The sequence below is a fragment of the Trematomus bernacchii genome, unplaced genomic scaffold (genome assembly GCF_902827165.1).
Source record: "Trematomus bernacchii unplaced genomic scaffold, fTreBer1.1, whole genome shotgun sequence".
Taxonomy (NCBI): domain Eukaryota; kingdom Metazoa; phylum Chordata; class Actinopteri; order Perciformes; family Nototheniidae; genus Trematomus; species Trematomus bernacchii.
This window is the reverse complement of record NW_022987720.1, coordinates 25,996,002-26,138,214: the sequence shown is the minus strand read 5'-3', so window position 1 is coordinate 26,138,214 and position 142,213 is coordinate 25,996,002. Positions and strand designations below refer to the sequence as shown.

The following is a 142,213-nucleotide window of genomic DNA, read 5'->3' as shown; positions in this document are numbered from 1 at the left end:
TAAGCATGGCCATATTGCCAAAGCATATTGTACAAGGTGGTACAACAGTAAAACATAAATAAAAACGATGTTAATAGTATAATGTAGCGTAAGATTAAAGGTAGGGTAGGTAAATTTGAGAAACCGGCTCGAGATCGCTAGAATTTGAAAATACACAACCGGAGAAAATCTGCCCCTCCTCCAACACACACGAACGCGCACATGACCAATGAGGGCACGAGATAAATTTGTGCACAGATGGAAGGCTGACAGGCAGGTAGGCCATCCAGTTATTTTAGCCGGGCCGGTTAAAATGATTGGTCGTACTTTTTACAGTATTACGGCTTCCACAGATGAACATTTTTTTATGGATTTTTTGTCAAAGCACTTAAGATATTAATTGCTATCGGGATGTTAAGAGCATTCCATGGAATATAACAAACAGTGTATCTCGAGCCGGTTTCTCAAACGTACCTACCCTACCTTTAAGGTAACAAAAAACGTAAACATAATTATTGATAATGGATATAATCAATAATATCTACATTCTATGAATTTACTAATTTCTCAAATTCTGTAACCTTTTGTACTTTTCGGGTACAACATGACTCCAACAATGTATGTTGTCAGAAAAATAGATAAAAAACAGTTTGATTCCTTCATGTTTAATTTGGTAACAGAATGTGCACATATTTCAGAAAAGCCACAGATACCAAGGTTTATTCATGTATTTATTTATATTCCATCATATTCTACTCACATAATAACTCATAATAACTCATAAAACACATGGAGTCCTGGTGCTCTTGGTTTTGGGACTCTCTCCTACCGATAGAGGGAGACAGAGCTATATCTTTGTTGCATTCATGATGCTGAACTATAAACTGACACTATATGTGACCTCACAATCAAACAATAGCATATAAGGTTGACATGTTCCTCATTGAAGCTACACGAGTAGACTTTTATCAGCTACCGAAAAGACAAATCCCTCTTTTTCATACATTTCAACCTGCAGGCTTTTTTCAAGATGATACTGACATACAGTACTATCAATGATATTAAATACTTAATCTTAGTGTTAAGTAGGGGATGTTAGGACTTCCAGAAGCCATTTATATTGGGCCTGTTTCTAATTGGACAAGCTTCTTTTTTTTTTTTAAAACACCAGCAAACACCAGTCTGATCCTGTCCACAGCAGCTCCACCCAAGCTAGTAATTCGGCACTTCAAATGCACACCCCCAGTAAATGCGGCAGTAATCAGTTGCAATCATTTATTTTTTTCGCCTAACCACTGACAAGGTTAGGCGCCAGTCCAACTGGACCAGAGTGCTTTCTGGCAACACCCTATAATCTAACACTCCAGAACTGGTTTGTACTGGGATTCACAATATTTCCCCTGAACCTGTTTCTCTGGGATTCTCATAAATCATTTTACTCAGTGTACATCCCCATCATTAAAAAAAGAACATCGTAATCCAATGTAATTTCAATGTCAAAAGCATAAAGTTACAGTAAGTTCTCTTTGTATTTCCTTAAAAGTGGAAGGAAAGAAGACAGACACACCAACAATTACTATATGACAACATAATGATGGCACACAATTACACAATTACATGTGTGACTCCACCAAAAGGTTGAGCTTTCGTAACTGAATACATTCCAATAAAAAATCAATAAATACACTAACTAATAAATAAAACCAATATTTACCCTCTTTTAGACAACATTTTCTAAGCATACTCCATACTTAGACATGTATTCTTAAAAGTAAAAAATGTAAGAATACACTAGCTTGTACATCATCCAATGACCTGCCCTTGTTTCCAAGACATCATATTTTAAAATCCCCCCCAAAATGCCCCTCTGTTCTCTGAAATATTTATTAATTGACACATCTTAAATGGCAATTCCAAAAATAGCTTGAGGTGGGTTTTCCTACCAGCAAAGGTTACCGTTATGATCAGTTTTATTGTAATCAGATATACGTCATAATATTTGTAGGAATGGTTTCACTTGGTTTCTTGTTATGAAAATATGAAAAATATGTAAAAAGGAAGTGTTGAAATGGTGTTGAGTGTTGAAATGGCATGTTGTGATTTTATAAGGGGTAATGAGCAGGACTATTTCTTGACCTTAACCAGTAACTTCTTGAAATCTCCTCTTGTTGCCTGGAAACAAGTAATGGAAATAAATAGTGTGGGAGAAATCCTTCCCGTTTGTACGCTTCAATTTGTGTACTGATTGAACAAACGAGATAAATCGTGTTAATAAGTGAAAATGAAATTAACTTCGGTAAGTGGATTTTATCTTCAGACAGAGCCAGGCTAACAAGTTCCCCCTGTTCCAGTCTTTGTGCTCTGCTTAGCTAACTGCCTGCTCGCTCCACCTTTACATACTACATACTGTGCACAGAAGAAGTGTGGATCCAAAAATGTTTAATTATTCGTTCAAATTAAAAGATATAGCACCAAAATAACAACTGTATGTTTAAAGGGGCCCTATCATGCTCATTTTCAGGTTCATATTTGTATTTTGTGTCTCTACTGTGACATGTCTCCATGCTTTAATGTTCAAAAAGGTCTTAATTTTTCTCATACTGCCTGTGCTGCAGCACCTCTTTTCACCCTCTGTCTGAAACCAGAGCCCAGTCTGCTCTGATTGGTTAGCTAGCCGGCTCTGTTGTGATTGGTCAACCGTTTATAGATGTCCCGCCACTTAGCCTATCACGTACAATGTGTTGGAGCACTTGCGGATAGGGGCGCAAGTGTTTCATATTGATGTCACTGTGTTACCGAAGTAAACACAAGAGTCCAATGGAGGCGATTCAGGCGGGGGGGGGAGTGAGGGAGATTAATTCCTGGAGGGAATTTTAGCCTTTTCAAACCATATACTGTACGTACACAAAAACCTACTGTATAGAACACTACAGGAAAGAAGAACCCCCAAAAAGCATTATAGGGCCCCTTTAAAAATTCAGGTCCTGTCCGAAACAAAGGGTTTTCTTGGAAGTTTTCCACCTTTGAAAAATAATTTAAGGACATTTCCACAGCAGACATGTTGAATGTATTAGGAAAGCGTAGGTGTAACTATTAATAACACGAATGTCTTTGTTCTGTAGAAGTGGAGCAGTAAAGTTGACACTGTGACAGTTAGCTGGAAACAGAACGTGAAGAGGCCTCAACTTCTGAAACATGTTTTGCATAAATGTTAAATAAATCAAGTTTAGCATTATTAGCATTTGTGTTATTGTATTCCATAATCATATTTGTGTGTTGATTAATAGACTACGCATTGTCAGCTCTTAACGATGCATGACTTTTCTGTCACCACAAGCTCTCTACTTGACAAGAACTGGTAGCATTTGATTATCTGGTTTATACCAAACTGCGACCGAAACTCCAAAAAATGGTCTTCTAGAAAGTTATAACCCTTTATTTTAAATCAAAGTTTCTGTAGGTATGTGCTTGTTTCTCTGCGTCTTATTTTACTGTAAATGGTTTACATAGATCCTCTTCTTCTGAAATGCTAAATTATCAAGGAGAAGTACCATTTCCTTTTTTTAATGCCGTCACTCACCCAAACAATCACACACTGTAGGTGTAGGCTATGCAGTCTTGGCAGCAAATATTTAGCACCATAAAGAGTCATTGTTATAGGAACAGTAACAGCCTATTCCCTTTTTTTGTTTGATAACCACAATGTGATGCTGACATCACTTCAGTTTCATTTCTTTGTAAGTGAGATAACCGGGATCCTTTAAAAAAAAGAAATGGCTGCACAATCCATTGTATATATATTCTTTTCTCTGTAGACTGTTTTTTTAGACATCAGGCATCAAAAGTGACATTGTTATTGAAATAGGACGAGATTTGCAGTATTGAAGTGTGTTTGTGCAGACATCTGTGTTTTTACTTTAATAGTTCAAGGTGCAGAATGCAGGCTTCAAGGTTCAGATGCACGAACACACACATGCTGACGTGCTCTTCGGATTTATTTGGGAACAAAGTGCCAGATACCACGTTCATAGAAGGTCACATGACAAAACGGTGTCAATGCCACCACAGGGATGTGGTGTGCCATGGGGGCGACTCTGTATGTGGGTTTTTATATCAAAGGGTAACTTATGACTGAAAGTCTTCTAGGTGGAAAGACTAGAATTAGAAATAGGACAATGTACGGTAAACCTGTACGAGTGTGAGTGTGAGTGTGTGTGTGTGTGTGTGTGTGTGTGTGTGTATGCGTGTACGTGTACGTGTACGTGTGAATGTGCACGTGTGTGTGTTCCTGTAAGTGATTCTTTTGGTGGTCTTTAGCGGAGGCAGAGCAAAGGTACTGATGCTGCAGCACACATCTGAGAGTTCAAATAAATGTCTGAGATAACTCATTATAGAGAAACAGCAATAAGAATAAGGAAATGTATTTATATAGCACCTTTCAAACAGAGGGACAAAGGGCTTTTACATAAAAACAGAACACAGAGAATGCAATTAACTAAAAACCAGCATCTAACACATTGTAAAATACAGAGGGTAAAGGAACATAGTCATAAAACATTATAATAAAATATACCACTGAATAACAAGAGAAAGTAAGATGCATCCAAGAGGATTATATTTGCCAATAAACGCATCATTTTAACATTGGTTTGGAACAAAAACTCCTTCACACAGGAGCAGCACTCACGTACTGTACATGCATGACCTTGAAACGTGATAGTCTGAGTGGTGAAATCCAGATCTTGGCATCAGTTTTAAATTAATAGGGCGTTATATTCATGAACAAAGGGCCAAAAGGGATGAACCATTGAGCCATGAATGTGAACTTTCATCACTTTTTATTAAAGAGCAAATGTCTTACATAGTGTGCAAAACCAGAGCAAGATAAAACAAACAGAATGATGGGAAAACCACCAAAAGTTGTCAATTGCAACAATATCTTGTACTATTTTATTTATTTTTGCATTTATTTTTATGTTTCCTTTTGCAGTATTTTTAATTGCTTTATGTCTGATATCTTTTTTTGATGTTTTGTAGGAGGAGCTTTGGACTTTACTTGTTCATTGCCAAAACTGAACTGTAGCTATTGTGCACATGGCGATAAAGCCCTGTGGCAATAAGAGCTGAGCGGATTATGAGGACATGCCACTTAAAAAAACTTCTTTTAAATAAATCTTTCACCACCCAGTTTGGAAACACAGTTGAGCTCAAGCGGACATGTGACACGCAAGCATTGTTTTCTCAGATATGCTCAGAACTTTTCCAAAGAACCTAAAATTCTTCTTTTTTTTTTTTTGCACGGATATGTTAAATCCCCCAAAACTACCTTGGTTTCAACTCACTGTTCCACGAAAGTCTTTTCAAAAGAAACCCCAAACTTCCCTTTAAAGCATGTCCTTAATTTTCAACGCCTAAATTACTCAGGTCTGCTTTGTAATTCCAGGAAGAAGACATTGATAGTAGATCAATGGCACTGGCATATATACCCCTTTTTGAGGGTATTTTATGCATGATTTAAAGAAATACAATATGTTTAGATTCCAACAGTGTCATAAAGTAACTAAGTATACTTATTTAAGTACTGTACTTTGGAACAATTTTGAGATACTTGTACTTCACTTAGTATTTCCCTTTTATGCTACTTCATACTTATGTATCGTGTACTTCTACTCAACTACAATTCTGAGGTAAATCGTGTACTTTTACTTCACTACATTAACTTAATACCTTTAGTTACTTTGCAGATTTGATTAATGATGTGCAATATAATCAACACTTAAATCAGACTTTAGTTGCTGCAGTATACAAAATCATTAAAATAAGCTGCACCTTTACCAGCTTTGATAACACTCACTGTAATGCATCAATAATTATAATCAAAACATATCATATATAGTATCCTGAAATGGACCAATCTGTATAATGAGTACTTTTACTTTTGGTATCGTTTGATGCCAATACTTTTCTACTCTTACTTGGGTACAATTTTGAATGCAGGACTTTTACTTGTAACAGAGTATTCCTACACTCTGGTACTTCTACTTTTATTAAAGTACAAGATCTGAGTACATCTCCCACCTCTGGTTTCAAACAGACTTTGAAAGCAGCATAGAGAAAAAAGAGCCAATCAGGATTGTTAAGGCTCTGTTGCGTCATCTGTTGCCATGTGGCTGCAGATAGGAGCCCTTCAGGAGAGATTACTTTCACTTTCGTCTTCCCAGAAGAGAAGCATTTCCCTTGCAGCCTGCATGCTAAATTGGATACAGACCACAAATGATATACAGACACGAACATGTATGCTGCTTAGCACGCACACACACTTTTTGGCATGCATGGGTATGTATATGCAGAATAACAACCGAGGGAAAAATTATATGTTTATTTGCCTATAATGATCTGCATATTTGTGGGACTGTTTTGTAGAAACATGTACGTTCCTGTTTGTGATTTGAATGAAAGTTTGCATGCAACTAATTAGGCATTGTGCTTTAAATGTTAAATTAGTATGTTTGCATGTAAACACTTGCAAGTCAGCTAGTTTTGCTTTTGTCAGCAAGATGTTCTGTGTCTCCTTCTACTAACAATACATCGTGTTCTACTTCTAAACGCGTAGCCTATTTCCCAGGAAAGAGGAGGAATAACAGGAAACTAAAACTCAACAGGATTGAAATCCCAAACAAGATCTTTGGTCTCTGAACCCTTCAAGGAGTTACATTTCAGTTTCATTCTGACGACTTGTTCTATTGTGGCTGGATGATCACATTTAGGCGTAGGCTCCACGAGGACGAAAACGGGTTGAATCCGCATATTTCTCATGCGTATAGCCCTTTAAGCTCGACGACGCCGTAAGGGAAACGTAGAAACATACCCCGCAAACGACAACGGGTCCAAAGGTGGATAGATCTGGGAACGGAGCGCTCTGGGGGGTCCAACGGGGCCGTGGGGTCGCCTATACGGTCATGCGTTTCATAGCCCCGCCTCTCCCCGCCTCTCCCCACCTCTGCTGCTCACCTCCGCAAAAGTACACTGCACACTGATTTCAGATTATTTATCTTTATCTCGATATGAACATAAACGCGAGTGAAGTCTAATCTGACAGGACGGAGACACGCAGCTCCTCCGGCTGTGATGCAGCGAGAGCAAAACACACACTTCAAGTCAGATCACCACCCTTAGCTATTTTAATTACCTCTCAAACTACCTAAACTAGTTATAAATATGTTTATTTTTGCTGTCGGGTTTACTTACTGGATCAGCTGCTGCATGAGGAAGCATGAAGATTTAAACTTTAACACACATTGACCGGCGAAAAACTCTGCGCGGTTCCCTCGGCCCCCCCCACCGCGGAGAATAAACAGAAGTGCAGCCATGACAACCATTCTTCTTCGCTGCTTTTGTGGAGGAAGTTGCTGCTTTTGTGGAGGAAGTTACAGCGCCACGTACAGGTTCGGCATATGTACTGCAGCTTTTCCAGCGGTTGGATGTAAACGGAGCCGTCTCGTGGAGCTTGACAGCTTGACACAATCCGGTGTATATTGCGTGTGGTCGGAAGGTTTTTTGCGGTTGCATTTGCGTTACTCCGATGCGTTTTGCCGTATTTGTTCTCGTGGAGCCGGGGCCTTACATTTGTATCTTCTGTATTTGAAGCAGCTGGCTATATTCCACGCTAATTATGTACCGAATGCCACTTACAAAACAAGCCACTTTGAAACGGTGACAAATTGTTGTTTTGCCCTGTTGCCCTGTAGCTGAATAGCTTTAGCTCAGCCTGTGCTTTTGTTAAAAATAAAGAGTATTGGGCACTAAAATCACGTGAATCCGAGCAGACTTAATCTCTGCAGACAGATTGACGTTGAGCAGATTAACATCTGTTTGCACAGCACATATCCACATGCAATAACTCGTCAAATATTCTCTATTGAGTTTTCAGCACTATCTATCTGCTAATCTTCTGCTGGGATTGTTGGAGGGGGCTTGTGTGTCTGGTTTATAGAAGCAGGGCAAGAGGCCAAAGTTTGACATAACAAAGCAGTGTTGCCACAAAACCAACGCTTGGTAGGAGCTGATGGCACAGATTTACGATATGACTCTGTTGGTTGACGTTATAGCTCAGGATCAGACAGATAAACCGGGATTAACCACAGCTTTTTGTAAACAGTGTGAAACCTACCTGAATTCATGCGTACAGAACCAAACAATGCTTCATCTTTCCTCACAAAGAGAAAATGTACAACATTTAGCAATATTCTGTTGTTGTGTAATGTCAGACATTTTTTTCCACATCCAGGACTCACCAGATCCACATTATACTTACTTTGCTAATAAAGCAGATCAGGGGATTAATTGCTAATTATTCATAGCAATACTTCAAAGACTACATGAATAGAAAAGCAGCAGAGAACAATGGAGTGAATTAGGGCTGTACATCGTAGGACATGCGATGTGAAATACAGCAAATTAATGTAAGCCCGTCATGCTATAACTTTTTTTAATGCTCGTCACAAAAAGGAAAAATTGCACGGTTGGGAGATGAGTAAAAAGACCTTTTTGAACATTAAAGCATGTAAACATGTCACAATAGAGGCACAACATGCAAATATAAACCTGAACATGAGCATAATGTATATATGTTATATATATTTACTCGCACTTGGATTATGACTACTGCTTATGTTTTTAGTTTTCTTTGTACTGTTTCTGTTCTGATTTTATGTAAAGCGTCTTTGAGCATTAGGAAAAGCGCTATAAAAATCCAATGTATTATTATTCTTATTATTTATAAGATGAAGCCCTATCCGGTTTGAGGCGGTGGTAAAGTGCAGCGTGGAGACAAATGATCCTCGGCTGGTTAATACTCTGCAGGAATAGTACAGTAGGAAACTTGACCAACTGAAGGAGTGCCCAGAGACTCGGCCCGAAATACTCTCCAGCTACTGAGAGCCAAATGGAACAATGTTCAAAGAGAGGATTAGAGGATAAAAGAGTTACTGCCATGATAACTTTCCAGAGTTGCGATTTTTTGAGTATAATATGATAAAGCCCTCTGGCATGTTCAGGCGACTGATTATCCAACTAATGGATCTACTGTATGACTCAAAGGTCTTCTTGAGAGGATGTAGACAGTGTGACTCCTCTGCCATACAATAACAAAAATGTGTTCAGTCATTGTCGGTCTGAAGTGTATGGAATGTTCAAATACAATCATGAACATCCGGTGTGCCGTCTTTTATTTTCACTTATAACATATTGTACTTTTCCACTACATCTATCTAAGACCCTTCTATTGGCTAGCGCTCCAACACGTTGTATGTGAGATGGTAAGGGGCGGGACATATCTACGCGTTAACCCAATCACAACAGAGCCAGCCGGCTAACCAATAAGAGTAGAGAGGGGAAAATATAGCACTTTTTGAACATTAAAGCATGTTCAAAATACAAATATCATCTGAAAATGAGCATAATAGGGCCCCTTTAAACCTCTGGTGCTAACCCTTTTTACCGTGTATAACATTATTTTGTTATAGTTCATAATAAAAATAACAATGTTTTCTTTTTTTAATTGAATAAAGAGTACTATAACAAAAATCAGTTTAGTAGTGCTTTTCCAGAGGTCATTTAGATTCAGATTAGATACATTTTGACTTTGTTGTCATTGCACATAGTCGACCAAAATGCTGTTAGCATCCAACCAGAAAGTGCTAAGAGTAAATACGAGCACGAGGTTGAAGCATATTTCACATATTGATCACAGTTGATTGCAAATGTGGGGCAAGGAACAGACATTTTTGTTTAAATGTGAAATAAAGGTTTAAAAAGAAATAAAGATGTACAGATAAGGTGCCGGGTTTAGGCATATATTAGTTTAAAACAGTTGTAATAAATATTGATTAGAGATAGTAAATACGTCACAATCATTTCACCCTTGTGTTCTGTTCGAAAGCTGTTACCGTTCATGGTGTTCGCGGGTCAATTTTGACCCATGATTTATCTCAGTCCAAAACACTCAAAAATAATGACTATCATCCAATATTGTTTTAAGTGCATCATAACTAACTTAACATTCATAACCGTACAATCCTGTTGTAATTGTATTTTATGGCCCCAAAAAACATTACACCACATATTTAAGTAAAACGTGTGATTCAATTCACTCATTATATTTCCTATAGTGAAGACAGTGGATCATTACGTTATCTGACTATAATAGACTAATATTAGAATACAATCTCCCCCCAAAAAGTTTAAAGTTATTGTTACAGTTGATGAAGGGGGTGGGGGTGGGGTGTCTAAAGTCAAAGGTGAATCTTGATTGGGCCAAATTTGACCCCGAGTCACCCACAACAATTCTGCTGGGTCTCCCCAGACCCGAACACCAAATGATACACTTTTCTTTTTGAGACCTTCAGACTTGGCTAAAATGGTCAAAATCAGTTTTTTAGTGTTTATAGCTATTGTGGAGGATATCATGAACCCTTGTTCCGATAAAAAAAAACTAGAGCGTAGTTATTATATGATTTTAACTTGAAACGGGTCACGGGAGACCCGAACACAACATAAGGGTTAACAACATCATACTTCTGCACCGCTGAATTTAAATTGTTTATTTTTTACCTTTATTGTCTTTTATAAATATCCTTTTCATTTGTTTTATTCTTATTGTTGTTGTGTTTACTTTGTGAATGCTTATGCTTATTGCCTTTTTGTACTGTATGTAATGTGCTTTATACATACTTTGGACTTAGTATTATCGTTTGGACTGTCTGTATCTGTGGATGAAATATGTGCAGCAACGCGTATCTCAGACCATTTACCGGTTCTGTTTACAACCACCATCCCTTCCGCAGGAGTCGAATCACGTGCCCCTGCGCATCGTCTGCGTTCGATAAACCCCTTGACTGCCTCACAGTTCTCTGATGCTTTTAATGCTTCTCCGATCTATAAATTAGATGTGAACTGTGCTTTTAATGCTGATGAGCTTATCTCCATGTTTGATTCGACATGTACACTAATACTGGATTCTGTTGCTCCTTTTACGCTTAGACGCACCAAAGTTCTATCAGAGCCGTGGCTCAATGACTGTACTCGTGATCTTAGACGCGCTTGCAGGCGTGCAGAGAGAAAATGGAAAAAGGATAAACTCCATGTCTCCCTAGAAATCCTTTGTGCTTGCCTTTCCGACTACCAGACGGCAGTCAAAGCAGCCAAAACAGAGCACATTTCTCTGTTCATCTCCAAAAACAGCCATAAACCTCAGGTTCTTTTTAATGTCCTCAACTCGATCATTAATCCCTGTGATGTTTCTTCTATTGTGCCATCGACTTCTCTCTGTGATAAGTTTCTTACATTTTTTATCGAAAAGGTATCTGCTCTTAGTCTAGCCCACACTAGTGCTACCCCAGATCCTGCTCCTTTTCTGTGCCCTGCTGTCCTCGACCACTTTGAGCCTGTATCCCTCTCTTCTCTCTCGGATGTAGTCAAGCACCTGCGGCCGACAAACTGCACCTCAGACAGCATTCCCTCTTGCCTTCTCAGAGATGTTTTAGAATCAGTTGGAGCAAGTATTTTATTACTTTTAAACACCTCTCTTACCTCAGGATGTGTCCCAGCTGCCTTCAAACACGCCGTGGTTAAGCCACTCCTTAAAAAGAAAAATCTCGACCCCTCCATTCTCGCAAATTTTAGGCCCATCTCCCAGCTACCTTTTTTATCTAAAGCCCTGGAGCGAGTAGTCTACGCCCAGCTGCAGTCTTTTTTAACCACGCATGGAATCCATGAAAAGTTCCAGTCTGGCTTCAAACCCATGCACAGCACTGAAACAGCCCTTTTAAGAGTTTTTAATGATCTGCTCCTAGCCGCCGACTCAGGCAGCCCAGCTGTCTTGGTGCTGTTAGACCTGACAGCTGCCTTTGACACTGTGGACCATAGCATCCTGCTGTCACGGCTTGAACAGTTCGCTGGCATCACAGGCTCTGCCCTTGCATGGTTCAGGTCCTACCTGACAGACCGTAGCTTCTCAGTGCAGCTAGGTGCCTTCTCCTCTGCCAAAGCCCCTCTTACCTGTGGGGTTCCCCAAGGCTCGATTCTGGGCCCCATCCTTTTCCTACTGTACATATTGCCCCTAGGTTCAATACTCACAAAACATAACATTCCCTTCCACTGCTACGCCGACGATGTACAGATCTATCTGCCTCTAAAAGCAAATGTCACACACTCACTACAGCAGTTGATGGACTGCTTAGCAGAGATAAAATCCTGGCTGAGCAATAACTTTCTCAACCTCAATGAGAGCAAGACCGAGGTCATCTTTTTTGGACCGCAACCTCCAGCCTCTCCGGTTGAAAACATCCTCCCCTCGGTCATGAACCTTGGAGTGACATTCACCAGCACTTTTAAATTTGACAAGCAGGTTAGCACCGTAGTAAAATCCTGCTTTTTTAAAATAAGACTATTGGCTAAAACCAAGTCGTATTTATCTTTTAAAGACTTGGAAAGGGTTATCAACGCCTTTGTAACCTCGAGACTGGACTATTGCAACGCTCTGTATGTGGGTATGGACCAGGCCTCAATCAAACGCTTACAGCTAGTCCAAAACGCGGCTGCACGTTTACTGACTGGTCACAAAAAGCGCGACCACATCACCCCTATTCTGGCCTCACTGCACTGGCTTCCAGTTCGGCTCAGAATTGATTTTAAAGTCCTTTTATTTGTTTTTAAAGCACTAAATGGGCTGGCTCCGGCCTATATAGCTGAACTGCTCCAGCGCTACACCCCAGCCAGAGCTTTAAGGTCTGCTGACCAGCTGCTGCTGGTAGTGCCCAAGACCAGGCTAAAAACCCGAGGGCACCGAGCCTTCGCAGCAGCTGGCCCTAGGCTCTGGAACACTCTGCCCCTCCATGTGAGGTCGGCCCAGACCCTAGGGGTTTTTAAATCCACATTAAAAACACATTTCTTCTCTCTGGCCTTCTAATTAGAGCGGAGCATGACTACTGACTTTTCCGTGTGTTTTATATCTGTTATAATTTATTGTCGTTTATTGTGTTTTGTAATAATGTGTTTTTTTTTATTACATGTACAGCACTTTGGCTCGACCAAAAATCGCTTTTAAATGTGCTTTATAAATAAAACCTGATTTGATTTGATTTGATACATACACTAACCTACATCTTTCTACTACTGTATGTATAATTCAGGTATATTTGCTGCTAACACTGCTGTACTTTTACTTAATCACGTAAGGGTTATATTTAGGAATTTTACTTAAAGTATTTGTTTGATGTGGCATGTGAAGTTTTACATAAGAAAATATCTGAATATTTATTCCACCACCACATAAGACAATAAAAAAATGACCTATAGCTTGGTGTTAAGGAAATTGGTCCTAAAGCTCACACATTTAATGTTGATCACTGACAATATTACACAAGTATTTCCTCTGAACGTATTCTATGTAATTACTCTGGTAATAATCCCACATCACCGAAGCATAAAACACACTCAGTTGTTCAATTAGTTTCACTCATAAATATGTACTTTTCTTTGCCAGTTGTAGGGGCTTTTCCAGTATTCAAAACACTTACAACGAGATTCTGATATCAACTAATCAATCAATTATAAATTGTGGACCTTGGCAGCGAACTGATTCCTTTTTTTTTTTTAAAGTGTAGGCAGTGCATTAGCAGGAAATTCCCCAGAAGACACTTAATGAGAAGCCCTGCGTCACGATGGGAAATCTCCGGTTTATCAGTGCAGCTGTCCTTTGGGTTTCTAAGAGCCACTATGGCTTTTCAAGATAACCTGTTGATTCACTGCCTATTACTGTAAGCTGTTAACTTGCTCCATGGACTTTGTGTTTCAACAGAATGGCCATGAATGATAACTCTTGTGTATTAAAGCTTGTGGGAGAGAATGGATGTCCTGACTTCACCCCGTGAAGATGTGTCCTCGCCAGTGAAATCGATTCCAGAGCACTGCCCACGTTTGGAAGTCATAACGTGGCATTGTTTTGTCAGAGTGCACAGGAACAAAAGGCTCTACAGTTACTGAAATGTGACTGAGGGACAAACAGCAGGATGCAGAAACAAGGGCACAATGATAACATTAATATATAACAATTTAAGGTCTTTCTGAGTGAGATTAAAACATATAATCACATTAATAATCTGGTATACATCATGGTTAATCACAAATTTAAAATACTGGTATTTAGTTTGTGTTAAAGAGGCCCTATTATGCTTTTGGACTTTTCTTTGTATGTAACTGGCTGCAAAGGCTATTTGTATATATGAACATTCACTAGATCATTGCTTAACTCCCGCCATTATATTAATACTGTTAAAACATGTTATTCTTATGCTATTTATTTTATTTTTTATTTTACTTTTATTATTTTTATTTCCCATGTATATTACATTTGTATTATCTGTGTTCCTTATTATTCTATTGTTGCCTTGACAAGAGAATTTCCCTACGGGGATAAATAAAAGTCAATTTTATCTTTTCTTAAATCCCACACACTCCCCCCTCAGCCAGAAACCCCTCCATTGGACTTCTTTGTTTACTTCCAGAACATAGTGACATCACTATGTAACGCTTGCACTTCTATTGGCTAGCGCTCCACCACACTGTACGTGATAGGCTAAAGGGTGGGACATCTGTAAGCGGTTGACCAATCACAACAGAGCCGGCCAGCTAACCAATCAGAGCAACCTGGGCTCTGGTTTCAGACAGAGGGTGAAAAGAGGTGCTGCAGCACAGACAGTATGAGAAAAATAAAGAGCTTTTTGAACATTAAAGCATGTAGACATGTCACAGTAAAGAGACAAAATACAAATATCAACCTGAAAATGTGCATAATATGTCTTCTCTAATCAATTTAATGTATCAGTTTCCAGATTATTTGCGAGCGTTAATGTTGACAGCCCTACTTTGAACACTACTTTAATGTGTACTCTGAAGGAACTTGTCATTTAACAGCTTTGACACTGAACAGAGTTTTTTTTTAATAATATTTAATCGTAAATGATTTCAGCAGAGGTTTTCATATTCAAATGTAAGAGCATTTCGAAGCCGGATGACCTTACTTAACATCAAGCTGCACTGGAAAATATTTGATTGAACCCTTAATGGATTTTATTGTCTAGCAGTAAAATATAAAAATGCTTTACTGCTTCCCATAAGCGTCAGGAATTCATGGAAGAGAAAGATTGTACTTTCACATTCAAAATGAGGTGCAACGCCTGATATGTCTTCATAATGTATCATGCAGTTGTCTTTGTTTACCATTTTATTTAAGAACGAAAGTAATAAATGCCTCAGTACAGTTCTACACCCTCCTTTCTATAGAGATTCATATAAATGATACTTCTCATTTCACCTTAACTGTATTTTCACTTTTGTTCCCAACTCAATTGTGTTTTGACAGATTGTTAATAATCGGTTCAAGTTAGCTGCACTGGAATTTGAGCTGCCGAGGCAAGCAGCGTCTTGTCTACGGCCTCTTTCATACAATCACATCGAGTAAGGAGATCAAATAAATCATTACAAAGTCCTCTGGCTGGGTTTGATATTAAGATGCTTTGGCTGCTGGTAAGAAATACGTTTTATTGTGCTGAGAAACCACAAAATGTATAAACATTAACTATTTTATGAGATTTCATGGTGGTTGGCAACAACCAAAGAAGGCTGGCTGCCAAGTTCACTTACAGGCAAAAGCGAAAGTAGCATTGCTTTTTCAAAGTATCCAATACATTTCCCAGAATGTACATCTCCAAATCAACCAACCTTCCCAGCCTTTTATTTAAAGGGGCCCTTTTATGCTCATTTTAGGTTTCACATTTGAATTTTGTGCTTCTACTGTGACATGTTTACAGTCTGTAATGTTCAAAAAGCTCTTTATTTTTCTCATACTGCCTGTGCTGCAGCACCTCTTTTCACCCTCTGTCTGAAACCAGAGACAAGTCTGCTTTGATGGTCATCAGGCCGGCTCTGTTGTGATAGAGACCGCCCCTTAGTCAATAGATTTGTGGCTCTATTTCCTTCTTTTGCCCGTTGGTCTTCTTGTAAAGCATAATAAAAATAATTACAGGTTTGAGATAGTAAACCACACAAAATGAAACTGACACACACACACTCACGCACGCACACACACACTTATGTGTTTATCACAGCAGTTATGTTTGCTCAGTCATACTGACTTGAAGATAAGCGTTGAATGTGAGCCTTATTGTCTGGGCCATTTAGTATTGATCAGAAATGCTTATCACTGAATAAATATATAAAAATGACAGTATAGAAAAGTGAAAGTGGAGCCTAGAAGACGATAACTTAACGTACATGTTTAATCTTTTCTGATTGTCCTTATATTGAAAGGTCATTCTGGTGTGGAGCAAGGCTGGATAACTGCATGTGGAGGGAGGGAGGATGTTGACTTAAGAACAGCAATAAGAAAGACAATGAAGTAAAATAATGACAATAGATGGAGGGAGACGGTGAGTAGCTTTCACCAGAACATGGGGTTCCTAAGGTTTCAATTTCCCTGAAAGAAAGCCACTGGTGAGGATACACCCATACAGACAACTGGGTCCTGTTCATCATTAAATATTTACCGTTCCCATGTGTGACAAAAGACTATCTGATGTTTTGCAAGCTGAAAATAGCAGATCTAATGAAGCATTTGAACTAAAATAGTTACAATATTCTATGCAGATCATAGAAATAAAAGTGCAAAGCATCAGATCACTCCAGAGTGCATGTATGATGATGAGTTTTATTTGCAAATATTCATAATATTATAACCTGTATGTGTTACGATATTTTCCGCATATTGCAACCTTTAAACATACATATAAACTCCAACAAAGATATAGTTTGATACAAAGTGCTCCTGCAGGACTGGAAGCTGCAGAAACGGATTTCCCCTATGCTGCATTTTTTATCCATCTGTCTTTCATCAAACCATCGAACCCTCTCACACTGCATGCAAAAGAATTACAAAACATAAAAAAAAAACATATTTAGTTATAAATAAGTTATAAAATGTTTATTTGGTTAGAGCATTAGATCCTTCCTTAAAATAAAACTGATTCCAGATCATTTAAACTGCAAAAACTCACAGCTATTGTTCTGTTTTAATCGTTTTAATGCATGCGTTCATGTATTTTCCATCGAATCGCTGCATTCATCCATGCACACAAACACAGATTGTCAACAGTCTGCAAGATCATAAATGAGATACAACATGCCCTCTGTGAAGCCGGCTACGTTTCAGTCTCTTGCTTCTCTCCCTGTTTCACAGAAATGAAACTCATGGAGCACGCACACATGCAACAAACAACGAGTACGTAATATTGTGCAGGTAAGACACACACACAAACAAACTGCCTTGTTCAAAGCAGATGATAGGGATTAACAATATGTCTGCAGTATACATACAATAATTGCAGACGCGGCAGAAATCCAGATTCCCAGTGTGGTTCTGATTAGAGAGAGAGAGGTTTACTCCGGCCTCTCTTTCTCTGCCTGTCTCACTCCTCACTTACTCACATCTTGCTGCAGATATAAACACTGATACAGTGTGTGAAGCATTGACTACAAAAGGTATAATAAAGTCTTCCACTTAGGATATATTATCATATTCCTGCAACCAAGGTGAAGAAACTTACAGCTAGAAAAATGAACACCTTTAAAGGAGAACTCCTCCAATTTAGCATTGCAATCCTGAAACACACAAAGAAAGCAAATCCAAAACATCCATCTGCCTTGTTTCCAACCTGGCTTTATTTAACCCACAATGCAATTCACAGTTTAGGAAATACTATACTATGTCTCCTGTAACGTGTTATGACATTTAAGGGCATAACATAATATGATTCTTGGTTACATACTTCATTATGGCATTTTGCGACATTCTACTATGTCTTTATTCTGGCGTGTTATGCTAGTAGCAGCTAATATAGCCTCGGCCCGCTAACCTCAGGCAGAGTTGGAAGCAGCTGCAAATGTCTGGTATGCTCTTTTCTTCCTAACTCCTCAACACCAGAATACTTTTCATGTTTAACACTTTGAGTCTTTGGAGCCCCAAAAGGCTTCATCAAACTGTGTTTAATAAGACCTGTAAACTGACTATAATGTGCCGAGTTCCCAATAAAATGTGGTTTTGGATTGTGTCTATTCAGTCCCTTAAAGAGACAGTGTGTAGGATTTGGGAGTGTTAAGCATTATGGTTGCAGATTCAACCAACAGAATAGCCCTCTGCTAGCTCCTAATTTCACAAAACTGGGGTAAAAAGCTGTGTTAACGCTGTTTTCTTTCTCAGGAACTTCACGTACCGTAAAAGCCTTCCTTACCATAACACAAGTTTAAAAGCAACACAATTTAGATAACATTAAAAAGTGAAAGGTCCTCTCTCAAGCCAAAGCTTGTTTGTCCCTTCAGAGCTACTGTAGAAATGTCATGGGAGTTGACCCATTTCCGATGTAGATATGAAGGCCTCATTCTAACAAAAATATATTTTAGATCATTATACACAAATGAAAACTCCGTAATGAATAATATTTTCCATATCAGCTTATAAATCCTTCTATATTTAACACACAGGCCCTTTAAAAATGTTTCAGTAGGAAGAGTTTTATCTCAACACTATGATTAACACATGATTAACACCTCCAGATGCACATAATAGAACCAGCTGGCTAATGTGAGAACTAGTTGAGTCAGACTAGTCCTGACAAAATGGAACTAAGCCTTACAAAGACATACACTATGACCTCACACCACATTTGGTTATAACATGCCTGCCTATCTGCCTGCCTCTTTAAGCTAAGCCATCTGACCGAAGCTTTCCTTAACTTTCAGTTCGTGTGCCTCACTCTGATGTAACCTGAACACCTGGGGCTTAGTTCGTCTGGCTCCCTCTCCACAAACATGTTTATATGTTCTTGAATGGTGATGCCAACTGTTGATAGTGTCTGACTAGGTATATTTAGCATGGGAGGTTTATGTGTAGGTATATTTAGAATTTACTTACAGAGTCACTCTACATTACACAGATATATGTCAAAATGCATGATCCATTTGGCATGGAACTCTATTAAGTAATGTCAAATCACAGAAGATAGACAGCAGGAGTTTATGACTGCGGTGTCATTTGACTTCATGTGAAACAGTTGGTGCTTACTTATAGACACCACACCTCCAAGTCTCACTGGTCATCTAATAACTGATATATGTGTCATCTGCATCCAATACTACACTATTATACAAATGGGATTGACAAAGGAAAGGGCCTTATATAGCTAGAAGTGAAAAGCTAAAATAATGAAAGGTCAGGATGTCACAATGCAATCATTTCTGAGATGAATCACCACATACTGTATATGACACATTTTTCTGCAGAAGAGCTTGCTATTATCAACAAATGAAGAAGTGCACCATTGGCTTGGTTTCCCTCTTGGCTCGAGTCAACTGATTTGGTCCCTGCTGTATTTAGAAACAACCTCATACTTTTCATGTGACTTGATGTTATACATGTCATGGCTGCAGCGATCATTATCACAATTCCTTGTTAGGTAAAGTAAAAAAAAAACAAACAGCTGAATTGCCCGATTCTTTTTTCTCAGGAACTTCTGCAAAATTTGAGACTAAATGCCAAATAAAACTTGGTCTGACATTTGATAATGAGTATTGCATCAAAGGCAGCGCTACGCAATGATTGATAAATGACTGCTGTTTTTGTAGCAGAACGGAAGCATTTGTAGTGAACGGACAAAAAACTGAGAGATAGATACAGATAAACGGTGTGTGTGTGAGAGAGATAGGACAGAAGAGACACAAAAATAACTGTAAAAATGAAACACTCAAACCGTGAGTGATAAAATGTGGTGTAATGTAACAAAGTACATTTACTCAAATACTGTACTTAAGTAAAACAACTTAGGTACTTGTACTTTAGTATTTTTACATTAAATGTTGGACTTTTTACTCAACTACATTTAGTTACTTTGCAGATTTAGGTTATTAATACAAAATATAAATTGGCACACATTATTATAGGTTAAGCTACCCAGCAATGTAATTCAAATAAACCCCAACTTTACCAAGTGCAACATTGAAATTATGACTACATTAATGCACCAATAATTTGTATTAAGTAATTACAAATATCATGGTACCATTTGCATAACGCATACTTTTGGTACTTAAAGTATATTTTTAATGCTAATACATTTCTATTTTTACTTAATTATGAATGCAGGACTGATACTTGTAAATTAGTATTTTTACTCTGCAGTATTGCTTCTTTTAATATAAACGCCGCCATTACTCGCATCTGTCCGTCTTTCTGTAAGCGTCCAGCTGTCATGTCATGTGGCTTTGCGGTTTTCACGAAATTCTCTTAATAATAAATGACTTGAAACGAAATTAAACATCACACGGCTCACACTTCATGGGTTTCACTTTCGTTGGCTGGCAGTTTCAAGGAAACGACCTGCCTCTGTGTGGCTGTTCAGGGAAACATAAGAGGCGGAGCTACGGCTTTATAAAATCAAGAACTGTTTATCACCGGCACACACACGAGAGTAGTTTGTCGAGTGGAGATCACAGACAGCAGATCCATAAAGTCAGAGCTGTCAAACTGTGTTTTACGCTCAACTCCACGCTACGCCACGGATTACCTGCAGGAGATACTGCAGGAGATAAACGGATTGCATCTCAGTGTTTTGCACTTTGGGATTACAGACACACACATACCGATCACTAAACAGCTGCTGTTGTTAACACAAAACGGTAAGTCTTTCAAACTTAAAATATATATTTAACTGTTGGGGGTTTCTGCATGATATAAATGGTGCTTTTCAACATTCATGGCTGCTTTTTTCCCTGGGCGGAGTGCAGTGGAAAAGTAGGGGATTGCACTTTTTTAACTGCATTGACTTTTTTGGCAAAAATACATGCTGGAGTTTTCATTTTGCAACACACTATCCAGATGTTAACAGCAGCTGTAAAACGTTGTGAGCTAATGCAGACATTACAAAAATAAACTCTTCCAAAGGGAAATATCATTTTCCCCCCCTGTATGGAAATATGAGTATCATTTAAATGTTATCCTTCTCCATGGTTCATTATTTGTTTTGGAAAAACACCTAATGTTAATCATTACCTTTTCCTGGAATCTAAAACAAATGTTTGTGAAGTTACCATTTATGTCCAGAAACACAACTACTTTCAATTAAAAAATGTAAAGGTTAAATAAATAATTAGTCATTGACTAAAACAAGCCTGCATTTAACCTGGAATTTCAGTCAGTAAGGCTTATGTGCTTCTGCTATAAACCCCACAAACTGTGTATGTGTGTGTGTGTCTTTGTGTCTGTGTAGTATATGTGTGTATACAGGCAGTGTACAGTAATCTGAGTGCGGCTGACATCAGTTTACTGTATTATGACCTAACCACATATTCCATTCATACAAAACACAGTACAGCTCCATGGAAACTTGAATGAGACATTCACACACACCACACCCCACATATAGAAATATTTCTCCTTTTAGAGCATCAGAGCCTTACATTATCATTGCCTAACATATTCATGTTGTTCACTGCCATCGTCTTTATATATTTGTCATGAAGATCTAACTCTTTCTTACTGACTTAAATGGGAAATAAATGGATTTTTAATAATAACTTTTCTTCTCTTCTCTCAGGATGTCAGTGTGGTGTTCAGAGATGGGAGAGGGTCTGGGGCCACTCTCCCCTGTAGGATGGTAGCCAACAGCACAGTGGAAGGCCTTGACAAGACCAGGTTGTCTAGCTCATCCTCATCGTCATCGTCAACCTCATCCTGTTCTTCATCATCGTCCCTGTCATTACCGCTGGCTAGGCACGAGCTCTCTCTCAGCCCTCAGCGAACAGAATCAGAACTTCAGCGTCGGGACGATCCCAGCCCAAGGTCGGTGTCGGTCCCCTCGGTGTACCGCACACACTTCCCCACATTCTCTTGTAAGGAAGACTGCAAGATCATTACGGACACAGCAGCCAAGCTCGAACACAGCGCCTTCTACTGGGGCCCTCTGGGAGTGGAGGACGCCCATCGCATGCTGAGGGACGCTCCTCTGGGAAGCTTCCTCATCCGTGACAGCCGGCAGAAAGACGTCTTCTTCACGCTGTCCTACCACGGCAGCAGCGGGCCGGTCAGCGTGCGCATCGACTACAAGCATCGGAAGTTCTCACTGGCGGGCAACGAGCGCTCCTTCCCGTCGCTCTTCGCCCTCTTGGAGCATTACATAAATTCCCCCAAGAAGAGCCTGAGCGTCCCGTACAGGAAATGGAAGCCGACGCTGCAGGAGCTGTGCAGGAAGCGCATCATGGAGCTGTGTGGGGTGGGCCAGGTGTCCGAGCTGCCACTCACACATGTTGTCCAAGGCTTCCTCATGGAATTCCCTTACAAACTGTGACCAGATTGCCTCTCAAAGTTTTGATAGTATTATTATTCATTTCAAGAAGGACCTTTTTACTGATGAACAGTAAACCGGAGGAGTGTTTGGTAAAGACTGCTCATAATGCGATGGACGTTAAGACTGCGTTGTCATGGTCACACATGAAAGTATGTCTATTACCTGAGCTTAAAAACTGCAAAATGGTTCACAAGAGACATCATGACCACAGTCAAGTAAAGGCTGTCTATAATAGGACAGAGCTTGGCATTTCAACACACATTACCTCCAGAGACTCTTATTGCACACGGAGAGATCGCATTCTGGTCTCAAAGAAGCATAACAAGTTGGGAAAAGCGGCATTAAGAGACAGACACAATAGAGCTATAAATGAAGAAGTGGGGTCAAATGTGAATGTTCTATTGCAAACTATAGGGTCTGTTGTCGCCTGTTTGTGGCAACCAGTCGCCCAAAAATATCTAAAAGTGGATTGTGGGTGGACATTGAGAGCATCAACACAAAATACTTTTTGGAGGGTACGGTTAAAAGATTCACAGGAAGAAGAATTGACTTCTGTAGCAGACTTTAATACTCTAATGTTGTTGAATGTTTACATCACACATGAATGTTTGCCAGCACTTAGGGCTTGAATACCATTTGATATCTGAAATATTATCGAGGATGTCAGATGGTATTGGTGTCACGAGTTCTGGTGTGAAGTTGTACTGTATGCAGACGCACATCACCTCTTATTCAAACGTATCTGCCAGGCAGATCATTTTTTAAATGTTTTTATTATATTTTGAATAAAACTTATTTAAATTTACCATGCTGGAGTTTTAGTTTTGATTGTGATGTTTCTTTCCCCCAAATCATGTCATGTGCAGGAGAGGTAGGAGTAAGAAGGGGCGGAGACACACACACCCTCACACTTTGTTTGCAGTGTTTTACAGACTATGGGATAGACAGGCAGACAGGAAGTGTGACGTGGGTGGTACTGTACAGTATCGTCACCACAGTGAGTCAACTGAGTAGGGTAAAGTGACAGGTGGGTTGGGTTACATTGGTAGTAAATGGAGTGTTACGCTTAGAAACACACACACACTTACCAGAAACAGGGGCAGGGGTGACACATAATGAAGAGTGTGATTGTGTGTGTGTGTGTGTGTGTGTGTGTGTGTGTGTGTGTGTGTGTGTGTGTGTGTGTGTGTGTGTGTGTGTGTGTGTGTGTGTGTGTGTGTGTGTGTGTGTGTGTGTGGACCAAGCTCAGATTGAAATTTCCTCAGGAGGAAGTGGGACATTTTTGGGGGTTAGTGGTTTGACAGAGAAATGTTATATCAAGGTCAGGGTTTTAGTAATAGTTTGCGTTTCATTTCAGAGATATGGCTAAAGTTGAATATGTAGAACATATTTAAAACAGCTGCAGTAAGCAGCACAGAAACAAAGTATTACAAGAAAGCAGGTGAAAGATGAAGAACTTGACAAGAAAACTATTACAAGATGTCAAATGACTCTAAACAACCTGTACTTGAAAGTATAGTAAGCAAAATAGATTTGAAAGATTACAGATTTTTAACAAAGGGACTGCCATTATTTACAAAACACTGCCTGAAATATCAAAATGTCCCAATGGATCACATTGGAACAAAGCCCAGGTGAATTATTTGCTGAAGACTTGTTTTTGGAGATTAGGCAATGCTTAAAAGGGGTGTGTATAAAACAATTAAGGCAGTGACTAAGAAGAAACCTTACACACCTTTTACACATTCTTACATAGAGCCATTGCATTAATGAACACGGTTGTAGAATTGCAGCAGAAATTCATGAAACTTCTTTTCCTGTCCTAACCACAAGTTGAAAAGTTCAACTGCTGTATAAATCAAGTTAACATTGTGTTGTGTTGAATGTAGGAATAGGCCTATCCTGCTTGTGAAATATAACATTACCAAACAGCACATGTAAGTACATTTCTTCATGGTACCCTGAGATGCTGAACATTCAGTGTGTTTTCTTTGTATGGTTGTGTAACCCTTTGTGGGAATTCCTGACACTTAAGGGAGAAAAATGTAGGTATTATCTGAAAAAATGACACTACTCTGTATCTTGCTGCGAGTTAGATGGGATCATGTTTGTAGAGAAGCCAGTTATCTTAGCTTAGCCTAGCATAAAGACTGGAGTGGAAAAGCAGCTAGTAGGCCTATCTCCAAAAGGTATCAACATCTGTCGACCACTACCACCTCAAACATCATTAATTAAACCACTATAGCTTGTTAAATCCTTAAAATAATAAGGTGTAAAGGCCAAACAAATCGGTTTTAGTTATTTCTTGACCGGGCGCAGTCACTTGGATTCTGCTAGTTTACACTTTTTATATATATATTGGACGGATTGAAAAAATGAGATATGTTTTGTTTTATGAATGTTAGAGGTGCTGTTTGGAGTATGTGCTGCAGACAGAGCAGTGTTGCCATTACCTCAATGTGCAGTCTTTGTTCAAAGCTAAGCTAACCAGCTGCTAGCTTGAGCTTATATTTGAAACATCTTGTCTAATTTAGCAAGAAAGCGACATTTATTTCACAAATTGTAACTTAAAACAGTTAATTAGTTAAATTAGCACTGAAGTACTGTATTTGTAAAAAAAAGACTTGTTTTTAAAGCATTGTATAACAGAATGTTTGTTAGCAGTAGGCTAAATGAGATTAGCTTTAGCTCGCACTGAAATTATCTTTAGGAAGCAGATTCATTATTCTAACATTTTCAGTTTCATGACATCTCTGAGAGCATGTGTATCTTTTTCAGACAGTGTAGTGTACTAGTCATTTCTAAATTTAGGTTATGGAATCATAACTTCAACAAACCTCCAACCTCTTCCTTGTAACAAGAACTCCAACGCTAAAACCAAACCTTATCTTATGGCTTTGTGATCTTTGGGGGGATTTTTTCAATTGGCTTTGGGTTTAAAATAATGTTGCCACGCACACAACCACATCATGCTGAGTAATAATGAAGATAACACTCACAGCTTGATTCAAGTAAAACCTGACTAGTTTGAGGATATCATTATCTCAGCTTGAGGAAGAGGCTGAGCAGAGGTGGAAAAAACTCACATTAAAGTAACATGAGTCAGTAATAAAAACAGTGGTATGTGTAATAACTGTTTATTATCTTGTCTTTTTATTCAAGCACAACGTGTGCTATTTATGTGTGTGTATGTGTGTGCGTGAGGTGTCGAGTGAATCATACGTGGCAGTTCCATTCATAGCTTCTCAGTTAGTAGAACTTAACCAACAATTTAGAGAAGTGAAACGTGAAGTGAGGTGTTCTGTGATTGCGTTCTTATCACCTGTTTTCTGAGGAATCCTGGGTTGGAGTTTTGTGTCCTATAAAGACAAACACACACACACACACACATCTACAGAAAACAATTGCAAACCGACACCTGAAGAGAAAGGTCTCTGCGAAAAGGCCTTGGACAAAGTGAGAAAGGGTGACTAGAGGAAGTTCTATTAGAAAAGAAGCTTCACGAAGTATTAAGGCCATTAGCTGCAACAGCTGTAGAGTTATTGGATCTGGCAGCCTCACTGGTCTTTGTTATCTTGAACAAGTATCATGACCAAACCATAATTCCTGAGCTCAACTATTACCTTAGGAATTTCCAAATCCACCAATTCTTGTTAGTTGGATGATTCAGAATATACAGTACGATGACGCACGTACAGGAAACTAAGTGGAAGTATTGGTCACTTACAACTAGATTAACAAAATACATAGAACAATCAAACAAAAAAACCAGGAAAAGTCTTTTTTTTTTTTTTTAAACACACAACATGGTGATGTGGGGGCTGCTTTAAGACAAGATTCCACTATATCCAGTGTGTATGTGTAATATTGTAGTTTTTCTAAAAAATAGCTAAATAAGAACATCTCACCTTATATTTAAAACTTTTCTCACTTTTCTCAATGTACTTCATGTTGGGTTGAGAAGACTGACACCGCTCTCATGTCTACTCATTAAATAAGTATAATGTCTATTCATTTGACAGGCAGTCACATGATAGCCTAGCTTAGCATAAAGACTGGAAACAAAGGGAAACTGCTAGCCTTGCTTTGTCGGTGGGAACACAATGTACCTACCAGTACCTTTATCTGTTTAAAGGGAACACATTGTGCAAAACAGTAATCTTAAAGCTCACCAGTGTGGTAGTAGGCCATGCCTCAGACAACAACAATTGTAATCTTTTGTCAAAAGCTAATACTCAGAAGTGCTAGCCACTGTTGTTTAAAACTCGGTGACATGCCGACATGAAGGGTAAACTCGACAAATCTTCAAATCTGTCAAAGATCAAAACATCAATTGAATGCTTTGACTGTGGTTTAGTACAGAGAAGAAAAAAAACATACACACTGTAGAGCATCTTAGTATCGTTGCAGTACCAGGAACCCGGTCACATGTTTACGCATATATAACCAGACTTCCCTGAAGAGAGGAACCGCGATAAAGCGACACGTACAGACCACAAGAGGACTGAGGGCGCCTGCTGCAGCCACAGCGACACGATGCAAAGGTAGAAAGTGTCACCCAACGTCATCACTGTCTCACAAACACGCACTCAGGTCACACCATTTTTAAACCTTTGCAAAGTATTATGAAAAGGTTAGATTTTGTATCTCTTCTTCAGTTTAATTCAGGTTTTAGAGCTTCTGAAAACATGAAACAATCAGTGGAGGCCTTCAAAAAGTCATTGTTATAGTGTGTGCGTGTGATTCTGTGAAGAAAGGTGAACAAATATAAAAACAAAGAGAGCAGTGGGAAAACAGCAGATCACTGTTAAGTAGAATAATTTATTGCAGTTCTTTATTTATTCCTCTGTTTCAGTTAATTAACAATAATTACAGGTTTTTTTAAAAGCAAAATGCATTTACAGAGCATATAAACATATTACATACACACACACTACAATCAGAGACTTAATAATGGAAGCTTGTCATGACGTGTGTGGATAGAGGTTGCCAATGGTTACAGGCGACATGCCGCCATGTTTTTTGAACCATCAGAAGCTGCTCTACAAATTGTGCCAAGCCTCTTCAGCACGCCAGTGATCATCACTATCATTCTTCTGCTATTTACAGTAGCAAGATGGAAATAGACGGACAAAAAAAAAATATATATATTGCTCTTAATTTCTCCTTTATAAACTTGTAGATGACTGTACAGAGTTAAAAAATAAGAAATGTCGAGCATTAAGACTTTAGATGCAAGATAACAGCAGAAAAAGAAGCGCAAAGGAGGAAGTAGAGAAAATGACATTAATAAAAAGGAATTAAAATGATATTAGAGAAGTTTTATGTTCTAGAGAATCTGTGACGCTGCTTGTTCCTAAGATGATTAAATCAAGTCATGACATAAGGATAAAATACACTGATGTCATTCAAAATGAAGTAATAACACAGCTGTTCGGAGAGATAAGTCATCTGTTACATTCATCTCGCCCCTCATTGGTTAGCTCTTTACATTATTGCTGTAGTAAAGCTTTGTTCAGCTGATTAAGGGAGGAGGTGGACACTGACCTCAGAGCAGCTTCTGAAGAAATTACTCATTTACCAGGAAAGCTTTTGTTTCTTGGGTGATTTTACCAGGTTTTAAACTAAAGCTGTGTGTCAACTTTGATGAGACAAAAACGTTACACTATGATTTCGTTTTTTGCGTGAAATTAAGCAAATTGTACTTGTTTTTCTCTGGAGGATGGGTATTTTAGAGTTAACCGGTAGTTGGATGGGGATTTTATTGTATTTTTCATTCTTTTTGTGGGATTTTCCTATGCAATTACAAACAGGTCTTTCCAACCAGAAAATGGCGTTTTGAGAGCGTTTATCCACTTAAACACAGTCATGGAGAGTACAACTGAACTCAGGTCAGTGTCTGAGGGGTCACCAGCAGATACATTCAACCCAGTGTTATAGGAGTGTGTAGAACTGAAGAAATGGATGTTATTTCAAATGGTGTCTCTTAAAGTCTAACATTCCTGATATATATTAAACTACATCCCTCTACGATACTGTCAGAATTTAATTAAGCACCTTTTTTTTTATCTATACTCCTAATTATATTAAAATTACTCATTATTTTAGATGGGTAAAACATCATTTCACCGGTGTTGCGACAGACGGAAACGCTCTATGTAGACATGAATGAACGCCTGACTCTGTGAATAATTGACTACTACTCAGTGAATGGCTATCCATATTTTATAACTGCTGTACCACTTATTCAGCTCCATTCAGATCCTTCAAATCAATGATTCTCTCAGTCAGGGTGCTGATTGGTGAAAACCACACCACAGGATATGACCTTTACAAGTTGGATACGGGAAGAGGGTTAGTGATGTATATATTGAAAAGAAAAGAAAATCCAATGAGGTTAAAGTTTGTTGATTACGGTTGCATATCGGAAAAACAAAAAAATAAGTTTTACACGGCACTCGAGCAAGCCGCGATAAACTGTCAGCCCAAGAGATGGACATTACGGACACAGAGTGTGTGCTGGCTGTGATGACATTCAAAAAGCTGCTTTCACACACATCCAGAGATGAATAAATCCACATTTACTAGAGGGGAGGGCACTTTAAATTTCAGGTTAACATCAAATGCTGCAGGACTTTACACCTAAACCAAAAAGTAAAAAACACACACACACTAGGTCGCTAAATCATCAGAGCCCATACACACACACCACCCAATGGCAGTTCTAGGTGGCAGTAACTGCTAACGGGTGTGACACACAGCAGTTTGAAGGCAAGTGCAGCTGACTTTGTCTGTATTGTGTGTACAGCATGTGTGTGTGTTAGCATCGAAGTGACTACCGCCACAAATCATTAGAGGTGAAAGAAAGAGACAAACCTAGAACAGGTCTGTAAAACCTCACAGCGCAGTGTGTGTGTGTCTCTGAGCTGACAAACAATCGTTATGAGTAAAAAACGTTGCTGGTTGCGCGCCTTTACACACGCTCGCTGAAAACACAACCGGACACACTCAAGTGCTCGGAAACCCAAATGTGCTTTAAGCCTTCCTGGAATAGTTCTCTCGGAGTAAAAAGAGTCTTCCTTCATGTGCAAATGCTGAAATGCTTCCAAATCCTCTGATGAATATCTACAGGTCGCAACGTGAAAATATACTGCAGCAGAGCTGGGTAGTTTAACTATCACACTTCACTGTCTTCTTAGTGTGTGAGAGATATGTTTAAGTGCATGAACATGGGTGTGTGTGTGTGTGTGTGTGTGTGTGTGTGTGTGTGTGTGTGTGTGTGTGTTTGTGGTTTAATCCAGTTCAGGTGAGTCTGGTGTGTCACTGTGTACGTCTGTGTCTTCTGTTACATACTCTGTGGCTTGTTGGTCTGAGTTCACCTCTACAAGAGCATCTTCATCTCCTTCCTCCACTTCTTTCGCAGCCTCGTCAGTGGTTTCCTCTCTTACCGTGTCCTCCTCAGGCGACCCCTCTTCTTCTTGCAGCTCCTCCTCTTTCCTGTCTCCCTCCCCCTCTTCATCATCCTCCTCCTCCTCCTCTGCGATGGCGGCGTCTGGTCTCTGGAGGGAGAGTGTGGCGGGGGTGTGGCTGGTGCAGGGGTGCAGGTGGGGTGAGTCTGAGGGGGGCAGCAGAGTGAGCGACTCCACGCTGAGGGTCTCTGCGCTGTTGTCGGTGAGGAGGGAGATGGTGGGCTGCGACGCCGGGGTGAGGCTGGGGGCCAGAGCCGCTACTGGAGCAGAGGAGACGAGCGTTACATCTCCACCTTCCCCGTCTCCAACCGAGGAGGAGGGGGGGGTGTGCTCCAGAAAAGCAGCATCATCTGAAAGGAATGCAGAGGGCAGAGTGAGGCGGGTAAACATGAGGGAGGAGAATCATTTTTACTGTGGGCTTGGCGTAAAATATTTTGCTTTTCTAAGCCCTTTTCTCTTTTATTTCATTCTAAAAAGGAGACTTTCCCCTGAACATCTAAATTACTCAGATCCTGATCCTGAGTACCGACTGCAAAATGATCTCCAAATTAAGTATCATATCATTTCAGGAAATCCTTTGCCTATAACATCACACTTATCACGATTAATTTGAGTGGGAAGCTTAGCACCTTTGGGGTTTGCACATGGACACACACAGGAAGCTTTATGTCGTTACTACAGGGGTCTACACATGCACTTGGACACACACAGACTGATGAGTGAAACCGCACAGCGTGTTCACCGAGTCCCTCCTTCTGTTTTCATATTTAAAGAGTTAGGATAAGCAGATCAATTCTAAGAAGCCTGACATGATTGACAAAGTTACTCATCAGTGCAGAATAAGGAGGGACAGGGTGGACACAGTGCACATTAATGTGATATTAGTAACAGCAGCAGCAGCAGCAGCATTAGTTACTATTGGTTGAACAGTGGGCAGAACTAAATAAGCTTCTACTGTCTAACTACTGTGTTAGTATACTTACTTTGTTAAAGTGTAAGGGTGCAGTATGAAAGATACAACAAAAAATAGTTTACAATAATCAAAGTCAGGTCTATATAATTTGAATAAATCACTCTACTACTAGTTACGGTTTACTTAGGGTCTGTAACTCTAGAGGTCAATTCATTTGTAGGTTTGAAAGATGTATTGAATTAGGGCTGCACGATATTGAAAAAAACTGACATTGCGATTTTCTTCCCCTACGATATATATTGCGATATGAAAAAATACAGGAATTGAAGAAAAGACAGTTTTTTTTGTTCGCAAACCATCCTTTCTTGAACTTTAATGCTATACAATTGGTATTTTTCTAACTATATTTAACCGGATGAAGGATTTTAGTCACGGACGTCTGGATCTTAAGTTATCAGAGCAACAAGCTGAGCTAGCTCGGTTAGCAGCACCGAACTGCCTTGGAGAAACACATGAAACTACTTTATTCAGTGTTTTTACCTTTGATCACCGGGTCTGCTTGCTTTGGAGATTTGATTGTGATTGGTGGTTTGCTGTGCATGCAGAGCCTGCATGTCACTCACTCAAGTACCCCTGACATGAGAGCCGCGCAAGTTTTCCTTTTGAAGCAAGCAGCAAAGGAATTGTATGTAACACGACGCGTTTGAGTAATTTGCCTACTCAATATCGCACGTCCTAAAATATATATATATATATTTTTTTTTAAATCGCACGTCCTGCGATGTGAATATCGCGCATGTGCATATCGCGATTATCGTCACGACATGATATATCGTGCAGCCCTATATTGAATGATATCATACACACTGATTTACTAAGAACACATTTGAAAACACAGGTCTTGTGGTTAAGATTCAGTTATTAAATAATGCGTTTTTGTGGCATTTTACAGTACAGCCTTTGAGTTATGAGTCAGTGTTTGAAACACTTACTTCTTACATACAATCTGTACCAAATTCCACAAAATCTCATGATGAGTGTCTGTTTTTTAACCAGCTCTTGGCAAAATGAAATCTTTTTTAATTGTATGATGTAAAAAGATGAACAAAAATGGTGGAAAAGTAAGGAACCCTTTTAATTGTATCAAGATAATCAGAGAGAGTATTACATCTCATTGCACCTGGTGTGCCTTTCACCTGCTCTGGGATCAGTTCACCTGAGCTGAGGGGTTAAGCAAGCTCCACACAGAGATTAGTGTACATACGCCCTGAGTTATGTATAGCTGCAATCTACAGCAGTACGGTACAAGTCAAACAGTTCCTCTGAATTGCAGATATGTGATGAATTACATTTACAAAGAAACGGGTAAACGCCTCCCATGTGACCCTGTGACATACACAGCACAGAGACCTACTGTGGTTTTCATGTTGGAGTGTATATGTTACTATACAGGATGCATCTGTGCGTGCTGTATAGTGCACATATACTGTGTTGACAACTCCTCAGCTCCATAAAGAGTGTATCAATACGTTGTTCATTTAGTCTCCTGTTGTCCGTAGGATTTTATTTTTCTAAAATGATTGATTTACATAATCTTACAGGATATTCTCCTGGTTAAAGATAGGAAAAGAAAGAAGTAAATACAATTGCCAAAATAAAAGGGTAACATTTGTCTCTATATCTTTGTGTGTTGATGTGTGTATGTGCGAGCTACCTGTGGGGCTCTGAGCCGATACAGTGCTCGCAGTAACAGAGTCACATCGTCCTGTGCTCCCACTCCCACTGGAGGGAGGAGAGGGGGAGGAGAGGGGCGAGGGACTGTGCGACACGCAGTGAGCCACTGCGAAACCTGAACATGGACACACACACAGTCATGAGTCACCATGGCTGGGAAATGATATCACCTGACAACTTAAAGACACAACTGGAGTCTGTCTGAATGAGAACACGAACACACACACACACACACACACACACACACACACACACACACACACACACACACACACACACACACACACACACACACACACACACACACACACACACACACACACACACACACACACACACACACACACACACACACACACACACACACACACACACACACACACACACACACACACACACACACACACACACACACACACACACACACACACACACACACACACACACACACACACACACACACACACACACACACACACACACACACACACACACACACACACACACACACACACACACACACACACACACACACACACACACACACACGAACACACATAAGGTGTGTGTGTTCCTAAGTGTATTTAATTCTGATAGGGATATAAACTTAAAGTATATAAACTTAGGTGTACAATTTGTATTGATCTCTAAAGGGGTGATAAACACAATTCTATACTCAAATATAAGCTATTGTTTTAATAGGGGTGTGGCCTAGCTTTAGCAGGTTCATGTTTTAGATAGACGAACAAAGACTATTTCTCATGATCTGCAGCAGGTGATATAAACCTGGGCGTTAGCAGGAACAGAAAAGGCAACAGAAGTGAACCTGAAATTCAACTATAGCAAATGGTATTTAACAAAAAATGAATTCCATGAACTTTATTAAAGCAAGCAGAGTTTTCAGCTGTTTTCTCAGGAGTTGTTATTCTTTGCAAAGCCTCGAACCCAACTCTCCGGATCGAAACAAGATCGACGTACTGTTACACTTCCACACTAAAGATCATATCTCTAACCCTTTGCCACATACGTTTCTATAACCATTTTGGTTAAAGGTTATGGCAACTTTCTGAGAAAGGTTACTCCAAGAAAAGAGATTATGTTATTGGTTATTTATATTTTTCATAAAGAATCCAGTGTGTGTCAACCAGGCGCCTGAGCTTACTGTCATTGTTTCATGATCAATCAGATGTAAATATTCTCCTCTAACTATCTTTTTCGGGTTTACTATGTCTAGATATAATCAGAGAGGGTTGCATGAAAGGATGAGTCTCTGATGCAGAAGGATAAGGCGGTGTGTGTAGGCAGTGGAATCTGTTGATCTGTAGGTCACCTGGTACTTTATCTACGGAGGCGAACACGGCTCTGTTCGCTGTCGGGTCATTGGGCGACCGTCTAGACTGCTCGTAGAATCTGAAAGGCAGCCCGCTGGGTGAAGCGTTGGAGGTCTGACCGAAACCCAACACCTCCGATGCACTGGGCTGCACCGGCAGGTCCAACAGAGCTGCAACATAGAGAGGCAGAGAGTGTAAGATGCCTACAAACACACCATGATTATAGGGTAAAGCTTCAGGATTTCACAAGGGGGGCTGACTAAACTCAAACTTTTGGGAAGCATGTCTACACGGAGAAAAAGTTGTTTATACTATGATTAGATTCCAATAAACTAAGCATTTTTTTTTGTATGTGTGATTGTTTAGTCAATGAGAGAATATGACTCCCATCCGGTGACTGCAACGGGTTTTTTTGGAAAGGTTTACATCCTTATTTACTTTGCAGCACCGGCGAGACGTAAGATATCTGTTATTAGTTTTGTGTGTAATTTAAAAGAACCAGACTATCAGGAGAGGAAGTACCAGTGACTGATGGGTAAATCCATCAGTATTTAGAGTACAAAGGAACTGGAGGTAGAGGAAGTCATTTGAGAAAACACAACAGTTATCAATGGATTAATAGGAATTGATATCCAAGAGAAGAAGGACATTGTCTAATTCAGGGAAACGACTGATGTTATGAAGCATTTTAGCTGTTGGAGTGTAGTTTCCCTTCTACCAAATGTAAGAAAGTGATAACAAATCATTCAACCTATTGATTTGGCTTAATCAGTTTGTGAAGGGAGTTTCAGTGCTTGTTAAACGAGAAGCTGATAAGCTGTGGTTGTACATTAATGACGTTTTATTTTCATTCATTGCTTTCTGTTTGAAATCTCCTGTGATTTCCACTGTACTGTTTAAAGAAGCCTCTCAAAAACAGCTGCCACTTTGCTGTTCTGTGGAAAAAGGAAAGAGACATTTGAACCAATAAGGCCAGAGGCTTCCTGTTGAATCACCTGCGATCCTCTGCATCTTCATGCGTCGGGCTTGGATGCGACCCTTGGCCAGCCGCTGCTTGGCGATGATGCAGCGGATGTGGTCGGCGAAGATGAAGTTGGCCTGCAGGAGGGGCAGGGGCTTGGCGTGGGGGTTGGCGCTGGGCTTATGGATGATGATGTTCAACGCTCTGCTGTCGTCCTCCACGCCAGACACCTGCATGTCCTGTTGAGAGAGAGGCAGAGGAAGAAGAAGAAGAGAGGGGGAACAAAGAGTTGGGGAGAGCGTTACAGAGATTTAAAAGCAAGAGAGGGAATTAGGCCAACAGAAATCTGAATAAAAAAGTGAATGCCAATAATGAGAAAACTGTGGGACAAAAACAAGAATTAGTAGTATATAAATAATAGATGTATAGTATATACATAATAGACGAGAGTCAAGTGGATGAAACGTAACTTACACTTTTGACCTCAGTGGCAGTTAAAAGTTCAAAACAATAGTTAACAAGATATTCATAAAGTAGAAAAAGGAACGTAAATTCAAAATACAGAGGAAAGACATTGTTGTAACATCACAATATCTGTTTCGCAACGTCAGTACACTGCATGTGTTCCCACGAGACAGAATTTCTTTAGAAGAATTATAAGCAATATCACTTCATCTTATCTGAGGCCATACTGACCAAGAATGACTAAATAGGCTCGCTTACGTAAGTAGTCTCTCCCATTACATATGCTTACTTTCTTTTAATCATCGTGTGAAAAAAATGAGATAAAGTGCTAAGGAAACTTAAACAGGAAATGTAACATCTGATGAATAACGGTATGCACAACATAGTGGCACGGACAGAAGAAAAAACAGGATGGGAAATAAAAAATGAAAGTATATGTTTAAGGTCGAAGGAATACATACAATTGAAACATGAAAATAATTGAAAAGAGGAGGAACAGACACAGATCAATGGTTTTAATAAAGACACATCCAAGCATACTTGCACACAGTGATTTTGTCTTACTTGCAGAAGGCCGGCGAACTTCACCACGCCCCATCCGAGGCGCTTGGTTTCTGGCTCCACCAGACTCATCTGGTACACATCGACAGCGAGGAACCTCTGCGCCTGGCCTCCATCTTTACTGACCACCATGCAGGCTATAAGGTCACTGTTATCTGGAAAAAGAAATGACAACATGAAGGTAAAAAACTGCAAGGTTACCCAAGTTAAGGTGTGGCTGAATACGTTCCAAACACCGGTTAGGATCAATGTTCTGCACTCAAAACTTAGCAGATTTGCTCTTTACAACCATGGCAGGAATATACATTTAAAGATCTAATAAGTAGGAAATTACAACAATTTTAATTTAATTGAACTAATGGGCAACAGAATAACACTGCCCATCTATCCTGAGCCAATCATTACGGTACATCTTCTGGGCACCATGAATGCATGTTTTATATTTTTCACATAGTTTCTTATTAGACTTAGATGCATTCAATACTGTGGACAATCCTCACAGGAGCAATTTGGGGTCAAGTGTCTTGCCCAAAGACACGGCGACCTACTGACTGCAGTGTGTGTCAGGGTAGGATAAAGATAATAATTAATCTGCTGGTGGACATGAATGTCTGTAAACAACGGTATGCTTATCCATCTAGAGTCGTTGAGCTGAACACTTCCCTTATAATGGCTGAAATAATAGAACACGGTAGTCACTTTTCTAAAGAGGCTAAAGTCTTGATTAGATCCACGGCAGACTGTCTTTGCTGTCAAATATAGAGTAATATTAAGAAAGGTCAAAGAGTAGATTGAAATGTAGACATGGAGAGACTTTCACTTGCTCATTGTAAAACTGCATTGAAAGAGTTTTTATGCAAAAACTTGCTGATTTAAACAATAAACTTCCGCCACAAACACAATTAACCATGGTGATTTCCCTGGAAGATACTGCCCCAAACCACACTCCACATAGAATGAGGAAACTATATTTTAAACAGCTCACTTGGTTTCAATGTTATACACGACATCCAGACAAAACAATGATTAACATTCTTTGGAAAGACCTTGTTGAAAAACAAAATACATGGCAACTTTGGAAACTAGAACTAAAGCCTTGTATTCAAGTTGACATATTTGGACATGTCCGTCCAACATGTCCTCAATTTGTCATAATCCTATTAGAGATGTTTTAAATGTCATAATTGGCATGTTGATTATTGGGAAGTCAGTGACATTTCAGTGACATTTCACACACACACACACACACACACACACACACACACACACACACACACACACACACACACACACACACACACACACACACACACACACACACACACACACACACACACACACACACACACACACACACACACACACACACACACACACACACACACACACACACACACACACACACACACACACACACACACACACACACACACACACACACACACACACACACACACACACACACACACACACACACACACACACACACACACACACACAACACACACACACACACACACACACACACACACACACACACACACACACACACACACACACACACACACACACACACACACACACACACACCTCTTAGACCTCTGGTTTTGGTCTTAATTTCGCCCCCTGTTGTCTCTGGCTCTAAATGCAAACTGGTAGCACCAGTGACGCACCGATCCCAATGAACTTCTCTTCCTTCTCAAGAGTTTGACTCATGTCTCTTCCTCTTTATAATGTTGATGATCTCTGATTCCCTTCTTAAGAATCCTGACCAATCCATCTTTAATAATTGGAAATTGGCTGGATAAATGTCCTTCAGTACACTTGGGATTCTTCTATGTATTTCACTAGCTGCTTACGTACAGCATTGTGTTTCCTCTGGAGGAACTATTCTATTATTTGCACAATTTTAACATCTGTTGATTGACCCAATTGTGGCTTGTTGTATAAATCATACATGTGGCCTTATGTTATGAACAACCTTCTGCCTAACCAATATTAAAATATCAGCGTGGTTTACCAGGAACTTGTTTTACCCACTGAAACAGAGAGCAGGGTAAAGTACCTGCAGCTGGAGAGGTAGTCCCCAATTTACTACGTCAGCAACACCATGCTGAAAACCAAAAAGGTGTAAGACTTTAGGGGAAGTTTGATAGCTTGAATCCCCTGACCAGCTGGGGAAAAAACCCTCCCACCACTCAACATTTACTTGACTTCTGACTTTATAAAAGGGCGGGGGCGGGTCATCTCTGTCCAAATAGCTCAATTATTTTAGACATTTAACAACTACAAATTGCATCTGTTCAGGGAATTTGTTTAGAAAGTACTTCCAACTCTTAATCAATTATTTTTCAAATGAATTCCTTACCTCTCACGAAGTTAACAGAAGTTAACGGCTACATGGCATGACACTACTAAACTAGGCTACCAGATTATATGACTTAATCTGAAGACAGCAGCTGCCAACTCCACCACTCCCTGTTTTCCCAGAGCGATCAACTTGGCCTAAATAACCTGCCAGCTTTCACAAACATTAGTGAAGGTAGACAATAGAGTGACTGCTGTTGACAAAACATGTGGTTGGTTTAGTTGCAAACTTCTCATCTCTTTCTTCTTCAAGAGATAAGGGAGGCATATTCTTTTGAAATACACAAGACATCCGATCCTCACTCATCACTGGAATTTAGTGTCTTTGTATGCACTTGGGTCTGATACATGTACGCAGCCAAGAGTTGGTACCAAGGCTGCAAGATTTATAGATGTATTTATAGAAGATGATATTGCATTTAAATATGGCTGGTGACATTAGATGGAATGATCCAGATACGTAAAACAAGGATTTATTAAATAATCAAATATTTAGCCTTTACTGTATTGCACTATTCAATATTGGGATTTGAAGAACATTTGTGGCTAATTCTGCAGCTGTAATTGGTACTTCCTGAAGCACATATTTGTTAAAGTTCCTGATGATGGTAGAAAACCAGAAGGCTTCTCTTCCACTGCCACAGCATACACGTAAGTTATTTGATTCAACGACTACCTAAGATGGTGTGAAGTGTAATGGTCAGAAAGAGGAGTGTGAGGGTGGAAGGTTACGTGTCTTAGTCCCCTAACTAACCCACGAGGAAAAACCCTTCCTCTCCTCACATTTACTCTGTAAGTGTTCTTAGTCAACCAACTTGCTTAAATGAAAGTGACAGTGACTTCGTAAACCAAGAAACAGTGGGTGGAGTTAAGCTTTCTGGTTATCTGGCTAGTGTTTAACAAAGACTATTGATCATTTTCTTTTCAAGAGACAGAAAATGACTGGAAGATATTTCACACCTGAAATGACAGCTCCTAAATCTTCTACGGACGCGTTCAAGAGGCATTTGGAATTATTAAAACATTCACAGTTTCAACCACGGAATAAGACTTGAAAGTAAAACTACAGGGAGACCTTCAGTTTCAAAAGATTTAGTTTTCATCTATAAGTCAAGAGATTTCTTTTGTATTCCCCTCCATAAAAAGGGAATTTAAGAAATAATAGATGATTCTACGTGATTAAAAGTATTTGTTAAAGTGGAGCTTTCACAACAAAAATATCAATCACATAAGTGGAAAGTCTTTCATGAATAAAAAGAGGTCAGTTATTGATACAAGCTTATAATGGAGCCTCTCTGTATCTTATCTGTGTCATTGATCGGATCCTTTCATCAGGCCACATCTGTCAGGTTTTAATCGTTAAACCAATGGCGTTTCCATATAGTACTGAAACTGCAGCTCAGTCATCACAGATGATGTGATAAGACCATGACTATCTAAATCTGCCACAGACGGCACAGTCATCACTGCTACGTAAACACGCCTGTGGAATTTACAATGAACTCTACAGGGTAGAATTCTAGTGAAGAAGTGATATTATTAATATTCCTACCACCATTTTTAATAATTTGTCATCACAAATAGAGTAAATATATACATATCATGTGACACAGTGGCACCAGTAACATCAGTGGCACCAGTATTATCACCTTTTACCAAATATATGTAATACTACACATTTTTTAATCCTGACTGTATACAAATACAGAATAAAAGGAATGGCGCAAAGAAAGTGAAAAAGAGGAAAAGAGACTTTCTTAGTTTGCATCATTAAATAAACCAAATATCCACACGGTATGACATACTGGGGATTTTGTGGTAAACCCACACTTTCTTTCTGAGATGTTCTGCTAATTAAAATAAACCTGAAATAAAAATAATGAGGAAGTTTCAAAGAAGAGGGGGTCGGCCTTCCTGTCTACTCTCAAACTGAAAGTCACGAGTAATATGGCCTTTTGATTGTTTTAGTGACAAAGGAGTTGTAAAGTTCAACAGGGCAGTAATAAGGATGCTATAAAAAGGAGATATACATCTATAAAACACGTCATCTAACTTATAGCACTAGCTGACGTATGGAGGGAGCCATGCTGACACATTTAGACCAACACATAAAAAAAACAGTGAGTGATCTGCTAATAATACTCACTTAATACAAACACATTTTGATGTCAACAGTTGGATACCAGGACATCTGTACTGGATTCAATTCAATTGTACAGGTGTTACCAATAAACTGGTAATTAAGGATTTAATGGTATGAGATTTTTAAAGGACAAGCTTCTAAAACGATGCACTATGATCAGACACGAACATACCTCATTCACGGTAGGTACAAAAAACCTGCTTCCAGGCACTAAACCGTTAGAACCCAACATTATGTAAATTTACATTTTAAACATTGGCAGACAAATTGGCAGACACCAACATTGTTCATTACTTCACATCTCATGGATTAAAGAGCAGGGAGATATTGGGCTTCTTATGAGAGTTGGAGGTTAAACACAATGAATAAACACATATTGAACCATACTGCTTATTGTTTTGGTTGTGTTGGTAAATGTAGTCAAAGCTTCTGCTCTACAAACACATGCAACTACATGTCAGCACAAAAGAAGATTTGCAAACTCTGTGCAACACTCGTGTTCACGTAACTGTGATATCCTTCAAAGCAGAGCAGACCACATGCTAGTTTCCATAGCATCATCACACACCTGTGTTCAGTAACAGGAGAGTGTGCAGGTCAACTCAGTGTGTGGGAAACTGAGATGGAGCACGAGTGTGAGTGTGAGTGTGAGTGTGAGTGTGAGTGTGTGTGTGTGTGTGTGTGTGTGTGTGTGTGTGTGTGTGCATGACTGTCTATGTTGTTGTGGTTGTGATTATTTTAAAATGCACATGTTAAGGTATTATTAAGACCACAGTTGTGTTTTTGATCTCCTGCTGTCTTATGCACAGAGAGTGAGTGTCAGAAGGAGAGAGTGTCAGTGATGCATGTCAGAGTGTAAGGGCAAGGGTCTGTTATTGTCTTTCTTTGAATTCTTAGGTTTGACTTTTACCAGGAATTAGTTTAGTCTTTTATGGTATGCATACCACCCTGAAGTGATTGATGATTTATAAATAATCATGTCAGCTGTCCTGTAGCTTTCGGTCTGGGATTTGGTGGGTGTGTCTGTTTCTGTGTGTCTTACTGAGGTCCAAGACATCGTCGGTCTTGATGAGGTCTTCAGATCGGGTCAGAGGCAGCTGCGTCTCAGGTTCTCCCTGAAGCTGAAGCGATAAGGCCCGCAGCATGAAGAAGACACGGATCGCCTGTGCAGAGAGGGGCCACAGAAACACTAACAGTTAGAGACGTTATGTTAAATCCACCTGACCATCTGAAGCTGACCGTTACAAAAAACAATAAAAAGAACTAAAGAGTGAAAGGGCCCAAAAATATTCCCATTAGAAAACATAGGTGAGACTTTCAAACCAATCCTACAATGTTTTTTTAATCACTGTCAGAATCAATAGATTGCTATCTTTCAGACTTAAGAAGCCATTGTTTTTAGGTGTAAGTGTTAAACAAGTGGACTGCGCTCAGGTGTGCGTGTGGACGCACCCTGCGTGTCTTCTCCACGTCCCCACAGGGAAGTCTTTTGACAAAGTCGATGCCGGTCAGAGGGGTCCCGGTGGGAGGCAGCAGCACCGATGCATCCATCATTAGATACTCCACATTCAGAGGTTTACACTGCAACACAAATATGTGCAATATTACAGACAATCCCACACATGGGGATATGTTCAATAAGCGAACAAAAAGCCGAAACAAGTCATATCAAATGAAGGCTAACTCACCGTCATGCTCCTGTATTCATCTTCAAACATGTCCAGAAAGATCTCCTCGCCCTGGGATGACATAATGAAACACGAAAGCCAGTTAAAAACAGAGCAGAGTATTTGTCGAACAAACGTTTACAGTGATTTGGAGGGACCGTTTCACACCCTTTGAATGAAAGAAAAACTCAGCAGCTGTGAACACTTCAGAAGCATTTATACAATCAGATCTGCGAATAAAGTCAAACTAAGCAAAGGCATCTTTTGTGACAAGTTGAACCGCTCTATCTACACACTGTTCTGAAATATAAACACACTTCATGCAAAGCCGTATATCCTGGAATGTTTTACGTGGTGGACTACTGAAAGTAGATAAAGACCCTTGAGATACAGGAAAGGTAATTCAACAAAAGTCCCCTTTTATGTTTTACAATTTCCAGAATAATCTGAATAGACCTTATAATTACAATTATATATTTAAATGTACAATCACTCCCTTTAACAGTCTTGCAATGTGATTGTATTTAGCCTCACCATTTATGCTTTTTTTGCTTAACAAGCTACCCGTGTGTCCTGAAAAGATTGTTATTTTCCCCAGTTCCCTCTTTTTGATTTTCCTTTTCTTTACCACTTGGTCAAATGCTGAGTAGTATCACGGATCATGAAGCTGACTCATCTGTCCATGCAGGTCTGTGCGTGTAGAGTTTAAAACGACAGTCTATAGAAATGTTTGCTCTCTCACGACACTCTGATAATCCTTTTCAGAGGGGATAATGCTGTATGTGTTCTTTGCGTTCAAGGTCATATATCTAGACTTACAATATTCCTCTTTGCATGCACGAGACGAGGGACTTTTTAAATAAGGCTGTTTCTTATCGCAGGACATTTCTTCCTGACTTGTCACTACAAGCATTGTGCACATTGTGGGAGAGGAATTCCTAAATGACGTCCCATCAACAATATGGTGTTTTGAATCAAAACAGGAAATACTGGACAGGAAACACTAGTTGCTTGGAAATGCACCGTTTAGCGTCTAAGTGTACAGGACACATTTTGTTTCTTCTTTTGTAAGATACTTATCAACAGCTCCTCTTGACATTAAAGTGAACATTGAAACTTCCAGCTAGAAGTAACAGACTTATCATTAAAATGCCAAATATGTTAATCCTGGTGAAATGAATCCAAGTAACAATTTATTAAAACAGCAAATCAGTAGGTTTCATATTAAAATAATATTTTTGCTGATTCCTTCTTTTCTTTTACAGATTCATTATTAGCTACTTTGAAAACATTTTCCTTGTTTGACACCGCTAAACTGACACTTGACTACTGAAATTATGAAAGTGTTTTTAAATCGGTGACTGCTGTGCTAATGGAATAACATTTTGACATTAAAAAAGACAAACTCAATCACTAAAGATCAACATTTACAATAGAAAAGACTAAGGATATTTAGATTAATTCCAAATATAAACATCCAATGTTTTCTCTGGATTCATGACGGATGAATGTTCATTGTATTATCTGTATTATGGTTTGTTTGTTCACCATGTAAAGCGGCCTTGGGTCCCTTGAAAGGCGCTATACAAATGTAATCTATTACTATTATTATCTGATCGAAACATAATTTAATCAAATAAACATTTATTTTAATGACATCATTTCGCCTGTTTATTTTAACTACACTATAATCCCAATTATGTTTTTCATATACTATTGAGAAAATATAAGTTAAATAAGGATGTCAAAATGATGACAGCAACAACTATTTCTAAGAAATGAACTCTTTCAAATAAAATCAGGAAGCCTCCTCCTTCATGAGTTATGTTAGGAGTCAGCAGGATGATTGCCGCGATATTTCCCTGAATGCTGAAACAGAACTTTGCTCTCTGGTGATCCAAGTGTTTCAGTTGTGACGGAGGCAGATGTAGCTCCTGTGACTGATTCCAAAACTGATATATCCAAAGATACTCAAAGAGAAACAGAAAGGGTGTTGCCTAGGTCAAATCCTATAGAGCAGGGGTTCCCAACCTTTATTGTGCCAAGGACCGGTAGATACATTAAAAAAAAATCGCGGACCGGTTGTCAATTTTAACTGATTTTAATATTTACTCACCACCAGCAGGTAGCAACAGAGGCTAATTGTATGTAACAGCCTGAACAAATACTAGAACAATATGCATCCAAAACATATTAACAAAGTTTAAAAAAGAACCGGTGTTGTTTTTTTTTAATCCAGTGAATGCTGGGAAAACGAGGAGAAGGTGCATTATGAAGGAGATGTCCGGTCGCCAGGGTGTGTGTGTGTGTGTGTGTGTGTGTGTGTGTGTGTGTGTGTGTGTGTGTGTGTGTGTGTGTGTGTGTGTGTGTGACACTGGCATTTATTTTCAGAAGATATTATGATAGTGTCGTTCGTTCCGGTGCACTCCCGACAGTTTAGCACTACATCGAGATTAAGATTAAACTAATTTATTTTGGGAACAGCCGCATATATGCCGGTGTCGGACAGACACAAACACACCGAACACATAGCTGAGCTGAGCAGAGCACATACACACACATGCGTCTTGGTGACTGACTGGACATCTCCTTCATAAAACTAATAAAAGGGGGAGTAATCGGGCAGTTCGATGTGTGTAGATGTGTGTGTGGTTAACACGTAGCAGCCTGCAGTCACTCTTAAACTGTTCTGATTAAGTTAAACACAGCGAAGGCGGTGCGTAAAAAGGCACAGCTCTTTACCGAGTACGTCCCGCTGCCTCCTGATGCTGCAGCCAAATCATGAAGTGAAGGAGGGTTTCCTTCTATAAAACAGCTGCGGGCAGCAGATACCGTGAGAGTCCCGGTCATTAATTCATAGATCAAGGCAGACTGGTTTACTCTCCTATTTTGCCAATCCGGTGCTTAAACAAATAGCTCCCTCTACACCCCTGGCCCACCTTAAAATGAAGTCCGAGTTTGAAATATATCTCAAATAATGTATGCACCACCATTTCCCCACATAAACATAACAGTCTGCAATCAAACGGTTGTCTCCTGTGCGCTCCTCTTCCTACTTGGCGCACCGGTAACATGCTCGTGCGCACAAGAGGCTGAGACCTTAGGCTGAGCCGCCGAATCCCTCGGAACATCATAAAAGCCATTTTCAACGGTTTTCTGGTGTAAGATTAACAAGCTACTGGATGAAATAATATGACTGGTGGCATATGTGCGAAAATTAAACACTTTTTGAAAAAAATATTATGATAAAATATTTTTATATATTTATAATTCTGCAAATATTACGATAAACTCACAGCTATTTCGCGGCCCGGCAGTAACACCTCCGCGGCCCGGTACCGGTCCGCGGACCGGGGGTTGGGAACCCCTGCTATAGAGTGTACACGGACAATGCTTTCACTTTGACCCATTACACCTTCAGGGAAATGGATCCAGTTATAATAAATGGATTTGATTACACATATACAATGCGCTTATCTGGTGCAATTAGTGTGGCGCGGCACGGTTTCGCCGCTGCGAGGCTCCACTAGCACCCCGCCCCGACGACGACGACGACGACGACGCTCGCGAAACAGAGGGCCTCATCATATAACTTTGCTTGGGGCCTCATGTTGGCCAGGCCCTGGGTCAGATTGTGATTCAGCTTTTGTCACACATCTGAGGAATAACTGGTCCTAACAACAGATATCATCCGCTCACCTCTGTCACTATACATATGTTCCTTTACTGTTCACTTAGCTTCAGTATAATTTGGTAGATGTTCCCAGTCTGCTTTTCTGAGTGTGTTTCTAGTCGTCTGTTACCGCTTAAAAAGCCCCCCCTTGTGCTTTGTGTTTATGTACAGTATGTTCGGCTGAAAGAAGAACTTTTATGTAGGTTAGTGGTGCATATCTGTGAGTGCAGGTGTCTGGTTATCTTAAAGAGCGAGTGTGTGTGTGTATGTGTGTGTGTATGTGTATGTGTATGTGTGTGTGTACACTCACCTTGTAGAATCTCCGCAGTAAATGCAGACTTTCTTCTCTACCACCCTAAAAACACAAACATGAAGTGTGAACAGTATGAAATGATTGCAAGGAAAAATCTACATCCTCATTCATGTGAAAATAAAAGACTCTGGAAACAAATGGCCAGGAACCATGCACTAACACTTCTTATTTTAGGAGCTTAAGCTTAATTTCTAGTCCCTTAAGAAATAGTGTGTATTTGACCTTCTGTTGCCCTTATATACCATCACCATATATGAGATTATAAAACGGACAAGTCAAATCAAGCAATCTGATTGGTTCTTAGCCGTGATATAATGAGCGTATATCACGGGTAGAATTGTAGTTACTTTTCACAAGTCAGTATCCCTCCGCGTCTGAGAAAAAGCTACAACCGTTACAGCTGTTACATTACGTCCGTTACGAAACTAACTTACAAAGATTAAGATGGAAACATGTAAGGTTAACTTCGACCTCCGGGGTGGCCTTACTATGGAGGAGTGGATTGAGGAGTGCCTATCTCCAGAAAAAAAAAGCACCTAAACGACGACATGCAGAGCTACGTGAGGAGCAGGTAGACCAACTGGAAAAGTATCACCATTCAAAAGCTTTCTGATGCGGGTCTTGAAACAAAGCAGATCAATTATGACCGTTAGTGGCCACAGGTGCGAAAGCTCTCTCCAGAGCTACTGGAAGCCGAATCTCGGGGACCGGAGAAAGTGGAGCAATATTCTCGCCACGCCAAGCAACAGCCTAGAACACAACCTCAGCCTATACAAGTAACCACGTAAGCCATTCTACTGATGCTGGACAGTTTTTCAGTGGGTGCACAATAAACGGCAACATACAAATGAATGTAAATAAATAGCCAAATAATGGATCAACGCTCTCTGTCTAATATGTTCGCTAGCTGTTAGTGTTGTTGCATAGCAACCACCTCGCACTATGTTTCGTGCAGAAGGCAACGGAGGGCCGAACCACGCCCCTTAGCTGTGATATAATGAGCATATACCACGGCCTGTCGTGAGCTATTGCTTAAATATACAACTTAGAACCAAATATCAAATCAATTTGTAAAACTCTTTTAATTTTAATTTTGAAGGTTAGATTTCAGTTATTTAATCACAAATAAATTCCTTATTTATTATTAAATGCATTTGAAGCTTTTCTGAATTAACCTCACCAAGTTTTTTATACCATATTTATGTTCCTTAATACACCACAAGCGGAAATATCCTTACATTTGCAAAACACTTTTAAGACATGTTGCTGCAAAATCGGAAATGTTTGGGCGGAATAATCTCCAAACAAATCCTGAGATAATTATTCAAATAGTTGTAAAAAGAGGAATAAAAGCCCAAGTCTGTAAAGAACTATTTTATATGATTACATATTTGAACTGGCTGTTCGTAAGAAATGGTGAAAAATGCACACGACATTCACATAACTGGGAGGGCTTCCCGCAGAACTGTTGAATAACGATGTCACTCCTGTGCTGTCTGTGTGTCATTTCCTTAAACTGCTATAATAAATGTTTTCCCAGTTTACCCATTAGCATCAAAAGAGAGCGAGAGGAGTAAGCAGCCAATACTCTTCTTAGTTTCAGATATGACAATGCATTCATTGTGATGCTGTGTGTGTTTAACACTGAATAAACTAAACCTGTTTTCCTGTCAGCGATAACTAACATCTCAACTGTTTCCTCATAAAGAGGCAGAAAGAGATTTAGCTGGGTTATGGCGAACATTACTTAACATCAACAGAAATATTAGATCAAGGTCAGTTCTTTGGTATTGTGAAGCCGAAGGCCACAAGATAACAATTAACACAAAATAAAAAGGACTTTAACTAAATATGTTAATCATCTTTCCTGGGAAAACCCACATGACTATTTCAGCCAAAGCAGCAGCTCTTGGTTAATGTCAAACTGTGTCAGTGGTGGGAAACTCTTCAAACAGAAACCCCCAAATACAAATTGTTGTAATAAGAACGATGGTCAGATTTCAAGTGGACTTTCTATTAAGTCAGATTTCAAGTGGACTTTCTATTAAGTCAGATCAGAGCAGTGTTTTTTGTCTGAAGTCCAGACAAAAAACACCAAAAGCACAACCACTTCCTGTAAGTCCTGTTAAGAAAGAAGAGAGGACTGCAGAGAAAGAGAAGGTGTTAAAGATACCCTGAAGTGAGAGAAGAGGAAATAAAACAATTCTCAGAAGGAAGAGGAACAAAAGGGTTTTCTGCGCAAGCCAGGCGTGAAGCACAAGAGCAGAGGAGGAAGAAGAGTCAAGAGGGAGTAAATAAGGAGGAGACGACCGTTAATGACATGACAAGTTAGGATAAGGAGTAGCTTAGAAGAACAGGAAACGGTTGGTGCTGCTGGAAAATGCCTTAGGTCATAAAGCTGCACTAATTTAAAAGCTGTGCACATTAGGGTTCTGTGGAAGTGATAACTTTATATGTGAAGGGGTTGCTTTACTCCTATGATATGCAAAAGATCCAACATGTGCACCCTCATTTAAGATTTCCAAGGTTATTGTCATACTGTATGTACAATAGCAATTCTTTGACCACCTGTTTGTAAAAGCAGGTGGGTGTGCTGAACTAGTGAGCGTTTCTGAGAACCCTTGTGGTTAGTGTGTGTGTGTGTGTGTGTGTGTGTGTGTGTGTGTGTGTGTGTGTGTGTGTGTGTGTGTGTGTGTGTGTGTGTGTTGATCATGATCTTGGAAAAAAAGGCGTGGTCATAACTTCAAAAATAAATATTTAATTAGAAACAGCGTTTTGTTGGAACTAAACCTTGAAGTGTGTGCAGGCACGTCTTGTGAGGCGACTTTGTGAAAAGGACTGCGAGGACGAAATCCAACAAAGTACCAATAACAGAACGTTTGAAAAACATATTTCTGCGTGGGGGTGCAGAGAGCTGGTTGTGAGTGTGATGTGAGTTTTTGATTAGTTTAGATGGGGGTAAGACGACTCCATTTCGGACATGAATGTTAATTGATGTCGCTTACTGAAAGTCTGTTGTATACGATCACCACCTTTATCTATTTTAATTATTTGACACATATTTAACACTGACAGGACCGTACGTATGAGTGTAGCATACCTCCAGGCAGGCCAGGTGAACGTCTTTGATGATGCACTGGCTTCCAGACAGCACCGACTGCTTTAACAACAGGCAGCACAGCTCCAGCGTAGCCAGTCGCACTTTACCATCTACACCCACACACACATAGGAGACAAACATGAGAATGTGACAGCAGAGGCCTGTACTACGAAGCTGGTTCAACCTAACCTGGATATGTTTGAGTTAGCCGGTTGGCCTAATCCAAAACATACGCGCTCTCGCTAAGCTGTACTACGACGCTGGTTATCAAGTGGATCGCTCAAGCCAGCCGTGTCCCATCTAGTTAGGTGCGCGTATTATGTTGTGGCAGATATTTAAGTAAGCTTTCTTAACGCTAATGTTATAATAGTCAGATTGCTCTGAAGATGGGAGGTGATATTCTATTAATTTTCACGTTCACACAGTCAGTTGATTTTTGCCGGCCGTCTTTCCTGCAACGGCAGTTTTTCTGTAATTCCTCTATCCTGTAATATGACTTGATCGCTTTAAACTGCGCACACTGAGCTCTGATTGGTCAGCAGGCAGTGCTTTCACTGAGTTGATCTCTTAGCCTGCCACCTAACCTGCCCCGGAGGAGGTTAGCCGCTCAGCATAAGTTACCATGGAGATCTAGCCCGCTTAAAAGAGAACCAGCGTCGTAGGACCGGAAAGCCCGAGTTTTCCCTGAAGTTAGCCGGCTAAGCGAAAATCCGGCTTCGTAGTACAGGCCTCTGGTCTCAATGAGAATACCAAATAAATAATGAAAGTCACTTGCTGCAACATATTTCTGTGATTGTAATTCATAACCAGACTTAAAAGAGGACAATCAGCTTGGTCAAGTTATTGTTTGACAATTCCTGAATAAGGCTTTCTGATTTAGGATTTTACTTGGGACCAATTTAAACATACACAAAGATAACAATAACCATATACAAAATCAAACACAGTAGTACTACAATTTGTCATAAGGAAAGTTAAGGGAACCCACTGAAATGACCACATGTGGCTGCTTACATTAAAAACCTATCAACATTGTAACTTAAGATAATAAAACGATCAAAGGCAGGTCATTGTGTGTTTGTGCGTGCGTGCGTGTGTGTGTGCGTGTGTTACCTGGCTGTGATGCCTGGCTTATCACTCTGATCAGCCTCTCCACCAGCACCAGGCTGTAGCAACTCTTCTCCTGGTCAGGGACCGGCAGCTGCAGACGCTCCAGAAGACCTCGGTTTATACCTGCAAGTTTCATTGCATTTGGTGGCATAAACTTTGATACTGTGGTTTACGGATTATAATACACTTGTCTTCAGTCATGCTTTCTACTCAAAAATATATATTTGAACCTGGTAGAATTACCAATAATACTGTGACGGTGGCTCTAATTCTTAGAGGCATGGGTAGGAATATCCTTGCCATTATCCCCACATTTATACCTATTGGGCGATAAAACTGAAATTCCAAAACTGACAAAAAGTGCTCATTCAGTTTTAACCTCGGCTGCCAGAATGATATTGAGACACTGGAAAGCACCCACAATCCCACCATTTAACGAATGGAAGGCTCTGATGAGTGCAACAGCATCATATGAGGTTATGTTGGCAAGAGGGGTAGAGGACCTCTAACTAGTAGCCTGACTGTAGGACTCTCACAAAAGGGCCTTTGTACAATTATTCTAATCAAGCATCTGTGAGCTATGTACAATGTATGTTCATAAATACAAACTTTAATAACAACAAAAAAGGTGGTGTAGGTTAGGTTCATAGTTCTGTGTTGCATTTAAACAGGATGGTTTCCCGTTGATATAAATGTGTTGCTAATGGATATGATAGAAACACCTGTCACTTAACCAACAAAACTAATGCACATAAGTGAAATAAAAAGATAGTCCCACCTTTGCTGTGAGAGACGGCATAAAGCAGGCAGAGGACGAACAGGGCGTGGTAGTCGTCGGTGGTGCAGTCGAGAGCACTGTACACCATGTCTAAGAACGGTCTGCAGAGAGGAGATATGTGTCAGTAAAACACTCATTATTTCACAGTTATTTTCCGTTCTTTCCGCCTCTAGACGAATCTCACAGTTTGTGTGTGGAGATGTGTGTGTACCTGCTCCTCTGTGTGTGTGTGCGGGTGGCTGCAGCTGTCTTCTCCTCATCAGTGATGTTCTGCTCCGTCAGCTCCGACACCTTGCACTTCTCCATCACCACCATCTCGATCTCTGTGAGAACACACACACACACACACACACACACACACACACACACACACACACACACACACACACACACACACACACACACACACACACACACACACACACACACACACACACACACACACACACACACACACACACACACACACACACACAGCACACACACACACACACACACACACACACACACACACACACACACACACACACACACACACACACACACACACACACACACACACACACACACACACACACACACACACACACACACACACACACACACACACACACACACACACACACACACACACACACACACACACACACACACACACACACACACACACACACACACACACACACACACACACACACACACACACACACACACACACACACACACACTTGTAAAGTAGTTGTCAATGTATGCTTATCACATCACACATCCTCAACAAAACACACATCATAGCTATGAAGACAAAAATGGGATGTTTGAACCAGTGAGTGTGAATGTAAAGCCTGGAGTGCTTCCTTCTCACCCTTCAAAAAAAATGAAATATGGCAACAAAAAAGAGCCAACCATGCCATCAGTACGTTTCCTTATTAGTGATTAATGACCAAAGAAATTATTTCAATGGACATCTTTAATAGCATAAACATGTTAGAATATAATGATACAGCATGTCATCCAAGTTACAATCTGTCCTTCAACACGTTTCTGATGTTATCTCTTTTCTTATTAATCAGATCATTAGGGTGGGTGTAGTTTTTCCTCCCCTAAATGGTAAATGTCTCATTTTGAAACTCCCCGCCTCTATGCAGCCCACGGTGTTGTTTGCGTGTCAAAACACGGTGCACCTTCAGAACTAATGAAGATTGCTGAAAGACCTGAGGCGTCTATGCAGTCTAAGCTAAGAAGGAATAATTTCAGATGAGTGAAACTGACACCTGTTTACGTAACACACACAAGCGCACAGATACAAACACACACACACACATGCACATGGCGAAGGAGTGAAAAGACAGGCGGAGAGGTGAGGAGCACAGGATGGATGGTGTGTCACCGTGGAAATGGTTGTTTGCCATGGAGACTGTGTTGGACAAGTGGTAGCCTTGGTGACCGTGGGGAAATTGACAGGTGCCACACAGCAGAGACAGGAAGGCCTCATCTCAAAACTAGCCAAAGAGGAAGCTTTGGATAAATTACTTTTATTACGTTTTTATTTTTAGTCAGCCTTCTTCAATTTGAACACTTGTTGATCATTTGTTTTTAACACTTCCTTTTTTTTAGGAATCAAGCGTTTCATTTACTGGAAATCTATCCTACTGTTGAACAACATGCTTCACATTGTAATTTGAATTTGTTATAAACAGTTGTAGTCATGTGCACATTGAATTAAGCACTCAAAATGAAAAGCAAAAAAGCAGCTTATTTAGGAGTGAAGCACATCTAGAGTAAAAGTTTTAGTTCTTCTAAAGAGTTAGTTTCTCTCTTTCTTTTTGTTTTGAGATGAGGGCTGCTGCTGTGGTGGCTTTTGGGTAACCAGGGGTGCATTATGGGAGACTGTGTCAGATTGATGGGAGTAACGACACACTGACAAACACAGTCCTGTACTGCTGCGTCAAACGCGACACACACTCACCTTCCGCTGTCTCCCCACTCGCTCTGCTTCCCTTAGAGCTCCTATCACCTCCTCCTCCTACTCCCTCTGTACCTTTGCCCTTCTCCCTGCCTCCCTCTCTCTCTCCTCCTCTGCTGTCGTCGTCCCAGCCCTCCTCCGCTCCTCCTCCCCCGGCCCTTTCGTCGTCCTCCTCCTCGCCCAGGTTCTTGTAGTTTGGCCTCTTCTGAGTCCTCTTGCGGCCGCGGTGGCGGGACAGCTCCAGGGAGCGCTCCAGAGACTCCGAGGGCTTCGTGAAGCACCGCACCGCTCCTGCACCGGCCTGGGGGGGGGGGGAGAGAAGGACAGAGAGGCGCGTGTGTTAGTAAGTGGTGTGATGGAAACTTCTGAAGCAATGGAGACAGGACTCAGAGAGACACGGGAAGAGCAGGAACTTTGATGGCAAACACTGATGGTTTATTTGGAGCTTCGGCCGGAGAATTCACATGTGCTGCCGCCACGAGGTGTCACAGCGGTTATCAAACCAATTCTGATGATCTCTAACCCAGACCCATGTATTAACTAGTTCTGAGAGAATAATCAACATTGTGCATAACAAGATAAAGCCATAACACCTCTATCAGCTGACGCCAACAGGCAGGAACAGGGAGACAAAGCACTGAGAGCACAGCACCCAAGGCTGCAGGTGCTCATTGTACAAACTGATAAACTGGGTCAAAGTTATGGGCCTAGGAAAATATTTCCCCAACAGGCGGGAAGACATTACATGCTGGGAAGTGACAATAAAAATGGTTGTTTTTTTTTAAATACATTTCGAGCCAGCTTAGCATTTATTGGAGAATGACAGTGTTAAAAGAGTGAGATAACGGGGAACACACACATTAGGAGGGAGGGAGGGAGGCACACACACACACACACACACACACACACACACACACACACACACACACACACACACACACACACACACACACACACACACACACACACACACACACACACACACACACACACACACACACACACACACACACACACACACACACACCACACACACACACACACACACACACACACACACACACACACACACACACACACAGCACACACACACACACACACACACACACACACACACACACACACACACACACACACACACACACACACACACACACACACACACACACACACACACACCACACACACACACACACACACACACACACACACACACACACACACACACACACACACACACACACACACACACACACACACACACACACACACACACACACACACACACACACACACACACACACACACACACACACACACTTTGGGGAAACATCAGTGAGGACATACTGGAACTAGAAGAAACCACTTCTCAGATGTAGATCTCAAAGTTGCACCAAAGCGCAGATAGGCCCACAGGAAGCAGCTGGTAAACGATAAGATGCTGAGCAGAGACCTTTTCACTGACTAACAGTAAACATAGCGAGAATACGTTAACATAGCAATAATAACCACCAACTCTGACGATAAAAATAGCTACAGTAGAATGACCATATTTCTGAAAAATAATAAAAAAGGTACTTAACTTCAGCGGTGCATACAGTATGTGCTGAAGTTTATATTGCACTTACTAAAAAGGTCCATGCCCCTTTATCTGATTAGATTATAATTTGTTTAAATGTAAAACTGGGTTGAGATGGAAGTGGAAAGTCTGTGGACTAAACAAGATAAGGAATATGAACTTTTTGAGTTATAACCAAAGGTCATTATGGTGACCCATCATAAAGACCCTCTCAAAGCTCTTAAGTTTTTGAGCAATCATCAGTGCCCATTTAACTACTTATTCACGGTAACCTGAAAGGTGCACTTAGAAAACAGGCGTCAACAGGCAACACAAAAATGTGACTGAACATTGTGATCTTGGAAGAAAAAAGAAAAGAAAAAAGAAAAAAAGAAAGGTTCATCAACTATTTAGGTGCATGTATGCATTTGTCTGTGTGTGCATATGGGACTAAATACCAAGGTCATATGGCTTCTGTGGTTTCAGTTGTAGAAAAAAGATTCAACTTTGTTAAGAGGAAAATAAATAACAGGTATCTTTATGAAACTAGGTGGCCCTGTTTCACTTTCCTTGTTAGGCGAAGACAAACCACCAAACACACACATGCACAGGTGAATGCAAAGGCAGGTCGACACACACACACAAGTGCACTAAAGATGAAGGCCCACCCTTATGGCGTTATTTTTGTGCCTCTATCCTGAGCACGCAATGAAACATTTTGAGCATAGAAAATGTTATTGAGCGCGGAATTTAACATCTTTGAGCACAGAAAAATATATTTTGCAAGCACAATTGACTCTAAGCCCTCTCACAAACTCCTGCTCCGTGCGCAAGCAGACCGCTGCACACGCTCTCCCTCCCCTTCTCTCCCTCGCTCAACCTCTCCACCCTGTGTGCGCTCAGGTTTGCCTGCGTGCTCGCTCAAGAAAATGAAAACCATTCACAGTTAAGAATTAGATATTAATTATTAATGCCATAAATGATTGCATCCATTTACAGTTTCTTATTTATCCAGTATGATAGATTATGAGCTACGTACGGCAAAAAATCGACCACATTAATCTGAACGAGAGAGATGAGTTATTGTTCTTACAACGTAATTCCACGATTATTTAAGAATAAATCCTTTTAGTGGGTTAAGTACATTCTTAGATTAAGTGAGAAATGGATTTAACTTATGATTGACAGCTATCATACTGGAGAAATAAGAAACTGTAAATAAGCAATCATTTATGGCATTAATAATTAATATCTAATTCTTAACTGTGAATGGTTTGTGAGAGGGCTTAGAGTCAATTGTGCTTGCAAAATATATTTTTCTGTGCTCAAAAATGTTGAATTGCGATCTCAATAACATTTTCTATGCTCAAAATGTTTCATTGCGTGCTCAGGATAGAGGCACAAAAATAACGCCATACATCCTCATCATGTGCCAAGAACAGCTGCAGTTTCTATGCTTACATACTTACTGGAAGGAAATGTGTGCCAAGTGAATCAACAGTGGTCAAGTCTGCTACTCTAGATAAAGCGATTCATTGCTATATGGTCGTGATTGCTGGAGCTTTATTTGTATTCCCCCCTCATGCCAGTTCCTCTTTGACTTCCCCCCCCCCATGTTCTCGTAAGAGGAAAGGTTATTCAGTAAGGAATAAACACTTAAGAATTCCCTAAATGTCTGCTCCGTCTGTAGAGAGTGGTTCACCAAAGTATTCGCTGCTGGGATTGTGAAAAATTTGATAATGATAGTCAGATTTAGTCAAACCTATTTTTAGATTAAGTTTAAGCATAATTAAAGCTTAACGCCTTAGCTACCTATTTCAACAAAATAAGTATTTTCATTATTTCTGTTGCCACCCAAGCAAAAAAAGATATGTGTATCACTTACATCTGAGCAATTAGGATTTTTCCGTAGCTGCTGATAGTCAGATACAAACCACAGACCAGCATTCGCGCGTGTGCTTGTGCTTGTGTGTGTGTGTGTGTGTGTGTGTTGCACCTGTTTGCCATCTATGTTCTGGTAAACCGCTTATCTTCTGGGCCATCCTACTTACACACACACACATCATGCAGATGAAGGCGAACATCTGCACAAACACACCTAGCAGCACAAGAAATCAGGGCACCTTAAGCAGGTCGATGATATTCTTATAAATGCACACAACTGAAACAGCTGCATGTGACAGAGATACAGTAAATACACACTGAGATATGCAAATGGTGACATCATGTATCTAACTGGTGCACTTGCAAGAAAACACGTGAAGGAGAGAGAGGAGATCGAAAAAAAGAAAAAAAATACTTCCAGGAAAGAGATTTGGGTTAGTGAGGCAGTTCTGTCACTGTTCCATCATGTGACCTAATTTCCTGCCACATCACAGACAAACAGGAAGTATCCTTCGACCACCTGTGCAGCCAGAACCCAGGCCTGATCAGTGTGTGTGTGTGTCATGTACGATAAATCAAACAATAACACAACAGTGTGTATCTGATGGGGCAAGTAATATCCACTTTGTAAAAAAAGAAAAGACAATTCTGTGCATATTATTATCATCTATTCATCATCAGAAATAATCTTTTTCCACAAGAAATAACTGTGCTAAATGCAGGTGTCCTATTAGCCTCAAACATGCTGTATATTATCAGAGGTATGAGCACACTCAATCAATAAAAAAGGACACAATGTCCCTTGAGCAAGAAAAACATGTTGCAAGTGGACAGTAGAGAACTCATGAACACCGGAACTAACACAGTAAATCAGTATTTATCCAAAAAACTAAAACAAAATGATGGTGAATCTGTTCTGTTCCTCTGGTTTATTTTATGTTACATTTGGATCATTTCTATTTGATTCTACAGATTAAATACAGTTCCCTTCTCTTCTAATCATTATTGTTTATAAGAGCAACACGTGGCACATTCAAACGAGAAGAAAAAAGCGGCATAATGAAAACTGGAAGGTGCTGGTCTCATGTTGTGGTACACCAACGTTGTCAAGACATCACGCCTCAACTCACATTCACTGAAAAGGTAGGCTGCTTCTTACCACACACACACACACACACACACACACACACACACACACACACACACACACACACACACACACACACACACACACACACACACACACACACACACACACACACACACACACACACACACACACACACACACACACACACACACACACACACACACACACACACACACACACACACACACACACACACACACACACACACACACACACACACACACACACACACACACACACACACACACACACACACACACACACACACACACACACACACACACACACACACACACACACACACACACACACACACACACACACACACACACACACACACACACACACACACACACACACACACACACACACACACACACACACACTAACCACAAGGGTTCTCAGAAACGCTCACTAGTTCAGCACACCCACCTGCTTTTACAAACAGGTGGTCAAAGAATTAAGAAACAGAAGAGGGGGCGAAGGGGAAGAGAAACTGAATCACAGGAGGAAAAAATGTGAGGAAGAGAGAATTAGAACATCAGAGGTGAGGGGAATCAGGTGGGGGAGATACGGGGAAGACGAGGGAGAGATAGACAGACAGAGACTAACGGAGAAAAGGGAAATGACATAGAGAGAGATGTAAACACACAGAGAAACGATACAAAGACGGTTCAATCCAAGGCTTGGATGGAAACGAGCTTGAATCAAAGGAAAGAGTTTAACACAGGTAAAGAAAACCAGAAAGGGGAACATGTGCATAATATGGCTGCCTTGATGTGTGTGAAGCATGGAGAAAACCATGACCCTGCAAGCTCATGACCACTTCTTGAACTCTGGCCTCCTGCGTGCGTGTGCGTGTGTGTGCGTGTGTGTGCGTGTGCGTATGCGTGTGTATCCATGCGGTTGCCTGCATAGGTGTGTGTATGTCTGTTTTTGTGCTCCAAGTGTGTGTGCATGTTCTAGAGCAGGGGTGTCAAACTCAATTACATCGCGGGCCACATTAGAATTATGGTTGCACTCAAAGGGCCGGTGGTAACTTTAAGACTATATAAATATACATAGATAAATATACATAATATATATATAAAATAATGTATTATTTTACAATATTTCCTCTGCATTGGATTATTATCGGATATGGTAATAACTTCATAATTAACTACGCCTGAAAGCATAAGTCTAGTAAGTAATTGCAAGTCTCTTCAGTGCGCATCTCACAAAATGAGATGCATTGTGGGACATTTAGTTTATGGTGCTCCTGTAAAGCGGCACGTGACCTTATAATAAACGTATTATATTCTTTGCAAGCTCTTGTGGGCCACATCAAATTAAGTGGCGGGCCGGATTTGGCCCCCGGGCCTTGAGTTTGACACCCTTGTTCTAGAGTGACAATGTATCACAATGTGCAGCCTGATGTGTTTTATTTTTTGTATATTGCAATTTTTTTATGATGGTTCAGTAAGAAGTGTTTATGTTTGAATGTGTAAAAAATGAGTGCGTAGGTGTGTGTCCAATACCGTGTTCTTGTGTGTGCTGAGAATATCCGTCTGAGGGGTGAAGACAGACAGGTCTCCGTTGAGAATCACTTCGGCCAGAGCGTTGACCATCGGGTGGTAGTGGATGATCAGAAACACCTGGGAAACACAGACATACACAATTAAGTATTACAAAAAAAAAAGTGTTCACTGAAAATGATTTAAACTCAAGCATCAAATGTATTTAGAACATTGCTAAATGTCTTTCTCTGTACAAACCAATGACCCTCACAAATATGCTCAAAGATATGACTGCTTTTCAATTCATTTGCAATGCATATCAAATAAACGTTTGAACAGCACACTTTACATTTCAAAATCATGCTTTGAAGTAAGGTCAATTATCTCATTAAACAGGTTTAGCTTACAGTGAAAACTTAAATGAAGGATTTAATATCTGTTTCAGAACCCGAGACATTTACATAACATTTTCCAGAGTGGTAAAAATGTTTCTGTGTTTATCTTTGAGCATAATTTGTGTTCATCGTCTGACAGGAATTCATCCATATGACAAATAGGCAGAATGGCTGGCAGATAAACATCCAACCAGAAATATTCCTGTTCTTTAGTGATGGCTGGTGGACAGCATCCGATGTGTGTGTTGCTTACTTGAGACAGCAGGTAGAGGGACACCTGAGGGTTGATCTTTCGCTCTTCAGACTAATAAGGCAGAGAAAAAAATGTAAGGTCAGTCAATGTCACACAAAAGCAGATCCGTAGCTAGAAGTTGTACAAAAATGAAATGAACAGGGAAATAAATTCATAATGAGATAAATCTGAAGAGAGCGAGACAAATCATGAAGCTGGAAAGATATTCATGTGAAATGGACGGTACCAGTGGTTTTGTATGTTAGGCCAAGTTTTAACACGTCCTGCGCTTATCATTTGGTGTCACACATCACATCAGTGTACCCTAATGTATTTACCGTAGATGCGAGGATGACATACCGTTTCAGGGATAACCAAAGAGTAGACGTAGAGGGGCAGGAACAGGCGGTTGAGGAGGTGGTCGGTCAACACATCATTAAGGAATTCACAGTTGATGATGAGGATATCGTTCAGGTAGTGCAGGTGGTCCAGGTGCTCCGCTACCAGGTCACTCAACTTCCCTCTGTTCCGATGTCTGGGACACAGCAAAGACAGACACAGACAGTATTAAGTAAAGAGGTCAATCTGCTCTATTGGTTTGTGAAATGATCAAGAATCAAAAACACCTAAAGCATGGCTAGAAGTTATGACCTCTACACTTTGTTGTGCTCTATTGTAAAACAAATGCCATCTTGATTTAGCAGGAGATTCCAAAAACCTGTCTTGTGACTGAAAGCTGCTAAAAATAAGCAATTTTTTGTGAAAATTACAATTACATATAACATTACAATGTTAACAATTCACCAGGCCCTTGAATACAAATCAAGTCAAATACAAGTCCTCTACTGAGCTCCAGGAGTGCTCAGTAGACATAGCAAAGAGATGCCCGACCTCTAGTGACCTCAGTGAGAATTACACTGTGAGAAGATTAGCGGCACTCACTCTTCATCCGTCTGCACACACTTGTCCAGTTCGATGACGTGGCTGCCGATGAACCAGACCAAGTTACTGAAATATGGCACCGCCGTCTTATCCCTGATGTAGTGCAGCATGTGCTGGTTGTCCACTGCAGAGATCAGGGTCAGGATCAAGACTCGGGGTTAGGGTGTTACTGAGGCTGTTCACAGTCATCAAATCAACAACAAAAAGCATTACAATTAAGATGCAAATTAAAGAATATAACCAACCACATGAAGTCAAGGAAACAAGGACACAAACTAGTCTATTTCTAATAGAAAATTAAGGGAATTCTACTGGAGTGGGATGAAGAAAAAGCCAGTTCTTTCTGTTTCATTCAATCCTGTGATCCTGCACTCATCAATTGGACACATTCACTGCTTTCTGAAGAAGAGTTACTTTATTTTTAGACAAGAGCAGGATATAAGCCAGATTTGGGCTAAATTTGTATTTGAAGTAATGAAACAGAGCAAATGTCATTCATGTGCAAAGGCTACAGGCGAACCATTGATTTTACAAATCGTTTAAAACGTCCTGCACTTTTTTTTTGGCACTTGTTTGAAGTCTGATAAATCACAGGCTGAATTTGTCGTTTATAAAAAAGGGGTCAGAGCTAATTAGTAGATAAAAAAAACTACAAAGTACAACAATCTGACAGGTGTTGAATAGCATTTGCAAATATAACAAAACATCTGTTGCTGTCTATTGCAGAATACCAGATATGTTTGATAATGACTTGAAAATGCAGACCTACACTTTCTCATGTAGTTATCAAAATGCAAATAAAAGCTTGTTAATAATTTCACAATGCCAGTCCACACGCGTCAAACTGAGACACGTAATGAAGGAGCAGCCAAATCAAATGAACGAATTACAGCAGAAAAACAAATAGACAAATCACAAGCTGCCACCATTTAAAGTCACATTGTCATTCCAGCTTTCGCCATTAGTGGGTGAACTCAGAATGAAAGCACTGAAGTCTAAATAACCACAGTAACCAGATGACAGAAAAACCCATCACCAAAATAACAGCTGAAATGAAGACTAAGGAACAACTAATCAAAGTAACATAAATAAAAAATGCATGCAGGTTTTTCTGCATTTATGTCGGTTGATGATATAATGTTGATTAATTTATAAGAATAGAGAATTGCAATGGCATTTATACCGGTGCATTTACAACACATACATTATTAGGAACCGATTGCACTTCGTCTCAACAAACACTGACATAAAGAGTATTAATAAATAATTAATAAAACCAAATTGTGTAAATATTATCATGGAAACTATACTAATAAAACTGGCTGGCTTCGGGACAAGTTAACATGACAACCAGCAGCACAACAGTTAATAAAATAAAAACACGTTTCTAGGATACCAGGTAGTAAAATAAAGACTGAATGAATGGAACCAACTTACATGAAACTGGAGTTAGGCAGATGGGGCGTGCATAGGGAGAGAGACAAGGAGAGGAAGAGGAGGAGTGGTTGTTGAAGAGGGGGAAACAGACACAGGGTTAATGTGTTTACAGGGTGAAGGGGTGGAGGTTTGGAAAGACCCTGCAGGCATCCCAACCAACACGCTGCAAACAATGGCACATCTGGCAAAAGGAGTTTCTTTGTAACATAAACATTTTAAACTTATTTTTAGGATTTCACATCCTGCTTTTCACTGTGTAACATGTCAACAGTACATCTCTTCATGTTTATGTTAATCAGTAGGAAGCATCAAACTGTGACATATTCACCATTTTGCTGTTAAAAAAATATTTTCAACACAGCTTACAGACTGCGTACAATCACAATGCAACGACTACTTTGCACTACAGCAATGTCTCAGCCGGTACATCAGGATATAGATGAAGAAGATGGAAAAAAAAGGCAGAGTCACAGTTGCTGCAATGAGTTGATGATTACTCCTTTGACAGATTTCTAATTAAGCATAGCCCAGACCAACAATGATACATTCCCCACACCATTAGATTATTCATAAATTAGTTGCAGTTCTGTTATGACGTCACTGAATTTAAACAACGTTAGACTCCAAGGTGCAGAGAGCTACATGCAAGGTTGGATAATGGGTACGGTCACCGGAGAGAAGAGTAAACCGTAGTTCATATGTTGCAGTGACTGTATGTTGAGGTAATGTTATGTACGGTATAGTGAAGAGAAGCATGACGTGTGAGGAAAAGCCAAACTAGCTAAATGCACCATCCGCATCCCATGACAGCGATCAGCTCAGAGAGACGGCAGGAGGAGGGAGAAGAGGCTGATGCAGCACGGTGCAGAAAGCAACACAGCCTTGGGAACAATGCTGATGCTAACACACTTTACTGTTGAGCTGCTTCTTGTCTCAGACGGGCACTCAGTTTCAAAAACATGCTGCTTTCAATAGGAGTTTCAACAGCAATTTAACATGCTGGGTTGATTAGACTTGCAGAAGAGATTGTTCCTGTGCAATTAGCAGAAAAAGCCCAATACAGTGTGGGATTGAAAAAAAATGTACAATAAGAAATTGGCCCCTCAGGGTAACCAATAATCCTCCAAAGTGCCTTATCTGACCAACAGAAAGACCCACATTGCTGCTGGCTGCAACGTTTCAAGGGCTACTGCCAGATCTGCCTTAACAGATTCTATGTCATTTTGCAATTTTATCTCATTGGTAGAGGTCGACAGCTTTTCTTGTCAAGTTCCCCATACCAAGGCTCTATCCACTGCGCCACACGCCTCCGTGTGTGTGTGTGTGTGTGTGTGTGTGTGTGTGTGTGTGTGTGTGTGTGTGTGTGTGTGTGTGTGTGTGTGTGTGTGTGTGTGTGTGTGTGTGTGTGTGTGTGTGTGTGTGTGTGTGTGTGTGTGTGTGTGTGTGTGTAGCATGCGTGCTTCCGGCACTAACCTTTATAGACGTTGAGTGTGATGGTCCGGACTGCGATGCGGACCATGCTTTCAGGGTGGTTGAAAAACTTAATGGCCTCGGTGTACAGGGCAAAGTCATTAGTGTGCTGTGTGTGGGAGACAGAGAGGGGGCGCCGGTGAGCAAGGCACTGTACACTCTGCTGCACTCAGGCAATACATTACCATAGAGCCAGCGAGAAGGAGAGAAAGCGGCTAGCGGATAAGAATAAAGGTCTTAATGAGTGTAACATTCAATTCTCTATAGGGATCGACCGATATGGCTTTTTCAAGGCCGATACCGATTATTAGTAATCAAGGAGACCGATAACCGATATTTGGAACCGATATACATTTGCAATAAAATCAGAAAATCTTGGTGTCAAAATGTAGAATAACACAACTTCTTTGAAATGTCTTTGTATGCCTTTTACACTGGTTTCCTCTCTGTGATCCCTGAGTAAAGTAAATGAAGTCAAAATAAAATAAAAACTACTAAAACTTGTTCTGAACTTCTGATATTTGAGTCTCACTCATTTAGTAGTCCCAATTCAGCAGCACCAGATTGTGGTGCAGAAAGCAGAGTTGCTGCGAGGCTCCACTAGCAGCTGTCACAGTCCCAGTCGTCCCAGCGCGTCACAGTTTCTCCGCTGCGAGACGCTACCCCCCCCCCGGTCCCTTTGTAACTGGGAAACTGATAGAATTGGATCATAAGATCGTGGTGTTTTTGCAACTTCGGCATAGGGGATTGGGATGTTTATTGTACTTCGGCTTTCAACTGGTTCATCTCACTGCTGCTGCTTGCCTCTGTCTGTGGCCATTTCTCAATCGCGAGGATATTGGCTTCCAAGCCAATATTTCAAGGATGCTACGTCATCGAGTGCCGCCGAAGGACTGTTCCAATCTCCAGCATACTTGGAATTCCACCGAGGCCGCGTCCTTGGTTTGGGGGAAATTTCGAGGCTGCACATGGGTAGACTTCGCGTCCTTAAAATCCCCAGGCTGTGCTACCAAGCCAGCATCCTCGCGATTGAGAAACAGCCTGTGTCTGCGTTCTTCGCACCTGCCTGTAATCTGAGAAGGTCCCGCCTCTCTGGCTGGATGCAGCCCGGAAAATCTTCAGTGTTGATTGACACTTCAGTAATAGCCTATCAGATAGCGCTGTGGGCGGGACATTGCTCGTGAACAGTAGTGACTGCAGCCAGAGAAACGGCCGCATCAGAGCCAAAGTTGTATCGGCAATTTGATTAAAAAAAAGGCAGATACCGATTATCTGTAAAATGCGAAATATCGGCCTCGATAATCGGTCGACCCCTAGTTCTCTATATAACATTAAAAAAAGTGCATCATTTTCTTCACTTTCAATTAGTAGACTAACCCACGAGTTACTCAAATCCAAAAGAAATTATGATAAATGTCTCTTAGAAATCTGTCATAAGCCAGGGGTGTTTTTTGGCCCAACTTGAAACACAGAGACACTCAATAAGATCAAAATGAACTAACTGACTTTTGCTCCTTATCTAACATTCCTTTAGATGGACAGCATGCATCAACACATTTCTGAATAACTGGCTGCTCTGAAACTTTGAGTAATCTCTCTCTGTGCCTGTGCCTGATCCTCTCCCCAGCCATTCCTCAATCACTGTGACCTCCAGCCAATCACAGTTGAGGGCCAGCAACAAACGCCCCTGACACCAAAACAAACCTGAAAGGTAACTGACTGTGTAGATCTGAGAGAAACAGAAGCTGCCAAACTAATGCGCTATCCAATAGCACCCTCTGGAGGAGAATTAACTGTAAATCAAGTATACTTAATTATAAGAAATTAAATGAGAGAGTAATAAACAGGACAATCGTACACTTTGAAAAGATGTATATGAGTTGCTTTCAGACAGACTAAATGTCAGTTAAGTTACCTAAAACTCTAAATCCAGAGGCGTTACAAAAATAAATATTTTCCTTTGCATTACAAAGATGCAGGTTTTACTTTAGTTTGTTAACTGTAAATAAGATACAGTTAAGTAAACATTTAAACTAAAATACCTATGTTTAAGGTAATCTAACTGTGTGCATAAATACTGTCAGAGCTACACGTTGGGTCTTGTTTTAGCCTCAGGGGCAGAGCTACCATCGACAGTACACCAATAACTTTCCCCCGCACACACAGGCCAGTGGAAGGACTACAGATACTGCTCAAGCAACAACGTTACAACAGAGTCATCAGAAATTATTCAAGAGGTCAGTTTACTTTGGTGTCACCATCTATTACCACACAGGCACAGAGACACACACAGCAACAGGCATGAATGATTATATTCTCGTACCCTCAGATGAAGGTAACTTAAATACTTGAGTGTTGGTGGAGAGAAAGAGCAATAAATCAGCCCATCTACACAGGAAGCTGATGCTCTGACAGGGGAAACGGCCTGCTGAAGATTGGTGGATAGGAGTAGTCTGATATGTACAAACTGAGGTCAACTTGCACAAAATGCAAGAGACAGATTTGCTGAATTTAAGCAACAACCTTTCATTTTTCTCTCTCCATATGCCTAGCTGCCGTTACTAATTTCTTCCATCTTTCACTCCCTCAATTGTCAGTCTCTAATCGTTCATCTCTCTCTCCCTTTCTTAATAAGCACATGATAAAGGTGACATCCTTTAAGATTCCTCCATGACTGTCTTTTCATTCAGTCCCTCTTATTTCCCTCAGATCCCGCCCATCTGTCTAAGGACTCACCTCATTGTAGAAGAAGTGCACGGTGTGGGTGTTGAGTTTCAGTGACAGGGTCTTGAGAAAGGAGATGTAGTAGGCCATGATCTCCTCGTCTGAGAAGTCAAACTTGTGGACGATGATGGAGTTCACATGGTTGTTAGATAACAGGTAATCTGAGAAGAGAAGACACTTGATCAGGCTTGTTCATAGCTTTAAGGAAAGCCTTATGTGGAATGTTGAAATGCTGATGTGACAATCTTTTTACCATCCATTTATCAATTTTCCATAAAGGCATTTGGTGGTTGTACAAGAGAACACTAAAACAGCAAAAGCTTAATTTTTACTCAACGATTATGAGGTCAGAAGTGCCATCGGACAGACACAGGGACAGTTGTGTACAGTGCAAATCATTTAAGACTCAATTCCTTTTGAGACATAAATAAAAACCTTGCTTACTTTATATAATATAACAGCCCACTGTATAAATGACAGTATGTGCTTAGTATTTAGTTGCCTAGCAACAACCAAAAATGCAGAAGGCTGCTATTCATTGTGCATTTCAACAAAGACAGGCAGTACAACATGCCTTGCATTGTAAAGTCCACAGAGCATGTTAACTATATGTAAACATCTACACGCACATTTTAGGGCAATCCCAAACAACAATCTTGTTATAACTATTCTGAGCTTCTTTCACTGCTCAATTGTAATACAGACTAAAATAAATAGCACCATAAGTACAATATAATACCACAAAACAGGAACAGCACAAATTAAAGCAGCAGTCTCAAAAAGTACAACATTTAAATAAATGTATTACATGTACTAGGGCTATTTAATTGCGATGCATTACATCAAATATGCTTTCATTTTGTAACCAGTGTTGATTCAAAGACTTACAGAGGGAAGTCTCATGGCTGATGTTCTCAAACAGTATGTTGAGGGTCTGGAGGAGTTGGACGCACACGTAGCGTCCCGACTTCTGACGCAGGATGTTCAGGAAGAAGGCAAACATGTTCTTCTCCAGGAAGAAGCTGAAGACACAGGACACAAAAACACAGACAGGGGTCAGTTCATGATGACTTGATGTTCAAATATAATTATCATACATTAAAAGGTAGGGTAGGTAAGAATGGAGAAACCAGCTCGAGTGCGCTAGAATTTGAAACTACGCAGCCGAAAAAAATCTGCCCCTTCCTTACAGAGCCCCTCGTCCAACACACACAAACGCGCACATGATCAATGAGGGCACGAGATAAGTTTGTGCACGAGATGGAAGGCTGACAGGCAGGTAGGCCATCCAGTTATAATTAATTATAATTGGTCGTGCTTTTTACAGTACTACGGCTTCCACAGCCGTAATACATAACATTTTGTTATGTATTTATTGTCAAAGCATTTAATGTATTCATTGCTATCGGGATGTTAAGAGCATTCCATGGAATATAACAAAAAGTGTTTCTGAAGTGAATTACCTACCCCACCTTTAATACTTGTTTCATGATTTCCATTATTTGGCCAGATTTGTGCAAATAGACAGCTGAGCGTTCCACTTTCATGTTTATCCTATACTATTACAATATTCTGGACGTGTATACTGCTCATTTCACCTGGAATAAACCTTGAAGTTTATAACTTTAAAAAAGTGTTTATTGTACGCCAGGGTGACTGCTAAATTTAGGGAGAACTCTTCAGTACTTTGCCCCATACATGTTGTGTTTTTCCCAGTAAATCATTATCCTTCGGTTTGAATAAGACTGCATCTCCATTCAAAGTGAGAAATAAAATCCTAATGGTTTCAAAATACTGAACAGCTACTAGCCTAGATAATTATAAGTGACTGTTCCTGTCCATGTTTATTGTCGGGGCTTCTGATCACACAACAATACTTTCAACGTCCTCTGTGGCTTTTCTGCTCTTCAAAGCCATTTCCTGTATCATAAAATACAGCCAGAGGTGGCAAAGCGGATACAGAAGTGATTACATGAAACTGCAGAGCTGCTTCTGATTTAAAAGAAACACAATGGCTTCATGAGCTTGAGTCCCCCGAAACGACAGGAATTATTTAGTGGGTTTTGAGAGCTAAACTGCAGTGGGCTTACAAAATGTCTTGCCTCAAGTCATACGCAAGCATAACCAGTGTCACATGCAGAACAGCATGTTGTTATGGGGGAAAGATGGGGGTGAGAGTCGTAAATGTGTATTTATATTTGTTATAATGTTGGAGATAAAGGATTCAATATTCAAATGAGCATTCTGTGGGCATTTGTTCAAATTCATGTCTGTGAGGTAAGTAAAACGTTTTAACAGTTGGCAAGGTTTAAACAGTTGGCAAACCTTGCATATATCAATAGATTGCCGTCTCATTGTTTTCCAAGCAGCTTCCAGTGTGGGATTTGACATTAAGAAATCGATGGTTACTTACTCAAACACAGAGCTGTCATTCTGGTCCCCCCAGATGAGGATCTCTGTGATGGAGCGGATGGTCTCCACAAGAAGGTTTCGGTTGTGGTCCGTCACTGTGGTGTTTTTTGTCAGGACATGGTACATATACCTGATGGAGAGACATGAATAAAGGGAAGATATGTAGAATAAACTGGTTAAAGCACATCTCTTAACTTAACAGCAGAAAGACAGACAGCAGTAATAAAGACATACAGCAACTGGAAGCTGAATAATGAATAATGAAACAGCCCATGTAGAAATAGAAACGTATTTGTAGCCAACTGCTCATCTCCAAATATTTGTAATATGTATGTAATAACCACCAAATGTAAGTATATATTCTACACCATGACAGGTGTATACTTATTTTTGCCTAATTGCTGCTTTTGTGGGTGTGTTGCAGACTAACCTCATTAACGGTTAATTTGTTTTACCTGTTGTGATGGGGCAATTTCTATTTCAGCAACTCTTATTGGTTTAAACTCCCCTCAACCTGAGAAAATGTAAAGCTAATCAGCCCGAACAAGTGAAACACCTGTGCAGACGTTCAAAAACTCGATACTACAGTTTGTACGGACAGTTAATGCACGAGACAGACTTTATTGTCCAAAACCAGCATAGTAGTAACGTTAGTTTCAATTCGGTTTTAGGGTAGATTTTTAACCCTAAAGCTAACGTTAGCTCACATGCTTATCTACCTAGCCAAACAGAAAGGAAACGACGTAGCAAATGTATGTTAAAATATATAACTGGACAGCTATAACAGTTATTTTAACTGTTGACAACATAGCTAATGTTCTTCTCAACCGCTTATAAATCATAGAAGCTAACGTTAGCCTATTTTTTTTGCTAGCTACTCACTTCAAATGGTCCAAGGAATGGATGTTTTTCGTTTTCCCCTGTCCTCCAACCCAGCTCCGTGACCGGCCGAACATGGTTGTGGTTTTAAGGGATGTGATGTTCTGACAGGAGCGTTATTTTGCTAACGTTAGTGTCCGCATATACCCATTACACCCACTTTCCCCGTACAGATAGCTACTTAGCAAACAGAAGGTGATAGGCGGCGATAGCGGCGATGAGGGATCATTACGTAACAGGTTGGTGGATGGTTAGTCTGGGGGTTGCTGTTCTCTTTCTACCAGAGACGCTTGATACAGCATACAAGGGCGAGCGGAGGAAAACTACAACATTCACTTCCTGTTCTAGCCTTGACGAATAAAGAACGCGACAACCAATCACAGCAGAGCCAGAAAAGCAGCGAGCCAATCACCTGCCGAGGTATCTCTTTGTGATCAGGACTGTTTTGATGCAGTCGGCTAAAATGTTAGAAGGGACGGTTAGCTGTAAAAACGTCGACAGAAGCGGGTATTTGTGAATGTTTTGTAATTCTAGGTAAATATTTGTGTAAAAGAAAACTCCAAATAACTTTCCTTGTGGAAATAATAGTGTGTTTGTTTCACTAGCACTGCATGCTACTGTTTTTAGCCTTAGCCAGCTGGCATGGCGTGAATTCCGCAAACCCCCCCAAAACAATGCCAAGCATATGTCGAGTTAGCTAACGCCTGTTATCATTAGCTATTAGCCTAAAACTAGCTGTGTAGTTGTCGTTTTCTTTTGGACCTTAAAGATAAAATTAAAACTGCTTCTCAATCACTGTTTTCAGGTCGGGACGAGCCGAAATGGACACCCCAGCCCCATCACCCCGGAGAGATTTATAACGGTGAATCACATCCTGGCCTCGCAAGAACCCAAACTGTGGCTCTATTTATTTTCTATGAAACATCCAATTTATGCCGAGCTAGATTCGTTAGAATCGCTGTTGAACGATCTCCCATATATGTTTTATCTGGGCCTGTTCTTTGTGAACATCCTGATCCTCTATTATGCCTTTCTGATGGAGTACATCGTCCTGAATGTGGGGATAGTATTTCTGCCTGAGGACATGGACCAGGCGCTGGTGGACCTCGGGGTGCTGTCCGACCCGGCCTCCGTCCCGTATGACACGGACACGGAGCTGGATGTGTTTGAGGGGTATCTAGATTGACACAGCTGTCCTGCAGGAAGACAAACACATTCAAGTATTGATGGTGATGATGCAGAGGTCCAGGGCAGATTGGATCAGCGTGAACACTGCGTGGTCAGGATCGAGGGGGGAAAAAGCCTCAAAGCGGATGATGTTGATGCCTTTTTCTCACAAAGACATATCAGTGAAAAAGTAAGCAGAACACACTGGACTATGTTTGTCTTGTTTTTTTTCTGTTGTAATGGTCAAACGGAGATACTTAGAATAGAAAAATATGTATTACTACACCAAAGTCATCCTTTTTTAGTTATGTTATAAGTTAAGCTATTCAAAACATTGTGGTGATTAACTGATGATCTGTATTTGTTTTGTGTCACTAGGTTGTCTAGGCTCAAGAAAAGGTAACTTGAGGAAGATTCAGCACCACCGGCACCATGATCAGCGAAGGTCCCGTGTTAAGAGCCCCCTGCGCTGGATATGCTGTCGGCCCGTCTGTTGCCACTCTAATGGACTCTGGTTGGACACCATGGAGTTGGCACCGGCATCTGTGTCCTTCACATTGGAGACAAAGAAAGGAAAAAGGAAGCACAATGTGCTCTGAGCAGAAAGACAGCTGTTCTCTGTGGATATAAATGTCACCAGAGATGTGGAGCATGACTCTGCATTGCAGCCAGGTCAGATACAGAAGCAGGATGTGACTCGCTGTGAACAATTACCCAGGATGAGCAAGATCTGGTGGCTGACTGCTGAAGAAAGTGAATATAAAACTTGCCATCACAGTTACAGTGTGATGTCCTGCACAGTGTGAAGAACTGGCCGACAGCAGGAAACAATGTCCACTGTAGGTCTGTTGCATACTTATTCTTTCACAGTACAACTGGTTTTAGTTATGTTCTTTTTACATTTTCAGAACACACAAAGCATTGCTACTCTGATGGCTCAAGCATCCTTGAAGCGTCATTTAAATATATATAATTTGGGGTCATCCATGCTGTTTGTCTGCTTCAGGCATGTACAGACTCTCAGGGTGCATAGTTAGGTGCTCTGGACACAGGCTGTAAAAGTTGAAGTGAAGAAAAAGGATATAGGAGAGCCTTTTTCTTAAATCAGAAACACCCTAATAGCCACACTCTTCACTGTAATGCAGAAAGTATCAAAGCATCTAGGGAGAGTTATTTATGTAATACAGTATGTCTTCTGATAAGCTTTATCACAGTGATTGGGTTCACACATGTTTAATTTTGTATTAGAGGCTAACCCCTGGCCAAATGTGTGAAACTGTTATCAGCATGAGTCGTGTCAAAGACAGAACCCTCACCTGAAAGAGAAACTCAGAAGTGCTTCAGATATTCAACTTTATTCTCTTTTATTTGATGCATCCATGTTTTATTGTTACAAAATGACACAGAAAAGACTCAACGCATGACATTTGTGTTGTTTTTTTTAATTTGTTTAGTTCCCAAAATAATCTTTTATTACACTTTTTTTATGTTGAATATTTATGAATTCAGTAAAGAGAAATGTATATTCTTGGCAGCAATAATAAACAACATTCAAGCAATTCACTACTAGATATGTGTAAGCCTTGGAGGCGCTGTACATACTGTAGGTCGGTTAAGAGCACGTATAGCCCTGCCTATTAACTGCACATTGATTTTTGAGGCAATAAATCAGTATTTCCTCAGCACATGACTGCTGTCTGCCAGAATGAGCAAATTGTGCCAGTAGTCGTTATACTCAGAAATTAGGTTGTTTTCCACAGAATAAGGGAAGTTTGTTGTCAACCAAATAACTAAAGATCTAGAGACAAAAAACTAAATATTTGCTCATCTACGTTTCTTACTCAAATGAATGAAATGAATTGCCTTACTGTCTCAATTCAAAACAGTCTGCGAGACATTTCATCAAATTGCATAAATCGGTATATTTCCGGATAATAATTAATCTGCAACAGCATTTAGTTCACGTTACACTAAAGCTCAGGATACTAATATTTATTTAATATTGTAAAATATATGAATCGTGAAATCAAACCACATCATGCTGGAGGTAGAGGGCTTTAACAGGCTGTTATCAGTACAATGAGTTAGGTACATCAAATATTAAAGACTCCCTATATTTTAACAATCAATTGCAAGTGAAGCTGTTACATTGGGAGGATCTACTTTTGTATGTCAACTGTTAATAAATCATTAGTGGTAGTTGCACTGTGCCGTTTCCAAGGCATGATAACACACTGATCAACTCTGCTCAAATGTTAGTTTAGTAGAACCCTGTGAGACTCCACAAGGACTGTGATCATACAGCCTTTACCCTCCACGTCTGCTTCTATAAAGACATGCACATGCTATAATAAGCTTTGGATTGTAACAGAGTTTTATTTTCCAACGTGTATTTAATAAACTGAGCGAATGCCAACTTTTCTGCCTCTTCCTTCAACTGTAATATCATGTGTGTTTGTTGATTATTTTACAGAAGAATGGACATGTTGATGTCAGACTGTTTACTTTGTCCCATGTGCTTTTATTGTGTCACTTTACATTTTGTCCACAAGAGTGCATCAGTGGAAAAAAGGAGCATGGTGGAACATAACAATGTTTAACAAATCAACAACAAAGTACAGAAACATTAATTTACTCATTTATACATTAACCAAACATGAAGGCTTTCTATTTATATTCTAACATGTTACATTAAGCTGCTGTCTGTTTGACATCATTGGGAAAAACTCAACTTTAGATCCACAAATATTTGGTTTTCACAATAAATATTCCTGAAGGTGACCACTGATTGTCTTGTTGCATTATGGGAAATTAAGGATCCAGTGTCTTGGGGCCTTGACCCATATTTGTGACTACAAGTCAGGTTATCTGAGGCTCTTGCTGCATCACAACAACCTATACAGATATAGAACAAGGTTTGACAGTCAGCAACAAAAGGTAACTACAGTGTATCACATCAGCACACGTCAGTAAGTGTCCATTTATTAATGCAAATAAAATAATAACATCAACTACGCAGATTTTCAGACACTATAAGACAGTAAAAGTTAGCTTGCATAAAAAAAAGAGAACAGAAACCTTTTGGGAAGGAAGTGAAAACAGGTTAATAATATACTGTTGAATTCAGAAAAAAGTTAAACGAAAAAACAGTGTACGTTTATTTATAAAAATAAGAAAAGATTATGGTTGCATAAAATCAGATCTCATATAGTGCAAAAGTGCTTCTTGAATGTGTACCTAGCCAAACAACACACCTATACAGTAAACACATGCAACACCGAAGGATGAAGCACTCAGGGGAATCTTTAAAAATATCTGACAAGGAGAACTATTGAATAAAGCACCAAAGAATTATTTTTGGTTTGTGATAGTGAGCTTTCTCTCACTGTCTTTGTTCCTTTTTTCTTAAACACACAGGCAGTATAAAATGTAGTGTGAAGTGTAAACATGTGAGGATGTGTGTAGAGGTTTCATATTGTTCTACTGCCACTGGATCCTGTTGTCCTGCTGCTGAAGTCTCTCAAACACACCGTAAGGAATACACTGGTTCCACATCCTGTGATAGAAATAGATATTATGATGCTGGATGACATGCAAAGAAAATACAAATTTAGTTTTGTGTTGTGTAGCAAGGGGTTTTTCACCTCAAGGTCTTTATTTTTCTACAGTTTCTCAGACTGGCTCCCAGGCTCTGTGCTCCAACACTTGTTAGCTTGTTGTACTTGACACTGTCAAACAGAAAAAAAACTGTTTAACACATTGAATCTTGCAACATTGTACACTACTGTATGTTCAGATAGTGATACATCCTTATACAACACATCTTTCTGTCACTATACCATATTTTTTACTAGTTCCTTTTTTGGTGAATGTGTGTAACACCTTTTTTTTAAATATATGTCTGTTCAATGTTTGATAAAAAGTTTGTTTAGTTCATTAAATACGTACATGTTTTCCATAATGAATCAAATTAATTGGGTTAATGCTGTGTTTCATTAGATAAAGTATAAGGAGAGAACAACACGTTATTAATGTCTAAGGAAAATGTGACACGTGTTTCAATGTATGTCTTTTGGAGGTTTAACGTAATTTATAATCAGTACAAAATAACTATACAGTAGAATTATTGTAAATGTGACATTTATGGTCTTACTCCAGGTCAGTGAGCGAAGCCATGTGTGGGAGGACAGCAGCCAGAGTCTCTGCCCCTTCGTCACAAATCACATTACTGTAGAGACTGGAAACAAATAAAGGGGAAGTGAAATGAAGTGGGTTTATCGTATGTGCCACTGTGGGTGTTGTTGTCAAGGTATATGTGTGTTATATACCTTAAACAGTGCAGTTTGGGAAGATCCCTCAGCACAGTTGCCAGTTTCCTCACCCCCTGGTCTCCTATGCAATTCTGTGACAAACTAGAATGAGAGGTTAAACAGTTAGTACAACACACATACTGTACATCATTATTTATTCTGATGAACAGGATGAGAGGGAACATGGTAAACTCACTTGAGAATCTCCAGGGACCCAAGTGAGACTAAAGTATCCGCCAATTCCTCTGCTCCTTTGTCCCCAATCGTACTGTTCTCTAGACTGAAAGAAAAGTAAAGTTACTCTTAGGCACAGGGAAAGAAAACATTAAACAGATATAGAAGCACTGAGAGAGAATTAGAAGTCAACATTTGTATATTTACTCTAAGTGCTGTAGGTTATGAAGACCTGGCAGGAGCTCCCATAGCTTGGGAAGAACCAGGGGACCTTTCTCTGGACCAAGCCTGGAGGAAATCATCAATATCATCATCTTTTTCATGGTAATCATTGTCACTAATTTAATTATCAAATGTTGCTTATTACTACTTACTCCAACTCTAGCTTGTGTAGCGCTTTCACTGCTGGTACCCCCTCTGCCAGGATTGAATCGGATTGGCTGGAACTACAAGTAAACACAACACACACTTCAACCACCAGATACATATTGATTGTCTGTTGCAAAGTGTGTGTGTGTGTGTGTGTGTGTGTGTGTGTGTGTGTGTGTGTGTGTGTGTGTGTGTGTGTGTGTGTGTGTGTGTGGGACATGGACCTTTTTAGTAAGTGCAATATAAACTTCAGCACATACTGTATGCACCGCTGAAGTTAAGTACCTTTTTTTATTATTTTTCAGAAATATGGTCATTCTACTGTAGCTATTTTTATCGTCAGAGTTGGTGGTTATTGTTGCTATGTTAACGTATTCTCGCTATATTTACTGTTAGTCAGTGAAAAGGTCTCTGCTCAGCATCTTATCGTTTACCAGCTGCTTCCTGTGGGCCTATCTGCGCTTTGGTGCAACTTTGAGATCTACATCTGAGAAGTGGTTTCTTCTAGTTCCAGTATGTCCTCACTGATGTTTCCCCAAAGTGTGTGTGTGTGTGTGTGTGTGTGTGTGTGTGTGTGTGTGTGTGTGTGTGTGTGTGTGTGTGTGTGTGTGTGTGTGTGTGTGTGTGTGTGTGTGTGTGTGTGTTTGTGTTGCATTACCTGTCTGACAGCCTCTTGTGCACATGTATGTTCACCAGCTTTGCCAGGTGCTCTATGTGACACACTTGTGTGGCTTTCAGAGGGTGGACCATGAATTTGGACACCGTCACTTGTAGGAGCGCTTCTTCACCGCTCTGCTCTAGCTGCTCCCATAAGGTGATCACATCAGCAATGCATGCCCTAGAAGACACCCAAGGGTTGACAATTGTATCAATGGAATGACATCAGACAGAAATAATACATTGCTCGTGAGTTAGTAAACAAAGTGCTCCTTGGCCTTGGAAGTTACACGTATCCTGCTTGAGCTAGTAAACTTAATAGCCATACATTAAAACGACCACCGCAGCCTAAACACTTTGAATGTTAATACTACAGATTTGAATATTGGAATAATCCAAAGCTTGACAAAGGGGCCCTACCTTAATTAGGGTTGTTAAACTATGATTGGGGAAAGGGTTTGAAGAGGACTTATTATGCTTATTTTCAGGTTCATATTTGGTGCCTCCACTGTTACAGGTTTACAGGCTTTCATTTTCAAAAAGCTCTCTATTTTTCTCGTACTGCCTGTGCTGCAGCACCTCTTTTCACCCTCTGTCTTAAACCCAAGCCCAGTCTGCTCTGATTGGTTAGCTGGCTCTGTTGGTTGGTCAACCGCTAAGAGATCCCCCTTTGGGATTTTAGCCATTGCAGACCATTCACATGCACAAAAACCTCTATAAAACACTACAGGCAAGACCAAAAAGCATAATAGGACCTCTTTAACAAACTCAATAGATACCAAGCAGCTTTTTGAGTTGTGAATTGAAACTAGTACCTGTATGTGTTGATGTTGTTGAGCCCCAACAGAGCTCTGAGTCCCGAAATCTGTATCCCAGAATCCTCCAGATTCAAACAAAACCTTCTACCGCCAGCTCCACCCTGGTCGAGAACGTTCTGCACAGCAAACACGTCCGATGGCTTAAAAGGAACTCCGTGAAATGTCAGGACCTCTGGAAGGTTCTCTGCCAGATGAGCAACTAATCGTTGACTACCACTGTCTCTGCTACCATCACCATGTGAGGAACTCGCCTCATAAACATAGCGACAAGCCTCCAGGACCTGGGCGGGGCTCAGGTCATCATGGGAAAGACCTTCAAGGTGTTTTGTCACTAAAGCCTGCTTAGAGGCCACCATGTCTCTGAAGGTTGTCTCTGTGTATGAGTGAAACCTCTGAAGCTCTCTCCGGTTGTAGAACAACAGCCCGACCGCAAACCGCTGAGTCAGATCGAGCTCCTCCCTTTGAGGCCGCCGGCGACCCTTCTGGCCAGATTGGAAAGGGAGGGTCTGGAGGAAGGCACGGTCTGTTATTGTCCTGGGGAAACAGAATTTCAAAAAGAGTCATGAGAAAACCAAAGAGGGAAGAGCACTGAAAGGGAAAGAGAAAAGACGCTGGGAATAGAAAGGAATGCTCTTTCAATTTCAATCTAAGGCCAGGATACTATGACATATTAAAAGCTTTACACACTCTTCAGATTACTCTATCAAATCAGCATAACCATCCATATAGTTCTAATGGAAAGATAGAAAAATCATGAAGCGTTTACCTCGACAGAGACAAATGGACACCTGCAAGGTAACTCTGAAGGAAAGGGTTGCCCCACATCAGGATGTGGTCATCACTGGCATCAGCGTTTTCAGTTTCCGTCCTTCCCTTGCTTCCCCTCTTTACTCCAGTCTCTCTTGTTCCAGTTTTCCTTCTGTCCTCACTCTCACAACTTGAGACAACTTGCCTTGTCCCCAGATTATAAGAGAGTAAGAGCCCTGTTCTTTGGCCGAACGCCTTGAGTTTTGCAGATATGGTCCTTCCTTTGGGGACAATGGAAGAGTTTGCTTTGATCCCCTCCCAGGCCAGAGAACTTAGCTGGGCCAGCAACTCCCTCTCCTGGGTTTTAACTACTTCCCAGCCATTACTCTTCATTTCCTCTCCGTCTTTGTCATCTTTCTCTTTTTCCTGTTTTTTTGAAGCCCTTGTTCTATGCGTGCGAGTGTTTTTATTACGCCTCTTCATTTGAGAACTACTTGAGCTTTTTGTCTGGGTTTCTTCAACTGATTTCTCAGATATTTCCGATGGAGTTTCAGCCTGTGAGTTTGTGTCCTTACTGTCTTTTTCCACTTTCATACGAAGCACTTGATGGCAGAGCTCGGTTAGCGTTCTCGGTAGGACCTCCAAACTTTTGCATTGTTCTAAAACCAAGCAGACCAAGCGACAAAGTCCAGGGTTCCAGCACAGGAGATGTAGATAGCTGCAGTTTTTGAAGCAATCCAAAGCAGATACTCTGAGGTCAGGATCAGTGAAGTACTGGGACTGATATATCTGTACGTCAGTGGGGGTGAAGCCACACACCTCCAAAAGGCTGTCCGTTCGGCGGAGAAGCTGGCTGGCTGTGCCTCTCGTTCGGGTAGAAAGCAGAAGTGTGCATCCTGGAAGGAGGACCCTCTGAAGGATGGCAGAGTACAACTGTTTTACTGTGAAGGTCTGTGCTTTACTGTCCTTCTGTAACGACGTTACCAAGTCTTTTTCTTGAGTCTGGAGAAGAATTTCATAGTCCCGCAACTCGCAAAACCCATCAAAAATGACAAGCACGCGCTTAGGGGCTGCAAGGATTTGAGCGTACACTGCGTTGGAGTCCTTGCAGGAAGGGGCAAAGGAGGAGAGGTTTAGTAAGAGGGTCTGAAGGCTAAAGGTAGCGTCCGTTAAAGAGAGTGCCTTGCTGTCTAACAAGAAGACAAAGTCAAACTGTGGGATGCAGTCTGTGGACCAGTCGAGACACAGTCTTCTGATCAGGGTGGTTTTTCCCATGCCAGCATTGCCTAGAAGCAAAATGTAGCGCTTTTGGTTTGTCTCCATTCGATCTCTCAAAGATCTAATTGGAAAAAGAGAAACACATAGGTACCAGTGATTAGCAGCCAGTGATTTCAGCAATGTTATTGGCCTATTCACAAGTCATATAAAAAAATCTAAATACTCATACTTCAAGATATTGGATTGGCTGTATTCAAAAACACCTCAATGGTTTTCTATTGAATTAAAGTGAAACTCTTACCTGACTCCTCCCCAACAAGCTTTTTTGTCGATCTGTATCTCCCATGATGACTATCTCTTTGTCCAGGGCTTTGTTTATGTTTTTTCCAGAGCGAAGAATCTCCCTCTGGCTCACTGGCACATCCACATAATGAGAGGTCAAGCTGAGGCCAGCCTCCATAACCTGGCATGCTTGACTCATGTGTGCTTTGGCATCCTGGATGTAGTCCTTCACATCCTCTGAAAGAGTAACACCATTATTAGGAACCTGCTGCTCCACATAACATGAATTGTACTTTTAATAAATGTAACATTAAAGCAGAATAAAGGAATAAAAGCATGCAGTAACTTACGTGGAATATCAAGGACTGTGGGACACTGAGGAAGAGGGGATTCCTTACACGTAGACGGCTCTAAAAGTCAACATTTCAAGATATTTTTTACCATGAAAATAACTGTAGAAGGGGATTTCTACATAATGAGAAAGACATATAGATGTACTCACCATTGCCAGGTGAGAGGGGTGAGGCACAAGGATGAGTTAATGATTTGCTTGCAGTGTCTGACAGAGATCCGCGTGGGGATGAACTCATTTGGACTGGTGCTACTTCACCATTCGCTACAAGAACAACAGAAGAACAATTAAGGCAAAGCTAAAACTGTGTGATCATAAACTACACAAAACTCCCAGAATAAGATCTCTGCATACATGCACGTTAACTACAGATTTGTAGACACACATATATACATTTACTTCTGAGATTAAATGCTTTTCTACTCACTCGGGGAGAGGGGTGGCACTTGAGGTTTGAATTGCGGCGATCCAGTAGAAACTAAATTAGACATTCACGTTAGAATATGTACTGTTGATATAGTGTATGTGCATTAACAGACATACATGAGTGCTTTACATTGTGCAAATAATACAATAAATAGTAGGAGTAGTTTCATAAACATCTAACACAAAAACACATTTGAAAAGAATAAAAAACACAGATAGTGACAGATAGGGAGGAGTTGAGAAGGAGGAATGTATTGATCTATTGCAGGATGTGCTTGTGCTGCTGATTCTTGGTTTTCATAAATAGTCTATGATCACATTTATGGTAGTACCGCCATAATTGAGAGATATATATATATAGCTAAAGATCCCATCTGTCTGAAAATGTATGACTTCAAACAAATCAAAGCCCTATTTGATCTGTTTAACCCAGGTTTGATGAACGCTTTAGTTGAAAGTTAAAGAGGCCCCATTGTGCTTTTCCCTTTACTGTAGTGTGTAATAATGTTTTTTGGCAGACTGGCAGACACACAAAAAGACTTCTTCCTTGAAATGGCACACCTTTATGGCAAAGAGAATATTTGGTATCGGTCTGTGGCTGCAAATAGCTCTCTCTTCGCTACACTTCTTAGAATGAAGATGATCCAGTTTTCATGCATACAGAGTCTTCATTTCCTATTCACAATCGACCTTGTCTGTTTGTATACGAATGCTTTACTCACCAAATATGTAAGTAGGTGTAGCAGCAGTATTGGTGATTGGAAGTGTAATTACTGAAGGAGAGAGCCTCAGGGTCCGAACAACCTGACATGATGGAGTGTCTGGGATGGTGATAAACTGTATGGAGGGATGGAGATGGAGGATTCTTGGTGGAGTGGTGGAGAGGCCAGCTGTCTCTGCTGAACTTGGCTCTGATCCTGTGGCTGCAATAAACAAAGCCAACATCCTTATCTGTTCTGCCCACAGGTTTTGTTAACCTTGAGCGTATCAAAAGCAAAGGTTGGGCCAGGAGAATAAAGTTTAGATTCCAAGATAATTGAAGGGGACTTAGATCAGATGCTGCATCACGTTTAAGACTTACATTTTAGCTTACTTGTAAGACTTGAAAATGAAAGGTCAGTGTGCCGCAGTTGAATACAAGTAACAATCTACAACTCGTCTAGATTAACAAGAGTTTTCATAATAGCAAGTACTACATTTGATTTCTAGAGACGCACCAAACTGATCTGGAGGAACTCGGGGTGAGGTGTGAGTTCTTCTTTTGGTTCCACATTGAAATCTTATCTGACAACTTCAAAATTAAACTTCCTGTTTTTTGATCTGCATTCCTATGCCATGAAGGAACCGAGTCAAGCATAGCGAATCAACAACCCTTTAACCCATGAGTGTTATGTTGGTACTTTCCATTCACACCAAATATTACCATGCAGTGTGTTAGCTGATATTTAATCATTGATGGATATATTTGCAGGAATACTGATCAAACTTTTGCCATCCTCTTAAATGACTGCAGATAATCTTGATTTGAGACGTACTCATTTTTCTTAATGCCCCTTTAAAATGTCAAACAAAAACATGTGCAGTGTCTAACTGCTCCTTTAACAATTGCATCAGATTACAGCAGAACGTAGAAATGTACCTTGGGTGATTGACAGCTCAGCCTGCACCACTTTAGTTTTTGGCCGAGCTGCAAGAGATGAAGAACGAACATTACAGCGTGGTTTTTTTTTGCAGCTTGCTTCAAATAAAAGCAGCTACAAAGAAGCTCAGAACCACCAGCATTGTCTCAAGGAACACACCACTGTTAGCTAGTTTTTAGCTCCTAACATAAAAATCACGTTAGCTTATTAGCATGTTTACATACCATATAAATGCATGCTGTATAACCTTATAAGATTACAAAAATGAAATGCATGTTATCCTACTATTCCAGGCAGTCATTAGTTTCCATTCATATCTGTACAAAATGATTTCATATTAGAGTACATTATTGAAAATCTCCAAACATGATGTGACTTTTCAAAAAAAGTGAACTTGATGTTAAATGTGATGTTTCAAAATTAACACATTGATATGAATGAAACACATAGACTTCTAAAACACTGCATAATTTTTTGCATAATGACATCAACTACACGATGGGCCAGTGGCTGACATGACTGTGCAGGTTATATATTCCACAACTTGAAGCCACATCATAAATAGCAAAGTACTCTTTGCTTCACACTTCAAAAGGATGTTTCAGAGAATGGCTGTGAGGTTTTAAAGTCACATTTATTATACTTGTCTATCCCTTTTACCTTACATTGAAAGTAGATAATAAAAACCACACAGACAGTCTGGTTAGGTCACCTGCTGCTCTTTGTCTCTTTGGCCTAGATGGTGTGTCATCGGGGCACTGTTGTATCCGAGGAGCTGGAGAGGAGAAATATAACATGTCAACTTGCCAGAATGTAGTGGCTTCATTCTAAAATTCAGTTTTATATGACAAAGTGGTGATCAGGACAGTTTTTACACACATGAGCAGACGTTGAGCTACGATAAGCTTCTAGTTAATGGCTGGTTATGTACCTCTGGGTCTTTTACTTCTGCGTTTTGTTTTGCCTGTTGTTTTGTCCTCCTCTCCCTGCTGCTGGATGTCGGGGAAGGGCTCCGTCATCATGGGAAGATCAGCTGAAGGTCAGGGAAGAAGAATTACAAGAGTCAGTGAAGCAGCTAAAGGGCAAATAAACCAGAAATTGTGAAATTTGTGATCATTACAGAAGTGAACTGAAAACAGGGCGTTGAAGATTTTTTTTTTTCTTCCAAATTCTTAAAGATGGGAAAAAGGAAGTGGTAGATAGTAAAACTTAGGGCAAGTGTGACTTGAAAACCACTGGGAGTGTCGGAGGAAAATCTCGGACTAGGCTAGTTGAAAAAGTCTAACAGCGGTACCGACAAATGCACTATTTTAACCCACAACTATATACAAAGGATCCAGTTTTTACATTTATGACAAACAGCCACAAAAAACAAACATTGAACACAATTTAGCATCAAACTCTGCCTGGCAAGTACCTCTATGTTTATTTTTTCGATTCGTTTATAATTTAAATTAAATGTAAGGTTTTTTAGAGGAAGAATTTTGCGGAAACCTGCACCCAACCACACTCAGAATTTGCAGAATTGAAAATGGTTCCTGCGTACCTTTTTGTTTGGTTGGCTGTGGTGTGCGGATGTAGGCAGATCTGCCCAGGCTTTTTGTTCTCAGAGTCCTGCCCTATCCTGGCCAATAAATGTCGGAGGAAAATCTCGGACTAGGCTAGTTGAAAAAGTCCGGACCTCCTTCTCAACATTATAACTTATTCACTTTCTTCGTGGTAATACAATTCTAATGGGTTCTGAAGAAATCGCTGGAGGAGAACTTTACTTCATCAAAGACAAAAATCAAAGTCCGAGCAGACCCCGGGATCGTACTGCTGAACAAACGTTGTACTCGCACCTTTACAGCGAGCCTTCTTGTCCCTTATTGGTTGAGGATGCCAAACAACCTCCACGTTTCTTTGTCTGCAACTCTTTCAGCAGACGTTTGCATTTATTTATACTTCCGCACACGTGCCCTGGAGACGTTCCGTCACATTGACCGCTTCTTAGACCTTTACCAAAGTTCACTATCAAGTGATGGGAGTTTTACCACTGGTCTCTTTCCCAGTTGTAACCTTGCATCTCATTAGCTTCAGGCAATGTGAATAATAACTAACCTTAACCTAAAAGTGGCCTTTCCGTTCAACCTGACACACATATACACATACACACTCAGAGAGAGAGAGAGAGTGGGACCCATATACAGACATGCACACTAGCCTTAGCAGCAGAGTCCGCTACTCTTCTCCACATGAAGTTACACACTAATTCAGATGGAAACACTGTTCTGACAGTGTACACACCCTAACATTACACTATATTATTATACTGTATTATACCAAGAATTATAGCACTATACTGTGAACACTCATCATTCCCCATTATGTTCTAATAATGAGCATTTCTTCAAGAAAAGTTCTACTACAACAGGAGTAGCTTCTTAATTGTTGTGTTGTTTTTTTTGCATTATGCCACAAACTGAACTTTACAAAAAGTAACAACAAAAAAGACCTTGTAGTAATTTGATTATACCCAATGTTTTATGATATGGACTGTGGCCTTATATGATGAAAACATTGTAATATCTAACTAAATCTGATGTTCATCGTACCCAATTTTGTTATTTATACACTTTCCACTATGTATGACCAAGTTTGTTTCAATTAGACCTTTGATTTTTCTCCTTTGTTCAATTGTTTGCCTGTCAGCAGTTGCAAAATGAAAGAAAGAGTTCCTTACTGCAAGTGCTGAGTTCCTCCTCACAATTAAACAGTGGATCGCCAAAGAACCCCTCAGTGTCGAGGTTAGGATCTGTGTAGCAGGAATTAGACAGTAAATCATGTTTGCATTACTATGTGACTGATCATGTGTGTTTTTATGTTTAAGACATTTGATCAATTCAGTGTGTACTTACTTTACACAGTAACGGAATATTTATATATGCAGAAGTTTGGCTCAACTTACCCACTAGTCTCCCCAGGAAGTGATCAGTCAAGATCTCAGATAAATCATCTAAAAAACAAATAATGAGCATTATCAGGCAAAACAGTTACTTTCATATCTAATGTATACAGATAGCGGCTGATTTCCTACAAAATCTGCATTATTATCTCAATATTAATGTTTTTGAGTTGTTAGGTCACTTTAATTTAAGAGTATTTTGCTATTAGTCTCCTTCGGGTTACCACAGTCTGCATCATATTTATGATAAAATGGGGTCAAGGCAGTAGCTTTCCATTTAATCAATGTGTTGATATTATTGATGGATAATCATAAAACCTTCCTACAGCCCAGACAGGTTGTTCAAACTCAAACACTACTCACCTGCTAGATCAAAAGGACATAAAAACGGGTCCTGTTCCATTTCCTGCATCTTGGCACCTGCTAACACACACATTAAAAGGGAAAAATGAATACGTTATCATGCTAACATGCTACTTTGAAGTTACCGACTGCTGTATTGTACTGAAGGCAACCACTTGACCTGTATGCCTTGATTAGCATCAGATGAGATGAGATTTGTCTTGGCAAGTGTAATTTCAACCCTAAATGGTGATGGTTTTGATGAAATCTTTAACAGATCTATATTGAAATATATATATATGAAAGGGTGAAACTGTATACTTTTTGGTCTGATCGGGTACATATCAGATGACAAGCTACATGAGAAGTCAAAAAAGCACATCATGGGAAGCAGCTACATTTCATTTTTCATTGTGCTTAGTCACAGTTAAATGCAATGTCATTTCCACATTGGCATCTTTTCACTACCCACTGGGTGGTTCAATTGAACTTCTCTGTTCGGACCATCAAACTTGGACCACACTAAAGGCTCAACTTGAGAAAACATTTAAAGAAAATTAGCAATATGTGCCATTATGCTTTTGTTTGCCATCTGTCAAAAACAATGGCAGAAGTGGAAGTCTGAAATGCTTTTTGAACCATCTCAGGTTGCATGTTGGCCGCACAAATATGCACACCTGCATGCACGCGCATGCGCACACACACACACACACACACACACACACACACACACACACACACACACACACACACACACACACACACACACACACACACACACACACACACACACACACACACACACACCACACACACACACACACACACACACACACACACACACACACACACACACACACAACTCTGAGTGACAGCCAGAACACAGACGCATTGACATCCATCTCTTCATACAATTGGATTAATCCAATTTAAATTGTTTCCTGTTATGCCAACTATGGGCTGCACAAGCTGTATAACATAAGGGTGAAGATAATATACCAGCTGCTTATGCTATTTTTACAAACCTCATGAAAAAAGCCTCAGTTTTGAGGAACTTTTCAACTAAAATACAGTACCATGTTGCACGTCTACTTCATCTCACACACACAGGAATCCGTTTGGATGGTAACCTCTTCATATATTCATACAACACAGACACACACACACACACACACACACACACACACACACACACACACACACACACACACACACACACACACACACACAGAGCTGCTAAGCTGTAGGCTATGACAATAAACTTGAATGAGGGTGCATTGAAACATTCGGCTGGCAGTGCCACATTGGTGTTACCACAGTGGTTGTAAGAAAGTAAATCACTTTCTTTTTCAGCCTGTGGAAATTCCCCAAATCCCCTTATTTTCACCAACACATTTACCATTTTAGACAATGCTCTAGTTGGAATCTTATGCTGGTTTAAGAGTTTGCACCTTAAATACATCAGACATCACTGTTAAATGATTCATAGAAGCCAATACAAATTATAATAATGTTGCTGTATAATAACGATTATTTAAAGGCAGAAAATATCGATACAAAACGCTATCTTATTTAAAATAAAGTTGTATTTATGCTGATTACCTCGTGGCGCAAGTCAAATATAACTTAACTTAAATCACTACATAATTCGCAAAACTCACTTGAAATGCTTACATAACGGACCTCATATATATCAAAACAACAAAATATGTATATGAGGGAGCCCCCCGACATGTTTACCTGACCATGGCATGCATGCGCACATCGGATAAACGCACCGATAAGTCTCCTTAGTAAAAAAATGTTTACCTGCCGGGCGTTCCTTCATGGATGATGGTCAGGTGTGGTGGACTACTTCCCGTGCTTAAACCTCCAGAAGATGTGTATACATCAAACGCTGCATATATCCTAGCGTACAGCACCTCTGCACCGTGTAACCCTGCTGCCTACAATTAACTTTTACTTTCACATTGCCCCGCGTGCGCATCAACAGACGCCAAGCTGCAGAGGTTTGGTAAACAAAGATAATCACTCAGCTTTTTATTTTTGAGATAAGCGGCTGTTTCTGTTTTAAAAGCCTATTGTCATTACTTTTAGTTAAACTTATGGTAGGGTGACCAGATGTCCCGCTTTGTGCGGGACTGCACAGCATTTTCACGACTTTTGGTGCGTCCCGCAAATTGAGACGATGTTCCGCATATTTCATTTTGATTGGCCAAAACGCTTTTCTGCGGAGAAAGGCCGGCTCGGTCCCTTTATTATTATATGTTTTAAACGGCATCATGTAAGTTGCGCTGACAGTTCACGAGCGTCCATAGTGTCTCTCCTCCCCTGTACAACTGTACATGACCACGTTATTGGTAAAGGCTTGATAAAAATCAGACAGGGCAGATTCAATCTGTCATAAAGTCACAAAGTCTTTTAAACAAGACTTTTACAGCCAGTGCATACACTTGTCTTGTTCTTAAGTCCTTGTTCTTAATTATATTATAAATGCATTCATGGACTTCTTCAGGATTATCTTGCAGATACAGTATGTGGCCAAATTATGTCTCCAGTATAGACCCTGATTCCACTGTGCCATAGAGGTGAAGTTGAAATGTAACCAGGTTTATTTCTATTTGGAGTGTTAAGCTTGAGTCTTTTGGGAAAACATTGCATTTGTGAAAAGTATTTGTCCATTGTTTAGTTGTTTGACAAAAAGTTGTATCACTCAATTTCTGTAATGACCCGTTAAACAAATACATTGACTACCGTATACGCTTTATGTGTTGTTAACAGTAGACTTCTGCAGCCGCTGCACCTGTCATGCTCTCAAGTCCCTGCATGTATATTAATAATCACATTTTAATGCATGAAAAATCTGAATGCATTCTGAAAAGATTTGGATTTGGGAATTATAATACTCTATGACTCTTGCAACAACAAGAAAATGTCAGCAAGTGACCGGCAATTATGAAAAATAACGATAATTGACCTTTTAAGTCATTATACAATCTTTTAATTACTGTTTGCATTATTTTTGCAAAGCTTTATGGATATATGAGTGCTTATAACTAGAGCTATAAACAGATAATGCATTCTAAGTATGTTTATAATGCATTACATGAAAACATGTGTTCAAGATAAGCTCATATCTATTACACTGTGACGACTACAACACAGGCGGAAAACACCTTACAGCCTATCTTTGCTTTGGACAAGGACACTTTTGTTTATACATTGGAAATAACCGGCTCCACCCGTTTTTTGGGATCCTGGGACCAAATCAAAAATGAAACTGAAAGTTTTCCACACCCTAACCACTGACTCATTTTCATAGACTTGCCTAAAACAGCTTTAGACAATATTGTCTGCCAACTGAAAATGGAACGCACCTGGAAATCAGACAGAGCTTAAAACACAAAACAAGATCAGAAAACAGCAACATTAAGATGGGACACAATAATATGATTGAGTACCAACTTACCACAGTGTGAATCCACCCCCTCCTCATCCTCTTTATTCCAATGCAAGTCCCTCGTGTCATCAGTCATGCAAGTGTTTGTATTACAAACATTTTCTGCATCGTTGAAAATACCTAATGTCATGCTCTGATCTGTGTTGGAGTAAAACGAGTGGTCTTGTGCGTCGGTGTGAGTGTCTGTAAGTGTACAGGGAGAAAATACATGTGTAATATCTTCTGTAAATCCTGTGTCCATGCCCCATTGTCCATCTCCCATTGAACAGAGCAGATTCTTTGTTGACCTTTCAGCTGCCCGGCAGACATCGACATCAGGTGAGACTTCTCTTCCTGTTTCATAGGCAAAGAACTGGTTCAAATCAGTTGTCGCTACGCTGTCGTATGTCGAGAAATACGGGCTTTCTGCAGTGCCAGTGGCTCCTTCGTTGTCCAGTGTGAATCTTGAGACTGCCTCTGTACAGTTAAAGCTGTCACAGTACAAATCTAAAGTCCTGCAAGCGATTGCAAGCTCCGTTTCCTCTTCCATATTGAAAACATGGCACTGTGCTTCTCTGTTTTTTGTTGTGTTTTCTCCGGTTGCACAGCCAGCAGTCATACCAGGAACCAGTGGCAGCAAGATCCTCCGTCCTCTGTCCCAGTGCTGCCACAGAGGGACAGCTATCCTTCTCGCCGCCTCCTCTACCTGCTCTAACCACTCCTTCTCATCCTCCAAATTCCCCTCATCTATTATTTCATTTTCACTTAATGGCTTCTGCATTCTTTCTGCACCTCTCAGCAGTTCCTTCATTCGATTGTCTGATCTGAAACCGCATTGATAGTCACTTATTATCGATGTAGAAGAGAGCCTGTGGTTGAGGTAGTGTTTGTCCATCACTGGCCCCCCACCCAATTCCTGAATAATCTTTGGATTATTCCCTTGATGTTTATAAAGTGGATCAATAGTTGGACTGGGTCCTCCTGAGCAGTCATGTTCAGCCACTGACGGTTCAAACTCTAATCCTGTCTGGTAAGGGTCACATTTCCTCACCTGGCTGAGTTGACCCTGGTTGAGGGTCCAGTGGGAGGTAGACCCTTGAGAACTCATTAGATCAGACTTTGGTTTACATGCTGCAGGTGCCATCCTTTCAAAAAGTTGGAACAGGCCCAAGCTCTTTCCATAGGCCTCGGAGATGATCTGGTCCTCCACCAAACGTTGGAATAGAGCACGGATCTCAGCAGGAGAGGACCGAGTCAGAGCTTCCTGCACTCTGTCCAGAACCTCCTCGAACTGGGCCATGGCGGCACCGTCTTCTCCCCGGACATTGATGTCTTAAAGAGAGAGCTTGGGTAGATGATTGAGTTTAAAGTTTTTTTTACCAAGGGATACAATGATTTTGTCCAGGGGGCGTTACCATTAAAAGAGGGAGGTGTTTGTGCGGTTGAAGGGGAGGTGTATTAGAATTATTGTTTCATTTCTCGTGTGGGAATATATGTAAGAGGGACGTTAATGGACTGAAGGCAGACGTGTCGTAATTATTAGGAAGTGAGGCTAGATTATCCTTTCGCAAGAGCATTTGTTCAGATTCAGCTTTTTTACTTTTATCTTTCTACGAATTCAGTTTCTTAAGCATTCATTTTGTCTACTTAAAATTATGCCAATTGTACTTTCCAACAGTCTATACTTTAAGATAATAGGCCTACTGCTGTTGTTTACTTTACACATATCATTTAATCCATTATCACACAATTCTAGATGATCTAACATGATTTTAACTCAATATACAGATACAGTAAATCCATTTATTTTTAAATAGCCTGCTTTATAATTGCGTTCGTTATTATAGTTTTTTACTAAATGTTTGATAATTCTAAGCTAGGTTTAAAGTCGCACAGGATCAAAAAGTAGGTCTGGTATGTTTCACTGATTTAGGGACTTTTGCTCCGTGTTTACATTTGCAGATCATATGTTTATTTCCTTAATAAAACCCCTTCCAAATTCCATGCTGAGCCAGTATTGATAACATGCCTTTGATCCTTTAGTGGTTTGCAAAGTTAATGATTGAAAGGTACCTTTTGTTTTTGATCAAGGGTCAAGACCAAAAAATGTATCTGGTGCTCATTGGTATGAGGAAAGATTATTTATAATAGTGGAAGACACTGATGCTTTGGTATTTAGCCAGTTGAAATTATTCAGTGCACTGTTAACATGGATACATTGATTCACAAAAGCTTTTTCATTGACTGTTTTATACAGTCATTGACTGCTGACTACTCACTCACAAGCTGGTAGGGGCTGCAAGGGATATACAGTACGGTTCACTCTGGGATTTTGTTTCCACTAGGGATTAGGAATTTTTCCTGTCCAGATTTATATTGGTCTGTATTCATTCAATCAAACATTTTAAGCTAACAGTAGTTTAAAACAGGACTCAAGACTCATGTCATTTCTGGGGCAATAGAAAAAGGTCTTTCCTGAGAAGCCTCTGGAACTTAAAGTGGACCTATCATGCTATATTGGAAAAATATATTGTAGGGCCATACCTATACAAAACATGTCTGTGAAGTTTTTTGCTTAAAATACCAAACAGATCACCCATTGTAGCCATGCCTCATACTGCTCATACTACCCCTCTTTTGCAGCCCTGTTAGAGAAACGCAGATTTTGGGTCCTTAGCTTGAAAAAAAAAAGAGGAGGGGGAGCTAATACCTGATCAGAATTCTACCGGAGATAAAGTTAAATTCTGCTGTGATAAAACGCCATCCTGTTCTAAACCACATCAAGGATTATTTCTGAAACAGTATGGAGCTCAAATGCCTTTTCTCTTGCTGGTTTATCACAAGGTGAGTTCCTTTTTTTATTTCCTGCTTTTTAAACACACATGCTCTACAGTACAGGTTATCTCTGAGTGTTAGTGAGGCTTGCTAATGTAAACAAAGACGAGATTACGTCCAAAACACGTCAGGCATCGTTTCTGATGGCAACTTTCTGTGGGTCCGCCGCCGATTTGACGTCATATCGGCAGCAAATCTGGATCAGCTCCGTTGTACCCCCGTTTTTAAAAGATTTGGGTATGGAGGAAAAGAGAAAAGGTTTTATTTTCTGACGCTGCGTGAGTTCCCCGACACACCAGGGACACATATTTATGTATAAAAGACATCTAAAAGTGCATTTTGCATGATAGGTCCCCTTTAAGTAATTGTACTATACGAATAACTATCTCTTAGCTTTACTATACGAATAACTATCTCTTAGCAAATGACATATTTAACGGAGCAGTGACTGCAACAGAGGAGGAGGAGGAGCTCTAAAGTTACTGTAGCCTAGCTGTTAGCAACCAGCATGCAGCAGAATCCTGAGGTGTGCTTTGCTAACAAAACCCAAAATAGCTAATGAGCTAATAGCGCTAATGAGCTAACAGCTAATATAGCTAATCAAGCAGCATTACTTGAAGTTGCTGTTCAGAGGAAATTGGATATACAGTGAACTGCAGTTTTATGTGACAACAAAACAAGTTTACAGTAAAAGTTGAGCAATGATTGGATGTTTAAGTACTTTGGCAGGGTTGCCAACTTTGGGTACCTGGCTGGAGTGAGATTTTGATATCATGGGTTTAATTCGGTTTAATTACACATATGCGCACGAAATGACTGCTATCGTGTCAGCAGCGGGACCTTAGCATATAGGATATATATACAATATATACAAATACACAATAATGGATACAGACTATAAAGGGCACACAGTTTCATTCACTAATGAAAGTCAAACATGTTTGTTTCCACTGTTTTATTGTGTGCCTGTCGCGATAAGCAATTAATTGACTTATCGTACGATAAATAAAAATGAACTCGATAACTTTTCTGACCTCGATAAATTGCCATTTACATGAGGATGTGACTAGCAGTTTGAAAGGATGTACTTGAATTATTATTATATATTATCATTATGTCAGTGGTCTAAAATGGTCATACAACGGTGCCGACAATATTATCGTTTATCGCAATAATTTCCGGGAAAATGTATCCAACAAAATTAATTATCATGAGAGGCCTATACATGAAACACACACACACAAACAAATCTACAGACTTACTCCAAACTGCCAAATATATTAATTAACACACTCTCAATCTCATATACTCTTTGACTCTATTTTGGCCTAGTAGAACAATAAGCAGCAGACTTTTACTTTTTTATCATTTCTACTGGATCTTAGATCTGCGCATGCGCTTCAGAGTATTTTTGTTGGGTAATCTGGGCTAACCCATACAGTGGTGGGGCTCAAGTCAGTATTTGCAATGTAATTACATACATACATCCCCCCGACAGTGAAACGCCACGCGTGAGGTTTAGATTATTTCTCAATCCAAATTGAACTGTATGTAATAAAAAGGCACATTTGTCTTGTAGTAAATAAAAAGGGCGACCTGGAGCCAATCCTGCTATTTCCCCACAGGTGAAAGAGTTGACATGCTGAAAACCCAACCCCTGCAGGGGGGTCTGGGGGGATTCTCCCCCAGGAGATGTTTTTTAAATACTAACATAAAATACACATTCTGGTACTCTCTTGAGAAGAAAAATAAATAAATCTATTACCACACATTTAAAAAAATGAATGCCATTTTAGTTTTTTGTTACTTTGTTCTGAAAGCTGAAGCTGCTGCTCCTCACAGAGAGAAGAGGGAAGAGGCTGTGTGAATTACTTTACATTGTGGATAAGGGTGGATAGCCCCCATTGTTCTGTGTGTCAAAATGAAAGACAGCCCACATACCTATCAATCATCAAACCGTGGGGTCTTATTTCATTACGTGTTGATTTCTATCAACACGTAATGTTGTATCGATGATATGAGATGTACTACCGCAAAAGTATTCTCCGTCGGGACTTCCTGCAACAACACCACACCGTTATCGTGATTCTGATTGGCCAGAAGACATTATCAAAGATGTTCTATTGAGAAGACGATCACTACGTGACAAAAGTTTTCAAAACCGTTTCTAGTCTTCGTATTCTTGTTTTTGGCGTGAGAATAGTTTGGGCAGCGTGAGAGCGTGAGATTGAGAGTGAAAGCGTGTGTCACACGCCAGATGCGTGAGAGTTGGCAACCCTGACTTTGGTCTAGTTTGGTGTTGCAGACACTTTACATTTACCAATCTTTTGTCAGATGTAGCTACTGAAGTACACTGCTGAGGTACTTGTACCATGATAACAAAAACTGTATATTGAATACAAATTGCTTTACACAAACTAAATATAAAACTACCAAAAATCATGAACTCATATATAAATTTGGATAATTTTGAAATCAATCCTGTATCTTTTACTGGGACTTTCTTTCCTATTGGGCTCTTTTAGGGAGTTTATCTACAGGGATAAATGTATCTTATCTCATCTCAAGTCATAACACAATCATGAAGTCAAAGTAGAACTTGGTGAGTTAAACAAACTCTCTCTGGGGCTTTGGCTGCGGTTGTTTTGTTGTTTTGTCTGTTCGCAGGATGCAGATGCAGTTTCACATGTGTTTTTCAGAGAACCCAGAAGGAACTAACACCACGTTTGGCAAAGTACACAAATTATACACACATCTTAAATGATTTGTAAACAGATACAAAGTTTGCTAACTGATAGAAAAATCTTCGATAGTGATTTTATGTTTAGTCATTTATTTACTAGTACTTTACCTTAAACAAAGTGTCTCCAAGACAGTTTAGAAACTATTTATTCTTTAATCTTCTTCTGTAAATCCCCAAAACATTTGATTTATTACTGTAAATCAGTAATGACTTGGTCTCCCACCACAATTATTTTAAACTTTACATCTGGTCATTGAAGTACATTTGGCCTGCAACTTTTATGTATGAAAACATTGTACAGATCATGCACAATTTGGTCAGTGGCTCGGACTCGTTAGTGAGAAAGTAAAGTTTCAATCCTCATATGCACATATCTTAAACAAAGTAATCCATGTAGTTCTCCGTGATTCATACATTCAAACGTTCTATTCCCTTGCTGTGCAGAGAACAATCAAAGGATATACTGAGGATTCTGTGTTTTGTATTTAGAAGACTTAGTTAATAATAACGGTAGGAGCCACAAAATGTTCTAAAATAAATTGTAAAATGTTTATGCTACAGCTTGATTTACTACATGACCAATGGTTTTACTTCCCCAAATAGCACCTCCTTTACTAAAGCACACTGTAAACTCACTGTATATTCAGTAGCGTAGGATGCACCTTACTTTAAAAGGAAATTCAAGGTCTGGTGATAATTTATAATTTTGTTATTGTCGGCAACTTCCTGGTAAGGACTTTAAACAACAATACAATAATTGATAAAGTTGAACTTGTGTATACAAAGCCTCATCTAGCTTCCTCTCGGCTGCAGAACTCCAATGGGCCACTGCTGCACTCGGAGATATTGCTGTGCCTGAGTACAATCACCATCTCAAACAAAGGTGTTTTGATTCTTAAATAGTCCCTAATAAATGTAAAAATGTACTCCCGTTTGAGAAAGGTTAACAAAAAACTTCAGTGTCATAGAGGCTGACGATATTGACCTACAGCAGAGCCCATTGCGGGTTTTGGTCACTTCAAATGGGATTTGTAAGACAATGACAATATCAAAAGCTTTAATATTTTAAGATAAACGTTAACAGTGTCCTTATTTCAATTCTAAATCATGGTTTTCAATGCTTATTATGTGAATTTTACTTTCAGATGAAAGCATCCATGTTTAAAATTAGTACCCAAATGCTTATTTGGATAAGACCACCCATCATAATAATGCTATTATTATGTATTTACATTACATGTATTACAATGAGGAACTAATCACTATCATATTACAATTAAATCCTCACAAATAAAAAAAATTCTGTAAAAACTGTATTTTCCGGCGACTGCAGAATAAACAACTGCACTGTAAGGTCTGAGCATCTCACCAAAGTGGCTTATAAGAATGTTGGCTTTGGTGAATCATGCACTAGATTTCTTATGTGTGTTTTTAATTCAGTAGTTAATCATTTCTACCACACTCATCATTTGATCTGTCTCTGTGATGTGGTCCAACATGGCCGCCTCCATCAGAGTGGCTTCAGGTGGTGCTCTGATCCTCTGTCACACGGTTGGAACAGTAGTCCTTGATACCTGGAGGAAAGAGGAGAGGAGGGTGGTTTTGATTAACTTGATTGACTTATTGTATTTAAAGTGGACCTATCATGCTATATTTAAATGATATATTGTAGGGCCATACCTATATAAGGTATATTTATACGTTTCTGTTTTCAAAATACCAAACAGATCATGATTTTAAGCCATGCCTCATTTCGCTCTATTTGTTGTCTATTTGTTGGAATGTGGCCCAACCCCACATTCCCCTGATAGGTGGAGAGTTGGCCCAATAGCCGTAGCGCCACCGTCCTGACGTCAGGACAGTGTTCAAATCTGGATCAGTTTTGATCAGATCCGTTGCAGCCCCTTTTTTAGAGATTTGGGTATGGAGGAAAATAGAGAGGGTTGTGTTTTCTGACACTTGGTGAGTTCCCTGGAACACCGGGGACACATATTCATGTATAAAAGACGTACAAAAGTGCATTTTGCATGATAGGTCCCCTTTAAGTTCTGGGTATATCAATCAAAATCAAAATCACTGTGATTCATCAACTTTGATCTCTGTTATCAAAGTTATCAAATTTCCATTCCTCCTTCTTCCCCTTTTAGTCGCTTCCCACTTTATAAGAGATCACTTCTTCTTTCATGTCATTAAATCAGGAATTGCGACATCAAGTAACCCATCCAGTCATCAAAAATAACAAAGGACTTCGCTGGAAGCCGTATGTGCGTCTAACTTCCTTTCTTTAGAATAAAAACAAATCTTTAATATGATGCAAAAACGGACGTCAGAGATTTTGTGTATGTGTGTTGTTTTAATGGATGGTTGCACACTCACTCTGCACGATATTCAGGTAGACCTTAGCAGCAGGAGAGTCGGGTATTTCGTTCAGGAAAGACTTGCCCTCGTCGCAGCTTCGGGCTATCCTCGGGTCTAGAGGGACTTTTCCTAACAGCGGCAGATCTAAATCCAAACACATTTTCTCTGCACCCCCGCTGGTGGGAGGGAAAATCTGCGATGTGTTCTACAAAAGAGTGGACAAAGAAAATCAAAGTTATTAATGCATATGCAGCTTCTATTGACCCAAAGTTACATACAATATATGCTTATTTAACATGCTGAGCTCAGGGATAGAAAAGTGGTAATGTCAAAGACATCAATTAAAATCCATTTGTGTGTTTTCCTACATCAATAATGAAATATATGGTTTTCTACATATGGTTGAATTAGGAAAGCAGTAACACCAACATTGCTGTTACCTGATAGGGAACATAGGACACACTTTATAGTGTTTTAATCCACTTTTTAGTTCACAATATGATAAACACAGATACAAAGACTAGATCTTAATCAAAGTAACAAATAAAATAAAAGTTATGATGAATGAGTAGGAAATGTTTGGAAAAGGATGACTTGAATTATTGAATGGGTTGTGTGTGAACAATTTAACCCTGCTTTTTCCACTATCCTCACAAGAGACTGCAATGAAACCTGTAATCATGGTAACTGTACACAACATAAATGGTTACAGCTGTTGCCCTAATATGCATAAACAGAATAAACAATTAAAATTCAATGAGGATAACTACACTAAAATGTATTTTGTTGTTTAAAAGTAAAACCAAAAAAATTATAAAACTTTGAAAAAAACTAATACACACAGAATCTGGTGTCAGAAATGAACTCTTATGCACACACACAGATGTTATAAAGAGCTGACAACATCAAAGCAGTCGATGGCGAGACATCGTGATTTTTGGTCAGTAGCATGAGTCAAGAACAAGTAACTCTGCATTTCCCATAATGCAACTCAAAGTCAAAGTCAAATTGGAGAACCATGAAGACTTCACTATGGGAGGAGAAATCAGTCCTGTTTTGTCACATCAAGTGCATTTCAATAAATATAATTTAATAATATTTTAAAACCCCAATCACTAGAATCAAATGTAATAATTGTCTGTAGAAAAGAGGCTGGTCTAGAGGTGTCTCACCACGAAAACTATCTCAGGGGATACAAATACTGAGAAGAAAAATGAATCAGACATTAAAGGTGGGGTAGGTAATTTTGGAGAAACCAGCTCGAGTGCGCTAGGATTTGAAAATACACAGCCGGAACAAATCTGCCACTTCCTTACAGAGCCCCTCCTCCAACACACACGAACGCGCACATGACCAATGAGGGCACGAGATAAGTTTGTGCACAGATGGAAGGCTGACAGGCAGGTAGGCCATCCAGTTATTTTAGCCGGGCCGCCTAAAATGATTGGTCGTGCTTTTTACAGTATTACGGCTTCCACAGATGACATTTTTTATGTATTTTTTGTCAAAGCACTTAAGATATTCATTGCTATCGGGATGTTAAGAGCATTCCATGGAATATAACAAAAAGTGTATCTCGAGCCGGTTTCTCACACTTACCTACCCCACCTTTAAGGATCAAAGAAACACACAGATCTTTGTTGATTTTTGTGTTAACAAGGTGCACTGAATGTATTTGAGACACTGGAGGCTCATTCTGTGATTCTTTTTAACAGTCTGTGGGTCGACTGAGAACTGCATTAAAGCGCTGGCTTGTGTTTTGACATAATTCAGACAGCAAGGGAAGCATTTAAACTTCCTGATAGCACTTGCATTAATGCACAGGAATAACAATTATAAAGCTTTAAAGGTCCCCTATTATACTGTTTTTCAACAATATATTATAGGTCTCAGATATATAGAAAACATGTCTCTGAAGTGTTTGGCTCCAAATACCAAACGGATCATTGTAGCATCCCATAATCCCCTCTGTTTCAAAAGTGCTGATTCTCTGTCTGTTACTTTAGATGAAAATAAGGAGCCACTCCCCACTGCGAGATATTTGGTTAAAAAGAACACAAAGGTGCTCTAGGAGGAGATTCAGGTGATAAGGTAGGGGGGATTATCTTGGTTGCTGATTGGCTAATGGTTACACAAGTTAAACAACCGTTATGAGATCATAAAGTGGCCAAAATCTGATCAGCTCATTTTCAGACAGGTTTTTATATAAATGGATCAGGACAAAAAGAGAGGGGGTCTTTTTTCCTGAAACTTTCAGAATCTCTTTACACAGAGGGGACACATGTTTATGTATAAAAGACATCACAAAAGTGGACTTTGCATAATAGGTGACCTTGAATGCTTCTACTACTCCTAACTAGTTTGTCTGTAGCAGATGAAGTGACAATGTGGTCAAGATGGTCTCCTCCACTGTTCCTCTTTGCTGTGTGCATTCTGCAAAACTGTCTAGACATCTGCTTTTTGATATGATTCTAGGCTGCCTTCATAAATTTGGTCTGACCAACTGTTTGCGTCACTGTGTTTCCGCATCCGTCAGTGACCTTGCATGAAGGGCAGACGAAGCCACTCATGTTCTCCACCACTCCGATGATCGGCAGCTTGACTTTCTGACAGAACCGGATCTCCTTCCGCACATCCTGCAACGATACCTCCTACAGAGAGAAAGGGAGAGCAGAGGGGATACAGTGAGAGGAGAAAAACAAAGTCACCGGTGAAAGTGAAAATGATTTCCCCTTCCCTCACAATTGCTATTATGTATGACAAAAAAAGCAGTTGGCTGCACTAGATAAAATGGACAGCTCTCAAGTTTAATGTGCCAAAAAACAGTTGACTTTGATACTTGAAGTACGCTACCCTGGCTCCTGATAACAACAACACAGGTTCTGTGTTAGGGTAATTCCCACGTTGTGTGCGGCCACGTTTGGTTAAGTGAGAGCTGAAGGAATGAGGAAGTGATTCTCCTGCTGTCTGACCTCATGTGACCGGGCCTTATTTAAGTAGCAGGAAGCGATGGTCTCTTTCACCAAGTACAGTAAAACTTGATTTTAGTTGTTGACGAATTTTAACAAGAAAACAAATGTACTGCGACAAATATTCTACAGGGATAAGACAACAACATCTGTTACGACATACAGCCAGCAACTCATTCTACTGACAGTACAGACTGTTAGTGGCCGGCTCTGTTGTGATTGGTCAACCGCTCAGAGATGTGCCACATACAATATCACGTACAATGTGTTGGAGTGCTAGCCACTAGAAGCACGGGTGTTACATAGTGATGTCACTGTGTTAAAGAAGTAAACAAAGGAGGCCAATGGAGGCATTTCAGGTGTTTGGAAACTACCTCTGCGTGAACTTTGGGATTTTAGCCATCTTAGCCTTTCATAAAAGGGCCTCTTTAACACAGAAACATGAGACTACTTTTTTTTGCATGCTTACAAGAAAGCAAATAATTAATAATAGCCAACTCCTAACGTTAGCTTCGATTTGATACAGTGGTACATTTTTTTAACCCACTGTTTACAAACTGATAATATCCACCAATGGCTGCAATAAAGGTCCCCTCTGCAATTCCATTGAAGTCTTTATTACAATTGGGTCTGGGGCTTAGAAACTCTTAGTAACTATATAAAGTATTCATACAAGTTCAATGTTTATCTGTGTGCTAAAGATTGGATTGTTTATGGTTACTATGGCATCAGCCTTGTTGGTGCCTGGTTAGTTCACACCCCATCTAATATGTAAGTTGTGTATCCTTGGCATACAACCAAGCCAGAAGTCTTTGTGTGACCAGGTGAAAGGACTTCCAGTCAGAGTATACAACCTTAAGTCACCTATCTTTTATCTGAAGATAGGTGATACAGATACACATTTTGTTGGCCCCGTTTACAATTCTCAGTATTACTTTCGATATCGCACCACAACAGGTGGTAACTTGCTGTATTAAGCCCTCTTGTATTCATGTAGTTGGTGACAGACACAACAGTAATGGAGGGTTTTTCCAGAGCCGATCAAATTAGATCACACCCTTCACCTGAAACACTTACTGTACAGGTAGATTGCATAATGGCCTGCTGAGGTAATTCCTCTGTTCTTCTATTTCAGGTTTCTTGCTTTGTGATTGCTAAATATTTGCAAATTCTAGCTAAAAGTTCTGTTTTAAAAGACATTTAAGAAATATATAATGTTCACTGCAAACGGCACTTTGTCTAGAAAAATAGCAGTGTTACATTGCTGGAAATATCTCAATATAGTTGGATCACAAAAAGGCTATTAGTCTAGTCTCTCCCTGGAGAATAGCACTAAGATGCATCATGCAAAGCGTCTGTGGTAATGTCGCGTTTTGAGTAATGAGTATGATTATCTTGTTCTCTGTCTTTTAATAGCACTGAGGCTTTAAGTGTCACTATCAATACATGTATTACTCTGTAGAGTTACTTGAAAATCACCAGCTGAATGAACAACTCGAGCTTATTGAAGTTAATTCTAGGAAATGTCGGAACTAATCAGGTGTAGTGAAAGCAGACGACATTTGAGGGTGGAATTTCCCCTTTAAGCTGCCTTCGCATGACCGGCCAGACATGACACCTGCTGACGTTGTCATCCTCAAATCATCCATTGCTGTCCTTTTGATGGGCTAACAATCAGATAACAGCTGTTTAAAGTGGCACAAAATAGCATGAAAGCAAACCATAGAAACAAAACCAACGAGCTGTTTTAAGCACTGCACCCACAATTCTTTGCAAAGCTAATTACGTATCATATGAAGGCAGCTTTTACAGTTAAACTATTATTAATGTTAAGAGGGTTCCCACAGCTTCTTCAACACCAGGTCCAAGGACTCTGATATTTTTGATAACCCTAAATTCAAGGAGCTAACACGGAAAGTTGGGCGACATGAATCCTATTTGGATTGCAGATGTTAAACCTGCATCTTTCATCTTCAAAAGGGCAAAGCTAGACTTTCACCTTCAAAGCTTTATTTCAGCTTTTGGCATATATAGTGCATAAAAAAAATAAAATAACGTTGACTAGACAAAAACTAAATAAAAAGAAACCTTGAAAACGAGAACGAATAAGAAATAAACAACCAGAGTTTGAACTCGATTAACTTAGGAGTTGCAATACTGACAGACTTGGCATTTTGTGTTTTTACAAGCGGGACATAACATATTTACATTAAGTTAATAAAAATCAACAGAACTTCAATATGTATTTGGGAATTCTAGCACTTTCCCTCACCTTTCAATATCTATGTTCTCAAAACTTTTAAAGGCCTTTATTTTTTTCCCTTAAAAATGTCAAAGATCGTGGGAACCATGGTTAGCTTAGATGTGTTAGCATGTGCTCTACCTGTGGTGTGGTGATGATCACAGCTCCATCGATGTGGGTGGAGCTCAGGTACTGGACGATTGACAGGTGTTCGTCAGAGGTGCCGGGGGGCGTGTCCACGATGAGGTAATCCAGGTCCCCCCAGTCAACATCCCTCAAGAACTGCTTGATCATCCCTGATGTCAGACAAACAACCCACCGGTTATACTGGTGTGACCTTTGGAAAATATTTAGACACATTTGAGACGTACACACAAACACTAATACCGTTCTTCTTGGGTCCTCTCCAGATCACAGCATCATCAGGGCTGCTGAGCAGGAAGCCAATGGACATGACGGCCAGGTTGTCATCCACGTACTGCAACATACAGTACACACAACGATCAATTATGGAGTAAAAACAAAAAGGGTGAAATCTCCCTTGGAAGACAATTTAAATCCTTTTTGAATTATTACATTTTTAATACCCTTCTTTTTTGGAATGTGATACGTCTGAAAGCCCAAGATAGAAAGATAAATACACAATTTAACATCATTTCAGACAAGGACTTATGTTTGCCGTGCATTACTATTTATCTGTAGTAGAATTGTGTTATTAATTATTGAGGGCTGGTTTGATTGTTTATTTTGTTTGGCTTAAAGGTGGGGTAGGTAAGTTTGAGAAACCGGCTCGAGATACACTTTTTGTTATATTCCATGGAATGCTCTTAACATCCCGATAGCAATGAATATCTTAAGTGCTTTGACAACAAATCCATAACAAAATGTCATCTGTGGAAGCCGTAGTACTGTAAAAAGCACGACCAATCATTTTAGCCGGCCCGGCTAAAATAACTGGATGGCCTACCTGCCTGTCAGCCTTCCATCTGTGCACAAACTTATCTCGTGCCCTCATTGGTCATGTGCGCGTTCGTGTGTGTTGGAGGAGGGGCTCTGTAAGGAAGTGGCAGATTTTTTTCCGGCTGTGTATTTTCAAATTCTAGCGATCTCGAGCCGGTTTCTCCAAAATTACCTACCCCACCTTTAATGTTGGTTGCAAGGATGATATTGCTGTCTCACTTCTGTACTTGATTGTTAATTAAATGAGTTATTTGTTTAGGTTTGTTGTGTTTATGTGTATATAGTGAGTAGATGTGTGTTTGAATGTGTGTGTGGACCCCAGGAAGAGAAGCCAATGCTCTTGCTAGTACTAATGGGCATTCTCATGAAGACAAAAAGACAAAGAGCATGTGCATTCAGGAAATATGCAACATTTGTGAAAGATTTAAACAATACAGCAACATTGTTTGAATAAACTCACCACAGGAGACCAGCCTGAGCCACTCTGATGAACCTATGAACAAAAGAACAGATGTTATACTTAGGCTGAAGTAAAACCTTAACATAATTCAAGTCAAAGCAGAAATGACAGGTTCTTTCATAGCATGTATGAGTGTGTTTCTGTGAAGAGGTCTACCCTCAACTCACCTGTTCTCCCTCTAAGCCCATGATCCTAGGAATGGACGGACCACAGATATCTACATCCAGCAGGGCCACCTGAAAACAGAGAGCAGAATAAACATTTTAAGAAAGAATTTTATAAAATGATTGGAGCAGTAAAGGTCTGCCTCTATCATGAACCTTATGACATTTCACCTCTGTTACCCCAAGTCTACAGTGACCTCTAGTGGCATTTACTGGACTTGAGAAACATAGATCTTGAACCTTAAAAATGGGATCATACAATGACCCTCAAAGAAAAAATATCTCTATTACTATTGAAAAGTTTGCTAGATTGTTTGAGATCTAATGTTATTGTTAACTACCAGGTGTTTGCACAGTAAATAAAGCAAAAATACAAATACAAATATTTACCTCTTTTGTGTTGTCACTTGCCAGGGCGTGAGCCAGGTGAGCGCTGAAGGTACTCTTCCCCACTCCTCCTTTTCCAGACAGCACGAGAATAATGTGTTTGACCGACGCCATCTTCGCTCCAATCTCTGCAATGGCTAGAGATAAAAGGAAGGAGAAGACTCTTTATACACTGAAATATTGATTGTTTCAATTTAAAGGAGAGGTGTCATGGCCATTTCCACTGATCATTATTCCATTGTTGAGGTATACTAAAATAGATTTATATTGTGCAATTTTCCAAACTCACATTGGTTTCTCATACAGCATCTCTGTAAACTACGTGTATTCACTGAATTTCACTCTCTGCCTTTAACGGCTCGTTGTAGCTCCAATAGCTCCAGCCCCCACCCTCCCTGTGAGCACAGTGTGCTCTGATTGGTCGGGACGTTGTGAATCGCGCTGAGCTCCGTGGAGGTGTTGTTTCCTTGTTTAGGATACACAGCGATACACAGCCAAACTCATCCTGAGCACACACAAACTCACAGCCGAAGTAAAAACAATAAGTGTGGCTTGATATTGAGTAAGAAAAAGGTTGATAAACGCTGTGAGAATGGGTCTGCAGAGAGAATTTCGCCGCGATCCCAACTGTCTGTTATCAGCCTGCAGCCAGGGAGGAGAAATCAGCTGAGCTGCCTGCTCCCTGCACACAGATGTGTGTGTGTGAGGAAGTCCGTGGATTGGTCAATTTGGACCAAACAGCGGGGGCTTAACGTAACGGCTCCGCGGTCGTAACGTAGCGGCTCCACGGATTGGTCCATTTGGTTCCGGGTACCGCATGACCGTATCGCGTCATAGCTCTGGGCGTGGCTACTGAGTATCCCTACGTAGCGATACCCAGGAAGTAAACAATGGACAATGACGTATCTCCAACGAGGCGTTTTGGAGAGGTATTTTCTGTGTTAGAGTTTTACTTGCTACAGGGTGTACTTTGAGGGTTTTGACTCTGCAGACCGTTTACATGCATAAAAACCTTCATAACACACAAGGGGACGGGTAATAACCGGAAAAGCATGACACCTCTCCTTTAAATCATAAAACACATGTATACAATATTGAGATGTGTTCTTACCGGGGTCGGGGGCCTTGGTGGCTCCAGAAGCACACGTTTTCTGGTTGGGACAGCCCTCACATGACGACGTCTTTCCTGCCTGCTCACTCGCTGTGCCCGGGCAGTCTGAGGGATGAAACACATCAGTTATCAGCATGTTGTCTTTATCAGATCACCTTAAATTTATCAAAACCCAATACATGTTTTGGAGGCTGAAGTTAAATTCAAGTATACGGTTCAATTTATTTTTTAAACCTCTTGCCTGCTTATACGAGTGTCATTTCAAGCTTGGATAAAACCAAAAAGAGTCAAGTAAAGAAGCCATAGCTTTCAAAAAAACATCAACTATAAGCTAATTTTTGGGAATTATGCATAACATGTTGCACAATGGGTTTGTTTTTAAATAGTTTAAATAAAGCTTCAAAAGACATGCATGTCATTTTAACAACATTCAAAATAATTAAATGGAGAATAAAAAGGGATTTTAGATGTATAGAATATCCAATACCTTACTGGGAAAAATAATACATAATTTATTATATAATTATACCATTTTACATTGCAGAACATGGTTAAATGGGTAATGTTATCACTGATTGTGGAGGTTGAGAACTGTGTCACGATGACTCAGCAACCTTGTCGATAGTGTTGACAGCTAAGAAAATACATACAGTATTGTTTAAGTAGCACTATGTATTAATGATCTATTGTTCAGGCAACAATTATCACATTCTGCAAAGGCATTAATCTGCTGAGTGCTGACACTTGGCAACACCCGAGTGAGTGCGTCATTAAACATCGTGGCTTAACAAGAGATTCAAGTTTAATTGTATCGTAAAGAAGACAGCAGTACCAGTCCACATGAATATTTAATATAAATGTAGCTTATCGATACTCTCAAACACTATCGGGAAAATGGCAAGTAGGCTACTGTGTTGTCAACAGAGACGTGTTTAGCACTAAAAGTGACACACTCTTCAAACCCATCTCGACCTTAAAGTCACGGCAATGTTACATAAAGCTGACCAACATAATAGTGTAAAAATAATAAATAATTTAAGTTTAAAACTCACGCTGCGGTGCATTATCTGGTACGTCGGCCATCATTACACGAGTGTCCTCCGGTTAAAGTCTTCCCCCTTCGAAGGTTCCGAGTACGCACAACATGACCGTGCAGTATGTACCTGCCTTTTTAATAATACAATCATAATAAATGTATTTATTGAGTTATTATTGTTCCTATGTATTCCAGCTGGGCCAATATTATTAAAACTAGTTGTGGGTTTGTTTTTGATGATATGTGATAATCTGATGTTTTTGTCTCTGCATCAGTAGCATACACAAAAGCAACCTCCTTGTAAATGGAACTCTTCTTGTCAATAAACCAAGTTCAATAGTAAATAATTCCGATTCTGAAGATTCCTCTACAGAATTCAGTTAAAACAAACATAATTTATTAAGGATTTTTGTGCAAAGAAAACAACAGAGCCAAACAATGCCACAGTGGTGTACCATACACAATCATTACAAACCGAGTTATATTGGGCCACATAGGCGTCGTTTGCTCTGGGGACGCTGGGGACATGTGCCCACCACTTTTTGAAATGGCCAATTTTGTCCCCATCAATTATGTTGTGATGTCCTTTTTGTTTTCTGTTGTTTTTATGTGTAACCAATGTACCGCAGGTCTCCCTTGAAAAAGAGATCGTTGATCTCAATGGGATTTTTTAACCTGGTTAAATAAAGGCTACAAACAAACAATCAGTTTTTAAAAGTATAACTTAGAAATGTTTTAGAAAAAAAAATAGCGTGCAGAAAGAAATGTAATAAACAAGAACACTGGTTTAGTGTCAAGATGTGCCATTTGGACATGTTATTAAACCTTTAATAGAACATGTCAAATGTGCAGCAGCACTGCACTTTAAAAAAAGTAATGTAAACCAAAAATGGTCCCCACCACTTTTTCTAGCAAAGTGACGCCAACAGTTTAAGATAATTACGCTGGAATCTATGGTGTAAAGCTCAAGAGGACTGACTGTGTCCACTAGGTGGTGCTGTTGTTTGATTTATATGTCATGCAAACATGAAGCACTTCAGTTTACATGAAAATCATTCATTGAGTGACTTGTAGAGAAGGTCTTATGGAGCATCCCAGTCCAATGTTCTACTCCCACTATTTTCACCTTTATCTTAGCGTAATTCATATATTAGTCGCTGCCACACATTTATGAAGCTGCTTTAATTCCCATTTATTCGGACGCAAAGACATTTCATAGGAAGTATTAAAGATGTACCATTGTTAATCATTGTTTTTGTGTGAATCCAATTAGATAGTATCGATTATATTGCTTCTTAATTTAGCACATTAGATTTTTTAGAGTCTAATACTTTAATGTTCTGGATGGCCAATCTAGCTGCCTGGCAATTATGCTTAAAAAAATTCTACAAAATCTTTACATTGTCGCCATGTGAAATATATCTCCACCTGTTTAACCTCACTCTTTCTCTCTCTAGGCCTAGGGGCTAATACAACAGGTGTGTGTGTGTGTGTGTGTGTGTGTGTGTGTGTGTGTGTGTGTGTGTGTGTGTGTGTGTGTGTGTGTGTGTGTGTGTGTGTGTGACCTTTTTAGTAAGTGCAATACAAACTTCAGCACATACTGTATGCACCGCTGAAGTTAAGTACCTTTTTTATTATTTTTCAGAAATATGGTCATTCTACTGTAGCTATTTTTATCGTCAGAGTTGGTGGTTATTGTTGCTATGTTAACGTATTCTCGCTATGTTTACTGTTAGTCAGTGAAAAGGTCTCTGCTCAGCATCTTATCGTTTACCAGCTGCTTCCTGTGGGCCTATCTGCGCTTTGGTGCAACTTTGAGATCTACATCTGAGAAGTGGTTTCTTCTAGTTCCAGTATGTCCTCACTGATGTTTCCCCAAAGTGTGTGTGTGTGTGTGTGTGTGTGTGTGTGTGTGTGTGTGTGTGTGTGTGTGTGTGTGTGTGTGTGTGTGTGTGTGTGTGTGTGTGTGTGTGTGTGTGTGAGTGTGTGTGTGTGAGTGTGTGTGAGTGTATGTGGGTGTGTGTGGGTCTTTGTATCCCACAGTTGTTTCTGTCCAAACACATTTAAACTTTGCGACAAAGCTTTATTGGCTAACTGGCATAAGGGAAATGTGATCGGTTGACGGACAAAGTATAATTTGTCTGGCTTTGCAATCAAAGAACAAGGAGAAGTTTTAGGTTAGTGTGTGTGTGTGTGTGTGTGTGTGTGTGTGTGTGTGTGTGTGTGTGTGTGTGTGTGTGTGTGTGTGTGTTAGTGTGTGTGTGCAGTATGCATCTTAATATTACCAGCATGTACAAGTGTTTTAAGTCTATACACACACACACACCTCTGTGATTTTAACATATCTACATTTGTGTATTTGTGTGCCCTGTGTGTGTGTGTGTGTGTGTGAGTGTGAGTGTGAGTGTGAGTGTGAGTGTGAGTGTGAGTGTGTGTGTGTGTGTGTGTGTGTGTGTGTGTGTGTGTGTGTGTGTGTGTGTCTATGTGTCTACCCCTCCCCCAATTGTTTGCCCTGTAGAGAGTGTGAAATGTGATATTTTCTTTGTGTAGACGCATCCGTCACTAACTGACAAAGGTATTCACACAAACCTTGAACAAGCTTTATTTCCTGCTTGGGAGGAGCCTGTGACCTAAGATTTCCATTGCCATAACTACACTGTCGCGTGTGAATGTGGTCGATCACTGCTCGCTGCTTGGAGCATGCATTGCAGACCAAAAAGCCACATTTCCGGCAGTGGTGTCGGCATTTGATGTGAGTGAAGTTGTTGAAGTAGCGCATACATTTATAGGCGGGTCAAAAGTGGATCCGTGTTGGCTGCCACGCCGCTGCAGAAGATTTAACGGGCAGTTTCCAATGAGCTCCATCCAGGCCTGCTTGTCTTCGAGCGAATCTGCGGGCACAAAAAACGACTTGCATGGTATACGGACCAGCCATTTGTTACTCAATCCCTCCTTGTCTTCCAGGTCCTCTAGCATGATGTCCTCTGGAATGACAGGGAAGATATTGTTAACAGTCCAAAAAACACATGGATACTATGGCGTGGTCAACACGCTTGTCCAGAAAGACTTGAGGCGGATATTTGTCATTTTAGTTGAGTTGATTGCTGTTAAATAAATATATTTTCTGACTTTATCCATGTGGTATTCAGCTATACTGATAATATAATTTTAAAGGCTTTGGGATAACAACTTTTGAAACTTCTTCAGGTGCATCAATACAACACAATTAAACAGAAAGTGTTTCAAACATTAAAAAAGTACATTGACCAAACTCAAATGTAATTGGTATTTCCATCATCCCCCTGTGTTTTAAAAGAAACTGTTCTTTTATCCACACTTATTTACACTAATAGTAAATGAAGATATGCTTTTTTTAATTTCCTCCATAAAAGGGTTGTATTGCTGTCTTTTTCTGGAAAACATTTCTACAATGTAGAACTGTAGAACAACATTGACCAAGCTCAAATGTAATCGGTATTTCCAGAATTGGCGAACTGCAATTGGCTCTTGAGGTAGCATGTGGATAAGTTGTCATTGTTTTGTGCATCATACTTTTCGCAAATTCCATGCACCTCCATTGTTTTGCTGTTGCAGATATATATTGCACGTGAATATAAAGTTACAACAAGGCAAAAAAATAAAAGAATACTTCATCACTAAAGCTTCTACGGAGGTATACATACCATCATATCATCGTTATCTAGATATAGACTAAATGCACTACTTTTTATTTTGTATTTTTGTATTTTATTATACATGTTGCATTGTTGGAGGAGCTCAGCTCAGAAGAATTTCATTGCCATTTCTCCACTGTAGCTTTGTTCATATGACAATAAAACCTTTTAATCAAATCTTTTGAATCTGTCGGACTAGATCTAGGGTTCTGCTTACCTAGAGGGATGACTTTCTGTTTTTTGTGCCAGCGGCCGTTCAGGATGATGCTGCCGTACACCAGCATGTCGTTGAACAGAAAGAAAACTTTAGGCTCTGGCTTCCTACGCCCTTGCTTTGTGAGACAACCCTGATCCACCAGAACTCTCCCTGGCTGGGATAGAGGCCTCCCTGCCGGGCCGAATGAAGTCTCAACGGCTTGGATACGCTCACAGTTCTCCTTCTCAAACGTTACCAGATCCATCATGGTGAAATCATATGTGTAGCACTGAAATCACAGAAGAGCCATCTCTCACTTGTTTTATACAGGCATGTGTCGCAATCATAGACTGTATATATAAACTATCGTTAAGTTATAATTATAATGTCTATATATGAGGCCTTATTCTGATTTGGGGGGTTTTCCCTTTCCTGTAGTGTGTTATAGGTTTTTGTGCATGTAAATGGTCTGGGAATGCTAGAACCCAAAGTTCTTATCCTTGAAATAATTACAAAAATCAAAGACTAACAGAAAAGACACTTGTGCTATCAAAGAGGTTTGTTACCATTGAGTTAAAAAAGATATAGAGAAAATGTATGAAAGTTAAATATTTGCATTGTGTAACTGTAAAGTATTCGAAACACAAACATTTATTGGGCTTATAAAGTCATGAAATCATGAAATCCTGTCAGCAATAAAGGAGGCATTCAGTTATTAGGTTTTGCCCAAAAGCATCACACATTTATTTTGTTGTTGTTATTTTTTAAATTAAGATTATTATTTTTTAAATCAAGTAATCTGTATATAATATTAGTATTTTTTAAGTGTGTCTAAGTAGAAACAAACACACAAATAATGCACTTATAATACATAATTATATTTTTGTATGAATAAAAACAGAAAAAACATGTGTGCTTACAAAGAGGCCTTGACCTTTGACTCAAAACAACATAAATAAAATTAATAAAATTAAATATTTGCATTGTGTAACTGTAAAGACCTTAAAGCACAACATTTATTCTGCTTATAAAGTCATAAAGTGGGACAAATTAATTGCATTTACTACGAAATCACATGTGAACTTAACGGAATCACATGTGAACTTAACGGAATCACATGTGACCTTAACGGAATCACATGTGACCCTAACGGAATCACATGTGACCCTAACGGAATGACATCACAGTTGAGAGTAGAATCAGTGTGACATCATCACATGACATCACAGGTGGCTTAGATCTTGGCATAGCAAGAGCTCTGGGTTCCAGTCATCTCATTCAGTTGTTCAGTTCAGAGCGGTGAGTGGTACACATATTCAGTCTTTACAGTTTTTTAGACAAAACACGTATCACGTAGACACATAGATTTTTATCCCTACACACAACACAAGTCCACAGACAGTGCCATGGAGGGAACAATGTCAGACCAGAGCAACATGGAGACATCCGACATCCAGAACGATGAGAGTCTCCTGCAGTTTGACGCAGAGACCGTAAAACTGCTGGTGATGAGAGGAGATGAACTCCTTGAGTGTGTGACAGTCTGGGAGGAAAGATACAGCGCTCTGGAGGAGGAGATGGAAACTAAAGAGGCTCAACACAAGCAGCAGCTGGAGGAGAACCTGGTGACCATAAACCTGCTGAAAAGAAGAGAGGAAGAACTCATTCAGAGCCAGGACAAGTCCATCAAGGACCTGACCGATAAACAACAGAGCTGGGAGAATGGAAAACAAGCCATGAAGTATGTAGTGGACGAGAAAAACTACCAGGCCGCTAGAAACGACACCTTGGAGACGGAAAAACAAAAGATGGAGTTGAAATTGAAACAGGTGATGAAGCACAACACTTACCAGACCTGTAAAATCAAAGCAATGGAGAAGGAAGTCCAAAAGCTGGTGCTCCAGTTGGAAAAGCAGGGAGAAAAGATCCCTGAAGACCAACAACCGATGGAGACCAAACTAAAAGAGGTGTCTCAGGAAAAGGACGACCTGGCCAAGAAGAACCTGAGCCTCGAGACTGAGCTTAAACAGGTGGAGGCCAAATTGAAACAGGTGGAGGAGGAGAATGAGCATCTGGCAAAGAACAACAAAAGCTGGGAGACGGATGTCAAACAGCTGAAAGACCAGATGAGAGAGAAGGAGACCAAATTTCAAGAGGAAGAGAAGAAGAAGGACAACCTGGTTCTGAAAAAGCTGATCGGGGACACAGTGGTTCAGGCAAAATTTGAAAAGGCCAAGGAATCCATAAATATCCTGATCAAGGAAAACAAGAGCTGGGAGTTCGATTTCAAACAGAAGGACATGAAAGTCAAGCAGCTGGAGAACGACTTGGATGAGCAAGAGAAAAAGTTCTCTGAAGATTTGGCCGAAAAACACCAGAGCTGGGAGACTCAGCTAAAACAGGTGGAGAAGCAAAAGAATCATTTGGCCAAGATCAAAAAAAGCTGGGAGACGGATGTCAAGCAGCTTAAAGACCAGATGAGAGAGCAGGAGCAAAAGTTCTCCAAAGACCTGGCCAAAGAACACCTGAGCTGCGAAACCAAGGTTCATTTGATGGAGACCAAATTTCAAGAGGAAGAGAAGAAGAATTACAACCTGGTCAAGAAAAACCAGAGCAATGTCAAACAGAAGGACATGAGAGTCCAGCAGCTGGAGAAGTACCTGGATGAGCAGGAGAAAAACCTGACCCAGAAACTCCAGCGCTGGGAAACCAAGGACAACCTCGCTCAGACGCGACTGAGCTGGGAGGCCAACGAGAAGAAGATGGAGGACGAAAAGACACTTCTGGAGGACCTCTGTCTTCACATGAAGAATAAGAGCAGAGGATTCTTCGCTCGCTGGAGGAAGACTGAGAGAAGGGACGTCATTTTGCAGAAAATGCTACACAAGATGCAAGAGAAGGAGATGGCTGGACATCAGTAGCTGCCTTTTCCTCTCTTCTTTCTCTCCTCCATTTCCCCTCACCTCCTTCCTCCTACCTCACCCCCTACTGCCTTCCCCTTTTCATACTCAGGGTTTTCTCCTGGAGCTCAGGTTTTCCCACAATCTGTATAATAGATGTAAAAAAACTCACTATTAAGTCCCTCCCCCATTAACTGTACCTACTTCCTGCTACCTCACCCTCTCTCACCTTACTCCATCCTTTATTTACTTACTTCCTCCATACTCTCCCCTCACTTCACCCCAAACTCTCTCCTCCATTTCCCTCACCTCTTTCTTCCTACATCACCCCCCCCCCCCCCCCCCCCTTCCTTCCCATTTTCATGTTTTTTAGTTGTGTTTAGAATTGATTTTAAAATAAAATGTTAATTAAATGTATTATGTGTATGCCTCACTGTGTAAACGTATACAGTTTATATTCATTACTTTATGACATTTTGGTTACTAAAGTACCGGTATCTGTTCTATTTGTGATTTAAACAACGACTTGATTTAAAAATAAAAATGTTAATTATTACGTGTGTATCACTGTGTAAACATATACAGTATATATTAATTACTGTATGACATGTTGGTTACTAAAATTCTGCTATCTACAGTATTCATTTTATGTTTTAATCAACACTGAATTCCATAAATAAAATAACCCATGGTATGAAATAGAAGATGTATGTATTTATAGTTCTTGGTGTTTTTATATTTGTCTCACTGTACACGTTCAATCCCATTATTTTTGTTATTGTTGTTTCTATCAAATGTGTTCATTTCATACAAGCTGGTCAAATATTCTTGGACTCTTGAACAAAACTTTGAGCTTAAAAGATGAACCTGTAATTGTATTGACAGAAACATATAGTGTCAAAATAGAGAAAAAAGAACAAATAACTTGAGAAACGCCACATGTGATGTGATCTCATTGAACAACACAATCATTTAAAGGTTCCCTATTATGCAAAATGCACTTTTTAATGTCTTTGATACATATATATGTCTCCCCTGTGTGTTAAGAGACTCAGAAAGTTTCAGCAAAAAAAGTTCCCTCTCTTTCCCTCCTGATCCAAGTATTTAAAAACGTTAAAAATAAATGTAGTGACTTAGGTTTTGGTTCACATTTGACCTCACTGAGTAACACAGGTAATTATTATCTACAAAGCTTATGGCTACCAAAACTAAAATCCTGCGATGCAAGAGCATAAAGATGTAAATACTATGGAAGTGCTTTGATTTGATACATAAGACACTTTTATATATAGGTCACTAGGCCCTAGATTGCTAGGCTTTTATAATACATTGAATCATTGTGTGTATGTGTGTTGGTTCAATGGGAAAATTAAGGTGTCTGTTTTCTTTTATTTGTATTTACTCTAGAAATATTATAGGAGCTGAGGTTCATTTTCAACATTTTGGTGTTGCTTCATTATTGCTGCATGAGTTATTTGGGGGACATGCATAGCTTGGACTTCATCATGATTGACACTCAATGTTAAGACTTGGACACAGATTTGACTGTCAGCAGATTATTGTTGTCTTTGCTTGGCAAATACAAGAAGTCCTTCACGATGAGATAATCCAAAAACAACACCTAGCGTCATCACTGAGAGTGCTTTACTTGTCCTAAAACAACAGGGAAGAGTTTAACAATCTTAATATAGCAACCAAGTTACAACAAACAAGTACCTTCGACAACTATTAATAGAGCACTAAGATTGGACCAATGAACGGCCCCATAAACAAACTCTGAATGAACCATGACAAAAAAAAGTATATTGATGCATCTAACATGACTCTTAATAATAAAGAAAATAACAGACATCCTTGACATATATTGTAAGTGCTTTATTGTTTTTTGGATCATTTCTGCAGATGTGCAAAAATATTTTTCTTAAGTAAACAGTAAATCAACACATATTTCACATTCTCTTGTATGTACATATATGATGATAATGACACTCTGAGAGACTATACAGTACGTTAAAAAGATATGCACTACAAAAACTCGAAATCTTGCCAAGTATATTTGTCTAATATCTAGTCAGAATATAGATAGGTAAGACTTTATTTATCCCGAAGGAAATTGTTGTGCCAGAGTTACAAAATACAATAAACACAGCAGCATAATAGTAAAACTGTACACTAAAAGTGCAGTAAAAAGAGCAATTAAACATCTACAGTAAACATGAAACATAGACGGTCACATAATTAATGTAAATATCACCAGAATATGTCTTTACATCTGATATAAGACATAATAACTTCAGAAGTAAGAAATCTAATAACTGTTCCTATCATACACTGGACTGTAACTGTTATACTTGCATTTTACACACTGATTCTATCAGCTTGTTTTATTTGTATTCTCTTGGCTTTGCAAAGACTGTTTTGTAAATGTATTCAAATTATTTAATGTTTAAGCTTCACTATATCTTAATGTTTTAAATGTTGCAATGCTCTTTGAATTGCATGGGGTTGTAATGTGCTGTAAAAATATATTTGACTTGCCTTAAGTGACAGGTAGGGGAACATGTTGTGAGAGAAATTAAAAGAGAGATATTGACAGACACATACAAAGACACAAAGAAAGGGGTGAAACAGAGAGAAAGAGAGCAACGACAGGGATATCATTAGGTTCGTAATTTGTCCCTCGAGGCTACATGAAAGTCTAAGCAAAGCAAAACAAAAGTGCAGCGGGAGACTTTAGTTTGGGAGAGCAGTTTGTGAAATGGCTATAATTTCCTTCCTCTTTCCTAGTTGCTGTTTCTCCTATGCCTTTCCACACCCTTTAATGGAAGTGCTTAAAAGGTTAAATTAGCTCTGTGAATGGAGAACAACGACACCCTGTGTACAAGGCTCTCCTAAATACATAGAAAGGAAGAAAACAAACTTTAGATCAACCTTTGGACACTTATATCCAAATGACATCATGCATTTTTACACTAGGTGTGCCCAATGGTAACTCCTATTGTGGCCTTATATTCAAACAGTACACATAAGGTATGTACTGAATGTTCTTTTATATGAGAAGATTGATACTGCCTTCATGCCTTTACGGTTAATGTGATTCCAGATTACGGAAATAGAGGGGGACAGTGAGTTTGGCTCTGTCCAATTGTAACAACATCTAATCTATACCTCACTGATTTACACATTATATCGTGCTTGTTTTTTGTAAAATAAAACGAGAAAGAAAATGCCTTCATTGGCGGCTTATCAGTAAATAAAAAGTACAACTGAAGTCTATCCATTCATCCGTCAGTCTATCCATTTGTCAGTCCATCCATCCATCCATATATTTATATATATTTGTATTTTGTATTCGGGATTGTGGGAAACGGTATTTCGATCTCTCTGTCTGTACACACAAACTGTAAGATTGACAATAAAGTTGACTTTGACTTTTATCCATCCGTCTGTCTGTCTGTCTGTCTGTCTGTCTGTCTGTCTGTCTGTCTGTCTGTCTGTCTGTCTGTCTGTCTGTCTGTCTGTCTGTCTGTCTGACTTTCTGTCTGTCCGTCCGTCCGTCCATCCATCCATCCATCTTTAACCGATTATCCTGAGTCGTGTCGCGATGGAAGCAGTTCCAGCAGAGGGCCCTAAACGTCACTTTCCATGGCCACATCATCTGAATGTGGGATTCCAAGGCGCTCCCAGGCCAGTGTGGTGATATAATCCCTCCACCTGGGTGCCAGAACCACCTCAACTGGCTCCTTTCTACGTGAAGGATCAGTGGCTTTAATCCCAGTCCCACCCGGATGACTGAACTTCTTACCTTATCCCTAAGGGAGATGCCAGCCAACCTCAGGTGAAAACCCATTACAGCTGATTGTATCTGCAATATTGTTCGGCCATGACTACAGGTGAGAGTAGGAATGAAGATGGGTCTGTAAATTGAGAGTTTTGCCTTCTGGCTCAGCTCTCTCTTCGTCACTACAGTGTGGTGAATTCACTACAATACCATCCTTTTGCTCCAATTCTCTGACCCATTTCACTTTACATTGTCCCCTCATTCAAGAATAAGACCCAAATGTACTTGAAGTCCTTCACTTGGGGTAAGGACTCATTCCCAACTTGGATCAGACAGTCCATTGGTTTCCTGCTGAGAACCATGGCCTCAGATTAAGAGGTGGTGATCCTCATCCCAGCCACTTCACACTTTGGCTACAAACTGATACCATAAGCGCTCAAGGTCATAAAACAAAATGTTGGACAAATCGAGATCGAATTAAAGATGAAACATTATTGAGAGTTATAGACTCGTCATCACTACGCATGCTAAGGGGAACTTGAATTACTGTACGACATTTCAGTCTTAACCACAAATGTGAAGCTCATGGTGGCGCTAGATCACCAAGTTCAGCAGCACTCATCCCCAACAGAAATTGTAAAGCAATCCATTCAGCAGATATTCTAATAAACCAACTCACAAACAGGCATTGTGTTAGAGTCATTCAGCAATATTATATATGTATGTATTTATAATTGAGCTTTTATTGCATTAATTAAACACATATTTAGTTTGGCGCAAGTGCATGCAGTTTACTGGAGCAAATAGCCCCATGACATCATCCACACAAATACACAAGTCAGGCACATTCTGTCCATTCAGCAAGTGGTCCCCACACACACACACACACACACACACACACACACACACACACACACACACACACACACACACACACACACACACACACACACACACACACACACACACACACACACGCACGCACGCACACACACACACACACACACACACACACACACACACACACACACACATTGCTAATAGCATCAGGTCAGATTTTGGTCACAGAGTTACTCAGCACAAAAGTTAAGCCTTGGCCGCACAAGCAATCATCACACTGGGAACAATGCCACACACACACACACTCCAGCCTTAGCATAACTCAAACTTTATCTACAAGGATTAACAGAGGAAGTGTGTTTGCATGTGTGTGTGTGTGTGTGTGTGTGTGTGTGTGTGTGTGTGTGTGTGTGTGTGTGTGTGTGTGTGTGTGTGTGTGTGTGTGTGTGTGTGTGTGAGGGTGAAAGTGTGTGGATAGAGATGTCACGTTACTAAAGAGGGAAGAGGAAGTAAATCGTTTATGGAAAAAAAGATGGGTGTGATCTCAACATGGTGCCGTTACAAGCTGCATTTTTTAGAAAGGATTTACAGATGGTAAAACATGTTTATGAATACTGCCATGAAGTGCTCATACAGCAACTTCTGCCCGGTACCTTCAGCGTATCTTTGACATGTGGAAAACGCTTCAGCCTTTCCAACAGGGCTGTCTTGCTGTAATTGTATATTGATATATGTTTGCTTCAGTAGTTGTGTGTGAGTGTCAACATTTAGCAGGACGAAACCATGTGTTTTTAAAGAAAAGTGAAATTTGCAATTTGTTTACATTCAAATGACACATTTATTTAAGGGACCGTGGCAATTATGATTCATTCTTCTGGAGTAAAAGAGGAAGTTGTGTAACGTTATTGTGGAGTCACACATTTAATATGAGGAGAGGAAGCTTTAACATGGGAGACAGTTTTCATATAAACAGTCAATGTTATTAAACCATGACAAAATCCTTTCTTTAATCCAAACCAAGAGTTTTTCTGTCCTAAATCATGCTTTTGTGCTTCAATCAAACCAAACCTAAGCTTTATGAGTTCATTACTGACACAAATCCATTGGATAAACACAGAAACAGGATGACAAAATGTCACAGGTTCATATCTTTTAACAACTATTTCCATGTGGTTTTGATCCTCCTCCATGGTTCCTCTGCATCAGATCCTTCCCTCTCCCATCCATCCTCCTTTTCCCCTTCCTCACTTAGGAAATTCTCAGCTGCTACGGTCATGTCAGGTCATCCCCTTGGAGACTATTTAAACTTTTTTAACCTGCGCTTTGACATTTGTTCTCAGCATCAACGTTTCATTAACTGCAAGAAGTTTCACCTGCTTTAAAGTTCCCTTTTTGTCTCAGAAACAGGAATGTTGGTTGCACAGTCCAAACCCAACGATAATGCAAAGTAACACACCCACACGCATCTAACATAGACTATGCAAAATCATTGCTCACTATCATAAGGGACACCTTTTGTACGTGTGTGTGCAAACATTTGTGTGTAGATAATCCATGGCTGATAACACATGCAAATATCTACATCAAATAAATCCCTTAAATGTTTGACTTAGACTTAGACATACTTTATTGTCATTTCAACAAGACACAGAGTGTACTATTAAAACGAAATTTCGTTGTACTGGCTTACAGGAACAGGACAATATAAAAACTTGCTAAAATTGTACATATAAATAAATACTTTAAAGTGACGTGGTGCTGATAAAATTTTAGATAAAGTGTGCGTTTAAAATATAAAGACTTACTATACATATAAATAAAATAGACATACTATATAGAAAATATGTGCGCTTTACACAGCGTAATGTAATCTATATGTTACTGGTCTACTTGATATTCAGCAGTCTGATGGCTTGGGGGAAAAAGCTATTACAGAATCTGACTGTTCTGCTCTTAATGCTGCGGAACCTCTTGCCGGAGGGCGGCAGGGAGAACAGAGCATGGTGAGGATGAGTGGGGTCTTTAAAAATGTTCTAGGCTTTTGTCAGGGAGCGTTTCTGAGCGGTGTCTCTGATGGGAGGGAGAGAGATTTGTATTTATATTTCAGATAAAACACTCAATCACGCACAACAGACACATACAGATAAATAAGTAAACAATTATTGGATTTGCTTGAGATTTCATATATCAGGTACTCAGATGAGGATACTATCAGATCAAAATGGCGTTTGATGTTTTTTCATTGAATACTCAAAAAGGAAGCAACATAGGATGTTTGAAATATTTCTTGATGGGGTTATGCATGTGGAAAAGATCCAACTTCCTTCCACAAAGGTTTTCCTTCGATAAACAAAGAGTCAATAAAGCAATGGCATGATCCCTCATCATCTGTCCACTCACTGCACCCACAGAATATTAAGTCTGTTTGCACACATTTCAAAATGGCATATATGATTCTTTGTAGATGAGGGTGTAGTTGTAAAGTAACCCAACCCAACCCTAACCCTAACCCTAACCCTAATCCTAATCCTAACCCTAAAATAAATCTAGAAATATTCATTAGCTCCAGGTTATGTTTTTGGTTCAGGTTTTTAGTTTGTTTGTCTGTTTTCCAGCAGAATTATGGAAAATTGCTATCCTGATTCTGTTTGGTGAAAAGGTGTATCTTGGGCCAAACAAGAACGAATATCATTTTTAACTGTATTAGAATCACTGGCTGGATGCACACATTACTTTTCACAGTGAAGGTCTGTGCTTTCCAAGTGCCTTTCTAGTTTGTTCTCTCGTTGTTTAAATATCACATATAATATAAACATAAATTGGACATAACATAAAACACTTTCAATTCAGTTGTTATGTGCAGTATGTTTTTAAATATTTGTGTTCACACATGCAGTTCAAGAGGAATTTCAGATACTTCTTGAAGTTAATTTGGTCTGTCTGCAGCCCTAGGAATCCCAGTAACCAACTCTATGTTCAAGCCTCCATCCCCCAGTCTCCATCTCACCGGCATGCAACTCCAACCAGCGACCCCATACACCACCCTGCTCCTAGTCAAACAAATCCCCTTCGCCCCCCAAAAAATAAACTAATCTCCGAACTCAACCTCAGAGTGGTTCATGACGTTGTTTAATAAGGAGGACGGTGTGATGTTTTAAAAAAAATATTGTAATTATGTCATTTTTATAATCTTTTTATTTGTATTTCTGTTGTACCTATATGTTCACTTTGTTTTATGGGGTTTTATATTTTATATCGTTGCATCGACTCAGTTGTCTTGTGTCGTATCTGTTGGAGAGAAACAATTATTTTTTTATTTTTATTTCATTTTCATTATCATACATTACATTACATGTCACTTGTTAGACACTTTTATCCAAAGCGACTTACATACATTCAGTACTGAGGACAATCCCCACAGGAGCAATATGGGGTGAAGTGTCTTGCCCAGGGACACAACGACATGCTGACTGCAGTGGGACTCGAACTTGCTATCCCCTGATTCAAAGTTCAGCGCACAGCCTCATACCGTTTACCTCATTGTCTATTAACCTGTTAAAATGTTATATTTTGCTGCATGTAATGTAAAGTTCTTGGAGCTGCATGTGTTGGATGAAAAGTGCTATATAAATAAAGCTTTATTATTAGGGTCTGAGACCTAGGTCGGCGAAGACCCTATTGAAATCGGTCGCGCAGCGACCGATAAACCTTTGACCCCCGCAATATATGTGAAAACTCACCAAATGTTGCACGCGCGTCAGAAGTGGTGCAACTTCAGATGTGTAATTGGTTCCGGAACTTTGCGTCAAAAATTGCGTAGGCCACGCCCACTTCCGTTTTTAACGTAAACTCCCCCCACTTTAACTTTCACGTAAACTAACGAAACTCGCTACGCATATCTAGGGTGCGGAGACAAACCAAAAAGCCTCTTGGAGGGGTATAAAATAACGTACAGGAAGCCGGCCATTTTGAATTTGGCGTCGGAAAAACGCGATTTATCGCGTTTTTCGTCCTCCGCACGAAATCTATCTTCTCCCAGGGACTTTATCCGTACGACTCGAAATTCGTCGGGTAGCGTCTCGAGACATGGGCAATTCAAAGTTATCACGGAAGTCTTTTTCTTTCCACGGCGTAGCCGTGATTTGGCGTCAAAGTTCGCGTTCGCTCGATGCTCGGCCATCCCTCGCCATGGAACACGATGATGTCATAACGCCAACTGACATACTCAGAACGCCACCAAACTTCACATGATGGTCAACACTGCGGCCCTGAACAGCTCTACGTCAAATTTGATGTTACTTAATATGGCGTTACCATGGCAACGAATCCCTCGCCATAAAACACGGTGTCGCTGTAACTCCAATGGACACGGTCCCATCGTCCCCCAATCTTCACTTTTATATCACCGGTCCATGCCTCAACAGCTCTACGTGAAATCTGAGATCTCACCGTATGCCGTTTCCATGGCAACGCATCCCTCGCCATAAAACACAATGTTGTCTTAAGTCAATGGAAAATGGTCCAAACTGCACCACACTTCAGATGATGGCTAATGGTCCGGCCCTCAACAGCTCTACGCCAATTATGGGATGTCATCATATGCCGTTTCCATGGCAACGCATCCCTCACCATAAAACACGGTGTCGCTGTAACTCCAATGGACACGGTCCCATCGTCCCCCAATCTTCACTTTTATATCACCGGCACCAGACTTCAGATGATGACTAATGGTCCGGCCCTGAACAGCTCTACGCCAATTATGGGATGTCATCATATGCCGTTGCCATGGTGACAGATCCCTCGCCATGAAACACAGTGTTGTCATAACTCGATGGAAAATGGTCCAAACTGCACCAGACTTCAGATGACAGTTAATGGTCCGGCCCTCAACACCTCAATATGACAATAGTGAGTTTTCCTCAAAAGCTGTTGCCATGGCAACGCATCCCTCGCCGTTAAGCACGATATTGCTATAACTCCTGTGCAAATGGTAAAAAAGTGTTCAAATTTCCCATGTGTGCTAACCGTCAAGCCCTCGACACATATATGTGTCAGTTTTGAGATTTCGTCAAATGTCGTTGCTATGGTAACAAAATGGTCGCCGTGAAACACGGTTTTCTCATAACTCCAGTTAACATGCTCCAAACGGCCCAAAACTTCACAGGTTTGATAACGATGCAGCCCTCAACACATCTAGGCGTATTATGGGGTGTCATCAAATTCCGTTGCCATGGCGACAGATCACTCGCCATCAAACACAATGTTTATGATACTGCTGTAACTCCCATGTACGTTGTCTGATCGGCCTGAAACTTCCCACGTTTGCCAACGGCCGAGTCCTTGAGACACCTAGACACACACGTCGACGTGCGGGCAGCACGACCCGCTCAACGCTGCTTGCAGCTTTAATTATTATTGTTATTGTTATTGTTATTGTTATTATTATTATTATTATTATTATTAGGCGCCGCTTTCCACCTTCTTCTCCAGTAGGACTCAGATGCGGGTGTACTCTTATGTGTGGCTGTGAACATTTTTTTTTATTATGAAGGGCAGACCATCTATTTGTATTTATTTTTTTGTTTTTTTTAGAAAGGGGCAGGTCATATAAGATTTTATTCTTCTCCCTGCTCCTTTTCGCTCAATGGTGTGTAGAGACATGTTTTGTTGGCAATTATTGAACATTTGGCTATGCGTACCATGAGCGGGACAAATAAAAATGAAATGAAATATCCCAACCAATCAGCTACTGTGGTGACTTGCACAGTGGAGCTTATCATGTTTGTTAGATAATGGGCCCTGCAGTCCCGCCACTTTGGATCAACAGGGACAGTGAGGGGGCTTAAAGTCTCTTGATACAATCTTGGCCCCCATTCCCTGTTCAATAAAGCACTATAAACAAGATTGGATAACACTGTGGTCATCATCTAGAAGTTAATAATGAAAAATAATCAAACTGAGTTCTTAGAAGTCCATTCAAACACATTCGACAGCTGTAGTAGATACTGTATCAGGTCACCATTGTCTTTAAATGCTTTCACACCTCAGGGGCAGATGCGCCATGATTGTATCACAATATCATAGCTAATCACATCTCTGTGGTCTTGTATCTCATAGCATCTCTAGCTCTGATGTTTAGATCTAACTTTGAAAAGGGTGATGTTAGTTTCCCCTTTTTATGTTTGCATACAGCACACAAAAACAAACAGGTTTTGGACCAAACTTCTTCACAAAGACAGAAAAAAACATTTATGTACATAGAAGATTTGGATATAAAAAGAGATTCAAGTAGAAACACAACACATATTCTGTAGTACCACCAAGGTACAAGACAGCATATGATACTTTATGAAGACTCCTGTACTTTTACTTAAGTAGGATTTTGAACACAGGAAATAATTGCTCATATTACTCATTAAAAAAAGTATCTTTGCATTGATGTTTGATACTTTTAATCACAGTAAGTCAAGGATCTGAGTACTATAACTACACAAACCATCGTAATTTAATTATTTATTTACTTTTTGTTCAATGGCAACTTTCTTTGGACATGCAGCTATCTGCAGTATTGTGATGGCTCATTTTTCTCCTTGACCTTTTTGAATATTTGAACACAAGCTTTCCCTACCTTTCCTTAGCAAAGACTTTTCAATTGTTTAGGATTAAGACTAAAGATTTAAGAAATACTTTATAAATCCACAAGGGGAAATTACATTTGTCCCAACCCTGACCCTTTTCACTCTGTTGTTATTGACATGACATCACACACATACTTTAACCACACTCTATTCATGTTTTGGTAGCCAGGTGCATATACTGGTATGATAATTATATTCTGATTCTGATTCTGATAACTGTTTGTTTTTTAAAAAAAATCACATGACTGAATGTTAACCAGGGTTTTCAGTCATTAACACTTTGGTTTAAAGCATCAAACTCATTCTAAACAACTTTTTAAACTATTTATTGGAAGCTGTGGGGAATTAAAGCAGAAGACATGAGCGGAGAAGTATTTTGCGTTGGCTCTTTCCTGAACTTCAGTTTTTGGTGCTCCCATATCAACTGCTGAACTGGATGGTTAACTTTCTGCTGAGAAACATTTGACCGTTGTTATAACAAAATAAACAATCCATGGAATCACACGGCTAAAAATCGATAGTTCTCTTGCAGCTGCTGTGTTGCAATAATCAGATACACTTACACAAGATACAGAATTGTTGGGACACTAACACCCATACCATACATGTCAATCTGAATTAAAAGCTTGAAATAACACAAGATAAAGATTACACAAGATGATAAGTGAAAAACAAGTTAAGGTTTAGCAGCCGAAAGAAGTGAAACTTACTTACAGAACTTTGTGTTCCAAACCAGAAGTCATCATGCCAATGGCAATGATCTTGTTATTGACTGATTCAACATGATGTTTTGTGTCAGAGAACAACAAACAAGACATGGTTCTGTTACACGTTGGTAGCTTAAATACAAATAAAAAATATTTGAGATTATGCAAGGGAAGGCCATGTGGCAAGACCAACCTGGTCTCACCAGAATGCGTGACTGCACCACGACTCCTTAACACCGCAGTGCGTGGTGGAGTCACGAACTTTGCTACATTTACGTGTCTGCACCACGCAAACAACCCCAATGTAAAGTGAATGAGGCTCCTTTGTCCTTAACCCTAGCCCTGAACAGCTCTACGCCAATTATGGGATGTCATCATATGCCGTTGCCATGGTGACAGATCCCTCGCCATGAAACACAATGTTGTCATAACTCGATGGAAAATGGTCCAAACTGCACCAGACTTCAGATGACAGTTAATGGTCCGGCCCTCAACACATCAATATGACAATAGTGAGTTTTCCTCAAAAGCTGTTGCCATGGCAACGAATCCCTCGCCATAAAACACGGTGTCACTGTAAATCCAATCGACACGATCCCATCGTCCCCCAATCTTCACTTTTATATCACTGGTCCATGACTCAACAGCTCTACGCGAAATCTGAGATCTCACCGTATGCCGTTTACATGGCAACGCATCACTCGCCATAAAACACGATGTTGTCTTAAGTCAATGGAAAAGGTTCCAAACTGTACCAGACTTCAGATGACAGTTAATAGTCCGGCCCTCAACAGCTCTACGCCAATTCTGGGATGTCATCATATGCCGTTTCCATGGCAACGAATCACTCGCCGTAAAACACGATGTTGTCTTAAGTCAATGGAAAATGATCCAAACTGCACCAGACTTCAGATGACAGTTAATGGTCCAGCCCTCAACAGCACTATGCCAATTATGGGATGTCATCATATGCCGTTTCCATGGCAACGAATCACTCGCCATAAAACACGATGTTGTCTTAAATCAATGGAAAAGGTTCCAAACGGCACCAGACTTCAGATGACAGTTAATGGTACGGCCCTCAACAGCTCTACGTGAAATCTGAGATTTCACAGTATGCCGTTTCCATGGCAACGAATCACTCGCCGTAAAACACAATGTTGTCTTAAGTCATTGGAAAAGGTTCCAAACTGCACCAGACTTCAGATGACAGTTAATGGTCCGGCCCTCAACAGCTCTACGCCAATTCTGGGATGTCATCATATGCCGTTTCCATGGCGACAGATCCCTCGCCATGAAACACGGTGTTGTCCTAACTCACTGGAAAAACGTCCAAACGGCACCAGACATCAGATGATGGCTAATGGTCCGGCCCTCAACACATCTAGGCGTATTATGGGGTGTCATCAAATTCCGTTGCCATGGCGACAGATCACTCGCCATCAAACACAATGTTTATGATACTGTACGTTGTCCGATCGGCCTGAAACTTCCCACGTTTGCCAACGGCCGAGTCCTCGAGACACCTACACACCTCGACGTGCGGACAACAGCCTGCGGAGCGTCGAAGACCCGCTCAACGCTGCTTGCAGCTTTAATTAGGGTCTGAGACCATAGGTCGGCGAAGACCCTATTGAAATCGGTCGCGCAGCGACCGATAAACCTTTGACCCCCGCAACACATGTGAAAACTCACCAAATGTTGCACGCGCGTCAGAAGTGGTGCAACTTGCGATATGTAATTGGTTCCGGAACTTTGCGTAAAAAATTGCGTAGGCCACGCCCACTTCCGTTTTTAACGTAAACTCCCCCCACTTTAACTTTCACGTAAACGAACGAAACTCGCTACGCATATCTAGGGTGCGGAGACGAACAAAAAAGCCTCTTGGAGGGGTTAAAAATAACGTACGTACAGGAAGTCGGCCATTTTGAATTTGGCGTCGAAAAAACGCGATTTATCGCGTTTCTCGTCCTCCGCGCAAAATCTATCTTCTCCCAGGGACTTTATCCGTACGACTCGAAATTCGTCGGGTAGCATCTCCAGACATGGGCAATTCAAAGTTATCACGGAAGTTTTTTTCTTACGCACGGCGCAGCCGTGATTTGGCGCCAAAGTTCGCGTTCGCTCGATGCTAGGCCCATCAAACGCCATGGAACACGATGATGTCATAACTCCAACTGACATGCTCACAACGCCACCAAACTTCACATGATGGTTAACACTGCGGCCCTGAACAGCTCTACGTCAAATTTTATGTTACTTAATATGGCGTTACCATGGCAACGAATCCCTCGCCATAAAACACGGTGTCGCTGTAACTCCAATGGACACGGTCCCATCGTCCACCAATCTTCACTTTTATATCACCGGTCCATGCCTCAACAGCTCTACGTGAAATCTGAGATCTCCCCGTATGCCGTTTCCATGGCAACGCATCCCTCGCCGTAAAACACAATGTTGTCTTAAGTCAATGGAAAATGGTCCAAACTGCACCACACTTCAGATGATGGCTACTAGTCCGGCCCTCAACAGCTCTACGTGAAATCTGAGATCTCACCGTATGCCGTTTCCATGGCAACGCATCCCTCGCCGTAAAACACAATGTTGTCATAAGTCAATGGAAAATGGTCCAAACTGCACCAGACTTCAGATGACAGTTAATGGTCCGGCCCTCAACAGCTCTACGCCGATTATGGGATGTCATCATATGCCGTTGCCATGGCGACAGATCCCTCGCCATAAAACACAATGTTGTCTTAAGTCAATGGAAAATGATCCAAACTGCACCAGACTTCAGATGATGGCTAATGATCCAGCCCTCAACAGCTCTACGCCAATTATGGGATGTCATGATATGCCGTTTCCATGGCAACGCATCCCTCGCCGTAAAAAACAATGTTGTCTTAAGTCAAAGGAAAATGGTCCAAACTGCACCCGACTTCAGATGACAGTTAATGGTCCAGCCCTTAACACCTCAATATGACAAAAGTGAGTTTTCCTCAAAAGCTGTTGCCATGGCAACGTATCCCTCGCCATTAAAATACAATGTTGTCTTAAGTCAATGGAAAATAATCCAAACTGTACCAGACTTCAGATGATGGCTAATGGTCTGGCCCTCAACAGCTCTACGCCAATTATGGGATGTCATCATATGCCGTATCCATGGCAACGCATCCCTCGCCAACAAACACAATGTTGTCTTAAGTCAATGGAAAAGGTTCCAAACTGCACCAGACTTCAGATGACAGTTAATGGTCCGGCCCTCAACAACTCTACGCCAATTCTGGGATGTCATCATATGCCGTTTCCATGGCAACGAATCACTCGCCGTAAAACACGATGTTGTCTTAAGTCAATGGAAAAGGTTCCAAACTGTACCAGACTTCAGATGACAGTTAATGGTCCGGCCCTCAACAGCTCTACGCCAATTCTGGGATGTCATCATATGCCGTTTCCATGGCAACGAATCACTCGCCGTAAAACACGATGTTGTCTTAAGTCAATGGAAAATGATCCAAACTGCACCAGACTTCAGATGACAGTTAATGGTCCGGCCCTCAACAGCACTATGCCAATTATGGGATGTCATCATATGCCGTTTCCATGGCAACGAATCACTCGCCATAAAACACGATGTTGTCTTAAATCAATGGAAAAGGTTCCAAACGGCACCAGACTTCAGATGACAGTTAATGGTCCGGCCCTCAACAGCTCTACGTGAAATCTGAGATCTCACCATATGCCGTTTCCATGGCAACGCATCCCTCACCAAAAAACACGAAGTTGTCTTAAGTCAATGGAAAAGCTTCCAAACTGCACCAGACTTCAGATGACAGTTAAGGGTCCGACCCTCAACACCTCAATATGACAATAGTGAGTTTTCCTCAAAAGCTGTTGCCATGGCAACGCATCCCTCGCCGTTAAGCACGATATCGCTCTAACTTCCATGTAAATGGTAAAAAAAAAGTGTTCAAATTTAACATGTGTGCTAACCGTCAAGCCCTCGACACATATATGTGTCAGTTTTGAGATTTTGTCAAATGTCGTTGCTATGGTAACAAAATGGTCGCTGTGAAACACGGTTTTCTCATAACTCCAGTTAACATGCTCCAAACGGCACACAACTTCACAGGTTTGATAACGATGCAGCCCTCAACACATCTAAGCGTATGGGGTGTCATCAAATTCCGTTGCCATGGCGACAGATCACTCGCCATCAAACACAATGTTTATGATACTGCTGTAACTCCCATGTACGTTGTCCGATCGGCCTGAAACTTTCCACGTTTGCCAACGGCCGAGTCCTCGAGACACCTACACACCTCGACGTGCGGACAACAGCCTGCGGAGCGTCGAAGACCCGCTCAACGCTGCTTGCAGCTTTAATTATTATTATGTTTATCTGTGTGACTGGAGATGGTGGTGGGTTTTTGTGCAGGGTTAGTCTCCTTACTTGACCTTTGAACTCCCGAAGTCTTCACACCTCAAAAAGTGTCTATATACCATTGCTTACACTCAGAAGTCGGCTGATGAATGATGGGAAGTCGAGATGTGTTCCCTTTTCCCGCTCAGCTGTCCCCACTCACTGCCCGAACAGAAAACCCCCCCAAAATAACAGTTGTTATCTCTCTGTTTGACGGTGTGTGTGTGTGTGTGTGTGTGTGTGTGTGTGTGTGTGTGTGTGTGTGTGTGTGTGTGTGTGTGTGTGTGTGTGTGTGTGTGTGTGTGTGTGTGTCTGAATTGACAGTTGTGGGGCCGTTGTGATGACAATGAAAATGTCTTTGTTCCACGAAACGGAAGCCAGTTGTGTATGTCAGATTGTTTATGGAAAGGAAAGAAGATTAGCTCGGCTATTTCTGGTCACACAGTGTTAGATAGAAGTGTCCTTTACATTCGACAAGAGAAATAGCTACGGCATTTCCTACAATAGAAATGTAAAATATTTGCTGTAATCGAGCAATGAGTCTGACGTCAATAACTATACGCAATCATAAACAGGAAATTACGAATATTTGTTCTTAATCTAACTACTCAACTTTCCGTTTTTAGCTTTCGACGGTGGGCAGCTGTTACTTGACAATCAAAAATAAATGTAGATATTAGATATTCAGCCGTCAAGTCAAGGCTGTTCAATCTTTTGTAATGCTGCAACATATGAACCTGAAACAATGTTTTTTTCCTTTGTGTTACTGGAATAAATATACTTATTATTCATAGCTGGAATGTGCTTTGAATGACACAACCATGTACTATTGTATTCACAATTGTCATGGTTAAGTAGACAAATGCATTTTTATCGCTTACTATTGATCAATTATTTTCATGTTTTTTTTCATGTTTTCACAAACCTTATGAAAAATGATATTGATTTCAGTTTCTTTCCATTTGTAAACCTAAGAAAGCCAGCCATATAATAATTGTTATTCATTTTATATATCGCAGTAGATTTATCTTTCGGAAAATATGATGAAAAACACATGCGCACCCACTTGGTTACCAATCTCCTTGACTGAAACATATTTGGTTTTGACAGATAAGGTGATTAAACAGTGTATGTCCACAGGAGTTTGTACAGGGTTGAATATGTGCATGTGTTTTCTGTAGGTGTGTGTCTTTGTGTGTTTATCTGCTGAGAGAAAAGTTTTTATAAACCATAACGGCTGTGTAAATTACGGATCCTTAATGGCAGCCTTATTATCATTTCCTTGTTGATTTGTCGGGGTTTGGGTGGGGCAGAGCCAACCAAACCCCGACTGTGTGTGTGTGTGTGTGTGTGTGTGTGTGTGTGTGTGTGTGTGTGTGTGTGTGTGTGTGTGTGTGTGTGTGTGTGTGTGTGTGTGTGTGTGTGTGTGTGTGTGTGTGTGTGTGTGTGTGTGTGTGTGTGTGAGACAAACCCTGATACTGTCATGACCTAGATATTACAGTCCACTCCCGGGTTTCATTTCAATTTTCGGTTTAATTCCAGTGTGCTTCTATTGGCTCTTTGTTTTCTTATGTGGCCGGGTGCTTAAGCAAATGAATGAAAATCTGTGGATGCAAATTTGATGGAAAGTGCCATGTTGACCAGGGTTGGGGGGTGGATGGAGAAGAAGGAGAAAGGCAATATAGAAACAGAAATGGAGAGAGGTGTGTATTTGCTGAAATTGTTATTAGTCCATTATGTTTGCTCTTTGCAACCTTCTCCCCAGGCAGTGATGAAAGCACACACATCACCTCAGTAGTTAAATAAGAGTCTCAGAGACTACATTTTCTTTCTCAGAGACTCAATTTTCTTTCATTTTAATTCTCTGTGACTCTGTCTGCCTTAATGCTCATCATTTTCAGAGCAGGTGGTACCCTTTTCAGGCTAACAGTTGATTTGTGCAGAAGTAAAACAATATTCTTTCTAAAAACTCTTATGTTACTTATGTGACACACCCCTCGCAAACATGAGAAATGTGCTGACTTTAAGCCAAGCACTGCTGGAGATAAGGGCTTTAGCATTTACGACCCATTTCAAACCCATGCAGCTGTCGGACAACATCAACAAAGTTTTATTGTGCCATGATGATGCCTCTATTCCATGTTTTATTTCAGTATTTTTTCAAAAAGTCTTGAGAATAGCATCAACACACAACTTATATCAAACTACAATTGTTTGAAGCTTGCAGTGTGAATGTAAAACCTTTAAAAAAATTCCCCAAAATATAAATTGTCCTCACATTTATCTGCACCAGTGTGAACACTTTCTCTCCCCCCTGCTAGAGGAGAGGAAGGGAGGGAGGACTGAGGTGTAGAAAACAGTTTGACCGCCAGCATTGTTCCACAATCACATCTTTCAGACTCACTATCTCTGTTTCTTTCTCTCTGTTTAATCTTTGGTGTATTTTTTTTCTGGCCAGTAATATTGCTTTTATCTTCTACTATCTTATATCTAATGTATTTTCTGCCTGTGCTGTTCAATCTGCCTTCTGCTGATTGCCTAGAGTTGCCTCTACAGAACACACACACATGAGCATGCTGTGAGAAACAGGAACAGGGGATTGGGGGGTTGCTTCCTGTCTAGCTGTAGATCTCTGTGTGTTTTTCTTCATGTGTGTGTGTCTGGCATGCGTCCAGGTAGTGCAAGTGCCGGCGAAACGGAGACGGTGGAGAGATTTTAGTTGTATTGGTCACACAGGAGGCGCTACATGAAACAAGCAACAGTTAACTTCCAGTTGCTGAAGTTACATGAAAAGACATGCATTTTAAAGTTGTTAATCTCTGAAGTAGTTCTGTGTCAAAACGTCTAAATTGCCTAAAATGTGAACATCTTTTTAAAATCACAGATAGTTACGTATTATTTCAGTCAGACTTCATACTTTCTGCATGCATGCTGCACTGTCGCTCTACACAAGATGTCACTGCAGGAAGAACAGTAAAAACTCTACAGGAGCAGGATAATTTATTTTAATACAGACCTCACTACATACAGGTTTATTCTTGAAACACAGAATCTTTTTGTAATCATCTTCAGAAAATACAAGTATTAAATGAATTTGCTTCTTGCTTGACTGTGATACATGAGAGGCACAAACTGGGGTGAGAGGAAAATGTGCAGTGGCAAATCATTATTGCCCAACATAAATTAGACAGCTTGAGTAACTCGTTTTGCAGATTAACAATGTACACAAAACATGATCATTTCACACATATATATATTGCATTGTTACATATTAGACATTTTTGTTAAATACCGTTTTTTGCATGCCCTCCGGCACTGGTAATGTTTCTTATGTGCATGTGGATTTGCAGTAGTTGGGCCTCTTCCACTTTTGTAATGCAATCCTTTTTGCCTCTGGGTCATATACTCCAGAAATGGGAAAGTGTATTTCCTAATGTGGGCTGGCTCTGTCTTCCCTCTAAGAATAAGATTGTTCACAGAGCTGTATAGTTTAAAAAGAGCAGAACACTGAATGTCCAAATTGACCAATCAGAGTCGAGTATTCAAGCAGTGTAAAATATTTAATACATGGTTGGCATTGGCAATATTAAAATTATTTTTGTACTGTATTTAGAAATGATCTTAGAAGTGCAGACACATAATAGCACAAGGCAGCAATGCTCTATTTCTGCCCCAGGTGAGATCAACTGTAAACGCATTGTTACAGGGTGGAGCTGTGTTCACCTTATTGTTTCCCACATTAGGTCTATCACAATAGCCGGGAACTGATCTGTTTTCTAATGTGACGTGTAGTGTGGGTGTGACTTCTGTTGCTTGGTGGACACCTGACACCTGCAGAGACGATAAACCTGTTCCCATCACTCCTCTGTCTGTGTGAGATCCGTTGAATGGGGGGTCAGTTTCCTGATGAGCTGAGGATGATGGGATTGCTTTATTGTTTAAACAGACACTAGCTGTGGGCCTGTGTGAGCGTGTAAGTGTGTGTGTGTGTGTGTGTGTGTGTGTGTGTGTGTGTGTGTGTGTGTGTGTGTGTGTGTGTGTGTGTGTGTGTGTGTGTGTGTGTGTGTGTGTGTGTGTGTGTGTGCTGTTACGTGCAGCGATGCCATGTTGAAAATTACAACAAGCTGCAGAAGGGTGGCATCCAGGTGGTAGTATGGAATATAAAAACACAGAGCAAAAGTTATGCAGGGATTTTTTGTTTTATGATGATATCCTGCAGAAGACCTCGTTGCCAATCAAAATCAAGGGTCCAATTTAAAATTGTTTTGGAAAATGAGTATTATATTTCTCGAGAAAAGAGAGAAAATGCAAACCGCTGCCATTTTATGGATATTTACTCGTATTCGTCTGAAATACACACCAATAAACAATTAAACAAGTGCAATGGAGACATAAAATGCAAGAAATGTGTGTGTGTGTGTGTGTGTGTTTGTGTTTGTGTGTGTGCACGCAACTGTATGTGGCAGTCCATTGTATCACTTAATACAATGGACTGCCACACACAGTTGCGTGCACACACACAACTATTATCATCAGCTCAACTACAGATTCCACCCATTCTTGTCCTCCTGCCTGCACAACACTTTATGTATGTTTTTCTTGAGAGTAGGCATATGTGATAACGCTTGTGAATATGTATGAGTGTGCGCAAACTGCATGTGTGCAAATGTGAATGTGTGCAAACACTCTCAGAGTACTTTGTGGTCTAACGAGAATCTTTGTCCATGGTAACCTTCCATTCTCACCCAGCAACAGGAACGGGTGTCCTGAGGCTTTTTTAAAAGAATATTAATGGCCGTGTTTCATGATGTCTGCTTTAATAATAGACATGGGAGGATGAAGCAGTATTCTTGTAGTTGGTGTACTAATTTTTTGCTTAACTTTGATTCTAACATTCTCCATGTACTGACTGTCAGTGAAAAGTCAAGTGTCAGAAGCTCTACAATCTTCTCTCGAGATTGACAAAGGGTCCTTTTTTGGTTATTTTTCAACTCAATTCTCCTGAAGGAACTTCACAAAAGGGGTTACTGACTTTATGAGGGCTTGCAAGTATACAAAACATTCAAATTGGGCGGACCAAGCTTTTGTTCGTATTCCACTTGTAAAGCTAAAGCTAGCGAGCTAGGCTAACTAGCATCAACTCGGAAAGATGAAGCTATTTAGAACTGATTCCTACTAGGTGTTACTTTTTGTGCATATTATTTCGAACCCTGCTGAGTATCACATACTCAATGCTATGTTAGTCCAATATAAGCCTTTCTGTCACTTTAGGGTCACCTGGGCATCCCATGTGCTCAGTCTCACTAGCCAATGTGTCACCCTGCCCTACAGAGTCTGTGCCCACCACTTATCAGGTAAATGCCAACCATTTTACTAATTATAAGCACAACCTACAATAACGTTTAAAATTGTAATGTTAAATTGTTTACATCAGGTTGGACGGATGGTATTCCCTTTATTCAATAAGTGACGACAACCTCCTTATCGTGGCCGAGGTCTGGAAAATGCAAAGAATTATGGTCTGCATAACGAGCCTTGACAATACCCTCTTCATTACCTCGTGCCTGTCCCAAATAACTGTCTTCTTATGACCCCACAAAAGAATCCCATAATGTCGCCATGGTAACATCGGACCACTGAGCACAAGGGATAAACAAAGAACATAACGTCCTGAGGTCATAATGTAAACTTATAAAACTGACAAACCTTTGCTTGTGGGATAATTGTTAAGGTATCAGTCAAGTGTAGATTTTTCAGCCATCATTTATTTGCAAATGGAAAGTCTCTATGGAGGAGATGTTTGTCGACTCGCCCCAGAGCTGATATGCTTTTAGAGATGGGTGTGGCATTGTATAAACACAAGACTTTTACACCTTCAGCTGTCAATTAATGCAAACTATTTAAAAATAAGACTATTCTTGTCCTGAGACTTTGTGTCACCATTGTGGCAAGCTGATTTACTCTGGACAGAGACTAGCTGTTTTCAGTTTTTACAGCCTTTGTGCTAAACTAAATTAAGCCAACCAGCTGCTGGCTACATATTGACAAATAAACACGAGAGTGGTATCGATCTTCACATTGGTATTGGAATTCGTATTCAAATTAATGCCACGAAAGCCAATAAACGTGCGATAGGCTGAATGTTGTTTGTCTTTTTCTTTAACTTTTTCAACCGATTTAGGACAATGACAGCAGAAAAAAAAGCAACAGCTGCTGGGATTTGACTGGGGCGAGGACAGAGGGTCTGTAGAGCTTTGTTTGAAGAAAAGAAGAAGGGTGCAACCCGAAAAGTGACAGAAAATCTACTTTTCTAAAGTCTAGATTGCTGAGTGTTGAAGCCTTTTCATTAATGTTTTTCTTTTTTCAGAAGAAGTGATCAGTTACATTTCTTGCAGCACATGAGAAAAACTGTTTTGATTGTAATCAGTTGAAAGCCAGCCAATTAAAGACAAAAAAACTTGCTTCCCAACCTGTTCTTAGAGTTGCGGTGAAAAACCACAACAATACAGACATAAAAAGGTTCCAGGTAAATAAAAAGGGAATGTGAATACAAATGTAGAAATAGGCGAGTGTCACCTGTAAAAGTATGAAACTTTTATGCTCCCTTCTACCTCTCCTTTTCTTCTTAACCCACGTTTCCTCTCTTGCTCCTTTTCACTATCATTTCTGAGCTTCATTCCAACCTGTTCTAAACTTTGTATCCGCTTTGATCCTTTTAATTTCCTTTTGTCTACCTCTGTCTGACCTTTTCTTTTCTTTTCCTCCTCTTGATCAGTCTGCCTGCCATGTGAGGAAACACAGACTTTTAAACTTCCCTTCAGACTGCCATCAGTTATTTTTTAAATAGTAACCTTTCCCGCCTATTTAAACTAAATAAACACTAAACTCTTGTCACCACTCGTTCATGTGTCACACACACACACACACACACACACACACACACACACACACACACACACACACACACACACACACACACACACACACACACACACACACACTAGCATATTAAAGTCCCAAACCACACCCAGCTCCCGCCCCCTCGAGCCCTCCCTCGCGCGCTCACGATAGCCGATCCAGAGAACGTGCGTTTCTAACTTTTTTGGGACTACCAGCGAGATCTCCAGCTGCCGTTTTGTCACGTTTGGACGCTGTTTTCCCGCAAAACACATTCAGTTTAATATCCCTTTTCACAGACGCATCTGGAGTGTTTCTTCTTCCTCTGTTCAAACTCGGTAAGCAGCCTAAACTTATTATTTCCAGTTTGCATATTGTTTGAATGCAGCTCGGAACTCTCTATGAGATTCATAGCATATTCAAATCCAATGTGGCTTTGAAATATACCAATAACACTAATACCTTTACCAGGTCTCTTTCTGGTGAGTATTTAGCCTAATATTATATTATATAAGTCAGCAACATAAACAAAACTATTACTAATACTAAAATGGAGAGTTTATTTTTGTTTGAATGTATTTTAGGAGTTTTAAGAAGCCTTTGCTGTCGTGTATTTTTACACACATCATAACTTCTGCTGAGTGGCTCCAAGTTTCAGAAATTGGAAATGAAAGGGGCGTTGTCAGCCATCAGTGTGCATGTGTGTGAGTGTTAAATGCGTCTGTGCTGTGAATGAATGTTTAGTGCATTGTGAGGGAATCTAAACAATTTAAGCTAAGCAATTTTTTCACAATGGACCCAATAAATATGTGCATTTGTATATCTTTTTAATTCTATCTGCTTTTTTAATACACGTCAAACTCTTCAATGAATTCGTGGAAGACTACTTTGTTTCTGTTTGCCCCTCCATATTGCAACACTACATTCAAATTATATCCCAATGAAACGAATATATCTAATAGTATTTGTGTATGTTTTTAATTAAACAGTTATTTAATTTAATTAGGATGTGTGTTTTGAATTGAACAAAATCAGATTATCTGTTTATGTCCCATGTAAGTATATTTGCACTATGATACTGTTTTTCCTTAATGACTGATTTGCATCTTGCTTTTGATGAGGCAGGTGATAACTGTTGCATTCTCCCTTCATGGAGGGCGCCCTCTTGTGGTTGAAAACAACACATTGGTGCAGGTTTTTCCATGCATGGTTTAGGGAGATTTGTCAGACTGGGCTGCAGAAATGGAGACTCATCCTCATCAGGCAATGTTTGAATGACAGCGAAAGCAATCTTGAGGAAAGCCATTATGTCATATGCAATGGGAAGGTTACAAATAGGCAGCAACCTATTCGAAAAATATTTTTACATCCCTCTGTGAACATGCCTATCTGTTGCACTCAAGGCATTGGAAATGGCAGAGCTAGATGAAAAAACAAATAGATGTTAGATAATGAAACCTGATTTTCACTCACGTTCTTGTGACACAAGGAGAACTTCATTAAAATTGGAAATATACCCCAAATACCTCTTATGTTATATAACAGCTACATCAGCATAAGCATTTTAATGAAATGTAACTGGAGAATGACTAAGCCACTCTTAATAAAGCCAACAGACCTCCTCTCTCCTCTTCCAGCTTTTCATTTGGTAAAATGAACCCCAAAGTCATAAAACCTACAATTATGTAAAGCATCGTTTAACAACTACAAACGAGCAGCTAAATAAATAGCAGTTAAAATTGACAACGTGTATCGTGGAAGCTTCTTTCCACCAGAGTCACGTTTTTCCTGCACAGCCTTAATGGTCTGTAACAGTCTGATCCGTGCAGTTGCCAAATTCTCCTCAAGCAGAAGTCCTTTTTGTATCTGTATATTTATAAGTATTTGGACAGCGCGGGAACCCTTTGTGCTTCGAGTGTCAGTGTTAATTTGAAAGTATTTTTAAGTCACGCTCAATGCAGCAGGGGTAGAGAGGCGTGTGATATTTGATAGGAGGAGGATTAGTCATGGGGTGTGAGGTTTTAAAAGGTGCTGACAGATGAAAACTATCAGGGAACAATTGTGAAGTGAGTGCTGATGGAGAGTAGCAAAGAAAAAAATGGAAGAGAATTGGGGCGGTGATAAACAGATGAGGATGGAGATCTCTTTTTTAACCTCTCTATCAAGGTGTTCCTAACTTCTCTCGGCCATGTGGTAGCCATTACTCAGCGCTGTCACTTTGGGAATGTGTGTGAAAACGCACCCACACACACCTAACAAACCATGTTAGTGTCCAACATGAAAGAATTCCTGCGTCATAGGGAAGCCTTTAAACCCAGCAGGGAAACAGTTGTGTGTGTGTGTCTTTGTTTTTGTCAATTTAGGCTCCTGATTCCTGAAGGAGTCTTGGCATACACACACACACACACACACACACACACACACACACACACACACACACACACACAAAAGCTCAAAGCAGCCAGTGTTTCATAACTTTTTATGAATAATGCTGAACGATTTATTGGTGAAATGCAGTACATTTCAAGTTATGTTGGATGTCTTGTCAGAAATAAAATCTCATGACTATTGTGCAAAATTAATTTGAAACAGCTGTGTTGTTGTTAATTTGGGCCGTGAATGCATAATTTCTGTGAACTTGTAATCTGTTTTCCACTTGTGGAATTTCTATTTAGAATGTACAATACGGTCCAATCTTGTCCTATTTCGATTGTGGATAGTAAGGACTAGAGTGAGAGTGTTGCATTAGGATGTTAATGTCTGAAAATGCATCCATAAAATGGTCGGTTGGGTTGTTGCCCCATTTGGTATTCCCTCAACTGCCCTTTTTGGATGAGGGTTAGGGTTAGGCTTCAGAATGACAAACTGAATGTTTAGCTTTCACCTCCATCCCAACTTTACGTGCTAACGTTTGGCATTTTTATTGTTTAGAGAATGATACTCTTATTATTTATCCCTACGAACAACTTATGCTAATGACAACAAAGTCTAAAACTAGCAGTTATCAGCTATCAACATCTATTTGGTAGTTAGGGGCTACAACCATGGTTCAGAAGGCCGTTATCATTTATTAACATGTTGGACAATGTAAGGTAGGAGCAGTTTGCCCATTTTGTCCAGTTTGAAGCATTAGAAAGTAAACAATAACAACGGAAAATGACCATTCTCCTAACTTGCCTGTATATATTATATGAATGATTATATAAATTATTCAAGATTATAAGTATACATTTATATTGTATGTTAACATATATTAAGATGTAAAAAAAAAAAGGGAGAAGGGGTCGGATTAAATAAGTGTAAACTTCTTCCGACCCCTTTTCGGACGTGTAATTAGCTAAAGCTTTGTTGTTTATTGATATCAGACAATGATACTATAGATTATTCAATTATTAATTAAATGTTACGTTTTGTTATTGCATTCATGTGTATAGTACTGTATCATGTCTGTATCACCTTTTGTTTCATTTGTATTTTCTTTAGTTTTACACGCTCGAAAAAAGAAAAATAAACTAACTAAAACTAACTAACCATTCAATTGGCTGATGACATTCAAAATGGGTGAGATGGGCTAGCCTTACAAACACCAAAACAGCCTTTGAGATATACTCCAAATTTAGTTAAAAATTGCTGCTTTTTCGGCTGAATTTGAAGGAGACAAAAGAAAAAGGACAGCTGTGTTTGTACAACATTTGGCCCAGAAATGTGCACTGTAGTTGTTCCAGCCCCTGAATGGCACACAGCCACCATAGCTTATCCTCCCTTGACACCCTCAAGCCTAATTGTCAAATATTTGGCTTGCTAGTGTTAAAGATGTGCAAATAGTAAAGTTGTCTCGTCGTCTTTCATCCCGCTTGCTTTTTGCTTCACAAGGCTGTGAATACAGCTAGTTGGTCTCAGAAGGGGTCTTGTAAATCCATTCTGTAAAAGATAATAGCTGTCACACAGTGCTTTCTGGTTATGTTTGTAATTCTGTGCTTGCATTTCTGGGTTCATGACTCTTCATACATCTTAAAACCAAGCTGTGTCTAGGTCTCTCTGCCTGTGGGTTTCTTCAAGTTTTCATGAGCTCTTCCTGACCAAAGCTTTGTTTAGTCTCTGGCTTCACTCCAGGGAAGATGTGCCTTTTTGTGTTTTCTCTAAAAATAAGCTTTAGCTCGGCTTTTGTTGTTGTGTACACACACAAACTCACACGCACACATGAGGCTGTCCTATTTACAACACGTTAATGCAATTTAGTAACTGTAAGGCCATTCCTGAGGGAAACTAGAATACATAATAAACATGAGGGTTTCTCCTTGACCTTGGATATTAATTCTTAACTAAATGTGCATTTGCGAGCCTTTCTCCAGAGCCATCATTAGTGGATGGTGAATGTTGTTGCGGGCTCAGTGTGAACTCACCTTAAAATGACTCTGCAAATTATCTTGAAAAGGGACAAGTCTGCCACTTTTTCTCAGCAATTACTGCAAGGTGTCACTTTTATTGTTGTTCCCACATCTACTAATGCAGATTTGAGTCCCATGTGCAGAGAAATTGGAGAGCTATAAAAAAAAAAGTATGAGCGTTTTATTCAATCAAATAAAATGGTCTGTTTGGATTGATCTTCTAAATTCCAGTTTATTCCAACGGTTTTGACCTTAGGGAAAAAATGCAAAGAATGGTGTCAATTAAACACGTTGCATTAGTTTTACTGTTGAAATTAATATATTATAGGGTTTTCTAAAACACACAATTCAAGCCCTAGGATACCAATATAGTGAATCCCACAAAGTATTCCAGACTGAGGGGTTTGAGTAGGAAATATTGCATATTAAGTCTCAACTGAACGACCTCACAAGGGACCGGAGGGCTCCACTGGAAGCCCTTTTTGTCTTTTCCTCTTCCTCAATCAGTTTTTCCATGGCTTTAGACAGAAAGAGAGACATACAGAGAAAGAGAGAGTGGGACAGTGAGAGAGACGGGGGAGTGAGATTCAGAGGCCCAGTTAAATCTGTGGCTTTGTGTTTTATGAAAAGAGTAAAGGAAGGACATTAAAAGTCAGCATTTTCCACCAGGCAAGGGAATCAGTCAGCACACACACTGCATTCTCACACACTTGCACTCTTGCACTGAGTCCCCCAGCCTCCTATTATAAGGCTGAGTGGAGAAGAGGAATGGCAGTCTGTTTGTTAGAGTGGATCTGTCAGACTACCAACGTGATTACACACAACTATAGTATTGTTATCTTTCTTTGTTGTATTTGGATCTACTTAGCGATGTGACGGAGGTTCTCAAAGTCAAACATGAAGTGGTGACATCAAGATCTAAGGAAGCCTATGGCTGCCATGCCAGAATGCAAAACGCATCAGTATTACTTTATAACGTTATTACGGCATACAAACTTGTCATATAACAAACTTTTAAGGTTTAACAATATATTACTAATTCAATCATATATTAACGTGAAATCTCGAAGCCTATATGGCTGTAATGTGAAACTGTTTAAATTAAGATGGAATGTTTCTTGTAACGTATAAATCTTGTTATAACATTGTTCATGTTTTAACAGGATGTTTTTCTGGCATGGCATTAATATCCTGCCATAAACATCAAACAAAACATAAGATAACATGCTTAGTGTAAAGTGACTTTCACGTGGTGTAATGCTGCTGTTGTGGACCAAAACATGCTTCAGTTGTGGTGTCTCGCCTTTATCTTGGTAAACCATTATATAAACCGACTTTCTATAGGTCTAAAAACATTAACTTCAACTGACAAGAATAGTTATTAGCCTGTTATCCCAATCCAGATATGTTTATTGGTGTATTTTGACTATACGATTACCTTTAACTTGTATGATGAGGACTGTTAGTAGCTTGTTCAGCTGATTGACGCACAACAGCTGAGTAAAGTGCCCCTCTGTGTGTGCGTACGTCTATTGTGATAGATAAGGCTTGAAATATCTGTGTTATGCATTCCAGACTGGCAGGGCTAATGTATACAGCATACATGTGCTCTGTGTGTATGTGTGTGTGTGTGTGTGTGTGTGTGTGTGTGCAGCTGTTGCCTGGTGTCAGAGGTGAGTATCAGTGCTTTCACACTCTACTATCAGCCCTGAGTGCTGCCTTTGCAAGGCTGCAACGTTCACATGGACCCTGGGGAATACTGCGCTCTACATTTAGGGAAATATTTGTGTGTGTGTGTCTGGTGTGTGTGTTGAATGGCGGCAAAAAAAAAGAAAGAAACAGAGTCTATAACTACTATGGACAATTTTTAAGTAGAGTATATGTTTGGTACGTTATTACGCCCCAAAATTAGATACATTCTTCATTTTTAAAGGATTATTATTATATTGTAGAATCATAATATGTGCTCAATTAAATCTGAGTTATGGACAAAGGTGTGGTTCATCCTCCACCCATACAATTTAACTGTATTTACATGTTTGTCCCCTGAAAGAGAAAG

At 40.1% G+C, this 142,213-nt stretch overlaps 6 protein-coding genes and 1 pseudogene across 10 annotated transcripts in view; 3 read left to right on the top strand and 4 right to left on the bottom strand.

The window, feature by feature from the left end:
- Positions 1-20,526: 20,526 nt before the first annotated feature.
- On the top strand, positions 20,527-22,695 carry socs1a (suppressor of cytokine signaling 1a). The gene is made up of 2 exons (XM_034144003.1): positions 20,527-20,763; positions 21,681-22,695. The coding sequence occupies exon 2, from the start codon at positions 21,738-21,740 to the stop codon at positions 22,428-22,430; it is 693 nt and encodes a 230-aa protein (XP_033999894.1). The 5' UTR covers positions 20,527-20,763; positions 21,681-21,737; the 3' UTR covers positions 22,431-22,695.
- A 4,536-nt stretch (positions 22,696-27,231) lies between these two features.
- Positions 27,232-69,795, bottom strand: clec16a (C-type lectin domain containing 16A). Of its 3 annotated transcripts, none has more exons than XM_034143657.1 (24): positions 69,564-69,794; positions 68,683-68,811; positions 67,158-67,291; positions 66,282-66,430; positions 63,549-63,654; positions 62,076-62,081; positions 60,639-60,762; positions 60,057-60,231; positions 59,718-59,768; positions 59,091-59,207; positions 53,054-53,279; positions 51,227-51,338; positions 51,016-51,116; positions 50,241-50,360; positions 49,128-49,237; positions 46,025-46,069; positions 42,063-42,113; positions 41,827-41,955; positions 41,417-41,537; positions 35,868-36,019; positions 34,873-35,077; positions 33,877-34,047; positions 32,527-32,661; positions 27,232-30,249 (listed from the first exon to the last, which is right to left on the bottom strand). In XM_034143657.1, exons 1-24 carry the CDS (start codon positions 69,635-69,637, stop codon positions 29,723-29,725), a joined length of 3,270 nt encoding a protein of 1,089 aa, XP_033999548.1. In that variant the 5' UTR covers positions 69,638-69,794; the 3' UTR covers positions 27,232-29,722. The 3 variants fall into 3 exon arrangements, with proteins under 3 accessions (XP_033999548.1, XP_033999546.1, XP_033999549.1); XM_034143655.1 differs by having other exon boundaries at positions 52,982-53,279; positions 69,564-69,637; XM_034143658.1 differs by lacking the exon at positions 32,527-32,661 and having other exon boundaries at positions 52,982-53,279; positions 69,564-69,795.
- Positions 69,796-69,916: 121 nt separating this feature from the next.
- Positions 69,917-73,143, top strand: dexi (Dexi homolog (mouse)). 3 transcript variants are annotated; one of them, XM_034143654.1, is made up of 3 exons: positions 69,917-69,980; positions 70,366-70,917; positions 71,106-73,143. In XM_034143654.1, exon 2 carries the CDS (start codon positions 70,477-70,479, stop codon positions 70,744-70,746), a length of 270 nt encoding a protein of 89 aa, XP_033999545.1. In that variant the 5' UTR covers positions 69,917-69,980; positions 70,366-70,476; the 3' UTR covers positions 70,747-70,917; positions 71,106-73,143. The 3 variants fall into 3 exon arrangements, with proteins under 3 accessions (XP_033999545.1, XP_033999544.1, XP_033999543.1); XM_034143653.1 differs by lacking the exon at positions 69,917-69,980 and adding an exon at positions 69,998-70,067; XM_034143652.1 differs by lacking the exon at positions 69,917-69,980 and adding an exon at positions 70,003-70,094.
- A 200-nt stretch (positions 73,144-73,343) lies between these two features.
- On the bottom strand, positions 73,344-89,806 carry ciita (class II, major histocompatibility complex, transactivator). Its single transcript, XM_034143651.1, is given in 23 exon segments — positions 73,344-74,283; positions 74,372-74,455; positions 74,881-74,964; positions 75,056-75,139; positions 75,234-75,317; positions 75,419-75,499; positions 75,586-75,657; positions 76,239-76,418; positions 77,053-77,589; positions 77,822-79,110; positions 79,112-79,141; positions 79,322-79,539; positions 79,653-79,712; positions 79,805-79,918; positions 80,082-80,132; positions 80,803-81,003; positions 81,720-81,767; positions 82,433-82,495; positions 82,652-82,753; positions 84,443-84,514; positions 84,668-84,715; positions 85,028-85,084; positions 88,476-89,806. Coding segments are annotated over 23 exon segments (4,905 nt in total). The 5' UTR covers positions 89,746-89,806; the 3' UTR covers positions 73,344-74,207.
- Positions 89,807-94,151: 4,345 nt separating this feature from the next.
- nubp1 (nucleotide binding protein 1 (MinD homolog, E. coli)) lies at positions 94,152-105,823 on the bottom strand. Its single transcript, XM_034143727.1, has 10 exons — positions 105,727-105,823; positions 104,675-104,779; positions 103,567-103,700; positions 103,180-103,248; positions 103,013-103,045; positions 101,980-102,070; positions 101,734-101,888; positions 98,922-99,032; positions 96,400-96,586; positions 94,152-95,597 (listed from the first exon to the last, which is right to left on the bottom strand). The coding sequence occupies exons 1-10, from the start codon at positions 105,758-105,760 to the stop codon at positions 95,545-95,547; spliced, it is 972 nt and encodes a 323-aa protein (XP_033999618.1). The 5' UTR covers positions 105,761-105,823; the 3' UTR covers positions 94,152-95,544.
- Positions 105,824-108,198: 2,375 nt separating this feature from the next.
- Positions 108,199-110,143, bottom strand: LOC117492149 (annotated as a pseudogene).
- Positions 110,144-135,930: 25,787 nt separating this feature from the next.
- The window catches only part of emp2 (epithelial membrane protein 2), a 16,878-nt gene continuing 10,595 nt past the window's right edge, over positions 135,931-142,213 (top strand). Inside the window, exon 1 of the mRNA XM_034143610.1 lies at positions 135,931-136,104. The gene's annotated coding sequence lies outside the window, so the exon portion shown is untranslated. The remainder of the gene's footprint in view (positions 136,105-142,213) is intronic.

What these genes read in the sequence shown, in the direction of transcription:
- socs1a (XM_034144003.1), top strand. Translation starts at nt 21,738, where the DNA reads ATGGTAGCCAACAGCACAGTGGAAGGCCTTGACAAGACCAGGTTGTCT.
- clec16a (XM_034143655.1), bottom strand. Translation starts at nt 69,637, where the DNA reads ATGTTCGGCCGGTCACGGAGCTGGGTTGGAGGACAGGGGAAAACGAAA. An exon ending in ATGAATACAGGAGCATGACG is followed by an intron (nt 41,956 to 42,062) that starts GTGAGTTAGCCT and finishes TTTGTGTTGCAG; the next exon opens with TGTAAACCTCTGAATGTGGA. An exon ending in CGACGATGTCTTGGACCTCA is followed by an intron (nt 36,020 to 41,416) that starts GTAAGACACACA and finishes TTCTTTTTCCAG; the next exon opens with ATAACAGTGACCTTATAGCC.
- dexi (XM_034143654.1), top strand. Translation starts at nt 70,477, where the DNA reads ATGAAACATCCAATTTATGCCGAGCTAGATTCGTTAGAATCGCTGTTG.
- nubp1 (XM_034143727.1), bottom strand. Translation starts at nt 105,760, where the DNA reads ATGATGGCCGACGTACCAGATAATGCACCGCAGC. An exon ending in CACCAAGGCCCCCGACCCCG is followed by an intron (nt 103,701 to 104,674) that starts GTAAGAACACAT and finishes TTTTATCTCTAG; the next exon opens with CCATTGCAGAGATTGGAGCG. An exon ending in TGGGCTTAGAGGGAGAACAG is followed by an intron (nt 103,046 to 103,179) that starts GTGAGTTGAGGG and finishes TTTTGTTCATAG; the next exon opens with GTTCATCAGAGTGGCTCAGG.